Consider the following 113,757-nt stretch of genomic DNA (forward strand, 5'->3'; position numbering starts at 1 on the left):
CTGCGTGGTGCCACAACCTCGCCACAATTTTACCCTCACTTGGACCTTCATCAGAACCACAGAATCCATCGTCATCTTCACTTACGACAGCCGGACCCATCGGATCATGAACCTGTGGGAAACTAAAGCTGAACTTGACATAGATCAAGCTCATTTAGGCAACGGTTCCCTTCAGCTGCTGAATCCAGACAGTCTGGGACACAGTGGTGCCTATATTTGCACATTATACGGATTCCAGATGAGACATCAAGTCCAAACTCATGTCAATATTACAATTCGTGTGCCTGGTGAGATGTCAAAACAAAACATTCCTTTTTGTCTTGGCACAGTGATTATGAATGTTAATTCATAATACTATTTTTTTTCCCAGATGATGATGAGTATGACTGCAGAAGGTCATGGTGGGGAACTGCTGCATCTCTCTTCATATTTCTGATCACTGTTTCTGTAGCCCTGTCGCGATGTTTTAGACTGAGAGGTACTTTTTTATTATATATATATATATATATATATATATATATATATATATATATAATAGGCTATATATTATTATAATATATATATATATATATATATATAAATATATATAAATAATGTATATCTTATTATGTATTGTTATTATGCATTATTTATATATTATCATATATTATAGGAATATATAATATAAAATGTTCTAATGTATTTTGTGTAATATTGTTTTACATATATATTTTATTAATATATTATTGATAACAAAAATATATATTATAATTTTTGTTCAATTTCAATTAATATTTATCATTTATAATATTATAATAATATGGAAGGAAATAAGAGATCTTGTGTAATATAAAACAATTTCCATTTGGCTTTTACTTTATTATAATAACATTTTAAAATAAACATTTTGATTGCTGTATATATTACAACAATATATTATTGAAAATAATATATATTATTGTTACGCAATTAATGTTTTCACAGAATATATATTATTTATATGTAGTATTTAGCATATAATATATAATATTTTCTGGAAAATTACACAATATATTATTAATAAAAGCAATTTATTTTTAGCATTTTATAATTTTTTTATAATAGCATTTTATATTAATATATGAATATGTTGCATATGCATGTAAATATTAATATATACATATCGTATAATACATATAATAAAAATATGATAATGTATTACATAAAACATTTTATTATAAATTTTTAAAAATATAATAACATTTTTATTTCACCAATTTTATACGCTATTTATGTATATATAATATTTACATATATAATATGATAAAGCATTTCAGAAAAGAAAACATTGCACAAATTCACATATAATCAAAAGCAGTTTTACTTGAGCTTTTGTTACCGGCACATTGTCTCTTGCAGGTGAACATTCAGTACACGGCCATTCAGACATCAACAAACGAAACAGATGTAGCAACAAATCCGGTAAATAATCATCCTCATTCATGCATTCATACTAATGAAAATGCAAAACTCTCTAATTCTAATACTTCGTTTTAGCAGAAATCCCGGTTTTTGAGAGACAAGGACAAGATGAACCCAGATGCAATGGTCTAGGATCAGTAGAGACAGAGATTCACAGAGCGCCGTCCAACACAACACTTTATGAATCATCCAAACCACTCAAACAACATCCTGACGGCTTAAAGAACGACGTCCTGCCACACACACCGACGGAGAACAGCATGATAAATACATGCGTGATTATTGATTCCTCTACGCCTGACACACCAGAGAGAAGACATGAATCTAGGCCACAAACACCAACCGGCACTATCAGAACTCTGTTCACATCTGAAATTAATACAGGGGCATCTGATGATAAAGAAAATGAGAGAAATGAACTTGAATCTGAATCACACTCAGAAGATGGAGTAGCGATTGAAATTACAGTGATTAAGAGATTCCATAACAATTATGAATCTTCCACACCTGAGCTCTCACAGGTTAATGGCTTCAGGTGATTGAGATTAATTTGATAAATTAAAACGGTGCTGACTAGTTAATAACTAGATGTCAGAGCTCATTCTTGAAATAAATGATATATTAAACTAATTTGAGAAATATGCAACTACACACTTTAACTCTCAAGACTTCAAGCTCAGTTAATAAAATAATTTAATACAAAAAAAGTTATATTATTATGTGTATTGTGCATTATATAGTTATGTAGCCTATATCTTGCACTTATTCATCCCAGAACTCCTAAATTAGATAAATTATGTACAATTAACCATTTTCATTTTAACGTCTCTGTTGCAATGTGAACAGACTACATGACTAGTGTAAATAAACAGTGTTTGGTGGTCTATAACCAGCAGGGGGCAATATTTCTGTTTGCCTATTTTTAAATATCCTATGATTCTAGCGTATCTTTGCTTATCTCTCGGTTAAAAGTGTGATTCCTTTCTGTCAGGAAGAAATAGGTCATGTGCTTGCATAATATTTAATAAAAGAAGACTATACTTTGGTTTTAAATTTATTAAAATGCTCTTACGACATACGACCATGAACTATCTAGCTACTGTCACGTAGTTTAATAATGTAGCCTACAAATTGTGCAACGACGTTTTAGTCATAACTTGACTGTTTTAAATCTCTTAGGAATTTTTTTGGGAAGGGGCTGATCTTTTTTTTTCTGTTTACAACGCGATATGTCCGTCCCTAGCAGTGGCGGATGCAGAACGTGACAGATGGGTGGGCCTAGATTAAGTCGAGGTGGGCCTGAATTTATGGGTGTTCCGAAATCAAGGCTGGGTTTCCCGATAACGGTTGTTTCTTAGCGCGAAGACTCTAAAGGGGGCCACACACCGGACGCGCAGCTCAGCGCCGCGCCGCGCCACGTCTAGGACAACGCTCACCTGAAAATCCGATAACATCAGCAATTTTCTGATTTCTGTAAATAAATATAAAACTAAATGTATATTGCAGCACATGGTAAAGTCCGTATATACATTAACTACGATTTGAGACACATAAATGTAAACACGGTCCTGAGCCGTTGCTGGGCATTATATTATATATTTATTTACAGAAATCAGAAAATTGCTGATGTTATCGGATTTTCAGGTGAGCGTTGTCCTAGACGTGGCGCGGCGCGGCGCTGAGCTGCGCGTCCGGTGTGTGGCCCTCTTTAGGAAGCTGATATATCTTCTTATGTGCGATGTTACCGGGTGCTGTCCGTGGCGATGGTGCTGAATTGGTTGATATCGATGGCTCGAGAATCAATTATTCTCTCGTGCAGGGGCTTTTTATGTAAGAAAGCGGTGTTCTTTATAAAAGAAGCGCTTCAGAAATAGTTGAAATTTCATTTATTAGGACTCATGGGATATTATAAAAAATAATCCAAACTATAATAGCCTAGCCTACATATTTTTAAATTGTATCATATATTGCTGCCATAATAACCCATAATAACCCAATAAACCCAATTTGTATGTGCTTTCGTCTCTTTCTTATTTTTGTTCGCTGAGGTGGAGCTGCGATTAAATTTTGTTCTTGTAAATACTTTACAGCATTTCAATAATAATAAAAGTGTACATCTTACGTATGGTGCTCGGCAGTGATCAAAAAGGATTTTAACAGTGTATTTTGAATTTCTTCTTGTAAACTCAGAGATGTGGATTCAGACGGCAATTAAATCACCACACGACCTGTTTGTCAAAAAACAGTAGGTACTAATTTGGACAGGGATTTTTATTGCGGGTTGGGTGAGAAAAGACACTGATATTATGGATTCGGACGGCACTAAAATCACCGACTTACTGCTGTAAATGTTTAAAATACCGTATGAGCCCATGAGAAACAATATTAGCGTCTGAATAGGACTTGACTGACAGTAGCCTATGCTTTCACTGACCTTTAAAAGCGCTTTTTAATTAAATTAAATTAATTAAATGTTAATTAAATTTGTTTTTATTAATTAATTAATAATTCCCATTTTTTTTTGTTGTGGTGAAGCTGCAATGAAATATTGTTCTTGTAAATACTTTCCAGCATTTCAGTAAAAAAAAAAAAAAGTGTAGCCTAAATAAGAAGGTTTCGGGAAACGCTGAAACCTTGAGTCCTCTGACGTTACAAGGTGCTGTAGCCATTAAAGAAAACGTATTTAGGTTAATATATATGTTCAATATTATAATATACGTTTTTATTTATTTAATCTATGGTTATGAAAAGTGAACACTGAACAGCATTATAAGAGGCGCAATATGACATGGTCAGACATGATTATGACCACTTCATAGGTTTGTTTTGTAGAAAGACTTTCTTTAAAGTGAATTTCGTTTTGTATAAATTGTATCTTAATTTTAATCAATTTTTCATCAACCAATTGCAGATATAAAAACAAGCAAATATAACAGACAATAATCATGGAGGCGCCTGCGCGGTCACTTGCATTGCACGTTAACTGGAGCGCATCTCATCCTAACTTAACGAAACTCAGTGTATGCCTCACACAGACATGAGAAATACATCAAATGCACAAAGCTTGAAATGTCTTTAAACGAAATAATTCAAAACGAAAAAAAAAATTAAGGTTATAACATGGTGTTATTCAAAAAACGTTTTCCACTTGTCTAGTTCAGGGTGCTTGCAAGAAAAGTTCTCAAAGTGATTATAGCTGAAAGCTGCTCGGGAATTCTTTTCTCATTAGAATCATACTGTAACGCAATGAAACATTCAAACTGCTTTATAATGGTAAAAAAAAATGTTTATTAGCCTACTTATTTTGTAATTTAAATTTAATCTACTGTCAAAACTGAGCTTCAGTGGAGGTCGTCGGTTCGGAGTTAATCTCCGCTCCATTCTCAGAGCCAGTGGTTGTTCCATTACGATCCACAGATTGGTCCTCCAAATAATTATTAATCTCAATACGAGGTTTTTTAAAAAAATGAGTGAGAGTAACTTGTTTGGCCATACTAAGAAAAATCAAGATACCGTACACTTCTAGCGAACGTTATAACCGTTGGTTGTTCGCGTCATAGATGGTTCGCGCCAGATTACAATAGAGCGCGCTACGATGTTGCATTGACCAATGAAAACAAGTCACCAACACACTTAAATATTAAATAGTTATCAGGCTTACTTATAATTTTACTGTTTTACTGTTTTAACATAACATGTTATAGATGAAATACACCACATAAAGTAGTATCCATATTTAACAATACAGAGTAGTATTTTATTTATTTTTTTATTTCTGATTGGGCGGGCCAGCTGTCAATGTGGGCGGGCCCAGGCCCGTCCAGGCCCGCCCACAGCTCCGCGCCTGGTCCCTAGGGGACATTTAAAAATTAAAGCACAGAAATGTCTCTTTCCAGTTTATTCAGCTGTTTGTCAAATGCGCTGTAAGCTATGTAACTGCATCATGGTTAATTAAATAAGGAACCAGAGATGATAAAAGTTTGAGTGGACTTTAAATATACATGAGTTTACACTGTGGGCTATATGATCTGAGCTACAGATCCCTCCGGTCTAAAATGAACATCTCCACTGAGGTTAGATTATAATCAGGCTATTATCATTAACAGACTCTTTCTCATTTTAACTCCTCAAATAGCTCATGGCATAGGATAATCATCTGAGTTGTTTGCATTGCCTGTAAGTCAGCTTCCAATGAATGTGAATCACAACAGAATGAGTTAGTGAGCTGTGACAACATGGTCAAGTAAACTTCTAAGTGGTTTGCACTTAAAATAATCTAGCAATCATTGGTCTAGAGATTTTCCTGCCTACAGCAACCTTCTCAGAACTTTAGCATTTTGGCAAAGTTCTCTCAATGTTGTAAAAAAAATGTTTTAAGGTGAATAGTATATTTGTCAGACTAATCTGGTGTTTAACTCAACTGTCACATCTGTTAACTGGCACTCTTTTTTATTGCCTTAATTACGTATCTGCATATTTTAGTAATCATCCATAAATTAAATATAATTCAAAAGCTTAAACACTCAAAATTCCTTTTGTGAAATCCATTTTGAAATTGGACATGGCCTTGCCATGGAAATGTCACTTTAAACCAGTTTTACTGCAATATTTTATAATAAAAATTGTTTCTAATCTTGACCAAACATATCTAGTTGGAAAGGAATGAGTCTCAAGTTTACATATTTTGTAATAGTAGTAATATTGTGACAGAAATGTATAAAATTGTGACAGAAAAATGCATAAATTAATCTATGGAGTTTGGGTGTCATCTGGTGGCGATTTCTGGTATAGGGTCTACCCATAGACTGTATGAAAACATGGACGTAGTGTCCGTGACGTCACCCGTAGAGTCCTGAAGTGTGTTTTTGAAGCCTAAAGTCTGTAGAGCGGGCTGTCGCCATCTTGGCAGCGCGTCACCGCGCGACTCTCCCGGACAATCAAACATGGGCAAAAAGGCGGGAGCTAGTTGCTGTAGCCACACCCACCTAGCACGACGGCAGTGTCAGCAGCGGCAATCCACCTGTCACTCAAGTGGCTACGCCCTAAATTATGCAGAACTTTAAGTCTTAATATAATTTAAACGGATGAGTTATAAAAAAATTCACCCCCCTCACAGTTGTCATGAAGGGCAAAATTAGCTATTTAGACCAAAATAATTTTTTGAACCAGGCTGTAAACATGTTTTTTCCTGCTGTAAAGTTGGGCATTTTAACATGGGGAGTCTATGGGACTGACTCCCTTTTGCAGCCAGCCTCAAGCGGCCAGTCGATGAATTGCAGTTTTAGTCACTTCCTTATTGGCCTCACGAGAGAGAGCGGGAGGTTGGCGCTCGGGTCTACTTCAATTTTTGAGATATCAACTTCAAATCCGAAACATAATTTATTTAGACATATGGCTTTGATTTTACAGCAAGGTTAGATTCCAAAATATTTTGTAAAATATTAATTTCTTTATAAAAAATTGTAAACTTGTACAGTACATTTTTATAGTAGGCTTAAACTTCTAAAAATGTTTTACGTTTAAATTTTTTTGAAATTCTTTTACTTCAGGAATAATCTTCTAAATGTCTTCTTTAAAAAACCAACTTGTGTTACAAATGACAATACAGATAAGAAGTTAATAATATCCTGAAAACATTATCTTAAAATATTATTTGTACATTTATTTATTCATTAATTTATAATTTTGGTAAAACGGTCTTAGAATTATTTTTTTATTATTTTTTTTGTTTAAAACATCAATCTAATGTAGAAACGAGCACAGATCCATGCGCACAAATAAACTTATGACAGAGCTCATGTGGGATTCATGAAACATTCGTATGCCGCCAATCACTTTGTATGATTGTTCGTGCTTTGATAAATGTGGCAGAAAGATATTAATTTATTTATATGTATCCTATTTTAAAATACTGGTAGGCCTAAATACAAACAGCCTATTTAGTTCCCTTATTTAGTTTAGTTTAAATTGAATGGTATTCAGAACAGAACAAGAATGAAAAATAAGTAGTTATAAAATAATATGCTATTACACTATAAAATAAAGCAAAAAAGATTTGATTGTAGCCCCCGCTCATATTCATATTGATAAATTCCAAGTTCTGCGCTGAACTGACTGTACGTCCAATTTTCTGTCTTACGTTCATTTCTTAAATGTTCAATGTATCTGATTGAATCCCTTGGTACCAACTGGCCTAATGTCAAAATTTTTGTCCGCAGAAGTTATTGAAATATGATGTCTTGCACAACTTGAAGTGACTGTATAGCTCTTACATCTACTGTACACACCAGGAAAACAACTCTTTAAAAAGATTTAGAGATTATCTCAATATAATGCAGCAAGTCATGCCAAAAGTTTCTTTGTTCACAATCGGTGTTGTTCCACTGCTCATCCAGCAAGGCCACAACTTTAGAGGGGGTTTATTCATGGTCACATGCACCATGGACATGGCTAATGGATCTGCTATGCTTCTTGCTACAACATATCCCCCCGATTTAGCTTATTGGGGTGATGCAAATCTTCAAGATCAACTTTGCGTTTCTTCTTTATTATTGGGGAGAAATGGACTAGCCCAGTGACCTAACTTACAGAAACTGAGAGACGAGTTGGATGAGTCAAGGGCTCTCAGCTGTTTCTGATCCTCACTTCCTCCCAAAAGAGCAAAAGGAAACACCCAAAAATCAGCCAGCTGGAGAACAAGGGGAACAGCCGTGTTTCATGAAATATCCCAGAGCAGAACTGCTCTGCTGCTTTTTTTTTAAATATAGAGTTATAAGAAGACCTAGATAAACATTGCATTTGGGGGATTCTAGATCATTTAACATCAGCTTTGTTAGTTTTTTAGTCTGTGGCCCATAAACCATATTCTGCCACACAAAGCATCACTTGTGTAAAAGATTTATTTCAAATATTTTATATAAAAGTTTGAAACAGAATATGTTTTACAGCCAGCTCTTGGTTTTCATGGAAATATTCTCTACCTACTCTTCAATTTTTTTTAAAAAGTTTTAAAGCTGTTGACTAATTAAAGTTGTAAAATATACATGAAATATACATCTAGAAAACTTAAACTTAAAAAACTTAATTAGAAAATGAAATTAAAAGTTAAGCAAAAATAAGCTGAAATAGTAAAATTACTAAAACTGAAACTGGAATAAATATAAATACATACAATAAAATATAAAAAAAGGCAAAATCCCTTTCAAAAAACTGAAATTAAATTAATTTAAATATAACGTTTTTTAAAATATAAACATAAAGGCAAATTCTAAATATGATTAAATACTATAATAGTGTATAAATATAATATAAAAAGAAATAATTAATACTTAAATAACAATGTTTTAAAGGAATAGTTACCCCAAAATGAAAATGACAGCATTATTTGCATTATTTACTTTTAAATGAGTGTTTTTTAATGTTGTGGCAAACTAGCTATTGTCTGACTTCATTGTATGTAGTGCAAGTATAGATTGCAAGTCATATGGACAATTTTTGTATTACATATATTATCATGATTGGTACTTTTGCAGGACACAAACACTCCTTTTGTGTTTCACAGAAGAAAGTAAGTCATAAAGATTTGGAATGTCATGAGGGGTAAATAAATAATGACAGATGTTTCATTTTTGGATGAACTATCCCTTTAAGTAATCAGACTGGTGGAATGGTTGGCTTGATTTTAGGGGTTTCTGTGTTTGTTAATTTTGGCTGCTAGTCCTGTGCCTCCTCAACGTTTTAACTATGGTACTTTCTCTGTTATTTATTTGTTTTTCCGACATGACAATTTATAGTAAGCCCTCTCGGCCTGGCCTCTTTTCTTCCTTCTCCCTTTCTCTGTCCCTTTCTTTAACTTGGTCCCAGAATGTCTTATGAAAACATTCCCCAACAATCTTTTCATGTCCTCTTCCTCTCATAAACGGAGACAACGTCCCTTTCTCTAAAACTGCTGTTTTGTCTTTGATTATGTGTATATGTATGCAACAGTGAATTAATCTTATTCCGAGTCAATGGGAGATCAGCTAAACCCATTTTCCAGAACAGTGAGAGTGTAAAGGGTCTTTTTCTCAGGCTGCATTAAACAAGCCTATAAAAACCTACTCCAGCAACTATGAAACTTAATCACTTCAGCATGACTCAGATGGGTTATGATATATTTTACTGCAGCAATACCTGTGTTAGATGAGTAAATCCATCATTTGAATCGCAGAGTTTAAAAAAAAAACTTATCTTAGTTTGAAAACTTAGAGCTTTGGTCAGGTATATAAGGTATCAGGTTTATAAAGACATGTGAGTGTGTAAATTACATTTTATTTTATTCATTTTAGGGTGAACTGTCTCTTTAAACAGTGCTTGAAACCCCTGCTCTCATCCTCAGGAAACCCTGTTGGATTTAATTGAGAGTGGGCGTGGCCTGCAGGTGTGGTCAGCCACAACCTACTTAATCAGTCTTGGTAGAGGCTTCATTACTTTGATACCTCTAACTGAAGGTGAGTCTGTCTTGAATATATATTTTAAAATATCTATTTGTGATAAAACAACTTGTTTTACTTGTTACTGCAAAAAGCATCGAAATGTTTTACTGTGCCATTTAGGTGTTATATTTTAGCCTCATGGCAACCTTGTGTCACGGTTGGTAAACCATGATCTCTGGGTTTTGCACTTTGTGGGCGAAGTCTGTGTGTTACACGTCAGCACTGATTAGTTTGTGGTCGTCTCCGTTAATTGTCATCAGCAACAGCTGTCACTCATTACTCATCCCTATATATTGGCTTGTCTAGCGTCTTGTGTTCGTGAGAGCGTTGTTTCATGTTTATGACCTATGCTTTGCTTTCTTGTGTGTTTCTGCGTTGGATGTCCGTCTCTCCCCTGAACCCCGTCCACTCTACGCAACCCACCACCAAGCCACACCACTTACCCTCGGCTCGCTTCCCCGCAGTTCCTGTGTCACCCTCTCCTGCTGCCTACTCACCTCCGCCTTCCGGATTCGTCACTCATCACCACCATCTTGGACTGTGCATTCCTCCCAGCATTGTTTGTGTCTCAAGATCTGTCTGTATCATTGTCTTCATTAAATAGGGAGACCTCCCAGGACCACTTCCGGCCAGAGCTGCGACTTCCGGCGCCAGAGAGTTACTCCAGTGAGCCAAACTTTTGCAAGGCTTTCCTTAACAAATGTTCCATGCATTTTGCATTGCAGCCCCGCACCTTCGCGACAGAGGAGTCCAAGGTTGCGTTTGCTCTTACCCTACTCTCTGGCGGTGCCCCCTTTATGGGGGATGGCGGTGTGGGAGAATCAACATCCGTGTTGCGCCTCCTTTCACGCCCTCTCCGAAGAGATGAAACGGGTGTTCGATCGAGCCGCGGCCAGCAGGGAGGCCGCTCACCAGCTCTCGGACCTCAAACAAGGAGAATCATCGGTGGCGGACTATTCCATTCAGTTCCGCACCCTGGCGGCCGCGTGCCAGTGGAACAAGGCGGCGCAGTGGGATCGATTCCTGCATGGGCTGGCCGACCGTGTTCAGAAGGAGATCTACCTCCTCGAGCTGCCCCCAACGTTCAACGCCTAAACGACCTGGCACTCCGGGTGGACACTCGGATTAACCGCCTGGGTAGACAAGTCAGTCCTACACGCCATTACGTCTCTCCGGAAAGGGGCCGCTCGAGTCGAGAGAACATGGTCGGTCCCGTCGACGATCACGAACCCATGCAGGTGGGTAGAGCTCGGCTTTCCCGGAGGGAGAGAGAGGGGCGGAGGTCCCAAGGACTATGCTTATATTGTGGTGGCTCGAAGCATTCCATCCATTCCTGCCCGGTAAAAAGAGCCAGCCCGGTAGTAAGTTTGAGGCTACTATCGGGTGGGATCTCCGCCGGGAAGTCCTCAACCACGTCATCGACTCTTCTTCCGGTGAAACTGCGGTGGGAGAACCACACTCATGACTGTCATGCCCTTCTGGACTCTGGGGCCGAAGGTAATTTCATTGACTCTCTCCTTGCACATCACTTGAACCTTCCAGTCCTTCCTGTGTCTCATCCCATCCATGTCACCACACTCAATGGCCAGGAACTGCCACACGTCACCCACTACACTGAACCCATAACTCTGCTCACCTCAGACAACCACAGTGAAACCAAATCCTTTTACCTCATGGACTCCCCTTTAGCTCCTATTGTTTTAGGTCACCCCTGGTTAATCAAACATAATACACGAGTGGATTGGGGTTCCAACACAGTCACCTTGTGGAGTGAAAGTTGTCATGAGTCTTGTCTGGTTTCTGCTTGTCCTGTTGTGCCTGTTTCTGTCTTTCAGAAAGAGACCATGGTGTTATCAAACATGCCCGCAGAGTACTTGGACCTGAAGGAGGTGTTCAGTAAGTCCAGTGCTGCTTCTCTTCCTCTGCATCGTCCTTACGACTGTGTTATAGATTTAGTGCCAGGTAAGTCTCCTCCTAAAAGCAAGCTTTACTCTCTTTCTATTCCGGAGAGGGAGGCCATGGAGAAATACATTTCTGATTCCTTGGCATCGAGGTTCATCCACCCTTCCTCTTCTCCAGCAGGGGCGGGATTGTTTTTTGTGGGTAAGAAGGATGGTTCTCTGCAACCTTGTATTGACTACCGAGAGCTGAACAACATCACGATAAAGAACACCTATCCATTACCGTTGATGTCTTCAGCTTTTGAGAGGTTACAGGGAGCATCCGTATTCACAAAATTGGATCTACGTAACGCTTATCATTTGGTCCGCATCAGGAAGGGGGATTAATGGAAAACCGCCTTTAACACCCCTAGAGGGCACTTTGAATATTTGGTGATGCAGTTTGGGCTCTCCAACTCGCCAGGGGTTTTCCAACCACTCGTTAATGACGTGTTGAGAGACATGGTAGATCAGTTTATATATGTTTACCTGGATGACATACTGATTTTTTCTTCATCTCTCCAGGAACATGTTCAACACATCAGACGAGTGCTCCAGAGGTTACTCGAGAATGGGCTTTTTGTCAAGGCGGAGAAATGCGTATTCCATGCACAGTCTGTCCCCTTCCTAGGGTATATCGTCCCGTCCAAGGGAATACGTATGGATCCTGACAAGGTTAAGGCTGTGATAGATTGGCCATCTCCAGATTCCCATAAGGCCCTACAGCAGTTTCTGGGGTTCGCCAATTTTTATCGACGTTTCATTCATAATTTCAGCCAACTAGTCTCACCTCTGACGGCCTTGACCTCCCCCAGTACTTCGTTCAGGTGGTCGGATGCAGCCGAAACTGCATTTACCAACCTCAAGAGCCGCTTCGTTTCGGCTCCCATCCTTGTAGCTCCTGATCCCACATGGCAGTTCGTGGTGGAGGTCGACACATCAGAGGTGGGGGTAGGAGCAGTTCTTTCCCAACGTGCTTCCTCGGATGATAAGATGCATCCCTGCGCGTTTTTCTCACATCGTTTATCTCCTGCTGAACGCAATTATGACATTGGTAACAGAGAATTGTTGGCAGTCAAATTAGCTTTAGAGGAGTGGCGTCACTGGTTGGAAGGGTCAGGGGTACCTTTCATTGTTTGGACTGATCACAAGAATTTAGAGTACATTAGAACTGCCAAAAGACTCAATTCCAGGCAGGCTCGGTGGGCACTTTTTTTTCGGTCGTTTTGATTTTACTCTGTCACTCTGTCATTTTACCGGGTTACAAAAATGTCAAACCCGATTCTTTGTGACGTCTTTTTGATCCCTCCGCCTGCCTGGTGACTCCCGAGTGTATTTTACCTGAGAAAATAGTCGTCTCAGCACTCGTATGGGAGGTCGAATCGAAGGTCAAGGCGGCCTTAGAAGGGGTAATTCCTCCGCCCGGTTGCCCACCGAATCATTTATTTGTGCCGGAAGAGTTACGGTCCGAAGTTATTCAGTGGGGTCACTGCTCTAATGTTGCTTGTCATCCAGGGATAAGCCGAACCAAGGGGTTAGTTAAACAATGATTCTGGTGGCCACTTATGGCTTGTGATGTCCACGATTTTGTTTTGGCTTGCTCAGTTTGCGCCAGTGGTAAGTCATCTAACCGGCCTCCTGATGGGCTTCTTCAACCGCTGTCTGTCCCTTCGAGACCCTGGTCACATATCGCACTAGATTTTGTTACCGCCCTCCCGCCCTCTAATGGTATGCCCGTTGTTTTGACCGTAGTGGACCAGTTCTCAAAGGCGGCACATTTCATTCCCTTGCCCAAATTACCTACAGCCAAGGAGACAGCGGTCACTGACCTAGATCACGTCTTTCGGTTACATGGCCTCCCGGTAGACATGGTTTCTGACAGGGGATCCCAATTCATATCCAAATTTTGGAAGGAATTTTGTAAATTGCTAGGAGCGACGGTTAGTCTGTCTGCGGGTTATCATCCCCAGAGTAACGAGCAGTCTGAGCGAGCCAACCAAGATTTAGAGAGAACGTTGCGATGTTTGGTCTCCAAGAATCCTTCTTCCTGGAGCCAACAACTCTCTATGGTGGAGTACGCTCACAATTCGTTACGAGTGTCAGCCAAGGGCCTCTCTCCGTTTCAGTGCAGCGTAGGTTACCAGCCACCAGCTTTTCCTAGTCTGGAATCTGAAGTCGCGGTCCCCTCTGCTCACGCATTTGTCCAGAGGTGCCACCGCACCTGAACCAGAGCCCGCGAGACTCTGCTCCAGATGAGGGAGCGCACTAGGGCCAAGGCCGATCGCCACCGGTCAAAGCCTCCCGTTTACGTCGTGGGTCAAAAAGTGTGGCTTTCTACTAACTATATTCCTCTCCGTTCCGTTTCTAACAAATTAGCTCCCAAATTCATTGGCCCGTTTACTGTCACCAAGATCATTAGTCCGGTGACAGTCCTCCTCAAACTACCTCCAGCGTACAGGAGAATACATCCCGCCTTCCATGTGTCCAAAATTAAACCCTTGTTTTATTCACGTATTAATCCGCCTACACTGGTTCCCCCGCCGCCGTGTCTCGTAGATGGGGAACAGACCTATTCGGTTAATCGTATTCTGGACTCGAGACGGAGGGGACGAGGATTCCAGTACTTGGTGGACTGGGAAGGTTACGGTCCGGAGGAGAGGAGTTGGGTACCTGCTAGGGACATACTGGATCACTCCCTTATTGATGATTACAATCAGCAGGTAGGCCCTTCTGGGAACTCCAGGAGGCGTTCTTAGAGGGGGGGGGGGTACTGTCACGGTTGATAAACCGTGATCTCTGGGTTGTGGGTGAAGTCTGTGTGTTACGCGTCAGCACTGATTAGTTTTGTGGGCGTCTCCGTTAATTGTCATCAGCAACAGCTGTCACTCATTACTCATCCCTATATGTTGGCTTGTCTAGAGTCTTGTGTTCGTGAGAGTGTTGTTTCATGTTTATGACCTATGCTTTGCTTTCTTGTGTGTTTCTGCGTTGGATGTCCGTCTCTCCCCGGAACCCCGTCCACTCTACGCAACCCACCACCAAGCAACACCACTTACCTTCGGCTCGCTTCCCCGCAGTTCCTGTGTCACCCTCTCCTGCTGCCTACTTACCTCCGCCTTCCAGATTCGTCACTCATCACCACCATCTTGGACTGTGCATTCCTCCCAGCGTTGTTTGTGTCTCAAGTACTGTCTGTATCATTGTCTTCATTAAATATCATTAATCTCGCACTTGCTTCCTGCCACTCCTTCACCCAGTCGTTACACCTTGCTGCTCTGAGACCATTAAAGTTTCCAGACTGTACAGGAAATAGATTGGATTAATGTAGCCCCTTAAACTGAGGCCATGATGGCCTCTTGCCACCCACTGAGTTTAATACCAGTTATTAAAGATGGGGGTTTCCTGAGTGTTGTGGTACATTCAGTATTGTAAACGCATACAATAATGTGATGACAACATAACACCATATTGTTTCAATGCTTCTGTAAAAAATCCAATCAAAAGTGTAATTTTATGAGCAGCTTTGTTTCTGTGCTAACACTGACTAACATCTGTCATCGTGTCAACACAACATGATGTAAATTGTAGGTAAAACTGATCTCCGGTCAGAACTGTGTCTGTAATCGAAGACTACATCAACTGACTGGTTTCTGTCCGTCTGTCAAACGATTAATAACAATTAATCGCATTAAACATAAAGTTGTTTTTACATATTATATCCATGTGTACGGTGTATATATTTATGTATATATAAATAAAGACACACACATGCATGTATATATTTAAGGGAATTGTTATATTTATAGATAATATAAATTCAATCAATCATTTGTGTATTTTATTTTTTTAATACATTTTCATTTCTTTCATTCATTCGACTAATATAATTATGCTCACTTGAAGAAACTCTGCTGAGCTCCTTTACTTTATATCACAGAAATATCACTTATTGGTTTTGAGGATGCAGAGTTGCCACAGGATGTCACCACTGATGGTCAAGGGATCCAGTCGCACCACTGTGTCATCACCAACAGTGCTGGAGTTATTAATTTACACCCCAATGGAAATATGTGCCATCTTGATGGAGTTCCAGTCACCAAGCCAACAAAGCTCACTCATGGTAATACACAGTATATTTAGCCTCCCCTCCAAAATTGCAGTTGTAAATCCCTTACTGGACTGTTACAGTAACTATCCACTACTGCCCACTTGCTATTATTGCATCTCTTTCATATATAAACCTCCCCAGAGTTCACCGTTATAAAGGGAGGTCAACTATTTGATGTGGTCATGTCTTATTTGGTCACTCAGCAGGTTCTGTGGATCTAACCTTGCTTGCTTACAGCCTCAAAGAGAAATCAAAACAAACGACAGCAATGAATGACTTCCTGTACAGCGATACCACTCAGGCCTGACACACCACAGGCATAACATCTCACCCACTTTCACTCTCTCTCTCTCTCTCTCCTTGTGCTTTGATTTTTTTTAGCATATGTTTAGCAGAGTCTATAAACAAACTCTCTTTTTCATTCCCTCTATCTCTGCCTCTCGTTTTATTCTTGTGTTTCTGATCCGAGTGATATGAGATCACACATTTCTGTGTGACTCCAGACTTCCAGAGAATGTTTCAGCATTTAATAGTTGATTGGTCACACACTCCTCCTCCTCGTCCTCCTCTCTCAATCTCTTATCCTCCTCGTCTGACTCTACTGCACAAGATTCTGGGACTGTGTCCTGAAGTAGTCATGTAAACATTTACAGTGCTTAGAGATGTCAGAAGATGTTGACAGGCATAAACAGATGGTGAGACTCAGAAGTTTTGCAATTCCCATGCATATTATACACATTAGAGTTATCTAGATAAAAACATTCCCATGATTACTTGCTATTTCATGCATCCCCTTCAGGCCAGTGTTGTGTCAGTACAGTAACATGTCTAATTAAAAAAAAAATTTTTTTTAATATATTTTAATATTTATATATTTTATTTCAGTTTTATTTCAATTATCAAAAGCAATTTAAATAGTTTTACTTAATAATAACAACAGTGCATTCATTGGGCTTGTAAAAACATTCCTTTTGGTTCACTCCTCGGCTTGCTGTTGTGCTTTCTGTTTGTTTTTTACCACTGTCTTCCTGGCTAACAAGTGAGAAAATGATACAAAACGGCATCTGTTATGTACCTAGTTTAATTGCATGAATATTCTGAATTTATGTTTATAATTGTGCATATTCGCAAGCCTTCATATGCTGCCTGAATATGGAAATATCTGTGTTTAAGTGTGTTGAAATGTGTAGCCGAGGTCTGGAAGTAATCAGAGTTGCCGGGCAGCACTCCAGCGCCCCCTCCCCATGATGCAACTGGAGTTCTGAGAGTGATGGAGAACAGAGTGCCCGCTGGGCGGCAGGGGGAGGGAACGTCTTTCCTTCTCTTCCCCCAACCCTCCTCCTAGCTGAACACTGTTACACTGAAGGGAATTTACAATGGAAAATATGCCAGTGCACTGTCTAGGTCACAGACTTAATGCAAGGTCAAGCAGAAGATTTGCAACCAGCGAAACTCACAAAAGCTTGTTTCGGATTGGCCAGAGAACATCCGCTCTGTACAGTAAAGTGATAGAAAAGTGTTCAAATAAGGGAAATTTTACTTTGAACTTTTTAAAAACTACTTCTGCCGAAGAACTTCAGAGTGCTTTAGTTATTATCTGAGAGTATGTTATAGCATTTTAAAAGCTAAGTCAATTGACAAGCTATGCAATTATTAGTAGTCAAAGGCAATTTTCTCAATATATTTTTTTTTTTGCACCCTCAGATTCCATATTTTCAAATAGTTGTATCTCGGCCAAATATTGTCCTATCCTAGTAAACCACACATCAATAGAAATTGGATTTATTCAGCTTTCAGATGATGTATAAATCTCATTTTTGAAAAAAAGACACTTAAGACTGGTCCAGGGTCACATATATTGTGTGTATTATATATAATTATATATACATATATGGTTTTTGAGCCATCTGTATGACCTAAATTACAGGGCACTTTCAGATGAAAAAGCTCATGGTTTGTTTTTACTTGATTTTCTTCAAACTTCATCAGAATAATGTCAAAACACGGCAGATGTAAAACTGTGAAGGGATTCTTGATATCTTAAAAACTGTTACCATGGCGACACACCAAACTAATATTTTCATTTTTTGAGGCACTTATGCTTAGATTTTCATGATACTCAACCCCCACATCAGTATTATTGATCGTTAGACAATGGCAAAAGCTCAGAAATGTAGTGCTCCATAGTGCTACCTTTTAAGTTAATTGACACTTGCTATGAACAATAGTGAAAATCTCGCTCTCCCCCCCCCCCCCCCCCTCTCTCTCTATATCTATACACACACACATATATACATACTTAAATTTTTTTAGCCATCTATATGACCTAAATTACAGGGCACGTTGAGATAAAAAAAAAAAACCTAATAGTGAGGATCCTAAAAAATCAAGTGATTTTGTTTTTCTTGGCTGGCAGATATGTAGGCCTATAGCTCGCAGTGAAAGGGTTGGTATGGTAATTGTTACCAGACCTTTAAGATATGTGTCATACATTACAGTAAGGAAACCGACAATTGAGTTAAAATAGAGGATGTGTGTTCAATCGGCCTGCTCTAGCTTGCAGGGTCTAACAGTCTCTGCGAGTCAGAAATGTTAAATGCATGTAAGTTTCCCATGACAATAACCACTATCAGTATTTGTTTTGAAATCTGTGAGTCACTCTGTGATCAGCAGTAATCTAGAGTTCCACTTAAGCGCGTCCCCGTGAGAGGGGGCGTGTCCGCGGACAGCGCTCAGCATCGCGTCTGTCCTCTTTGTCATGCTGAACTCTGAGGACTGAGCACGCATCCTCCTCCTCCTGAAACTTCATCAATGGGACACTAAATAAAGGTTAGTCTGTATTTCTTCAGCTGCATTTAGAGCTTTCTGAAAAGCGGCATTGATACGAGTTAGTTTGCATAGTTTCAGTTTGAGTTTTATTGGTGGGAAGTTAATTTGTGCTCCAGTTAGCCGGGCAGGGACTGACGTAGAGAGGTTATTGAGCTGTTTTTTGTTTATGTTCTGTAGTTAAGTAGTTTAAAGGCATGTTTATAGAACTTTAGACTGACAAACACGACGTGACGTCATTCAGTACTGTTTAAACAGAGTAGCGCGTGCGGTTGTTTGCTCTGCAGCACACGCGAACAGATTGTTGATATTTAACCCTCCTAATCCCGGTATATTAAAGCGATTATTGGTTAGTGCAGTAACTGTTATCATAGTGCTCTCCTCCCAACAAGTTCAAATGCGAGTTTCATGTAAATCCATATAGTTTGGCGAGTTAGAAATTAAAATGTATTTATTTTCACAAAGAATATTTTATTTATTAATGTTATATGGTTAATTTACATATAAACATCTTTAAACATTATTCATTTATTTTTGTTGTTTATGTTTTAATAAACTTTCTTTTCATTTACTTGTGTATCTAGCATTTCATTGTCCTTTTTTGATATTTAGATATTTTATATTTCTGTTTTCATTTATGGTCATGTTTTTTGTGTTTTATATTCATTGAATAAATCATGTAATCATCTTTAATGTTTTTCTTTTTCATTCTATATATTTATTTCTTTTGTGTTTTTTTAATACTTTTTATTAATGTACAACATATTTTATTAGTTTACAAAAATCTACTTTGTACCAAAACACAATAGTTACTGAAGTGAAAACTGATCATTTAGTTTTAACCATTAAAAAGAAAGAAACACAAACACAAAAAAAGATTCTTAAGGCTTCTTACAAAATTTGAATGATATCACCTATTATTCTATTATGGATTCACACAAGAATGTAATGAAATATATGAAAAATCATACTGACGAATATCATAATAACAGCGAATGACATGTCCTCCTCAATGTCTGTGGCGGTACTGTAATTATTAAACTATAGGAACTAGGCCTTAAAGCATTTGATGGAAACTATGGTTACAATTGTCATTTTTAAGGTCTGTTGAAGGAAAGAAGAGGTTCTTTTGGCAGAGAATTTAACTTATGCAGTTTTTATAGAGTTCTGCAGATAGCTAAAAAAATTACAATCTTTTGGCATGTACTTTTGGTTCTGTTTAAACAGGCTTTATATTTTTGGCAGGGGCTTTGTACTGAAAGTATGAGAAGTGCTGCAAATCATTAGACAGAGAATTAATGTGGTTTGTACAGGCCCAACTCAGAGCTGGAAATCCAGAGTTTAGTAAAACTTGCTCGCAGTCTTTTCCCAAAACCGTAAACTAAAGCAAGCTTTTAAACTTCAGAGAGCAGTGATTACACTACACATGATCCTGTTATGGAGACATATAGTATATAATTGTACACTCCTCCAGTCCAAGGCTGTGCTGATCAAATGATGTGCGTTAGGCCGAGAGGGAAGGGAGGGTTTCCATATGTTTGAGTTAGTGTCAGCCACTGATGGAGAGAGTGTGAGAGAGACGTCACAACAGACTCGTGAATTTGGCACCTTCTAGAGAGCCTAATAATCACATATCTTAACATTTCAGCTATTGTACCTCGTCACCTCATTCCACAGCATTGTTTCGATAACAATGAAACAACTGCCATGCATATTCACAGTTCACACAATTGTTAAAAGATGGAGCAAGATGGGGAAAATTCCCCGTGCTCTGCTTCTGTCTGGGTGAGACAATCGACCCTCGGTCTTTGTTGGTTTAGAGGAAAGCCAAAGCTTTCTCAGGTGGCTGGCGATGGTGGACTCACGGTGAAGGATTGTGTTGCCGACAGCGTAAAACGATCCCCCACTTCCTGCACAGACTCCTCATAGGCAGCCGCAAGCTGCTCAGTAGAGTCTGATGGGAGTTTGAGAGTTTACAGTGAGTTTCAGGAAAAGCCGGTGTGCTTACAGCATGTCTTTTACAAATATATTCCTTTACATTTGGTGTATTGTATGTAGAGATAGCATTTGTTTGGGGTAGTTTTGTTATGGAATGTTTTCTATTTTCCTTGTCTTTCACATACCATATACTTATTTTGGTTATATATAGGGCTACTCATTATTAAAAGAAACAAACCCTTAAACTAATTAGCATTTAACCACTTAAAAAAATTGGTGTTGGTGACATCACCATAAGGAGGTTTTGTCAGATAAAAAGAACAGTTGTGTAAAAATGAAAACGTGCTGAAACTTTACTCACCTTCTGGACATTCAAGATGTAGATGTGTTTGTTTCTTCATTGGAACAGATTTGGAGAAATTATGCATTAGACGACTTGCTCACAAAGGGATCAACTGCAGTGAATGGGTGCCGTCAGAATGGACGGCAAATAATATTCCTTAAGTAATCCACACCAGTCACTTGTGGTGCAAAAAGCTCTATGTTTGTATGAAACAAATCCATCATAAGGTGCAACTTTAAACCATTGCTTCTGGCTATAATCAATCAATAATAATCAATAAGCCAATAATCAATAAAAATGCTTCCTCCAGTGAAAAAGTACATTCGCTGTTATCCTCTTGCATCAAAATCCACTGACATATTCTATTTTCGCTTTTAAATGGTGTTTGATCTTTGCATATTTCTCTTGATTCAGAAAGCAGGATAGAGGACTCATATTTTGAAGTAACGATTAAAAGCTAGAAACACTTTAATAATGCATTTGTTTCTTTCAAACATGCAGCTATTCGCTTCACAAGATCTTAGATGATGGACTGGAGTTGTGTGGATTACTTGTGGGCGATTGTGATGATTTACCAGCTGTTTGGACTCTCATTCTGACGGCACCCATTCACTGTAGAGGATCCATTGGTGAGCAAGTGATGTAATGCTAAATCTGTTCTGATGAAGAAACAAACTCCTCTACATCTTGGATGGCCTAATGGAAACTATTCCTTTAAGCTCACTTCTGGAAGTAAAATCAGTTGTAAAAAACAGAAGAGAGGGGGAAAGAAAAGAAACAGAAAGGGAGAGAGAGGATGTGCCCCAGACTTAAGGGGAAAATCAGTCTTGTGGATTTAAGTCCTCTGAAAGACTCTGTGGACTTTGCTTCAGAAATAACTTCAAACTGTATCTGAAATCTGAGCTCTTTCTGGATCTGTTTTTTCACTTAATCAAGAGGCCGTCCTTCTCTTTCTTTGTCTTATTGAGATTTTCAATTCATTTCAAGATATGTACAGGAAAAGGGGTTTTATCTTCAAAATACCAAAGCTCTTTGTCATTTTACGTTACTTTATTTGGTCATAACTTTAATGCTACTAGTGAATGTGTGTCATACTTGTGTGCTTGAATGTCTTAGGTAATGATTTATTACTGCTTCATTTCCTTACCAGTGCCTTGGACTTGAGCACAATGTTTCTATGTTATAATGACTATGTGTGTGTGATGTGGTTCTCCTCAGGGTTCACTCTTTGTCTGGGTAAATCTTTTTTCCATTTCAACTACCCAGAGGAGGCTAATCACATGAACAACATGCTGCCAGAAAAGACTGCAGGACCCACACTGTCCGTCAGTACGGGTGAGTGACGTCTTTCTTTACCTACCCCCTGTTCGGCTCTTGATTTTGGATCCATTCTGCTGTATTTTCATAAACAGAGTGAATTGCTCGCAGCCTAATTGGTCCCCTCCATTATCATCCCGCAGACACACAGGAAGAGTGCAATTCAGTGCCATCTGTTCTGCTCTTCTGTGCTATTTTGTCTTTGTTTGCTAAACATGTAAATATGCTCATCAGTCTCAATCAGTGGTGTTTTCTTCTGTCCTTTAAACATTACCTGTAATTTTCCATGAATTGGGTACAAAAGGGGGCATAAAGGTCTTAAAAAGGTAGGTTTTTTAATGTCAGTGAAAGGAGTTCCTTTGACTTCTGATTGCTAACTTCAAATATCATACTAAATTTTAAAGAAAACCTTTTATTTTCTATTAATTTTATATGGGAATAAATAATGAAGTAATAAATATAAATAAATAAACATATACACACCCCATACATTAAAGAATGTTTTCAATGTATAGTTTACATTTTTAGATAAAGTCAGGTGAGACAGGCCAAAACCAAGATTGGAGGGAGGGTGGTGCTGACATTTCAGTTGTTTAAAACTAGCTATATCTTATGCTAGCTTAATTTTGTTACATAATGGTTTATGTGATGACTCTCACAACAAAAGCATGGGATTTTTTGCTCGCTGTTTTAAAGTCATGGGATCAAAAGTGTAATGCATTCATGAAAAGTGCCACCTCTACTTTTCTTCGTTTCTTTTTTCTCTTTCTCTCTTTCTCTGTGGGCTTTTTTGTTGGCTGCAAGACCTTGAGTTAATACAAACAGTCATCTTACCACCATGCAGCCGCAGCTGTACAAATGACTATGCTACCTTGTAAATAAATGACAACGTAAAATCCCATCCATATGGCTCCAGGTCAAGTACTTAGCTAAAATGATTTACAGCCCAAAACGTAGATAAACATTATGGAGTACAGGTGGTCCGCACGTATGTGTGTGTGTGTTCCCTGATGGAGACCAACACTGCTCCCACAAATCACACTCTGGTTACAGAGGAGTTCTGACTCGGTCCCTTTCCTCTGCTCCAGTGCCAGAAAGTACAAACTCATTCTGGCTTTGGTTCATCCAATTTTAGAAGACGCTTTTCCCTCTAAAACCCAAAGCATCCATATTTGTGTGGGCTGAGATTTGTATGAGAAAGCCTTTTTAGTTGTGTAGTCAGCACGTGACCCTTGAACTTAAGCAGAACCAAAGAATTAGCTGGCGCACATGTCAGATTTTTTTTCAAATGTCTGTTTATTTTGTGAAATTTTGTATTCTGTTTGTGCATGTGTCTATGGCAACCTGTGCAAACACTGAGCTTTTGTATTAGTACAAGAAGATCGCAATCGAGGGTTCGATTTTTTTATATGTTTCAGCTCTTGATTAGTTCAGGTTAAATGCATAACTGCTCTGTCATTTCCCCAAAGAAATTTAAATTTAAATTTGCACGCCTCCAGATGTTTCATTTGGCTTAGAAGGAACTTCCTTCATGCATTACCTTTCCACCATTAGATATCAGATTAATTTATCTCTAAAGACCTTGGATTTTAAACCTCAAATGTGTCATATCATGAGAAATCAAAAAATCTGTGGTGTTTCTGAGATTCCAAGTTGTTTGCCAACTCCAAGACTGAAATTTAAATAAATATTTGTTCAAAACCAGCTCTCAAATCTCATTGGTCATGGAATCACTGAGCAGATTTCGAAAGATTTGAGAGGTCACAAGATACACAACAACAAATGAAATCTGGCATGAGTCAAATTTAGTTCGACCCTAATTTGAATGTGCATAAGTGAATTACATAAATGAACTTTTTTCCTCCCCCAGATGCAACAAAGTTTCATTCAAATGGCAGTACATTGGTTGGATCCAGCATTCGTGGCACACGCTCCAAGGCGGAGCTTCAGGAGTTGATGGAGAGCTTGCAGCGCAGGAAGTCCGCTCTGGAGGCCAGCTTAAAGGCTACTGCAGATCGTGGTTACCTCACCTTGTCCCCACCTCCCAGTCCCCAGTCGGCATCATCCTATCTACAGGACCGTCCACCCCTTTCTATACGAGTCCCTTCTCCTTATACACCCTCCAGCAGCTTGAGCATGCCACCATCACCTCATCACTCAGAGCGGCCCATAAGTCCAGTCCCAACCCACACTCGCGCCCGACACCAATCGCAGGACAACTTGTTGCTTTGCCTCCCTTCGGAAGGGCGACATCCTAACACTGCCAACTCGCTTCTTTCTATGTGGAATGGCTCTTCTTCATCTTACATGACCGATGCTCATCTTTCATCTCGCCGTGGTCCAAGCGGGGCAGCCAGCATGCCCTCCAGTCCTCGCTTGGGGCGCAGGCTGATAGCAAGGGATGGGGAGTCCACCGTTGACCCATCGCTTCGCCAAAGGAAATACTCCACTGGCTCTCTAAATGGCCTGGGAGGACATAGTCTCTCTCTGCCCAGGTTGTTTCGAGGAGATGCCCCGGTGCTTTCTTTGCCACCCCGACGCACCACCAAACCACGCCGCAGCCTTCAATACTTGGAGAAGCCTCCAGATGTGACTGTGACAGCCAACATGACTAGCAGTTCTCGCCGGGCCAGCCTCTGTTCCGTAGGTTCTGCCCCATGTTTGGATCTAGGAGTAGGAGAAAGGCGGCTGTCGTTTGGTAAAGGTGGCCTGGGGCCTGGCATGGGGCCAAGGAGAGGCAGTATCAGTTCTCTCAGTGGAAAAGAAGAACTCAGAGATTATCATCAGAGACAAAGAGATGAGAGACTACGAGAACAGGAAGTGGAAAGATTGGTAAGAGGACCTTCAGTCACCCAGAGAAACCGTTACACTAATGCGTTTAAAGCAGTGAGTCAGTGAATCAAATTTTAGGCTCCATAATAATTATTATTATCTATTTATCTTTTTAGTTTTAAAATCATTTCAGTGTTGAAAAACACATCACATGATTTTGAAAAAATATCCAAGACTGAAATTTAAATAAATATTTGTTCAAAACCAGCTCTCAAATCTCATTGGTCATGGAACCACTGAGCAGATTTCGAAAGATTTGAGAGGTCACAAGATACACAACAACAAATGAAATCTGGCATGATTCAAAGTTAGTTCGACCCTAATTTGAATGTGCATAAGTGAATTACATAAATGAACTTTTTCCCCCCACAGATGTGTGTATATATATTGATATTTTTTATTTAGTTTTATCTGATATAAAATTGATATATACAATAAATTATAAATATATTAAAATATATTACAGATAATATTTTATTATTTCATGTTTATTTTTATTATATTATATTATATATCACTTTTGTGTCTTGAGTCACATTACAGCTTACTTTTTTACCTACAGCTCTATAAATTCATAAGTTCATAGAAAGCAATGATTAAGGGAGGTAACTTTGTTAGTATTATGAAATATTGTTTTGACTTTAATTCCTTATAATTCTAAGGCTTGAATTCAGCTCTTTGGGTCTCCGTTTACTTCCTTTGAGACAGTGGTGAGACATGAAAGTGTCTTAGATGCTTTGATCTGTGCCGTTTTCTTGGCTCAGAGCATTATAAGTGCGGTTCACTGGATTGTTCACACTCCTTCATGCGCTACAGACTTAACAAATTTTTATTCACAGCTAAACCAAAACCTTACATTTGTATGAACCAGCTGGTAAACACACTCTAAATTAGTTTTTGCTCTAGAAGGTCACATGATAACCGAGCTAAATCGGTGCATCTGTAGTCAAACCATCTGATCTGACCGCAATTGGAGTGTGCAGTGTATGTATGTGTCTTTGTTTGTGTGCAACTAAATGAGTTCAGTTCCACAAGGCCAAATCCCACAATGCACTGCTAAAGAGATAAAAAATCTAATCAATGTGTTTTATGTAAAATCTAATATTTTTTAAAGATTTACTCCAAACTATTGAGCCAGCCAGTTTTGTATATAATATTATGTTTTAGATACAATGCTGTCTAAACTCTGAGAGTAGTCGAAAATGCTTCTATTTTGCATTAAATCAGATTACAAAAGACATAAACAAAATCTTAAATATTAATTTTGCATCATAATGATTTTTTTTAAATCTGTCAGTGATTATTGTCAATGAATAACATTTTTTAATTCCACTCTAGGAACGTCAGCGTCTCGAGACTATCCTGTGCCTGTGCTCTGAGCTGGGCCGGTCTGAACTGTGCCGGATGGAGACCAACTCGGGTGTCTCAGCTGTATCGGACCTACAGAAGATCAACCGAGAGCTGGAGAAGCTGCAGGTGTCTGATGATGAATCAGTGTTCTCAGACTCTGCAGCAGTGTCTCTGGACAGCGGGTTTCTGGGTAAGGGTCGTGGAGAGATCCTGACCCAGAGACAGCGCAGACTCAGTGGACACAGGGAGACCAGGCCCCAGTCACCCACCACCAGCCTGCGGAGCTCAGTACCTTCACCCTCTCCACACCTCCGCAGCAAGGTGAGAATCTGTGCCATATCTTCATGTTCATATCTTCCTGAATGCTAAAAAGGACTTTTAATTTTCCAACCATGAAAGCTCCTTCACACCAAGAACTATAACAACAAAGATAATAATAACGCTAAATATATTAGCTTATTAGCACACCAATGCACAATATCATTCTGTTTATTATAAGTCCATGATGCAGTTTTGTCATCTGCCACTTTCATTGCTCGAGGTCTTTAAAGCAAGATGGATTCTGATTGGCTGTCAATGTTTTTATCATTCAATTGCTGGAAAAATGGTTTTAAAAGTAATTCCAACATTATTGTTCCTCTGTAGTCTGGATTCTGCTGTTCTTTTAAGCTAAGATCAATTTATATCAAACTATATCCTTATCATTATTGTTAAAGTTATCATACTTGTTGCGAACGGGTCTTTACTGATATAAACAGTGAATGTCCAGGTCATACTGTATTTCATCCCATTGTTGTATTTTTTGAATGATAATTATGTATATTATTCTCATTACTACATTCTTATTACTTTAATGTAAAATAAATAATTTATATATTATTGATTTATGTATTATTTGTATAAGGTATTTCCCATAATTTGTAGTATATGTTGTACCAAATTTAATGTATGCTGAATTAATAAAAAAAAACATTTTAATACAAAATGTAATACAAAAAGATTTAACACAAAAAATATAAAAAAATTAAAAAGCATGAATTGCCATAATTCTCTTTAATGTAAAAAAAAAAAAAAAAAATATATATATATATATATATATATATATATATATATATTGCATTCATCTTAGTATTTGTTGTACAGTTAGTAAATGCTCATTTTACAATTTTTTTTTATAGTAACTTCAGATTAGTAATTTCTTTATAAGATTCACACTACTATGTATTTCAGCTACAAATTACATAGTTATTTCTTGCCACAGTGACATTTGTTCTTACTATATATATATGTATTCAAATCTAAAGCAGTCTCCAGTTATGTACTCGATATCCCATATTGAATTAATGATGCAGTGGAAAGTATGTAGTCCTAAGGGATCTAAAGTATGCAAAACAGTTTGGGAATGCTGTGGAGTCTTTATACCTAACTGATATAGTCTGATTCTAAACAGCACTACACACTGAACTTTGACCTTTTAAAAACGCTAATCTCGCACTCTTTGCAGCGACACCAAAACAAGTTTTAAAACAGATTCTGTCTGTGTTTAAATTGCATAAGATGTCAACTCCAGTTTACGAGGGGATGGTGGACTCTGTGGAAGAAGTGTTTTTCCAAGGGATACTTATAATGACATAATGGTATGTTTGAGTTTAATAGACCTGCTCAGGAGGAAAAGGCAGTTATTGCTTCTCCTGCAATAGGAGAGGAACAGGAAATGACTCTATTCCCAGTGGATTTGCTATTCATATGTGTGCTCGAGACACAGATGACAGTAATTATTGGAAAGAAACACAGAAATGCAAGGAAAGAATGCAGATCTGCATATGGTTTCTCCTACGCTTATCCTCTCATTTCGAGCAATATTTTTTTATTAAACTCTGATGTGTCACTCATTTTGATATTGTTGGTGACAGTTTGCATTTAAACATATGCACAGGCCCATCCGCTGCTGGATATTTTTGGTAAATGTCAAATGCATGGAGATTAGACATAAGCCATTATCTTCATTGACTGTGGCAGCTCTGTAGTCTGGCATCTGTTGCTCAGCCACATTCCTCTGTGCTGTCACTGGAAACCTCGTGGCCTCAGAACCGGCCAAGTTTTATATCCATAAGGAGCTGTCATGAGGAGCTGGATATTCATTTTAGAGTTCAGTCTTATGTCATGTCTTAGTGACTGCATTTGTGAATGTAATCCATCTTCTCTACATTACATCGTCATGTATTTGTGATTATATGCTTGTGACTGTTAAATTAGTCAAGGAGAGGTGACGTGATTACTATATTAGACTAATGAATGATGCAGGAGTTCAGCTAAACTATGGTTTGAACAAACAAAATCATTTTTATTTTTTTCTTTCTGTTTCTTTTTAGCAGCTGTCTGAAGACATGCAGCTGAGACAGGAAGTGACACGTATTGAAGAGGAGAGGATTCAGGTGCTTAACAACATCGAGGAACTTGAACAGAAGATCAGAGATCTAGACACACAGATGGACGAGTCTATCAGAGAGGTGTGTGTGTGTGCTTTAAATGAGAAGTTGTATGTGTTTTTAAGTTTAGTAATCATTCCTGAAGCTCCAACAGTAGTGCGTGGCGCTAGCAACGCCAAGATCATGGGCCCAATTCCCAGAAATCACAAGCTGTTTCAATTAAAAGCATCTGAGAAATGCATTAATGTAAAAGTCTTCATGTCTGCCAGTAAATAACTCTTACAGATGGACTCGCTAGACTTTTATACTTTTATTCTACAGTGTTATTTTAGTATTAAAGGAACACTCCACTATTTTCCAACTCCCCTAGAGTTAAACATTTGAGTTTTACTGTTTTTGAATCCATTCAGCCGATCTCTGGGTCCAGCGGTAGCACTTTTAGCTTAAAGGGTTAGTTCACCCAGATAGCAAATTTATGTAATTAATAACTTACCCTGATGTTGTTTCAAACCCGTAAGACCTCCGTTTATCTTTGGAACACAGTTTATAATATTTTAGATTTAGTCCGAGAGCTCTCAGTCCCTCCATTGAAACTGTGTGTACGGTATACTGTCCATGTCCAGAAAGGTAAGAAAAACATCATCAAAGTAGTCCATGTGAAACCAGAGGGTCGGTTAGAATTTTGAAGCATCGAAAATACATTTTGGTCCAAAAATAGCAAAAACGACGACTTTATTCAGCATTGTCTTCTCTTCCATGTCTGTTGTGTGAGAGAGTTAGAAACAAAGCAGTCTGGATATCCGGTTCGCAAACGAATCATTCAGTTCACCAAATCGAACTGAATCGTTTTAAATGGTTCGCATCTCTAATACACATTAATCCACAAATGACTTAAGCTGTTAACTTTTTAATGTGGCTGACACTCCCTCTGAGTTCAAACAAACCAATATCCCGGAGTAATGCATGCACTCAAACAGTACACTGACTGAACTGCTGTGAAGAGAGAACTAAAGATGACCACCGAGCCGAGTCAGATAATGAACGAAATATTGACTCGTTTACGAGTGAAGAACCGGTTGCATCGGTTTTCGGATCACCAGTAGTTCTTTCGCAGAGTTCGATTCAATAAACCTGTTGAAGAAAACAGTACACCGGTTCTTTAGCGCTCAACGTAATGGCGTCATTGGCGATGATTGCCCTTGATTCAAGCCTTCGGTTTACCCGCGCTCATAACACTAGCACAGAATCAGTTCAGAATCAATCACCAAAAGAATCAGTTCAGTTCAGACGCCCTGTGTGTCGGTCTGCTTCACGCTGAATCACACATGCGCAGTATCATCAGCTCCTCGATTCACGAATTGGACACGTCTGACAGAAAGTCTTTCGTTCATTATCTGGCTTGGCTTGGTGTTCATCTTCAGTTCTCTCTTCACAGCAGTTCAGTCAGTGTACTGTTTGATTGCATGCATTACTCCGGGATATTGGTTTGTTTGAACTCAGAGGGAGTGTCAGCCACATTAAAAAAGTTAACAGCTTAAGTAATTTGTGGATTAATGCGTATTAGAGATGCGAACCGTTTAAAACGATTCAGTTCGATTTGGTGAACTGAATGATTTGTTCGCGAACCGGATATCCAGACTGCTTTGATTTGAACTCTCTCACAACAGACACGGAAGAGAAGACAATGCTGAATAAAGTCGTAGTTTTTGCTATTTATGGACCAAAATGTATTTTCGATGCTTCAAAAAATTCTAACTGACCCTCTGATGTCACATGGACTACTTTGATGATGTTTTTCTTACCTTTCTGGACATGGACAGTATACCGTACACACAGTTTCAATGGAGGGACTGAGAGCTCTCGGACTAAATCTAAAATATCCTAAACTGTGTTCCAAAGATAAACGGAGGTCTTACGGCTTTGAAACAACATGAGGGTAAGTTATTAATTACATAAATTTGCTATCTGGGTGAACTAACCCTTTAACTTAGCATAGATCATTGAATCTGATTAGACTGTTAGCATCTCACCCAAAATTAACCAAAAGAGTTTTTATATTTTTCCTATTTAAAACTTGACTCTTCTGTAGTTACATCGTGTACTAAGACTGACGGAAAATAAAAGGTTGCAATTTTCTAGGCCGATATGCCTAGGAATTATACTCTCATTCCGACGTCATAATCAAGGAACTTTGCTGCCGTACCATGGATGCCGAGTGATGTTACACAGCGCCTGAAAATACTCCCCAGCTAGTTTGTGTAGTTGCATTAAAAATGGTAAAACTCAACTGACCTATTTTTAAAAATTGTGTAGTGTTCCTTAAATTATGTACTTCTATAGACTTTTTTATGTTTTGAATAAGCTTTTATTTTTATATTGTCAGTTTTATTTGAATTTAAGTAGTTTTTGTTATTTTTTTTCTTTATAGCTTTTCAGTTTCAGTCATTTTAGTACTTCATCTTAAACTTAATTGACAACTCTTTCAATTACCAAAACATATTTTTTACTGCTTTAAGTTCTAGTTGTGCAGTGAAGCTTAAGTCAATAAACATTTCAATCTGTCATTAGATGGAGGTGGAGAGAGCTCTTTTAGACGGGGAGCAGGAGGCAGAAGTGGCTCAGCTGCAGAGCGATAAAGAAATGCTGGAGCAGCTCAACGAAAAAATGGCCAACATGGAGAAAAATGCTAAAAAAAATCAAACTCAGGTAAACATCTTGTGGCAAAGTAAGTTGTACAGCTTGAAATGATTCAATATAGTATATCAGAGCTACAGGACAAAGATTTTTTTTTTCCAAAAAGAAAATAAAACAAGAGGGTATTCAAAATCATGAGAAATCATGATTTATGTGCAAGTTTGCACTTAATACTTCACCCTAAAATACAAATTTTACTTTAGGATGTAGATGAGTTCTTTCTTCATCTGAACAGATTTGGAGAAATGTAGCATTACATAATTTGCTCATCAATAGATTCTCTGCAGTGAATAAGAACCGTCAGAATGAGACACCACGATAATTCACAAGTAATCCACATGTCTCCTGCCCATCTTATGAGGCAAAAAAGCTGAAAATCCACTGGTGAGCAAATTATAAAATGCAAAATTTCTCCAAATCTGTTATGATGAAAAACAAACAGTTCTAGATCTTGAATGGCCTGAGGTGAGTACATTCAAATTTTCAAGTTATCTATTTCTTGATAAATTAGACAGAGGAAAGCTTGTACTTTGTTATTAAAAGCATACACTGACGTCGCATCTACCTACCATTTTTCCAGTTTTCCTTGCTCTAACCCAAACTTGCTCTTTCTCTATTTCTTTGTCCGTCCTATTTGTGCCCATCTCACCACTGTGTGCTCTTGTATGTGTGCGTCATCCGTACGGTAGGACAAAGCCCTGTTGGAGGCAGAGAGAGTTAAAGTAGAGAGGCTAGCTGAGCTGATCTCAGAGCAGAAGACCCAGTTGGACACCTGTCCTGAAGCACTGAAGGAGCAGCTCCAGAATCAGCTATCCAGGGTCAGTCAGTTACCGTGGTCTCCCTCATACCTGCGCCCACCAACTATCCTGCTGTCTGTCTCTCACAAACACTTCCTGATGTCTTATTTCCTCTCTGCAACAGCTCTGGAAATACCTTGTGTTCTTGTTGGTAGGCCTTTCTTCTCTGTGTCTTTTAACATACTAAAGTGTCCTGAGAATTTGACCTTTTGTCTCTTTTCTGTTTAGCACAATCTTGTTGAGTTATCTCAGATTTTTCAGTTTAGTTTAGTTTGGAGTTGCACCATGATGTAAAAAATGCAATCTATTGACTCGTGCTCAGTGTTCTTGGCTTTTTTGCGTAGGACACGGAAGCTTTGGAAGCAGAAACGAAGCGTTTTGAAGATCTGGAGTTTCAGCAGCTGGAAAAAGAGAGCCGTCAAGATGAAGAGAAGGAGACACAGACGCAGCAACTCCTCAGAGAGATTGCAGAATATCAGAGATCTGTTGTCACTCGCAAGGTGTGTAGAGGATTTTAATTGTGGAGTGTTTGTGTGTGGACGAAGAGCTTTTTAGAATCCTATTTTTCCTTCTGCACATAAAAACTGCATCCATTAAAGGAGCGGCTACTAACCCTGAAGAAGCAGTCGACCCAGATTACCCAGCAGGCACAGCGGGAAAAGGAGAACTTTTTTAAGGAGAAGAGCAACCTCATTTATATGCTCCAAAGGGTGAATATGTTTACACAGAATGTGTTTATATGAGTATAATATATCCATACATAAACATACAGTGCCTGTGAGAAGTATTTGGACTCTTCGTCCACATTTAAACTGTATACCAATTTTCAGTGATCAACTTTTTTTTAATTTTTTAAAATATATACATCAGTAGCGTACATATTTTTGCACATAAAATAAAATACCAGCACTGAACACAAATTACATACAACTGGCAAAGCCTATATTAATCTAAATAAATGGATTAATTAATTTCATTGCATATCAAACCAAGAAGTTGCAAACAAACAATAAGAAAGTATGTTTCTCTGACTTCTCCATTTAATTATTTTTTATTTATTTATTTAAAGATATTTTTTCAACTACTTTCAACTATGAACTTGACTGTTTTTCAGTAGATGTAAATCATTTCCTTTAAGATATCATCATGGACACATTCCACTTAACTAAAAATGGCACAGTATGTATAAAATGTACATTTTTGAAATTTGTATAAACGTCTTCTTAATATGAAATGTTTTGCTTGAACATTGTGCTCGTACTACCTTTCTTTAGAGTAAATGACATAATATCCATACATAATGTGTAAAGATCAATTTGTTAATTTCTGAATGGTCTCCTAATAATTTATTTTCAGGAACGGGAAAACCTTGCATCTCTGGAAAGGAAGTACTCTGAACTGACAGGTGGTCAAGCCTTTTCTCTCAACCCTGTGTCCATGAAGGAGGTAACACAAACCATTTCTATGAGTAAAGAAACTAAGCTCAGTTGTGACGAGGAAGGATATTCAATCAATATTGAAAGACTTTTATTTTACCTGTCTCTTTGAATGTTCCAGCACTTTCGCACTCTGGAGGAGAGGAGGCGGAGCAATGGCAGTAAAGAGGGCGGAGTTCTGCTGAGTGACGGCGGAATGTCCCGTAAAAGAGAGAGGCTGAGCTCCGGAACCTTAAACTCTCCCCTTAATCACAGTCTGTCTCCCAAGGTCAGACAACAGATACGGCACATAGGAAAAGTATTTGACACCATCTTAAAAAAATCGATTGAAATTTAACATTTCAGCATGGATTGTTTTGTTAAGTGGAAGAGAGGTTTAAACAGTCTCTTAATCCTCTAGCCCCATATGCCACTGTCTCAAAGCTCTAGCTGTGGAAGTGTACTCCCCCGCACTCTGTCTGTCACCTCCCGTGACCTGGACACCCGCCGCCTGCTCAAGGGTAACCTACGACACTGACAAGTCATATCTCTGAAATCTATTAAGTATATTTGTATAAGTTAAACATATGCAAATAAATAATATGTATTATATAAATAATAATACACTTCACTTCAATACACTTAGTGATGTATAACTATTTTTGCCTGTTATTTGTATTGTATGTATATAAATATTGTATTATTTTGATTTACATAAATTTTCTTTTTTTATGTTCTTTGAATTTATATTGTTGCTATTTGACTGTTTTGCGATTATTCATTGAAATGTCAATGTTTTCAATCATTTTTATAAAACGAAATGTATATTCATTATAATCTAATTCAATTTATAAATATATAGTAACCTTTTTTTATTGTTTAGATATAAACTAATCTAAATTTCTATAAGACTTTGAAAACTAGAAATTTCATAATATTATAAATATAATACAAATATCTCAATATATTGATAGAATACAACTTATTCCTTCATGGTACTTTATAAACATCAGTAATACTTCAAATCATGCAGTGTAACACCCTAGCAATCACTTAGAAACTAAATATAATGTTGGCTGATATATGTATACACTACCAGAGAAAAGTTTTGTATAATTTAAGATTGGTAAAATATTTTGTTACCCAAGGCTGCATTTATTTGAACAAAAATGCAGTAAAAAACGTAATATTGTGAAATATTATTACAATTTAATACAACTGTTTTCTGTTTGAATTTATTTATAAAGTGTAATTTATTCCTGTGAGGACAGCTGGTTTTTAGCAGCCTTTTCTGCAGTATTCAGTCCTTCAGAAATGATTTTTTTCCCCCTTTGTTCATGGAGTAGGCCAGCTGTTTTTGAACGACGAGAGGCAGAGAATGAGTGAGATGTCAAATAGGACAGTTTCAGAGACCAACGTCTTTCTGGAGCCATTCCACTACATGGATAATGGACACAACTTTGACACAATGAGTGTTGACAGTACCGAAAGCCTAGAGACCAGCATTTCGGCCTGTTCACCGGACAACATCTCAAGGTGAGACCAGGACTTTGTTCCAGATCAGGACAGGTCTGTTCTAACAATTCAAAGTTTTTATTTTGCATTTAGTTTTTATGCATTTATCTTGTCCATTTTATAGATATTCTCTGGAAAGCTAAAATGTTTTTTTTTTGTAGAATAAGAAAAGGATTTAAAGCATAGTAAACAGTAACGTCCACTTTAAAGGCAGCTTTATAAACACACTTAATCATGATAGTGTTGCCATTCAAATTGTGTGTAGTGAGTAAGAAGTGTGTGTATCTCTATTGACTGCATAAATGTATTTATTACTGTTTATAAAGATGCTGTATAGACGGAAGTCTGCCTTTAAGTATCCTAGATATACACACGTCCTGCCTGGGGAATTTTTATTGCATTCCAAGGTCGCTCCAAGGAGCTGAAGCTTAAGATGCTCTGGGACACATTGCCAGATGAGGTCGAGGGTTTTAAACCTCTGGTTTTATTGGACAATATATTATTTTAATATGAAATTCACTACTGAAATCTTATTAAGACCTGAAAATCATCAGTGTAAAACACGCTGTCTAACAAAAGTGTGTGTGTGGTCTGTACAGCGCCAGCACAGCTAATATGGCGAAGATAGAGGAGATGGAGCGCATGCTAAGAGAAGCTCAAGCTGAGAAGAACAGGCTGCTGGAGCACAGGGTACATCCGTTTCTCTCAATCTGCACGCTTCTTACAAAGATACCAATATACAGATGCTTGAAAACCGAACTTTTCTTTCTTCTCTGCAGGAGCGAGAGATGGAGTTGCGCAGGCAGGCTCTTGAAGATGAGAGGAGAAGGAGGGAGGAATTGGAGAGGAGACTGCAGGAAGAGACAAACCGACGACAGAAACTAGTGGAGAGAGAGGTGAAGCTCCGGGAAGTGAAAGAGAGAGAACAGAGAGAGACAGAGACAAGAAAAGTGGAGCAGAGGGAGATTCATCTTAAAGCATTTCATGCAATTTTAAACTCTATTTATGGAAGCACAGATTTAGACAAACATTTTTAATAATCAATAAACAATAATAAATGCAAATAGATATTCTAATATAACAATTTGCAAAAATGTCTAATATTTGTTCTTCTAAGCTTTTTTTAGTACCAGATATATTTGTTTTTATATATGTTTTTTTTTAAAGCAGCTAAATCTGTTTGTTTTTTATGTCATGAGACACAGCCAGGATCCAAAATTAACTTTTTGCCATGTCATCACTGTTAGATGATTATTAGAAGTTATATAATATATATATATAAATATATATAAAAATATATATATAAATTTATATATAAAATGTATTTTTATATTTTTTACAGACAAGTGCCTGTATTTTGCATTATAACTGTTAAGATTTTTTTGTAATCGATATTTATAGATTATATTTTTAGCAGAAAAAGTTTAATATCCTGTAAAACGCCATAAATCAAATATTATTTAGTAGTAGTAGTAGTTATAATAATAATAACACTTATTCAGATAAAACAAACAAAAACAGCTTAACAAAATCTAAAAGAGAACAAAAGCAAAAAAACATCAATCACACGTTAAAACCTCATGGCCGATTATTTTAATTTGATCAGTAAACCGTCTATAAATATGTGTGGCTGATAAATCATTCCATCTCTGCATCTGATCTAATATGTAACATTTTTAACATATAATGTAGCTAGTCAAGCGGATTTCTTCTGTCACTTTTTACAAACGTGCATGCATGTATTTACACAGAAACACTCATTAATTAAATTTTTGCTGTTTGTGTGTCTAGTCTCGTCCTTTGACACGATACCTCCCGGTGAGAAAGGATGACTTTGACCTGAGAGGTCACATCGAGGCAGCGGGTCACCATCCTGAAACTTGTTTTCACCTGGCCATCACAGAGAAGACCTGCAGGGGGTTCTTGGTCAAAATGGGTGGGAAAATCAAAACCTGGAAGAAGCGCTGGTTCGTCTTTGACCGCAATCGAAGGACGCTAGCATATTATTCTGGTAATTACACTGAATATTTAGTAAAGCCTATCAAGCTTTATCAACCATGTCTGTTGCATTTATTTATTGCAATACCTCTAAATGAAACAGTGAAATGCAAACTTGAATTATAAACTAAATAAGTCTTATTACTAAGCAATTCCAAATAAATTTGCCATGAAACTGGTTTATACCACAAGGGGGCAAAACTGAGCTGTGCCCTTCACAAACGCCACAGGCTACGTCCAGCACTATCCTGCAAATCAAACCAAATTATTCTGTATAAACAATACAGCTTAATAAAGGTTCAACCACATGCTCTTTTAAAAGATAAAAACATGGTTTTATTTTTCTCCAGATAAACATGAGACCAAAATGAAGGGTGTTATCTACTTCCAAGCTATTGAGGAAGTGTATTACGACCACCTAAAGAACGCACACAAGGTGGGCTGCAGTCTACTGCATACATACTATTAATAGCTATACTGATTTTATGAAAAGGGTGAAAAATGTTAATCAGTATTTTCCTAAAGTTAATCTTTTTTATCAACACTTTTATTCTGTCAGAGCCCAAACCCCTCTCTGACGTTTAGCGTGAAGACACATGACCGGGTTTATTACATGGTGGCTCCTTCCCCAGAGGCCATGAGAATCTGGATGGATGTTATCGTCACGGGATCGGAGGGATGTACGCATTTCCTGGTGTGACATTTAACAAGCCCAAAGTGACCTTCGCACTTCAGCTCGGCCTGCTGAAAGGGTCCTCATTTCTGAAGAGGGTACATTTCTTTGATTCTCTTTTATTAGTAGTGAGGGTGGCGTGAGTGTCGACTGTACGTTTTACAGACATCCATGACCTAGTTTGGAAAAACTGGTGCTTTACCCACTGCGTCCTGTCTTGAGTTTACAGAGGCAGCTTTAAGACTTCAGAGGTATCAACTCTTGAATTTTTCATCCTGTTTTTTTTTTCAGTTCCGGGGTGAGACTTAGAACAGCTGTAAATATGAAATCACTCACCATTTTTACAAATGTGCCAACTTATAATGAAGCTGGATATACCTCAAAGATTAACCAAACACCAAAAGCAAACTGTTCCTGGAGTGCTATACAGACATCAGGGTATCGTTCAGTACTTTTTTTTTTTTTTTAAATGACCCTTGTATCTCTGTACACTTTGTATTATTCCCTCATTTACCAAGTGCCTTACATTACATCTGATGAGAATAACTATATATTTAGCTATAAGAACAGACTGTGGTTATTATAAGTGTTATTTTGTATCGACCAATTGTGCCTCCCTGATGCTCAGGAACTTTCCAGAAGGAAGAATTTAGCACCAAAGACGAGCTGAATTTGTGTTTCAGCATGATATGAATGTAGTAACTTGACACCAATCACTTAAGGTGCCATCTTTAATAGACAAGGCTCTTGATGATTTAGCACAAATGCATATTTTCATAAGATTTTAGATTAGAATCATTGATTTCTTGATTGTGTGTTGTACTGCAATTGACCAGCAGAGGGTTTTATCTTTCAATGATATTGAAATGATTACAGAATTTATTCACTGCAACAATTTCATTTGACCCTTAAGTTGAAATTTGAGATGTTAAAAGTTTAGTTTTATTCCCGCTGAACAAATCTATATGCATGTCTGAACTTTTTGATGTCATTTTTGTTATGTAAGAATCGTTATATTTTCATTTATAATAATAATAATACAGTAATTATATGAATATTGATGTCAGGATGTCAAAAAAATGAACACAGGTGCTATCTGACAGCAAAACGTTGTCTAGTTCAGTGGTTCTCAAGCAGTGTTGGGCTAGTTACTCAAAAAAATTCATATTGCTCATTACTAGTAACTCCTTTCAAAAGAAATATTATTACATTAGCAGGTAGAACCAACCAAACACTTTGAGATTCGCAGTAGACAAAGTCAAAGCACTACTACACAATTTACATGTAACATTAATGTTTGTTTCTATTCTTACTCCCTTCAAAATGATAATAATGGCTATATGATGTGGGCTTCTCTATCTTCTGACAAAGCTAGCTTGCTGCATTGGTGACATCACATGCACACACGCAAGACAATGATTATTAAAATTAACAGGGTTGATTGAATTTTTGAATTTCAAATCATTCGATTGTGACAAAAGTAACTAGCTATTGTAACTAGTAACTAGCCATTTTTTGGATGGTAACTGTAATATTATTACTTAAATTTTATTAGTAATTAGTTACACTAATAGTTACTAGTAAAAGTATTATTACTGCAATGTGTTACTAGTAACTAGTTACTGCCCAACACTGTTCTCAAGTGCTTTTGCTTCAGGAACCAGATTTTCAGACACGCAGATTTTGACGTCAATAACATGATATGGGATGTGTTTTTTCATAAACTTTTTTATTTTACCATCCAAATGATGTACTGTTTTAAGGGTAATTGCAAATAATTTGCATTGCTTTTCCCATGCCTTCATACCAGTTAAGAACCACTGATCTTTGAAGACCAAATTGTCTTCATCATTCTTGTTTTCATTTAGTCTCATTTAAATCACGGCATCGTTTCTGGCAAACACTTACATTTTCGCCAACAATTTAGGCTGTGAAATGAATTACTTTTAGTTTGCCAGCCAGTAGATCAATGCTGATGTGCACTTTGCGACTAAACCATTTTTAGCTATTCTTTTTCCGATTTCATTCAGTAAACAAAACAGTACACTACAGGATAAGCACAGCAAAGCATTATATAGATCAAAGTACTTATTTAAAATATATCTTTTATATTTTGTGTTTATCAGTATTTTCTTAAAACCATTCAGTGTTTTTTAAATAAAAGCAATATTCTTATTGTAAGCATGTTTTGAGATCATTAAAAATGTGAACCATAATAAAATCATATGTATGAGTAAAGCATATGCATTTTTTCAGTTGTCTGTATTGTGAAAATTATGACTGATTGTTGGTTTTCAATGTTTAGCTGAATGTTTGTTTATATTTATTCTTTGTGATGAATAGCTGTAGAACATGGCTGCAAAATGAGACATGCAGGCCCTGAAACATGAACACCTTTCGCTCGCACCCTCTCACCTCCCATCCACCCAAAAACAAGAGTGATTCAATTAATACATTTCAGCCGGTATGTTCAATACAGTCCATCTGTCGCATATACTACCACATGCTACATGCTATGTTCATTTTGGACGGATAAATTGTATTACATGTGTAATGTGAGAGTCCATTTTAGCACTCCTTGCCTCCTCACCACACCCCTCCTCTTCGTGGTCCCCCATTGGCTGACCTATTGAGGTTGCCATAGCAACATTTTTTTCTTCTTCCAGTGGATAATTAGCCAAACATCTCCTAACAGAGAACATCTTTTCACCGGGGGTGTTTATATACACCGATAGGGAATAAGACACAAGCGTTCTGTTGTCATGACCTGTTTTAAACTATCAGGAGAGTTTATGACAATCCATTTTGATCATAATGGTGCATTTGTTCTGAAGAAGTAACATAAGCCCAAGGGTATTTAATATCAAGAAACCTTTTTTCCGAGTTTCATGCTTCAAAACAAATCTCACAAAGACATGATGGTGTTAAGCTCATGTTTGGAAGCACATCAACTAAAAGCATATTCAGATGATATTAAATCACTTTTTAATCCTATTCGTTGTGACCTCATCTGCTGCATTAAACAGTTGTGTTTGTCTGCACGTGTAATTGTGAATATGGCTAGCAAGTCCGCCATCATTTAATGCCATCTGCTTGAGGGGAGGATCGCCTCTGGTAAAGTCTTGCTTGGCTGCATTATATGCCATTAGATTTAGACAATACTGTGTAACTAAGGCTCAAAATAGGACCCTCATGCAGGATTTATCTCCCTGCACTGTTCAATCATATTCATTTGCACCCCTAGATCAGACCACAGGCTGTGTTTGACATTTTTTGCTTAAATGATTCATGTCAAATTTTGTAACTGAGGCTATGCGATCATCATTATTTGTAGTGTTTGGTGCAGCACATGCAACAGACGAGTTAGTGCGTAAGGCTTTCATCTTTCATCGACTCCAGGGGGTGACAGATCCATAAGCAAAGGATGGTTTCCATTAACAGTGGGCTGCTCTTTGACTAATCACCCTGTGAAGTGGTGAAGTCCTCGTGTTTTTCCAGTTAAACAATCCCACTGCCCTGGGCTCTGATTTGGACAACAGAGCCTTGTTTGTGCTGTGTCTCTGTGAGGAGTTTTGTCTGTAAATATCAATCCTTTGTTTTTCTTTTTCCTTATGGGAAAACTGCAACCCCCCTCTACCTCTGTTCCTCCCGTGATGGATATCAATGCCTGAATCTCATCCCTATAAACATCAGTTACTTTTAACGTGATTACAATACTAGGAGTTAAAATGGCTGTAGATGAAAATGGAAGAACGTGAGAAAACGAGATCCCTGCGCACCGCTTTTAGCATTTCTTGCTATGTCACGACCATCAAAAAGCACAGCTGTGATGGAACCGAAAGGCTTTCTTTTTTCCGACCCTCCCCTTCCTTGTTCTCCCTCTCCATCTATACCACAATCCCTCTCTGTCTCATTCTCTCGCTGTGCACCACTGTTCCTCCATTTTAGCCTTCATTCATTTGCTCAGTTATATTTTATATAGGTTGATGATGATCTAGAGCCTCCCGCATTTAAATATCTGTGTCCTCGTAGACAACGTAACGCTTTAGAAATGTTTCATTTGCATGCAGCAGCTGCATGGTTGCGTGGTGGGAATTCTATAGCATCTACACTTACAGCTCACTGACCAGGGAATGCTGACATTCATGAGGTTTGCTATTCAGGTCAGTGGGTTTTTCAAAACAGCATGGCACTGTAGAGGAACCTGGGGGCTGGGGGGGGGGTCTTAATAGTGGACAGCTCTGTAGGGTTCCACTCCTACTGTCTGTCCTCGAACCAAAGAGTAACACGGTTACATAATGTCACTACAGAGGACACAGTCAGTCTCTCACAACCTAATTCTGTCATATGCAATCCATTCCCATATCATAAAGCAACCTGCAACAGTTCAATGTATTATCACATTTTATTGATTAAATAGGAAACATTGTGACATTAAGATAATCACACCCACTCATTCACATACACACAAAAATAGTCATCTGTTAAACATGTGCATGTGATGGCAACTTCAAAAAACGAAAAAGATAAACATAACATCACTGTCATCCATGAAAGTCTTAGCTTACCTATAACACCAACTGTCTGTGAAACATCACCTCTACTGTCCATAGCCTTCTTTAATGCAGTCTCACACAATGTTCAGTGCAGGCAGAAAAAAATAAATTAAATCCACAGATCCATATGCCTCCTGGTTCTTTGATGACGTTATATACATTTGTTACAGCTGACAGGCACTGTGTGATTTAACACAGTGTTTAAAAAAACAATGAGAAAGGGACATTGGTGGGGAGAGGAAAAGGAGTGAGATGGCTCATCTTGTTGAAAAAGTAGGGCATGCGTTCTGCTACATACATTCAAAAGATACTGTGGAATATCCTGTCTTGGCATGAACTGTGAACTGTACAGGTAAGAGATTCTGTTTGTTTGCATACAATACAAAGGAGCTCCAAGAAGACTAACATTGATCCACAAAGTTCACTTGAAAATAAAAAAACTGGAAAAGGACACCAGACAAAAAAATTCTAAAAAAGATGTCCAAGTAACAAATGCTACGAAGATCCCTCCATTGCTCTGTAAGAAAACTTTTTTTATTCCTGTGTGGCAAGTAGGATGATAAGAAAAAAGCACCTTTGTGATGATACTGGGCTCCTCTGGTGTTGTAGACCTGGATGAAAGACCACAAGACTCAGTGTTGTATTAATTGTTTCTTCTCTGAGGCTTTTAATTACCACAAAAGACCATTACAGACTATTAAGATGCCGGAGATAATGGATGGATACATTGCTTGTTTCTTCAGAGAAGGTCTACATGGCTTTGGATTCCAGGTGAGGGCTCTTGTGCTTTAGTGCCTGCCATTTAATTTGCATGTTTGGTTGCCATAGGGATCACTTAGACAGGGCCTGTGTGTGTGCTGTCTGTTCCTGGTCGCACACAGAGTTGAATCCACAGCATCAGTGTGTTCAACAGTTATGTGAATAAAAACACAGAGCTGATAAAAGAATTGTGTGATTGTCACCAGTGTGTAAATTAGTTCAAATAATGGTAACAATCCAGTTGTTCTTGTGCTGCAAAAAAGGTGTAAACCAGGCGCAGTGATGCCTGATTGAATATCAAAAAGTAAATCTTGAAAAAACTGTTGCCAGTGGAATGTTCCAGGATTTTGCCATAGACAGCATTGGTATAGCAATTATTTTCGGGTGATGGCAGCTGTAGCTGTTGGTGCAGGCTTATTGCTGGTCCGACGAACGGGCATTTTGGACACCGGTATCTTGGAACGTGTAGCTTCTGCCCTCCCCTGTACTGAATGATAGGTTGCAGTAGATCCATGTTTGATTGGGATCTTGGACTCCCGGGTTAAGCTTGTGGCACCAGCTGCAGGACGTGCTGATGTCTGGAAACCAAGTTTTCCATCAAAAATGTCTTCTTGGCTTGGGGTGATAGCCCCTGATTCTGTGGAGACATCACTAAGGGCCTCCTTGCTGCTGCTTTCCCGTGAGAGAGTGAATGGGCTCTCCTCTTCATGTACTGGTGTTGGTAGATTGGAGTGGTCCTCATCTCCATTGGGCTGGGAATCTCTATGATGCAGCTTAGGAGGTCTGCCTCCCCCACTAACAGGGATCTTACTCAGAGTTGCAGGCTTCACTGCAGGGCCCCTTTTCACTGCCTTGGTGATGCTTTGAGCAGCCACTGAGTCTCTATTGTCAGTTCCTTCTTGTCTTACCAGGTCCTCCCTTAAATCTATCCTGGAATCATCATCTGATCTTTTTGAAGAAATGAAGGATGGAGTAATACCAGACGGAGACTTCAGGATTGGAACTTGTGGTGCAGAGGTAACTGTGGGTGATTTTGCGGTGACAGAGGAAGAGATAAGAACATGGGGTTTAGCTACAGGTGCAGATGGCTCAGAGATGGAGGTTTTCCTTACAGATGCTGTGCCAAATTGGCTATTCGATTTTGAAGTTTGTCCTGTGGGTTGTTTAGTCTCAAGCTTGGCAATAGGAGCAGTGTTTCGGCTTGTCGACAATCCAAATGTTGTTACAAGTTTTGGTCTTGGTGTTGGTGCAGGGGCTGGGGTAGGTTTACCAAAAGGTGGTGGATAAGGGATGTATTTGGTCGCAGAGGTAGAAGTATTATGTTTGGATTCATGGGTAATGCTTGGAGTGGGTTTTGTTGCAGGAGCAGGGGCTTGGGTAGGTTTAGGTACAGGGGTTGGGGCAGGTTCAGTTTTAGGAATTGCAGCAGGTTCAGGGGTAGAACTAATTGTGGGTGAGGGGGAGGTTTCAGAAGGAGGGGTTGAGATAGATGGAGGAATAGGTGTATAGCTTGGCATAGGTTTGATCATTGTGGAGCTAGCTATTGCGTCAGGCTTGATTTCAGGGCTGGATTGAGGGGACAGGGCAGGTTTAGCTGGGGTAATGGTAGATTTGGTTGTGGGGCTTGATATAGGCTGTGTGAAGGAGGCCAATGTAGGGGTTGGGGTAACTGGAGTAGTTGTTGCAGTTGCCGTGGCTTGAGGTGTTTGGATAGGTGTTGGGGTAGTTTGGGTTATAGGCATAGCTGATGGCATAGGGGTGGGTTTGGAGAGAGGGCTGGATGTTGGGGTAGGGATAAAAGGGCCAGTAGGCGTAGACGGTGACATTTTGGTCACCGGAGAGGATGTTGAGGTAACTGCATGTTTTGTCAAAGGGCTGGGAATAGGCTTGGTGGTGGTAGGCGACGGGGTGGGTTTGGTGGCTAAAGTAGGGGAAGATTTGGAGGAGATGTTTGGGCTGAGAGTAGAAGTGGGGGAAGGGCTGGGCTTTGATCTGTTAGAAGTCGTAGAAGATGAAGTCTTCTCTGAATTATCCACTTTCAATGTGCTAGGTGCTCCCTCCATTCGACTGCTAGCTTTGACCCATTCTGCCTCTACATCTGCTACAATATCTCCACATGCTGTCAGTGAATCAAAGCTTAAAATTGATGAGATATCTCCTAGCAGTGTGCTCAAGCGTTCATTTGCTGGAGGTTTGCTTGCTCCGCTCACCTTTGCAGAGACTTCAGATGACGTAGGGCCCTCCTGTGGTGTAGGCTTTTCCTCCGTCACCTCCACAGAGCGAGGTGGAGGCCCAGGTGTCAGCGTGAGACTCTCCTTTATGATCTCAACACTGTTGGAGCGAGAAGCTAGAAGGGGAGGGCCAGGTTCAGCTTCCTCATCATCATCTTTCTCCTTACCACGCCAGCGCACTGTACCAAACAATCCCTTCAGGCCCTTCCGTTGCCGCCCGGGCCTCTGAAACTCAGTCTGAGCTTGCCGTTCTCCCGTAAGTCCCCGTCTGCCTTTGCGAAGCATATTTAGGAAGCTCAGAGACTTAGCAGAGGTGAGAGAAGAGATGGACTGCCTCGTAGGAGTAGTTTCTGAATTCATGTTCTCACCTGTGAACTCCTCCATTGGAGCATCATCCTGTTGACTTTCATCCTCTTGGTCAAGATCCACCTGCTCTGCCTCTGCTTCTGGGGCAGTAGGCTCATTTAATCCTTCCAGGGTTTTGCTCCTTGATGGCGTTGATTTAGGGCCATCTCCTTTGCCACGTATGGAGAAGATGCTAGCGACACTGCTCCCAGGTTTCCGCTTGCTGAACAGTTTGAAGGCTTTTCTGATTTTACCTGGAGGCTGAGGGTCACATGGTGGTGGTTCACAGCTCTCAGACTGTGCATCCATATTCCAGCTCCACTGCAGTGTGTCTTTACCTTCGTCTCGGTGTCTCGGTCTATGCTCACACGCTCTCTCTTTGTAACCTCACACTCAGATGAATGAAATACAACTCTAAATAGAATAAATAAATAAATTACCTTTTCCCTTTTATATCTCTGTAGACAGTTTTTGCTAGCAACGTGCATCTATCTCCGTCTCCACTCTCTTTCCCTCTTTTTTAAGCGCTCCCTTTTTCTCTCTCTGCTGTGCTCCCTCCTTAGCCTCCGCCCTCCCTCTCCCTCCCTTTCTCTCTGCTCCTCTCCTCTGGCTGCTCCAGCTGGTCACCATGGCAACTGAGGGTCTAAGCAGCTTTCGTCAGCAATGGAGCGGAGCCAGGGGCTGTCATCATCCTACCCTCTTTCCTTCTTTCTCTCTCCCTATCCACTCCCTGTTTTCATCCAGTGTGTTCCCATCTCTCACATTTCAGTTACTCATCCAGATTTATCCTTCCTTTTCGTGACCGAGTTCTCTTCATATCAGCATCACTGCTGCATATGGAACAAAGGACAACACGGGCAGCAACTGGCTTTGTTTACGGCATCCCTGCTGGGATAGATTTACAAACAAGCCACTCAAAATATCAATCTGATTGGAATGTTATCACTCCAAGCCTGTGTATTGAATTTATGTTTATCAGAGGGAGAATATATTGAAGGGGTGTTGAAATGTTGTAATTAATAAAGCTATGATTTGAATTAATTGTCAAGTCGTTAGTCAAGTCTATTTCCTTCACTTTCCCCATCTCTTATCATCTAACATGCACTGTCTTTCTCTAACAATTTTCCTTCTCTCATTCTGCCCCTCCCAATCAACCACCCACAACCCCCCCCCCCCCCCCCCCCACACACACACATAATTCCTGTAGGACATAAGTACATGTTCTACATTATGTGCTTGGAGCCCCTCCTATTGCTAAGCTGTGTCACACTTATTTCTCTAGGGTTTTATTGACACAAGGATTCCAGTCATTAGAACTCATTTTTATCAGCATGCCCTACGTCATGGATCTGACCAATCTTTCCCTTCCAGTATCCCCATCTCTGCATATTGATGCCTCTTGCTGTCTTTTATAATCAGCCCGTTTTCAAAGTATTTCTCTCTCCCCATTTGTCTCTTTTTTTCCATTTATGTATGAGATTACATATCGCACCCATCTCTTTTTTTGCACATCCATCTTGTTGATGTATATCATGAGTTTTCAGCTAAGTGGATTTTATATGCACATTACAAATAAATAAACTATGATATGTTGCATAATTCTAGAATAAAGAAGTGTTAAACTTAGACTTTAAGAAAATCAGAAATACATTACTCATTTAGCAGAAATTAAGACATTTAACAGACGCTTTTTTTACCCTTACAAATGTTGACAATGGAATATGAAAATGGAGAAAAAAGAAACTTGATTTTAGTCGGATTTCACTGGCACCAGGTGAGCCATGACTGTCATTGGTTTCCCCTGAAAAGTAGTTAAGTGCATGACACTTGGTCTGCTTCTGTCTATGTACATCTAATTTTCTGTCCTTATCTGCTCAGTATTCTCTCTTTTAAAACAGACCACTTCCTCCTTCCTTCACACATCACAACAAAACAATGAATGCTTTCATTGGGGCTCACTAAACAGGGGCAAACCGCCAGACCGAACAACACATTTCTTTGTGCTGAGACACAAATAGTTACGAAAAAAAAGAGTGATAGGCTAGAACAAATGCTAGAAGAGATAAACCACCCACGAATGTGCCACCTAATTGAATAGGCTAATCTTCTTAAAACACTTGTCAATTCAGTTTTTTTTACTATTAGAGAAGCATCAAAAATCATTATATTGTGAATCATCTTGTGACGTACATCAGAGTGAAACAGATTACAGGTAAAATAAATCTGAAATAGATTAAGTAAAAAAAAATTAGAATTGAGTTGGTTCTATCGTTTGTTGTTTGGATGAAAGTAGATCTAAATTACATGGTTTAAGTGAACAAAAATTAATAGAGAAGTCTGGCATATACTGTATGTTACCAGGGAGAAGTCATTTTGTTATTATAAAATTTTTCAAGGAATAGTTTACCCAAAAATGAAAAATTGCTGAAAATTTTGTCACTTTCCAAGGCCATCCAAGATGTAGATGAGTTTGTTCGTTCATCAGAACATGAAATTTAACATTATATCACATGCTAACCAATTGATCCTCTGCAGTGAATGGGTGCCATCAGAATGAGTCCACAATCCACAAGTAAACAGTACTTGATCTGTGCATATTTTACTTTTGATTCAGATGAGGATGAAGCAACTTTTTCACTGGTCCTGGAGAAAGCATTATTATGGATAGAAGACACGTATTTTAGTAGGAAACAATGGTTTGAAGATAAAATATATATAAAGTAATATATAAATAAATAACGTAATGAATGTTTATTACAAACATGCAGCTTTTCCATTGGACAAGGCATTGAGTGATGGACTGAAGTCATACTCGTATCAGCTGTCTGAATTCTTGTTCTGACGGCACCCATTCACTGCAGAGGATCAACTGGTGATGCTCATTTTTGGGTGAACCATTCATTCAATAAAAACTGTCAATGGATGAATTGTTCACAATAAAATAAAAAATTCGCATTTACATTTTGTTTTCAGTTCATGCCGACTTCAATGTAACAGCACGTGACTGCTGTGCTCCATTGACTTTACAAAAATTTGATCAGTAACCTATATCAAAATTCACAGCATGGTCATCCAGTGCAAGAAGACTAATTTAGAGGAATGAGAATTTCAGAATTTTTCAGACTGAGTTTAGATGTCATAAAAAGGCCCAAGCATGAGGTATAGTTTGTTAAAGGACGTTTTGCTTAATGTATAGCTAGAAACTACTGATATATCAGTCAGGTGTGTCATAAGATGCTCAAGACTGTAATTGTATCATTTGAAATGAATTTCTCCTGATTATAACTGCTTAAAAAAGGGACTCGTTATATCAATATTTAAAGCGCAGAGCACAAAAACAGTGTTTGTGTGTGAGAGAGTATTTGATCAAGAGCAGGAGTTATAAATCGGGCTCAGCACAAGATCTACTTATCACACGTGAACAGACAATTTGTTCTTTGTTTCATGTTTAGTTGGTTCTCTGACGAACTCAATTCTGAAACCTCCTGAGGAGAAGAGCAGAGATGGAGAGAAAGGACCAGAGGGGTCTGTTCTCTACAGAATAGAGAAATGAAACACATCTGGAAACGATACTGCAGTTCCCCTGCAGAACAGGGCACAGGGATTGAACACGAATCTAACAAAGCTTACAAATAAACCGACTTAGCATACAGCCCACCAAGCCAGCAAACTATCTAACAATAAATCAATTTATGCTCAAATGCAAAGTAGCACATTAATAAAAGTGACGTTTGGGACATCCAGTCTAACTCATTTAATTAGAGTAAACCTAGCTGGATGATTCAAATCCATCCAGACTGTAATATATAGCGTGTTCTTTTCTGTCCCTGGCTCAAGTCCTCTCACCTCTTCATTGTAAGGTTGCCAGGCTTTCACAACACAACCCGCCCAATCGCTACACAAAAACTAGCCCGATTGCATTTCGACGGAGACTCCCCGTTTAAAATCGCGTTCTGTGGGGGTAAAATACACGTTTTTGGCGGGGTTTCCCTGGTAACATTCACACTCCAATGGTTAAATATCACGTTATCGTGATCTCTTTAACCCGCAGCAACAGCAATAAAGTAGCCCAAATCCGCGGTAAAATCGCAGTCTTGGCAACGCTGCTACACTGTCTCAGTGGCAGACCAACAGTGACGCTTAAACTACCGCGCTGCTTCCCTCTGCTGACGTAATGCAGAATTGCTAGTGAAATATTCTATTATTTTTTTGTTTTGTTCTGTTTCTTATTTAATTACACGAATAAAACCATAGCTGTAACAGTGATGACACATTCTCATAAAAATATGAATTTTAAAAGTGATAGATCATAGATTAATGAAACAACGCCAGACTGTAAAATTTATGACATATGTAAATCAACTAAATAAAAGTGGAAAAAAAATAAAAGCATTAGTAACTTTCAACATGGTGCGCACATTTAAACAGCGGTAATTACTTTGACTTGGTTTGACTTAAACATGTGGTAAAAATAATTAATACAATATATTTACTGAAGTATATTTCAAAATATATTATGTATATGAAGAAATATATTTCATCCATTTTTGTTTATTTTTGATAATATATTAAAACATGTTTTAATGCATTTAAAAATGTTTCGACTTTTATATTTTTCAGTTTAACAAAATGCATTCACATACAGCCTATATTTAACATCTGAAGCACTTATTTGTGAACATCAGTTTCCTTCTAAACATACAAATAAATAAAATTGAATAAAAAATAAATATTTTACACACACATACACAGACACACACACACACACACACACACACACACACACACACACACACACACACACACACACACACACACACACACACAGACACACAAACACCGGGCAGAAGTTTGGGATCAGTAAGACTTTTTCTTATGTCTTTTTGCATGTCTTTTTAAAGACGTCTCTTATACTCATCAAGGCTGCATTTATTTGACCAAAAATACAGAAAAAGGTTTCTATTTTAATATCCTTTAAAATATAATTTATTTACAGTATGTGATGCAAAGCTGGATTTTCATCAACCATTACTCCATGAAGTGTCACATGATCCTTATAAGAAATCATTTTAATATGCTGATTTATTATTAGAATTAGCGATGTTGGCAACAGTTTTTTTCGTGATTCTTTAATGAATAAAAAGTCAAAAGGAACAGCATTAGTTCAAAATATAAATATTTTCTAACAGTATAAATCTTTGCTATCACTTCTTAACAATTTAACACATCCTTGCTGAATAAAAGTTCAAAAAAAGAAAGAATAAAAATTGACTGACCCCAAACTCTTGAACTAAAGAGTGTATTGTTAGAAAAGATTTCTATTTTAAATAAATGCTCTTCTTTTTAACTTTTTATTAAAAAAAAAAATAATCACAGGTTTCCAGCACTGATAATAAATCAGTATATTAGAATGATTTCTGAAGGATCATGTTACACTGAAGACTACAATAATAATGTTGAAAATTCAGCTTTGCATCACAGGAATAAATTACATTTGAATATATATTAAAATAGAAAAAAAATATTTTACATCATAATAATGTTTCACAATATTACATTCCCCCCTGTATTTTTGATCAAATAAATGCAGCCTTGATGAGCACAAGAAATTCCTGTTAAAAACATAAAAGAAATTATGTATGTATGTATGTAGCCTAGGTATGCATGTAAATATACTTGAGCCAGGGACAGATATATATATATATATATAAACCTAATAAAAGTTTTTAATTCATTATATGACTACTGTATATGTATTTTCTTGACCTTTCATTGAGCTTTGCAGTGTACAAAATATATTTGGCATACAATTAAAAGATTTTGACCAGAAAAAAAAATGCCGTACAAGTAGTGAATAGTCTTTTAAAGCCTCACGCTGATGAAACAACAAAATTATTTAAGTTAAGTCTGATAAAATGTAAGACAGAATGACAATGAACGCGATTTAATTTTGCCTATACTGTTCCTTTAAGGTTTATTTATCACACAGAAATACATCGAATAAAATTGTGCGTTTATTCTATTATTAATTAAAAAAAGAGTACATTGAAGAGCAATCGTACGATAATGGGGAATTAATGTGTTCCTGCTGTGAAGTAGCTCTTTGTTTTTGTCCGCACATCTACCGGACGATACTCGTGCCGTGACGTCACCGACACCCTTTCCGAGGGTCGGATTAAAGATGGCGCCCTCTCATGCGGTAAGATGCTGTCAACGGGGTTTATCCTGGATACCTGTGATTTTTATCAACCTGGTCGTGTGCTGGTCCTACTACGCTTACGTGGTGGAGCTCTGTATATGTAAGTGTCGACCTAAGATGACTTGGCTGAATGCAGCACAGCAGATAAAAGTTGCTGGTTAGTTGTTGCAGTGGTTTGGGCAGGAAGTGTCAGTAACTGACTGGTACAAGATACGTTTCGAAATTTTGCTCAGTTTCTCAGTATAGTAACGTTACTCATATTTGTGCATAATTCATGTCGAATGTCATGAATTGTTTATGAACTTGTGTTTTGATATCAATTATTGTATACAGTGCAGGTTCAAGCTCGAGCGATAGCTAAGCCCAGCTGTTAAACTGACGACGCCTGATAATTAAAGCGCTTGAGATCTCACTCACTGAAAATAACGTAAACATATTAGTTATTTTCAATAATATTCCCATTTCAGATTATACAGCAAAGTATGTCTGTCAGGAAGATATAATCTGACCAATAAACTTGTTTTTCATTAGTCAGAGGAGTAGTTGTTCATGTCTAGCAGTGTCATTTAGTGTGATACGCTGTTCTTTTATGCTGGCCTTTACTGGAAATGTATAGTTTCTCGTTACTTTATTTTTATAATAAGTTTATTATATGGAATATTTATGATTTTTAAAATTCCATTTTCACAATGCAGTGTTTTTCTTCTTTTGATAATTAACTCAAAAATGAAATTTTTATCACTTCTATTTCATAGGTGAACTATTAGTTTAAGTGAACTGCAACAAAGCTAAAAGTGATTCGTTTTATTTATAATGTTTTTTTTTTTTAGAAATAAAGTGTGAAACGTGAATGACCGTAAACATCTGTGATGTCGAAGTATATAACTTGAGCAGTTGTTAAGCACTTCACAGTGAGCTCTATACTCACTGCAGTTCCACCCAGTTATTACTTCCTCTTCTGTGTCTAAAAATACTAATTTCATTGTGTGTTGGGTCCATTTATTACTCTAGTAAAGTGCTGTGATATATCATTAATCCTTCCTTATTGATTCCCCCTCTTTTTTTTCTGTGATGGTCTGTAGATTTGACATGATGAACTCATGGTGACCTATGAGAGTTGAAGGGAAAAGTTCAAATTGACCCCCACCCCTGTTTCTTATTTTAACAAATGAAACAACGATTTTGAGTGACATGAGTGAAAAACTCTCATAAAAGATTAATTTAAGCAGTAATAAATCATAGATTAGTACAATCTAACACCAGTGAGACATAAATGAACCAAGTTGAAAAAACAAAGGAAAATGGAAAAAGAAACTTTATATATGATGCATTCATTTAAATACCCTACATATTTTGACTTAAAAAGTACTTTTAAATATTTAGTAATTTATTGAAATATTTAATAAAGTATAAATAATAAAAGTTAATTTACATAAGAGTAGCAAGTAAATGTTTTTTTTATTTCACAAATGAAGCAAGGGGTGGAACATCAACGACACACTCTAATAAAAGATTTTTAAAATAAATATTTACATGCTTATTAAAATGTTTGATAAAATAAAAATGAATGTATAATTAAAACAAATATTTAACTATAAAAAAAAATCTCTTTTAAAAACCGACTCCTACTGTCAGAGATTTCACTGACTGTGCCATCACGACATGCATCTGTCAGTCACTCGTTGAGTCGTCATGAAAACCAGGGTATTCCATCCGTGACTGACACAAGGCTCTTTCTGACCAGATGGCAGTACCAGTCGCCTGGCGCTCTGGTCTTACTGGGCTGATCTAGTGGGAACTGGAAGGGTGTTGAGAGAGAATTAGAATCCCAGCACTCAGCAGATGGCTTTGTGAATTGGGCCAGTTGTTCTTGATGGGATTTCTGATTGATCTTTGCTTCTTTCTCTCTGCAGACACAATCGCTAACACAGAGGAGCAAGGTAAGAGGAACTCCAGTGTAACCAAACACACAATATTGCAAAAACAGTTAACTAATCTTTCTCTTAGCTAATCTGGCCAGCTGCTGTTCTCTTAATCACATGTTTTGTCATACCAGAATGAACAAAACATCCCATTTAGATTATGAAGTAACAGCTATTATTGTGTTATTAAGTAAGTATGAATTCTGATTTGTTTTACTAAAATTCCCCTCATGCTGTTTTTCTTGCAGTTATTTATCTGATAGTGTTTCACGTCTTTTTCTTCATGTTCATATGGTCTTACTGGAAGACCATCATTTCCAAGCCTGCCAGCCCCTCAAAAGAGGTACTCTTTGTCTCTCTGTCCATGTTTCTTTATTTACATATTTAATGTTTAATATACTTAGTCTAGCACTGTTGCTGTTTTCCTGAGAATGTGGGCAAGTTGTACAACTTATCCATGTTGCCATCTGTCTAACCTCTACCAAGTAACAGATTAATTAATAGATACACCAACTTAAATGGCTAATGTTATAGTTATAACCATTTAGTTTTTAAATAGTGTTTTAATTATTAGGCACTGTATTATTAGTATGTAGCATTGTTTTTTTCAGAACAGACATATTTAGATTCAGTAGTCCTGTGTTGTTTTCGTTAACTTTAAAATAAAACTCAAACTATTAAAATCTAAATAAAGCTAAAATATAACTATTGGATGATAGTAAAATCAATAATAGAAAATAGGAACCGTTGCTTAGGAAACTAGCAGATATACAAAAGTACTAAAATGACTAAAACTGAAATAGCAAATTAAAGCTGAACAGATAAAAAAAAACAATTATTAAAACAAAATGAAATAAAATAAACTGAGACTATAAAAATAAAAGGCATAAAACAAATGTAATGCTATTTAAATTGTACTAAAACAACACTGCACTCGTCTAGATCTTGTTAATGGTTTCTTATTGCTTGGCTCTCAGGTTCTCATTCCACCTGGGCTGTGTGGGAGCAAAATATTTATTATTCTGTAATGTGTATGTGGTTGGCTTCAGGCTCTGTAATGTTCCTCACATCTGGAGGAGCAGCAGAAGCAGCAGGAGGCTTTCAACTCTGGCTGCTCTGTAGTTTTATTACCACAGAATATAATGACAGAGAAGAGGAAGACAGATGGGAAGTGAGCACACATGCTCAAACAAGTCCGGCTCACAGAATTTCATGTGTCTGCCATCTTGTCAATGAATATGGCGAAAATGATACTAAAATTGTCTTTCTTAAAAATGAGAATTTCTGGTTGAATTTAGTTATATATGCAGATTCACATTGGTCTTTTCCCATACACATCTCCATCTAACATCCTGTTGTCTCTCTTAGTTCTGTCTCCCTAAAGCAGATAAAGAGCTATATGAGAAAGAGGAGTTTCCAGAGGCCCAGCAGGAAATCCTGAAGAGAGTGGCCAGAAATTTGCCCATATATACACGCACAGGATCTGGGGGTAAGCTTATGAACTTACAATGGCATTGAAATCCCCCATTCTTTTTTTTAAATTCAGCCAACCACTTGTGTACCTTTTAAAAGTATATTTAAAACTTATAACACAAAATGTGTCATTTAAAGTTTGCATCAACTATTTTAATCAAACTGTTACGGTGATAACATATGCAATATACAAATTAAAAAGCATTAAATTATACAAATAATTTTTTTATTTGCATATTGTTATTGTGATTGGCTGTCTTTGACTTATACACTACCATTCAACAGTTTGAGGTCAGTGAGATTTTGTTAATGTTTCTTAAAGGCTATCATCACAACTGCTGCATTTATTTAATCAAAAATTGAATAAAAACTGTAATATGGTGAAATATTACAATTTAAAATAACTGTTTTCTGTTTTAAGAAAATAATATTTATTATTGTATATTATTATTCTATTTTAATATACATTAAAATCGAATTTATTTCTGTAATGCAAAGCTGAATTTTCAGCATCATTATGCCTGTCTTCAGTATCCCATGATCCTTCAGAAATCATTCTAATAAGCTGATTTGGTACTCTAGAAGAATTTTCTTTTCTTTAATAGTTGTGCTGCTTAATATTTTTGTTGCAGCTGTGATATTATCATCAGGATTCTTTAATTAATAGAAAGTTCTAAAGAACAGCATTAAAAAAAACTGGCAAAATGGCCAATGCGTTTAACAGACCAGAAATAGAAGATCCTCCAATAACCAACAGGTCTGGTGTTTGGGTGCACTTTGGATTCCCTGTAAGCTATAATGGTGATGGCAAGAGAGTGGTGGATAAAAACAACGATATGTCACATCTAGGGTACACCAGCGGGAATACAAAAAAAAAACACCAGTGGGAATACTTGAAACATGTCAACTCATTTACGCCGACATCACCTTAGTGTGTCAGTATCTGGGAAAAGACGGAAAAAAGGAGAAACATACAACAAACTATCCTCGCAGCATTTAGACAGACATTTCCAACGGATTCAAACAGGGCAAAAGACATCACCACGGCGATTGGTAGGCTACATTTAAGTTATAGCCGCGGATATGAGACCTTACTATTTACCATTCATTCTATCATCACCATTATAGCTTACAGGGAATCCAAAGTGCACCCAAACACCAGACCTGTTGGTTATTGAAGGATCTTCTATTTCTGGTCTGTTAAACGCATTAGCCATTTTGCAACGAGCCTTCAGCGCGTACTGAGTGAGCGAGCGCCTAGGTTTTAAGAACATGCTTATTGTATTTGAGCCCCGTTACAATATTCCTTCACGAGCCCATTTCAGACAGACCGTAATTCCTGCTTTGTTCCAAAAAACATAAGCCCTATAGAGAACCAATTGAGTAAAAACACACTCAATATAAAGAGTTATAGAGTTCCATATAAAAAGTTACATCTTTGTATTTGTTCATAACTAATATAACATTTTCATTTTTTTTTTTTATAAGGAGCTGTTTTTGTTTTATACAGTATGCTGCTAAGAAAACACCATAGAAGATGGGTAAAGAATAGCTCCATCATTGTTCAATGTAAAAAAAAAAAAAAACATACTTTGTTAGTTTTAATAAATAAAACATTTTTGAAAAATCAAGGAAATTTATCTGCCAATTTTTTCTTTTTGCTGTATCTAAAACGTACCGAACCGAACCGAACCGTGACACCAGTGTATTGTATCGAACCGAACCGTGAATTTTGTGAACTGTTACACCCCTAGTATGTATGTATGTGTATATATATATATATATATATATATATATATATATATGTATATATGTATGTGTATGTGTATATATGTATGTGTATGTGTATATATGTATGTGTATGTGTATATATGTATGTGTATGTGTATATATGTATGTGTATGTGTATATATGTATATGTATATGTGTATATATATATATTGTATATGTGTATATGTGTATATATATGTATGTATATATATATATATGTATATGTATGTGTTTGTGTGTGTTTGTGTGTGTATACACATGCATACTGTCACTTGATCAAGTAAATTAATCATTCATTATTTTCTGTAAAAATACATAAATAATTAATGAGCTCAAACATTTGAATAGTTGTGTATGTAACCATGTCTATATTAATGACACAATGTTCAGTTTTTTGAATGAGTCCTCTGTCCTCCTCAGCTATCCGGTACTGTGACCGCTGTCAGTTGATCAAGCCGGACAGATGTCATCACTGCTCCACCTGCGACACGTGAGTCCACTCAGAAAACATAGTTGCCTTGCTTGTATTGGATTTGCATAATATGTATTTTGATCCTTTCCCCCCCCCAGATGCGTCCTGAAAATGGATCACCACTGTCCATGGTACGTACTGGGGATTCGTTCAGTTTGTATTCTAAAATTAGGTTGCCACAAAATTTGTCATGGGTGCTTTAGCTACTACTAACTCTGTGTTTTTCTCTGTGTTCTTCCAGGGTTAATAACTGTGTTGGATTCTCCAACTATAAGTTCTTTGTGCTGTTCCTGGCATACTCTATGCTGTACTGCGTCTACATCGCCGCCACAGTTTTGCAGTACTTTATCAAGTTCTGGACAGTAAGTCCACACATTTAAACAAAGACATCTGATTCCTTTCATTTATCACACTTCTCGCTTCACACCTTCTGCTATATCAGAGAGTCAACTTCAGCTTGTCTTTCCATTAATCTGTTCTCCTGTCTGCATGAAAATGAACTTAGCCTAAATAATTATGTGAAGGCTAATGTACAGTCAGGTAGTCATTATCACAACATTTTTGGATTTATTTAGCTTACTATATCCTGCTTATTACACAGCTACACTAAATAAAATAAATATATAAATTGATTTGAGTTTAAATTATCTTAAGTGGCAAATATAAAGACTTCTATAAAGATTTCTATTTCAAATAAAACTTTCTATTTGTCAAAGAATCCTAAACATTTTTTTTTATTAAGCAGCACAACTGTTTTAACATCGATAATAATGATAAATGTTTCAGAATTTGCATATTAGAATGATTTCTGAAGAATAATGTGATACTTAAGACTGGAGTAATGATGCTGAAAATCTATTTTCAAATATATCAAAATATAAAGCGGTTCTTTAAAAAGAAATAATATTTTTAAAATTTTGCTATTATAATATAATAAAATAAGCTGCTTTGTTTTGATTTGAGACTTCTTTCAAAACATTAAAAATCATACCAACATATAACATTATATGTTTTTCTCCATATATTTTTACTAAAACATTTACATTTGTAAATGCCATGCAATGATCTTTGTGTGTGCGTGTCAGTTCTTGAGACACAGAAAGAAGGAAGAAAAAAGGGATGTGTCTGCTTCTAACATACTGTCTGTGTTTTTAACACTTTGTCTGAAGCTTTGCAGACGGAGGGCTATAGAGCATTGTCCGGAGGTAAACCACTCACGCTTGCTTTGCACTGTTCTGACTGTGGGCGCTGGTTTTGTGTTGCACTGTTACTCATTTTGCTTTGTATTCTCTTACTGATTAAAATAAACAGCAGTGTTGCAATAAAGTGTGTGGTTTAGCATATTACATATACAGATGCATTTATTGGTTCTGAACCAATCCCAAAAAACACTTCTTTTTTTTTTTTGTCAATTTCTCATGCTTTGCTTTCTTGCTCAACAGAATCACCTGCCAGACACTCATGCAAAGTTCCACGTGTTGTTCCTGTTCTTTGTGGCGGCCATGTTCTTCATCAGTATCCTGTCACTCTTCAGCTACCACCTGTGGCTCGTGGGAAAAAACAGAACCACTATAGGTAAGTGTACGAGTGTTGTTGTTGCTTGCTTTTTTTTCCATCTCTTCCGTTTCCTTCTCCTTTTTAACATCTTTTTTTTGGTTGAAATGTGATGGAGGATTAAAAGGAGGCTTTTATTCTAGTATGTTTTTAGATTTGTATTTCTTATTCTTCTACTTCTCTTTCTTTTCCTTCCTTTCCTCCTCTTTCTCCTTATACTATTGAAATGTCAATATTTGCTCCTCCTTATTTTTCATCATATTTTTCTTATAGTTCTTTAGTTTCGGAAAAATAAATTGTGGTTGGTTGTCTTTTGCAACACTGTGAACACTGCTGTTTCTTTCAGGAAATGCCTGTCTAGTAAATACAGTTATTGCTTATTTAGAGTCTAATTACTTCCTTAAAAGAATTTCAGACCAGTTTGTTCTTCTAGTCCTCCTATCTCTTTGTTCCATATTTTGACCTATTTTTCAACATCGTTTTTTACTGGCAAGTCACATGTTCAGCCATCCAATAAAACTTATAGAAGTGAAATGTAAATGAATGTGGGGGTGGATTGCGGGCATGCTTATGAACAATATTTTATTGTCAAACTTCAAGAAGAAAAAAAACATTCTGTGCTCTACAGTGCAGTTTGGATGCACCTCCAAAAGTTTGTTCTAAAGTTAAGGGTGTTATTTGTGTTGTGTAGAGCAGGAACAGACCCCATTCTAATCTCTCATCCATCTGTTCAGAGGCATTCAGGGCACCGGTGTTCAGAAATGGCCCAGATAAAAATGGCTTCACTCTGGGCTTCCGCAAGAATGTCACACAGGTGTTCGGAGACCAAAAGAAGTGTTGGTGCTTGCCCCTTTACAGCAGGTACAAAACACATCCATCAAGTATCATTTGTAGGTTCCTATGATTTCAACAAGGAGGAAAACATGGGCGAAAAAGTGGAATCCAGTCATAAAAATGGAGTTTACTGTATAATGCAGAATATCATAGAATTGAATAAATCAAAAAGCGTGCTTAACGCTTACAGTGTTTTCAGCCTCTATCGCCTCAATACATGAGTACATGAACACATGAACATAATCTCTAGAACTGCATTTTACCGACTCTTTTGAGAAAAACTATCGTCATATCATATACAAACAGAAACCTAAAGGTCTTCACAGCAACCCGTCAAAATAAAAGTTTGGTTTAACTTGAAGAAACTTTCACAGAAATATATTACTTAATGTAATGTAAGTTCTACTACTGCTAATACAATTATTATTAAACCATTATTCTACAAGGAATATTTGCAAGAAAAATTATTTGCCAGAATTTAACACTGTATTTTTTTTAGAGAAAAAAGTTTATAATTTTAAATGAATTCTATTAATTAGATATGCTTTTGATTATTAAAATTTAATAAATACATTAAATTGGTATCCAGAAAATTAATGGAAGACACAGAATTTGGACAAAATATACCTGAATTTGAAAATGTATTTTTTAGGACCATAAAATCTTTATTTTTAATTAACATTTCAATACATTGCTGTAAAAACAGAAAAAGACACAGAACCCAGAGAAATTAAAACAGGAAAAAAAAAATGGAATTTGGGAAATTGTTTTACGGAATTTGGAAAAAATAAAACTGATTTCATAGGGCACTACATCTGGGATTTTACAGTGTTTAAGAGGGAGATCTGCATTTCAATCAAAGATTACAAAACGTAAACTTTTTTTCCTTTGGAATAATTGTACACAAATGAATCATTCACAGTTCAATGCATGAATGTGTTTTAAGACATCGAATAACATGTAAATTCATGTTAATATTAACTTTATAAGCATTCTCATGAGATGTTTTTGGCAGGTTATGGTAACTGTTAAGTGTTTTTTTTCCTCTAGTTTGGGTGACGGCTGCACATTCCCTATCCGCCTAGTCAACACTGACTCAGAGCAAGGCAATGTGGAACACCAGGGCATTAAATGGTAATTACATTCTCATTTGTTAACAATACCACTAGTCACTTGAATGACAGATAGTATAATTCTGCAGTTTGTCATGAAGACTAATTAAACTATGATTATTTTTCCCCTCAGCTGTTTCAGATCATTTCATTATCTCAATTTTTTAAAATCCCAGATCTGTTTTCCCAGAAACATAGTCATTAATAGTATAATGTCGTGAGGTAAGGTCAGTGAAAACATCTGTAAGCGTTTGTGACTGACTGACACATAATGGTTGTTCTGTTAACAGCACTGTTGATGGACAGACAAACCCCAGACCTCTGAGTGAGTCACAGAATCATCTCCTAGGCAACAATATGCACTCTGAGGAGCAGAAAGACGGCAGCCCGGCGAACATCGGTACATCAACACTCAGCTTTCACACCCCTCATATATGCCAGAGAACACTGTGAATTTGAGGCATCACTAGACAGTATTAAAAATCCAGTGACTTCCCTGAAACTTTACTGAGCTTGTTTAATGTTCCTTAATATACACCCGCCTGCTTCCTAATGTAGTCGGCTGATTACACTGTAATATGAGCAAATGTATGCATTTATGAAATTGATCTCTATTGGTTTCTCTTGCAGAGGTATGTCAGCCTGTTTCAATTACCATGGAGAATGAGTCATAATCAGGTGAGTCTTCAGTCTGAACATCCAGCCAGTTAAGGCCTGTTCACACCAAGGACGGTAACTATAAAGATAATTTTAAATATATAGTTCTAAAAATCATCTTTAATATTAAAGAATAGCAGAGTTCACACCACAGCTATAACGATAAAAGCACAGAGAAACTATATGGTTGGAATCACTTTAAGACCTATTGTTTTCCAGTTGCTTAACAAAAAAAACATTGAGACCCAATCAGAATCAATCCTGCTACAACAATCTTTAGATTTTAAAGCAGCAGACGTGCATGCGCATAGAATTAATAGACAATATCGACCACTGAAGTGGACGCTAGTATAGTTATCGTTCTTGGAGTGGACGGGCCTTTACTGTCACTGAGGTTGAGGGATTTAGTTTGGGCTGGTGTGACAGTGGTTTCATTCAGAAGATTCATCAGACTGATTCAGTAAAGAGCAGTAAAGGCCTGTGCACACCAAGAATGATAGCTATAAAGCTAGTTATAACAATAACTATATAAGTGTCCACACCAACAGATAATATCATTGTTTGTTATGAGTGCATTTAAATGCTCTTGCTTGTTCAAGTCTGGTAGAGTCTGGTTGTCAATGTTTTATTGTTCATTCATTCTGAAAGTGATTATTCCTCTTTATAGTTTTGATGAGGACATGTAAAAGTATTAGAACAATTATTAAACTTTATAGCAATAGGTATAAATGGTTGTTTAAAGGGTTAGTTCACCTAAAAATGAAAATTAGCCCCTGTTTTATGTACCCTCATGGTATCCTAGGTGTTTATGACTTTCTTCTTTTAGATGAATCCAATCAGAGTTATAGGTAGGTGTTTTTTTAAACACTCCAAAAGTACTCAAATAAAGCGAATACATCCGTAATAAAACATGCCTCACACAGTGCCGGGAAGTGGGGAAAAGTCCTCCTGTAGTGAAATTAATGAGTTTTTGTAAGAAAAATATCCATATTTCAAATGTTATGAACACTTTTCTCTTACTCCTGCTAACGGATGATGCAGCACGTATGCACAGCGCACGCGCTGGTGAGATATGCTAGTTTCATGAGTTTGTTTACAGGAGCAAAGGATGCAAAGTTTTCTTACCTAAGCAAAAGAAAACCAGTCTCCTTTTGGCTTATATCGAAATCCTCCAACATTTTTCTTTACAAATCCTCGGTTTGTGCTTGAAATTTGTGGCCGCCGTTTTGTTTTGCTGTCCTTCCTCTGCGCTTCATGTGCTACACCTGCATCCTACGTCATCCTCCCGGAACAGCATGCACGTATGACAGCGTAAGTGAGAGAAAAGTGTATATAATATTTTAAATATGCCATGAGGGCGAGTAAAGCCATAATTTTCATTTTTTGTTGAACTTACCTTTTAAGGCCTGTTCACACCAAGAATGATGACTATAAATATATTAGCATCCACACCAGTGGATAATAACTTTCTGTTTATGATGGGCATGAGCTGCAGTTATTCCACGTGCTGTTTTAAATGCTCAAGCTCATGTTTGAGTGGCAAATTATTATTTTATTTCTTCATCTGAATGGTTTGAAACTTGCTAAAGGTTTTGAGGAAAAAAAATAATGTACATGATTCAAAAAGGTTTAAATGGTTGTGGGAAAAAAACTCTTGTATTGTTCGCGGTTGAAAATGACCACATTGGAAATGAGTGGGAAGCAAATTTCATCTAGTAGAAATGTTTGGTACTGCACCCAAACAAAATCTTATTTAAAAGATATCAACTTCAAATTTGTAACACAACTAAAGATTTTTAGCTTTGATTTTTTTTTTTTTTTTTTTGGAAAATATAAATTAAGTGTTTTTGTTCATTTTTCATATACTACCACTTTAGGTTAAGTTTATTTAAAAAAGAAAAAGGGATTTCAACTATATCCTCTCTGTTATCATCATCTTCACAGTTGTTGGATGTACTTCTCTTTTCTTAAAGATTAGTTCAACTAGTCATTTTAGCAATTAAAAGTTCTTGTTATCTTTGCACAAAAGTTGTTTCCATAAAGGTTTTCTCTTTGCTTACAGGACTTTGGAATGGCTCCAGGATATTTTCCTCTCTGAAGAGTACTGTTGTCATAAGACCTCATGTGAAAGAGCGCACAGTCCTCAGATATCATGCCTTAAGGTTAGCAGCATTCTCTCGTATAGAAACGACCTGCAGCGCGTCGCTGTATCTCCCTGCACTCATATCCACAGACTCCCAAGCTCTTCACACCAAACATCCACTCAACTCAATAGCTCTTTCACTGGGTTTTATGATGTTGTGACTAAAACACTTTCTTTTCTCCAAACTTGCACATTTATTTGACCAAAATACCCTAAAATGACCTTCAGGTTGCTCTGTCCAATGTGTAATGTATTTATACTGGTTTATCTCTGGGACGACTTCATTTTTGTAGACCAAAAAAGTCAGGCAGGTGTTGCTACCCAAGATGCACTTTTGTCACCAAGGATTTAAGTGGAATGCTGACGTTTACGGATATGAATAACCATGAAAAGTGTATTGCAGTATTTGATTAAAATGTGATGTTCAGTTAAGCTACATTTCACTACACGGCAACTTCAGCCTCAGCTAGTTTCTCAAGTATTTAGTTTAACAGAAAGTGCAATGAGGTATTTAATTCTTTCACTCTAGATCTTTACATTAATGTACTCTATTTGTGGAAAACTCTATTTAGTATTAAGTGATGTCCAGCAACTTTGACACATCTACCCATTTATTAACACTATTTTTCCCCCCGCTGCATTTAAATGTTTTCACTTTTTCCAAACCGCATGCCCCTCTTAGCATTATACTATCAGCTTTGTGCCTTCAAATGAGGGTTAAATTTTGCAGCAGCAGATGGTGAATAGTGACCGTAAAGCACACTTAAGATTTCCAGGTTGTGTAGCACATGCAGCTCAGTTGTTTATTACATAAGGAACTCAGGCCAAGATGTTACTTTTGCCACCTTCAGTTTAAGTTTGAAGACCGCTGAAGTTTTTATTTCACATGTTGATGTATAGTTTTGTTTCTGGTGTACAGTGAGGTCTGTTTACAGCTGCATTGGAGGACTCTGACCTCATAAGGAAGCTCTTGTGTGACTGAAATACATGCATTTCTCTGCATGAACAAGATATGAGTGTTAATATGTTCAAGACTCATCATTACAGAGTCGATGCTCATGGAAGTCACTGAATCATGTTTTGTTTTCGTTTTTTTAGTTTTATAGAATTTTCTATTTCTGTTATTGCATGTTAATGTGAAAAGTATTGAAAAGCAATGAAGGGCTGATGATTTCCTGCTTTAATCGTGACCTCTCTATAGCTGAACCTGAGCTGACCTAATTATAGCACCATCATACTGAAATCTACCATGTGTGTAAAAATAATTCCTGATAGGCTGCTGCATCTGCTGGAAGTCACATGCTATTTGTCTGAGGTCACGATTGTCTTTATGAACATTTCTACAAGCAAGGACAGTGATTATGCCAAATATAATCATTTTAATATCAAGGAACTCACTAATCAATCACTTACTCCCTCATGTGTAATATATTACTGGAATAATTACTTTGAATACCAAACATATATATATAGGATCATTTTCTTTTTTCGATTTTTGTTATTTCTTAAATTGTACAGAATTTTCAACTTTTTTTGTACTTACCCTGCAGGCCAGTTCATGATGTTATATTTGAAGATGTTTCTGAAATCTGAACAGTTTGCATAGATTTTCCATGCATTCTAATCCAATTTAATGTTTGTACTTTTGTGCAGATTTAACAAGTATTCAATGTATGCATTATAGAATTAAGACTTAATAATAATAAAAATTCAGCACTTTGAGAGCATGTGACTGAGTTTGACACTAAGAAAGGAATAATGTAAATCGTTTTGGGTAACAAACAATAACAGAATTTTCTTTTTAGGTTGAACTAATTTAATAAACAAAGTGACCTCATCTACAGTCCTGAAAATGCAGGGTATTTAGTTGTTAGCTTTTGTCTGGTAAATTAGAAAAGCCATTTCAGATTTACATCAAAACCCACTGTTACATAAATGCTTACTTTGATTACAAAAAAAAAAAAAATCCTGTAATCAGTATAAAACAGTGACATCTACAGTTCAAACCAAAGCACAGGCCAAACAGCACAAATGATTAACTCAGAAATTATTTTTAATTAAATCCACATCACAAAGAAATCAGGAAGACTTGTAATTATAGGTGAATAATTCAGATGCTGCTGTTTCTTACCACATAACAGAAAGGGGAGGATATTTTGAGCATTAAAACAATGACTGTAACAAGCTGACATGCCAGGTCCTATTAGGACTACAATACTTAAGCTTTGGAAATGGAAAAATACACTAAAACGCAAGGACAGACAAACCACTCGACTTAATACAGACATGAAAATAATTTGCACAGAACATCTGAAAACATTACCAAGCCTATAAAGTATGAACTAGATGCATTAGTTTTCTTTATAGTTTTGAGGGGGAAAAAGGAAACCTTTCTATTAGCTCGACCTCAAAAATGCAGATTTCTGTTCAGAGACAGATAAACTAATTTTAGTCTGTATTAAAACTACTGTGATGACAGATTCATTACTTCAGTATTTACTCGACACACAGATGTTACAATCTTATATTCTGATTTGGATTTACACACTCATAAAGATGCTACTACAGAAGATCAGACAGTTATGAGGGTGTTACAACTAAACCACATGACCTAAATGAAAAAGAGAACCTGACAGTCCAAACTGAAGTCAAAAATGCAATGCAAACTTAAATAAGCAGGTAAAAATCATAAGAGCTTTAAAACAATCATGCTTCAAGCGATGAAAATGCAATCAGGGCCTCATGGGCCACTAAAGTGGAACGTGAGACCGCCACATGCCCCCCCTACTGGAGCTCTTGCCTAATCGCAGGCCCTTTGCTGGAATGAGCTCATCCGCAGCATGTGTGACTTCACACAAACACTACAAGCTGACACTCTCTCGCTCACACACGTACACCCCGCATGCTTCCTCTTTATCCTGGCTTTTAATCAACGCCCAAATCAGCTAAGCTGGTTTCAACCCCCTCCAATCATGTCTATCTCACCCTCAGAAGTAAGCAGTTATCTATGCACGCTGCATTGTACGGGGAAAATCCTCATTTCTTTCTTGTAAAATGGCTTGATGTGTCACGCCGCTCTATTTTTTTTTTTTTGTCGGTTTGACAAAAGGCTTGTAGTATTTCTCCTCTTAATATTCATCCTCTCTGTGTGACAATTTCTTCATCTCCTCCCAACTTTTGCAGTGGAGGATGATTGGTTTGTACAGCGGTAGGTCAGTTCTGCACTTCAGCCTACTTTAGCCCAGATCAGGAACGCTGGGATGTCCCGGACAGGTACATTGCGTGTGAGAGCTTTGACTCGCAGATTACGATCATCTGTGAGCAAGACAACCTCCCTGCGTAACCTCACCGGCCCATCTGGAGAACACAAAACATGAAGAAACAAACTCATCTAGGGCTGCAAAACGATTAATCGCATTCAAAATAAAAGTTAATGTTTACATACATACTATATGGGTGTACTGTGTATATTTATTATGTATATGTAAATACACACACATACATGTTTAAACTTATTTTTAATGCGATTAATTGCGATTAAGCGTTTAACCCTAAACTCATCAACATCTTAGATGACCTGAGTTTCTAGTTAACTATTTCTTTAAAACATAGCGATCATACAGTCAATTGCCGTAAACTGTGAAAATGGATTGATAATTCAAAACAAATTCAGTAATGCAAAAGTGTGTCCTGTTTGAATTGCCCCTAACAAGTAAAAGTAAGTGAACTGACTTCTCTCGGCAGGCATGAAGTCCTTGGCTTTGTCCTGACAGTAGTGCAGACAGCAGGACAGGATGACATCATCGTTGTTGCCCTGGGGAGACAGAGAGTCGCACAAATGTGTGGGCGGCTTTAAAATAGAGCTTAAAGTCTCGTGTGCATTTCTGAACTTCTTAAGTGATTTTTCACACTAGAGTTGCTGGTTGATGTGAAAGCCATTTTCCAAACTTGGATGCACACCATAGAACCGTGTTGGAGTCTTACGTTCCCTGAAGATCATCGTTAGACTAATCATCTGCAGTCTGTCTGTCGCGTTACTTATGAGAGTCTAAAGACAGATGATTTTAAAAGCGTTATTAAGGTAATTATAAAGATATTAAGGTCATATTAATGCAGTCCTTAATACCAATATTTACGTATTTAATGTTGTAGAAGTAAACCACTACTGATGACAAACAGCTGCCTTGAACAATGAAAGACAAACTTACAGTGGTTCAGATCCAAATATGTGTCAAATCATCTATAAATCACATTTTATCAAATAAATGTACTCATTTGTAAGTCGCTTTGGATAAAAGCGTCTGCTAAATGACTAAATGTAAATGTAAATAAAACAACATGAAAAGAAACTCGCAGCAGAGAGAGGAACAGAATGGGAGTGTGAACTACGTATGAACCAGCAGAAATTTTTAGCGCCACCATTCTTTCACAAAGGGAAGGAAACACGTACCTTTTGTCCAGAAGTATCTTCACTGCGAAAGGCGATGGACTCCAGTGTGTTTCCTCTGCTGGTGAGCGCTCTGATGCAGGGATCTTTAGATTCAAATGCTTTCTCCAGAAACATGACCGCTGATCTGGCTCTCTCCTGCACCTGTCGGGCATGTGCACCGTTACCGACCCCCTCACGACTGTCCTGCCCTTTAGCCAGACCATCCAACTCCGTGATCACTGTCATAAGGACACAGAAACATGAAACATAAAAGTGAAACATCTGTGTGTATTTTAATCATCAAAGAGGGTCTCACCAATAAGAGGCAGAACCAGGATGTACGTCCCACAGGCCAGAAGCTTCCTCAGGCCGTCCAGATGATCTATGAAGCCATTTGTGTCCGGGACCAGATAGAACGGCCTGATCTCAATCTCCAGCTGGCCACCCGTCTGCAGAACAGCCTGAAGGACAGAAACAGATACTTGCTCAGCTCTATATCATTAGCTTGAAATATTCTGCTGTAAGAATCATTAAATGTTTAAAGTAGACAAGGTGTACAGATAAAGATGGCATCTGGAGATACCTGTATCTTGTCCCGCCGTTTCTGCTGCTGCGCCAGCTTGTGTGTGAGAGCATGGCGCCGTGCCCTCAGCTCTCTGATATCATCCTCGCTTCCGTCTCCTTCCATCTCTCCATCGATCTCCCCTTCCGATGCAGAAAGAGACGATTCCTCCACAATGACATCATCCTCCTGAGAAAACAGAGAAAGTAGTCGTGCTCTGTTAACCACACTCTCTGAGTTACTGGAAAAATTATTGTCTCAGATTTGAGGAAAAGCAAAATACATCCCGGTAATGAGAGATACGCTGTACCTGTTCTTGTGTTTGTGCCTTGTTCTCTGTGATTACACTGGGTAAAGTAGGTGTTGCCATGGAAATGTACTTTCCTCCCTTAAAAGCCAGCAGTGGTTCTTCCTGCCCGCACAGAGCTTCCAGGAAGTACTTCAGAACGGTCACTCTCTTACAGTCCGCTGCTATAGCCTACACATAAAAACAATCATTCAGATTTGAAATAACTACAGTAGCTAAGTTGATTTATTAGAGAACAAGTTTAATATTATAAAATACAAATTAATTGGACTTAATTCAGCCTAATTCAGTTGTGTGTGATTTCTATGAATAATCTGAATAAGAACGACACCACATATCCACTCTCATTTATAACTAAATGATGAAAAAGTCTGCTAATTGATTTAATAAATCAAAATAAGGTTTTAACTAAAGTCATTTGGCTTTGTCAGTCTTTGTATAAACGAACTTGATTATCATCGACCATTTTCTTTCCTCAAAAGAAGAATTAACACATTAAGGGTGCTTTCACACTAGCACTTTTGGTGCGCACACGGGTTCGATTGACGTCAGAGTTCGGTTCGTTTGGATGATGTGAACGCTGTCTTCCGTACTCTGGTGTGCACCCGCAAACCGTATTCGAGACCGGTTAAAAACGGTGGTCTGGGGTATGGTTCGCTGCTGAAGAGAACAATCATACCAAATCGCAGAAGTGAACCACTATTAATGACGTATTATTTGATGAAAACGTGTGTTTCACTCACTTTCCTCTCAAGCGTGGCTGACACGCTGCAAGCAGAGAGCTGCATATCTAATTTCTGTTTGCCTTCAGCGTTCTTTAGAGCATTTGAAGTACATTCATAAGACCGAAGCAAGTGCTGTTATGTACGGGGGGGGAGCAATCGAACTCTGGTTCGGACCAGGCAAGTGAACCAAGAGTGAAAAAGCACTCTTACACTGAATGGACCAAAAAAATATAAAATAAAATCTATAATACACTTCATATTATAGCAACTTGGATTAAAAAAGCTTAAAAAATAAAAAAGGCAAAAAAATAAACAGCAAATAAATAGTCTATTTTAATCTACCGAGGGCCTTATATTATCCACCAGACAGGCAATAATAGACTGGACTACAAACATTTTTTTTATAATAATAATAATAATTAAAAGAAAAAGGTAAATTGTAGTAAACTTTAAATTAAAATAAACAATAAACAACTAAATATAGACAGAATTTTCCAAAAAAAAAACATTTTGAAAAATTTGAACAAAAGAACTACAAAAGAAATAAGAAGATAACAGTAAATTGAAATTTCAAATTACTGTAATCTATTGATAGTCCTAAATTTGATATATTCTTCACCTAGCAGGTGATCATGGACTGACTGAATAATATACACACACACACACACACATATTATATTATATATTAATGTAATCTACTGACCCTAATTTTGACAACACAATCCATAGGGGAGTACATTACTGACCGCATCAGTTCCTTGGTCTATATAGCAAGCTTCCTGTGGGGCAGCGAGCAGCGGGACAAAGCCAGAGAGCATTTTGTCCTCCTCCAGCTGTAGGACTCGGAGTTCCTCATCTCCTTCTCCGTCTACATCAGCTTTATAGAGCAGAACCTCACCGTGATACACACGGGCCAAAGAGTTGCACAGATCTGCAAGACACTGCCACACATCTGGACTCCCCCTAGAAAACAAAGTACCACATCAACCACAGCTCAGATTCAAATCAACACCGCCCTGAGCTCGTAACGCAAGCAGGACTCACTGAATACCGCAGGGGGGAGGGTTCCACTTGTCTGGGTGGCCGAGCATCCAATCGGACCAGACCTTCATGCTGGGCAGCAGCTCTCTGAGGTCGGGAGGGAAGACAGACACCCGCACCATCCCCTCCTCATCATCCATTTCATCAAACTCCCCCAGCTCTTCTGCTGGGATAGGCTCTGGCAGAGACAAAAAAGAAGCAAACAATTAGACAAATCTGAATAGAAGTCACAAATACAGAGAGTATCTTTATGCTGTCTATGTAGGCAGCACACTAGTGAAACAGGCACTTTTGACTCACCAGCAGGTGTTTCTTTTAGGAGTTCAGTGCAACGTTGGACAAGGAGACCAAACATAGCTAAACCAAGAGATATGGTCTGCTCCTCTAAAACAGACCGAGTTTCACCTTGCCCTTCAGCTACGAGAAAGAGAGATTTAGAGACACAGCAAAGTAAGAAGCAAGAGAGATTCTTTTCAATGGACCGTCAGGATCTACGGCCACTGATAATGTTGAATCTTTACCTCTGATCTGTGCATAATGGATGGTGAACATGTTAATAGTGATGATTTGCAGCATGCGTGTGCTACCGAGGGGGGAGGGGCTGTGCTGGAGGAGGGCCCGAAACTCCTGCAACACTCGACTGGCTACAGCAGGAAAACTCTCCATCCTGAGGACCAATCACAACAATTATGCAAATTAGTACAAAATATTCTCAATTAAAATTATTTTCTGTGTTAATTATCAGCCTGTCATGTTTTGTTTTATTTATTAAATGCCATATCACCATCAAAGTCTATTTTCATGGCAGCTCAAAGTAGAAATTAACAATCATAGTAACAAAATTTTAATCAAAATATTATATACAAAAATGTAGTGGTGTACAATATTGAAAAAGAAAAGATCTCAATATTTTGGGGGATTTTTTCAATAACGATAATTAGACGATATTTTGTGTTATTGTGCTGATATCGGACTGCTGGGGGCAACTGCAGATTTCGATATTCTTCATATTCTGTGTGGTCTGTTCACATCAGTGATAGAAATGAATCTTTTCCTATAAGTTTAAATAGATTTTTACCTTTTATGGGCATTTTTACCATTTTTAAATTTTTTTCTAAAGGTGTGCATCTTTTGAGTCAAATTACATTTACATTTAATTAGTCAATTAAGAATAAAAAGACATTTAGGCTGTAACCAAACAAATAAAATCAGTATCAAGTAGGGGTGTAACGATACGTGTATTCGTACCGGACTGTTTCGGTACAGGGCTTTCGGTACGGTGCACGTGTGTACCGAATGACCGAATGCAATATTTTGTATGCAGAACATAGGTACATTTTCGTGTTTCCAAACGAACATATTAAGTGGCGGAAGTCTCCGCGTTCAGCGTAAATCCCGCCCTGCAGCTGATTCTAAGGCCGGTGACACACTGGCTGCGTGGCGTGAGCGTGGCGTTTCTGCTGCGTGTCAGTTGCGTGACGGCTGCTTCGCGTTTTCTGTGTCTTTACACACCAGAATCGTGCCTGACGCGGCGCTGGCGCGCTGCTGCTACTGTAGGTGACATAGAGGGAGGCCGCCGACAGACCAGGATCTTGTCTTCACGACAACAATATCTATACTTCATGTTGAGCATAAATATAAAGCCTACTGATAAAGGACACCGTCAACAGTATTGACGGCAAAATAGACTATGTTTGACAAGTGCAATATGCCAGTGTGTCACCGGCCTAAGGTTTTCAAAACGCATCCCGCGAGTGTGAACATCACTACAACTAGGAAAAAAAAAAACGATTGTAATTCAAACGCAGCTCCCATCGGCATTTAAACAGACCTTTGCTCTTAATTCTGATCGGTCCAACACCGAAATCTGAGCAGGTCTAAAAACTGAAACTGTTGATGCTGCATTTTACACTTTGGAAAAGTTATATATATATATATATATATATTAAATATGAGCAGGCCTACAAGCTGGGATTGGTAATGCTGCACTGTAATCATAGTTATTTATTTATTTATTTTTTTCATTATATTTTATTATATGATATTGGTTTGAGACAGAGTATTTTATTTAGTGGAGAACTTTGCAGCAGTATTTTATTTCTTATTCTTTTTTTATTTTATATATATTTTATTAAAAAGTATTTAAAAAAAAGTGTAAACAAATTGTTTAAAAAAGTTTATAGTAATGAACAACCTGCAGTTTAAATGTTTGCATTTCTTTCCCTTACTGTACTGAAAATGAACCGAACCGTGGCTTTAAAACCGAGGTACGTACCGAACCGTGATTTTTGAGTACTGTTACACCCCTAGTATGCATAATGGTTTGATATTTTAAACATGAAACATTGAATACTGCTATTTGGAATTATTTTTAAATGTGAAGTTAAAACCACCAGTAGGTGGCAGCTAGCCACTGTTAAGGGAGTCATTGCAATTGAACAGAATCATTTAAATGGTTCATTCAGGAATGAAACACAGCCATGTTGTTTAGAGACGCAAAACCGTGCAGTGCCTGTGATTGGAATTATTTTTTGTTCGTGAAATGGAGTAAAAACAGGCAATGTGATGTCTAAAACGCGAGTCCCTTAATATTAACTTATTGCTTATTGAACTGTTGTAGAAAAAAAAAAGGCACTCCTCGTGAGATTTTAACTGGGCTATATGAAATCTGAATATAAATGGCTACTTTTTCTGCCCCCATATCTTGAAATTTGTGACCATTCTTAATGCATTTTAATAGACTGAATCACTTAATGTATGCATGGCCTCCATAGATTTTTTTGTTTTGTTTGTTTTTGCAAAATACTCAATGTCAAACATCACATCGTTAAAACAGCAATCACGATATTATCGCAGACGATAATATATCTCACACCCCTACAAAAATGTAACAATATTTTCCATACAATATAAAGCTGCACGATTCTGGATAAATTGAGAATCATGATTTTTTTTTGTCTCCGGTAGAGACCACAATTCTCCCACAATTCTGAACTGAACTAAATGGTGTCTGACAAAATATTATTGCAGCAGTGTTTAAAAGGGTTTCATTAATTTAAATTAACTATTAAATACTTTAATATGTATTTAAAATATACTTAATACACACATTTTTAATAGTCAAATTTTGAAGTGGTTTTAATGAATGATTCGATGTCAAAATTTTAACAGCCACTTTTCGCCCTCTGAAGCTCTAATACAGTATAAAAAAATATAAAATATTTAATTTTTATATTTGGTCCTCCCAGAACAAGTCTTTTTAAACATTAATTACATCTCTGAATAACACACTTGCCAAATATAATTGAAGCTTTTATTCCAATCCAATATGTTTTTAGTTAGTGCTGTAAATTGACTAGTTCTGATCCAAAAGCATTCCTTTCAGGAGCCGTTGCTTACTATACATAATCTAGGACCTCTTCTAAAATCAGCCCTCAAAGTTCACAATATGATTAGACTAGATAATAACTTTCGCTCCCATTTTATATTAGGTGGTCTAAACTACTATGTACTTGCATAAAATAAGCACAACGTACTTAGGATAGGGACAGGTTTGGTAGTATGGGTAGGTTTAAGGGTGGGTTAAGGTGTTAGGGATGGGTCAACAGTAGGGCTGGGCGATAAATTTATATAAATTTCCTAAATAAACGATAACACGTGTTCGATAAATGTTCCATATATTGTTTATGAGGCAACGGCGGAACGAAAAAACGCTAGTCATTTGAAGCGTGCTATATAGACCGTTTATCCGGTTGGATCAAAGTTTAAATGTCGGCGTGTGGTGAGCTTCACTAGAACAGATGCGTAAAGCTGCACTCACATTAGCAGCGACTTTTGCCTCCCCTCCATCTTTCTGCCACTTTTAATCTACAAATCTCAATAATTTACCATAGATGTACTGTAGCACCACTAACTGCACCATGGTATTGTGTCAGAAATGTGGGTATTCGTGTCAAATTGTATTATATTATTAATGTTGACATGTACTGAAGGAGTAATGGAATATAATTACATTACTTTTTCTGATTAAGCTATAGCGTGTGTCTTTATACTAAATGAATTTATTTTATTTTTATTTATTTATTTTATGCATTAAGCAGACGCTTTTATCCAAAGCGACTTACATTGCATTCAGGCTAACAATTTTCTCCTATCATGTGTTCCCCGGGATTCGAACCCCCAACCTTGCGCTTCTTAACGCAATGCTCTACCACTTGAGCTACAGGAACACTGTTTTTTCCAGTGGTATTGGGGTGCTATATTTGTGGGTTTTAACTGATTATCACGATCTAAATGTATGCTACTATGGAATACCAATGGTTAAAAAAATAAAACACACACACACACACACCTCAAACAGTCAGAATAATTAAATTTCACCCTATAAAAATGAGATTGCTACAAAATTTACAGATATTACTGATTTTGATGAACATAAATCTACACCTGCATCCTAATTCGAGCTACAATTAAATGTGTATACATGTGTAGACAGAAAAAAAGTTATATACTTATCATGCAACACAAACCTGTTTCTAGAGTTAAAACAATATTACTCATTAGCACATGCAGGACTAAGATTTTTTTTCTATTAACATTTATTTTACAGAAAAATTACAGTAAAGGTGTAACGAATTCAAAAACAGTGTTTGTCATGTTATGATCATAAAGAATAGTATAAAACTACAATTAACAGTGTTTTTTTTTACAACTTTCACATTGGAGCAAAAATAGGCCTTTAAAATTGAAAGAAATAAAAAAAATTGACATTTATTGTGATAATTATCGATACTGACTGATATGAAAACAAATTATCATAATTGTTTGGCCGTATCACCCAACAGTGTAATTATAAGTGTAATTACAGATGTAATTACATGCATGTATTTTTTAAAGGGGTGGTTGATTGCGATTTCACTTTTTTAACGTTTGTTAGTGTGTAATGTTGCTGTTTGAGCATAAACAATATCCGCAAAGATATTGACAAAAGACAAAATGGATGTTTACACCAAATCTGTTGACATTAAGACTTACCCTACTTTAGTGAAGAGCTTTCCGTGAGCATGCAGGAAACTCAAAATAAATCTCTTGTTAAGCTGTAAAGAAAATGACAGAAAAATTTAAGAAGAGTAATTCAACTCTTTAGCTAAAATTATTGTAATTATAGTGACCGTTCATCAAAGTAAAAAATAGCTCATGTTTTCCCCCTCAAACCAATAGCTCCATAGGTTTGCACAGTCACCAAGACTCAACACACAAACAAAACAATCAGAAAATTGACAAACTCGCCAAAGGATGAGCACCTTGTTTAGCTGATAAACCTAAAGCGCTCTCATTTAATTAAATCAGTGTACTGCCTGAAGCAGCGGGCTCAGATCAACCTGCTAACCCTTACAAAAGACGAATGGTGGGGTGGAAGAGATCAACTTTCTTAAAGTGTAAGTGTGCATTTGTTGCTGACATGGGCAAGTATCCAAGGTTACCAAAATGATGGATGCATCACGGCACAATGATGCTCTTTTCTGCCACTGATGGGTGACTCATAGTCAGCCTCTTCCTGTGCAACTCATAAACAACTCAACGTGACCTCTTTGGCTCTCCTAATGTGCACGGGTGTTTGTACGTGTCATATGTGTGCCTGTTTGTGCCCGCTTCTTGAAACATTTGTGAAAACATTTGTGAAAACATTTGCGTGGCTCAGAGGAATATTTCTTGCCTTAAGTGCAACAGGCACTTAAAATTTCAATCAATTAAAATTTGATGTTTTTGATGGATGTTGTTTATAAAAAAAAAAAAAAAGATATAAAAAAAAAAAAGTATCTGTTTGTTAACAGATGTATCAGCAATGGTTGCATTTTATTTTGTCATTTCTCTGAAGCAAAGCTCTCAAACGAATTTAACCGTGAGCAGAGCAAATGACAAATATGTTTAAAAAAGCACTCACATCACTGGGACTCAGAGTTCCCAAATCTCCGTCCTGCTCAGAGTCTTTGCCCGACTCACTACCTGTCGGACGAGAAGTGCCTGGATGCCCGGTGGGACGTATCCAGATCTCCACTCGGGTGGCGTCCTCACCACGACGCCCACCTACATGACCTCGGGGACCACGGGTACCTCCATCTTCCTGCTTCCGTCTACGTTCAATCTGGTCAGCCTTGGTTAGGGAGAAGAACAAATATAAACAAACACTAAGAATACTGACATTTTTCAGCTGCACACCCAATATTGTTTAATATTTATCGAAGCTGGATTATTCTTTTTGAGGAGCAGCATTAAAGTGCATACCTTGCGCTTGGCTTCCTCAAACAGAGTCATCAGACTTTCCTTGGCTGTGAGGATTGGGTTACTGGCGGCTAGACTACGCATGTAATAGTATACAGCATCCAACTTTCGCTTCTAAATAAGAGATGAGGGGAGAAAGAACTGATTTAACTTTAATTGTCATCATATAAGCCAGTATCAAACAAGCAACTCATAATAGACCTCAACCTCATGATTAATATTTTGAATATCAGTGCAAGTAACCAGTCTTAACATTTTTAAATGTATATATTATATATAAATATGTATATATAAAATGTAAATGTTCTAACCCTAAATCTAATAGAAATTCTGTTATGCTGAATTCTCACCGTATATACTGCTAGCAGGGCCAGCTGATTGTAGGGTCTTCCATTTTTTGGAGCAATCTGTTGAGCTTTTAGATACCAACTGCACATGAGAAAAAAAAAAAAAAACTTAACACTAAAATAAAAAAAAACTTAACTGATGTCTTAGTTTGTCATTGGTAAATTATAGATATTATTGATATAAACAAACACACATGTATGTACACTGAAATAGCATACTATACTATAAAATACACCTTTTCTGTTTAATGTGGCCATGAAAGAATTACCTGCGTGCCTTCCCGTAGTTAGCAGAGTCACTAGCCTGTTCACGGTATCGTGCGATATCCCCCTGACAGATCATGCAGCGCTGGGCACTGATCAGAGCATACTTCACCTGCATCAAGGTAAAGTGGATTCACACTTGTTGAATGTGTTCAACAATAGCAGAACTGTCAAGGGCCTGTTACAACTAACTCTTTAAGACATGAAAAACACTACAATGAGAAGTTGCTTAAAGGGCTTAGTTGCTGCTGGGCACATAGTTAATTTATCACGATAGTCCAAAAAAACACAAGGAGTGTACCGTCTTGTGCAGAGGTCTTGCTCGTATAGCCATACAGTCCATATAGTCCTCCAGCTTGAACTGAAAAACAGTCTGCAACTTCTGTAGCAGCGAATCAAAAAAGAATACCCCCTAGGGAAGAAGAAAAAAAAACCATGTTGCTTTTTAAAATCCTGTCACAAATTGTTTATATTACAGAACGATGATATATAAAATACAAAACAAAAATTCACAATTTTATTCTTCCATAAAGACCAGTGAATATTTAAACAATCTAATATGTAAAGCCAAAGCACATTTTGTAAGTCACTCTGGATAAGAGCATCTAAACCAAACTACCATTCAAATGTTTACATATGGTAAGACTGTTAAAATGTTTTTAAAATAAATTATGTTCCAGCTGCATTTATTTGATTAAATTGTGGTAAAACAGTAATATTGTAAAATATAATTTGTTTATGCCGTATTTTTCGGACTATGTCGCACCTGAGTATAAGTCGCATCAGTTCAAAAATACGTCATGATGAGGAAAAAAACACATAAGTCGCACTGGACTATAAGTCGCATTCATTTAGAACCAAGAACCAAGAGAAAACATTACCGTCTACAGCCGCGAGAGGGCACTCTATGCTGCTCAGTGTAGACTACAGGAGCACTGAGCAGCATCTCTGGCAGTATAGAGCGCCCTCTCGCGGCTGTAGACGGTAATGTTTTCTGTTGGTTCATTTCTCTCGGTTCATGTCAAATTAATTTTGATAAATAAGTCGCAACTGACTATAAGTCGCAGGACCAGCCAAACTATGAAAAAAAGTGCGACTTATAGTCCGGAAAATACGGTAATTTAAAACTACTGTTTTCTATTTTAATTACATTTTATATTAAAATGTAATTTACTCCCGTGATGGAAAGCTGAATTTTAAGGAGCCATTATCTGAAACTGTGGCATTTTCTTCCTATTTTTATTTTTTTTTTTTAAATAGAAAAGTTAAAAATAAAAATGTATTTGAAAAATATAGTGTTCCTGTGGCTCAAGTGGTAGAGCATTGCATTAGCAGCGCAAGGTTGTGGGTTCAATTCCCAGGGAACACGTTAGGTAAAAAATGTTAGCTTGAATTCACTGTAAGTCGCTTTAGCGTCTGCTAAATGCATACATTTTAATTTAATATATATTTTTGGAACATTATAAAATGGATAATTTCCCAATTCACTGTATACTCCCTTAATTAAAAAAATTAGACAATGACAAGGACATTCATAAGAAGGATATAGACCACACTGTGAATATCTACCTCTTCCAGTATGGTCATGAGCATGGTTTTTATCTGTGGGGCTGCGTCTGATGTCTGGTCCTTCAGTAGCTGCCTAAACCTCTCAATCACCTGGTAAAACACATTCTTCCACAGAGCCTGATCCAGGTTTTGAGTGTCTGAGAACTCAATGTCTGTCAAAATCACCCGCTCATACAATGTCAGGAGTTCAGCTCTGCATAAACAACAGAAGAAACAGAAATATGTTAAAGAACAAGTTCAACCAAGTTCATTATTACTAACTGTAGAACTCTAATACAACAAATCTTTCCCATGCAAAATGTTCAAAATTTAATACACACCTCAGCTGGGCCATCCTCTCCAATCCCTCCTGGCTCAGTTGTTCCCGGGACAGCAGGTTACTGAGTTGGAGTTCTTGACTATCAGCCAGCCGAAGCAACTTTCCCAGCTCTCCTCTGGTCTGCACCTCTGCGTCTTCTGGAGTGAGACCAGATCCAGCTGGAGAGGGATAACCTTGCCCACCTTGCCCGTAGGGTCCATAAAAAGGTGGCATAGAGGTGGGATACATCCCACTGGAGCCAGGAATTTGGTAGGGAATGTGATATGCATAAGGATAGCGTGGTGGGGTGTTTGGGGAATTGGCCGGTAGCGGATAGCAGTAGGGATTGTCAGAATTCTGGAATTTGTAATAAGCCATGGCAGCGGCTTGCTGGTTTTGAAAAAATTCACCCTGTCGGACAGGAGGACTTCCTGTTGTCTCATCATCAGTGTCCAGAAAGTTCAGTGGCCCACATACACCCTGCTGCAAGTACAAAGCCTGCTGGAGAGATGCATGCTGGGATTGTTGGCTTGACACCAGTGCTGGTTTCTTATCCGGGTTATTTGGGTCCCAAAGGCGTCTTGTCCCTCCTCCACGGCCACCTCTTCCTCGGCCAAGACCCATTCCTCCTCTCATTGTTCTAAGCTGAGGCCCTGGCTCTGGGGTCAAAGTTAGATCAGTGTGGGCAGGAAGCACCAGGATGCCCCTCCCACGACCTCTAGGTTTTTTTTGGCTTGCTTGCTCCTCGCTTGAATTCTTTTCTAAAGAAACTCTCAAAATTCCTCCTCGACCACTAGAAACAGGCATTCTTTGCCCTCTTCTGCCCCCTTCAGGACCTTTGTGGGTGCTCTTGGCTTCATCAGCAACTCTGCCTCTTCTATCTTCTCTCTCCCACACCTCATTTTCCTCCAGTGAATCTGTTGAAGACAATGTCCGTGCCATCCGTCTCCTCGGGCGCCCCTGGCTCCTTCGGATGAACTCTTTCTGTCCAGCAGTATTCTCCGCAGTGCGTGCCGCCAACTGCTGACCCTCCCCTCTAAGTCTCTCAGCTTCAGCCAGACCGTCCATACTGGTCCCACTACTGGCCGAACTCGTGCTGTAGGTGCGGTTCCGAGGACGCCGGATGTCTGACTGAGAATATCGCTTTGAGGCAGAGTTGACTCTGTTTGAATCGGTTCTCTCAGATGGTTTTCCTTTCTCTTTTGGCCTGTTCCCTTGTTGTTTTTCATGGTTCACGTTCTGGTCACGGCTCACCTCTTTTACGCCAACATTTCTCTGCTTTTTTCCTTCAGGCTGATCTGCTTCTGAGCCTTTTCCTCCTCCTTCCCCTTGCTCTTTCTTTGCAAAGCCCTGGTTGTTACCTTTTTCCCTTCCTGCTCTGAATTTCCCATTACCCTTCTCCTTTTTTTTGTCTTCTCCAGCCACTTCATTCCCTCCACCTGCTTGGCTTCTTCGCCCTTCCCCACTAGGTTTTCTCCTGTTTGTACCACCCTGCCCAGCTCCATCTTTGATTTCCTCAGACTCTAAATGGAGATTGCTGACTTTTCCCGTGATACTCTCGACACTATTTTCATTTCTGTTTGCAGAACTGTCTACAGTTCCCTTTGACTCTTCCTTTTTCCTGCCATCTTTCCCTCGCCTGTTTCTACGCTTTTCCTCTTTCTCACACTTAATAATCATTTCAGCAGATTTCCTACTCAGTTCTTCCTCCTCCTCTCTCCTTCGATCGCCATCTAATTCTTTGCTCAACCCCATCTCTTTGTGTACTTGAGACCTTCGTCCCCCTGGCTGATATATCTCACGGTCAGGTTTACGCATCTTTTGTGACTGCTTCGGTGATTTGGGTGTCCTAGCACTTTCAATGCTTTTAACAGCATTTCCATCTACAAATTGGTGGCTATTGTTGCCTATATGTCCTTTAGTGTTATGATTTGCTTCAGGCTGGCTGTGATCATTTGGAAACTCTCCAGTGCCTACATGAGAGCTTCCAGGACTGGTAGGTGAGCCGTCAAGCATTTTGGTGTCATTACCAAAAACACAATCATCCGGTGAGTGCACGGGGTCTGACCCGGCTCCTTCTGCACTGTTCTTATGTCTGCGTGGATGGGCAGCACCAGGTTTGTACCACTGCAAGTCTGGACGTTTGCCATCTCGTTCCCGGTGCTTCTTACCCTCCTCTCGCAATTCTAAGAAAAAGATGACAAAAAATTTTATTGACTGAAGATTACAATAGGACTGTTCATAGACTGCCAACAACAATATTCACAACAATATTTTCATTACTTTTCTTGAAATCACACTTTTACATTTAGACTAGCTCTAGGTTGTCCTTGTCCAAGAATGTGAGAAATCGCAAATGAGAATCATTTAAACTACTTTGTGATAATAACAAAGCTAAAATGAAATCATTTCTACAAATTATTTCCTAAAAATAAATAAATGGCTACACACACGCATTGTACGAAAACTGGGCCAAGCATGTTTCAGAAACTGATGTACAGTCATTACAATGAGGCTCCTGGTTCCTTAAACTAAAAAGCAAATCTTGATTTCTCAGTTCTTTTTTCCTATTTGAAAGGCATCCTGAGGCCACCTAGTGGGCCCTTGCACACGGGCTGAAAAATGCTGCTTTAGGGAAATGTCAATACATTTTAGGAAATGGGTGTTATTTGTACTACTTTATTAAAGATAGAAATATATCACAACTTACAATGCTTTTGTTGATTAAACATTCAAGACCAAATTCCTGTTGCTACGGCATCGGTTGAAAATAACCTGTTGCATGTGCATTGTAACAAGCCAACCCAACCATATAAGTTGACTACAAGCACATAGACAGCGATAATCAAGTTACGGAAGTTAAAGAGCTGTCGTTGGATAGCAGCTTATTTATAAAATCTTCCTTTAAAAGAAATATCTCATTCAAGTTGCCGCCTTCAATAACCAGTAACAGTTAGCATTACACTTACTTCTTTATACAAATAAAAAGCGTATTATTATTTTGAATACGTTGCAGAAAAAACACGCAAGAGATGTTAAATGCTTTCAAAACAAGCGCCGTTCAACCCACATGAGCGACGACTGTTGTTGACTGTTATGCTAGCTAGCTATTAGCAAACTGAACCCCAACTTTAACGTGACATGTCAAAATAAGGCTTGTCTTCGACTACTACCTTTCTTACATAGTTATAAACATTTAGAGAGCTCCTAACCTCTCATACTGTCGCCGTCTGTGGTGAAATTCGACGCTTCTGCTCGAAGCTCCGCGGCTGAAATTCGTACTCTTTCCAGCTCGTCCGCCATTTTCGTCAAAACCAAACACAAACACACGGCGGCTTGGTAGGGCCAAAACGCCATAAAGCCAAAACGCGTTCATAAATCCCGTCATAACGCGGGATATTACAACAAGGCAATACAACTAAAACAAAAAAGGGATCCAAAGAACCGCAGTATAACACACGCACGCTCGCGCGCACACACACACACAAAAGATTATTAAAATAAAACAACAAATGAAAACTATAATATTTTTTAAACGGATAAGTTAACCCAACCCAAAAATTTCTGTCATATTTTTTTACTTTTCTTAATTAACTCAAATATTTACCGTAATTGCAGAATTATTTTTGAAAAACAGTAACAATGGCTTTGTTTTATGGAACTTTCATTTATGAATACATTTATGAATACTGAAATGGTACAGCTAGGCTATACCATTTCAACCCAAATAAAATAAAAATGAAATGGCTGCATATTTAATTATTATTTGTATCCTCTATAATCTGAATAATGAAAAAAATGACTTATTAAATGTGATTTTAATAATTTCTAATAATCAAATATTACATTCAATAAGAAATATAACAACACTTTTTTCATATACGTAATTATTATGCATTTATTTAAATAAATAAATTGACATTTATAGTTATATTTTCACATCATAAAAAATAGTATGGGTGTGTAATTGTTATTAATATTATTATTTTTGTGTGTGTGTGTGTGTGCAAATTACAAGATGGAATAGCTGCTAAAATTGCTCTCAGACTGACTTTAATTAGCCTGCTCTCTCTCTCTCTCTCTCTCTGAGAGACCTTACAGCGTTAGCAAAATGACTTCTGTTTATACTAATTACATGAACTGCCAGGATATGGTACATTAATTTGAGTGTCTGTGAGGAAAAATTCAACTCCAAACTAGCTTGACACTCGATGGATTTACATTTTTTAGGTTTTGTTTTCACTTGAAAGAGACTGGACCATTAACAGCTCCGGCATCATAAATCAGTTTACAGTAACGCGAAGCACATCACAACCAGCTATAATTTGGTTTAGCAATCAAGTCTTGATGGCAAATTATTGAAATTAATGAAATCTCTTCCTGTCAGCCATCACCCACTACACCTCTCTCTTTCTCGCTCTCAAGGGATGACAGGGTTCAGTGAAAACAGAGAGGTGGGTACTGTGAGTCATCCTTGTGAGTCATGTGCTTTGTGTCATGTGTGTATGTGGAAATGTGGAAATGGGAAAGGTGAGGAAATTTCATGGCAATTAAAGAGCCGAAATGGAAACTCACTGAACATGCAAAAAAAATACAAAATTAGTAGAGCATACAGCCCTCCGTGGTAAAAAAGAAAAGAAAAAAAAGACCTATTTAGATCAACGTGTGCGGTTGACAAATGTAAAGTGCAGTTTCTCTGAATGCCCACAGGTGTCAGTGTTGTTATATTTTCAAGAGCAACCTCAAGGACGTTCATTAGAAATTTCTGTGCATAGTTTTTTATTTCACTTCCGCTTGACTAGAATATGCATTTATTACATATATGAAACCTTGAAATGTATAACACTCTTTAAAAATAAAAAAACTTATATGGGGAGGTTTGGCAATTAAAAAACTTGTTGAGACAAAGAAAAAGCCAAAAAGTCTAAGCAGCTTCGATCAAATGTGAATCAAGGGGTCAGTTTTCCATAATTTTACTAAGTAAGATTTCTAAGAATCACACGACAGTTCTGCACATGCATGTATCAGTAATACCAACACCAGTTTACTCCTTTTCCATTAAAATGGCCTTTTCTGACAGTGTGAGGCAAATAGGAGGAAAAAAGCACCAGGAGATTGAAAAATGTACAGAGAGAATGAAAGAGGGAGAGAGAGCAAATGAAAAGAGAAAACGTGGAAGGACACAAGAGAGTCAGCCAGCTCACACTGATGTTGGAGTAAACATCTCCATTTCCCTAGCAACATGGCATCAGCCAGGCATTTAAAGGGACAGGAGCCTAATTCACCTTTTGTCTGAATTTCGCATTTATGGAAGTGCTTCCTGTCAGCTCCACAGAGCGTAACAACACCTCCCTGGTAGCACACATACGTCGTTCAGATGTTAATTCGAGGTATGCGTTTTCATCTGGAAGAATGTTTTGCTCATGTGCGATATGTATCTAAAACATTTCAAGGTGGAATCATTTATGATTTACAGTGAAAGTGAATTATTATTTATTATTATTATTATTTAAAGCCAATATGCATCCTACATTAAAACTGTTGCATATTGTGCTATTTTGCACTCTCAGTAAGAAGGACAAAAACTCACCAGGATGGTACCTTTTGAAAAAGTACACTTTTGTACCTTCTACAACCCTAAAAGGGTGCATTTAGTATATTAAAAGGTGCATATTAATAACATATATGCACATTTTGAAAGTGTATCAGCCCAGTGACAATTTGAAGGTACAATACTTCAATATATACAGTAGTACTGAAAGCTTACCTTGTACTAATTTTTCAGTATTACTGTAAATATTGATGTACCATGTATATTCCATTCTTGCATCATGAATGGAATTTACAGGGTACTTCCAAAAGGGGGGTTGATGCCATAGAAAAAACATTCTTGGGTCCCCAAAAGAAGAAAGAAGTTTCTTCATGGAACTATAGCAGGAAACGAAGAACCTATATTTTTTGGTGCCAATGGTGCCATGTCCAAAAATCTTTTGAATCTTTTTAATACTTAATACTGATACTGAATTGCTGCACTATGCTGCAGGTATAAAGTAATACTGAGGGACAGAAGCGAGGGAGGAGGGGGAGATGAGATATCGAGGTGGGAGGAGGGAGAACGAGAACAGAGAAAAGACTCGGAATACAGATGAGCAAAGCGGAGGTGGGAAAGGCTGGGAGTTTTCTGCAGGTGAATTCACAACACCAGGGGGCTTTTCCTGCCCCCTCATTTATCCATCCCTCTCCCTCTCTCTCACACACTCCTGATCTCTCCCTCACTCTCCCTTGGGATATAAAGGGGAGGTGGGTGATCGGCTGAAGGCAACTTTTTAAAAGTAATGAGAGAAGAGGTGGATGATGGTAAAAGAAGGGATGAAGTGGTCCAGTTGACACATGGGGAAAGAGACCGCGATTAATATGAGAGAATTAAATGAAGAGGTGGAGAAGGTGCAGCAAGAACTATGAGCAATGCAGAGCTAATGCAGTGAGAAGAACCAGGAGGGAAGAAGAAAATGAGACATAGGGTTGAAAAACATGACGTTTGAGATTGAGAGGATTTATAGAACCTGTGACGTATGTATCCCAATAACCTCAAGTCTCTGAAAGCTTTTTAATGTTTAATTCACATTAACAGCTCTTGGGAGGAAGAAGAGAGAGATAGAGAGACTGAGACAGAGAAGAGAGAAAGAGAGGATAGCAGCAGAAATGCTGGAGTTCCCATGAAGCAAAAGAGTGAGGAAGTATGTTTAATTTACAAGCTACTCAAATATGCAGTAAATGAGGAAGAAACAACTTTGCTTAACTTAAATATTAAATATTACATCAATTATTAATGGTATATATATATATATATATATATATATATATATATAGAGAGAGAGAGAGAGAGAGAGAGAGAGGACCCAAAAGTCTGAGACCTCATTTTCTGTATTTAATATATACAAAAATACATTTAACACTTCAGAAATAATTTCTGATTATTATCAGTGTTGAAAATAGTTATGCTGCTTTTTTCGTAATTAACTTTTTATTGTCTTTCAAACACACACAAAAATAACATAATTGGTACAAACAATCAAGGAAGAAGGAATAACAGATATATTGCCAACAATTTGACAGTCTGACAAAAAAAGAAGGAATAAATAAATAAATAAGCAAGAAAAAATTAATAAATATAAATCTAAATGCTTCATAATTTTGAGGAATTGCTCAAAATTTTGGGGTAATATTTTTATTCAGGGATAAACTGTTTAAAAGCGAAAGTAAAGAAATGTATAATGTTACAAAAGATCCCTATTTCAAATAAATTTCTGCTCATCAAAGAATTCTGAAAAATAAAATGTATCACCATATCCACAAATATATGAAGCAACACAAGTATTTTCATCATTGATAATAATCATAAAAGTTTCTACAGCAGCATATCAGCATATTACAATGATTTCTGAAGGATCACGTGACACTGAAGACACTTACAGATCCCAAGCTTTTGCCCAGTAGTTTATCTATGAGTCAAAAATATGATTTAATATGAATAAAACAATCTAACCACACTATATACACTCCTATTACACTGCGTAACGTGCCTTATGTATAATGTTCCACTACATATTGAGTTCTTCTGTCACTGACTGCAATGCTAGTGGATGACGCACCCAAGATTTCTCTTTTGCATATATAGTGCAGTGATTTAATATGTATCATGTTAAAGGAATATCACATCTGTCGACAGTTACTGGTCACACTGTGGTTTCACAGCGGTCCAGATTGTTCTTTTGATTTATAATGAATGAACTTGTATCAGAGAGAGAGTGTGTGTGCATGTGTCGATGTGCTGGGCGATCCGGGCGGGTGTGGTAGGAGGAATAGAAATGTGTGCATTTGGGGGTCTGAAGGTGTGTGTGTGCAGGGGTGGAGGGGGTTTTACCAATCAGAACCCACTTGCCTCTCACTCGTCCTTCTTTTTCACTCGTTCTCTCCGGCAAACCTCATTATATGCAAGTCAGCCAAGCAATCAGAGATGAGAAAACCCAAACTGGGCTTAGGCATGCAGGGATTTCTGCATGAGTCAGAGAGAGAGAAAGAGACGTGGTAGGTGGGAAGGGTTGAAAAGAGAAGGGAGGCAGAGGATAAGGGAGAGGTGTGTGTTTTTTTGTATTGATCTGAGTGCATTCTGTGCGGCGAATACAGAGCGAGTCACAAAAAAAGAATGTGAGAAGGGAGACAGAGATGGAGGGAGCATTTACTGTCTCCTGACATAAAGTCTCCCCTTTTGAATCAATCTTCAGAAAATTCTGATATCATTTTCGGCGTCGCTAGCAAATTGAGGAACATCTGCAAATGTAGGGAGAGAGAAACAATACAGTGACAATGTGGAGAGACACGCGAAAAGCAGGGAGAGAGAAAAGGGAGGGAGGTGACAGTTTCTGTGGGGGCGAAAAAATTGGAGAGGGAGGAAGAGAGCAGGATGAGAAGGGTGGGTGGAAGTGACAACGAAATAGAGAGCGAGAAAAAGAGAGCGAGAGGAAATAACAAAATTCTGCATCTCTTCTTGTTATTTTTAACGCAAGCTTTAACAAACAGCACATTGCAAAATATGCCCACACATGACCAACAATCTGTCGAATTTCTTTTTGAAATCATCCATGCATACATTTCTATTCACATTAATGATCTGTGCTATATAATCCTACATCTGTATGTTTTAAATCAAGGACATTTGGAGGTCAGGATGTTCTTGAAATAAAAAATAAAAATAAAAAAACTTCTCACAGCTGGAAGAAACTCATAAACAAATAGGAATCAACTAAGTAAAAGATGGATGGATTCAGAGAGTAGTCTGGGATGACAAAAAAAGGAGCTCTTGATGAGGAGATGGGCCTCTGAAAATAGAAGCGGAAGTAAATGCAGCCTCCCAAAGACTCTTCCCACTCAGCGTCTAAGAGAGTTATTTTCTGTCCTCTGCTCTGAAATAAAAGAAATTGAATCCAGCAGTGAGCTTCCTGCAATTGATGATGTGTGCATTTCTCTCTAAATTCAAAAAGGAAGGCATGTGTTCACCCGAAATGCCCTGCCGAAGTTCAGAAAGGGGTCTGTGAAACAACTAGATCCATGTTTTATTAAAGAAATGGGATTTCCAAAACCGCAGAGCTATGTTTGATACAGTCTGAATATTGCAAAATGGCTTGTCCAATAAAAGTCCAACTTGACAGATGAAATTCAAATCACATATTACGATATGTTCATGAATTATGTCATCCAATCTAACATTTTAATCAATTTTAGCAATTTTATAGAGAAATCATTATTGGTGATGCTGGCCTTCAACAAGACAAAACTCCATAACAGTTTTGAAAGTTGTGACTATTACATGATGTAGGACCTTTACACCATTGTAAAGGATGCATCTTAAAACATAATTCCCTACTATGTAGTAGGTGAAAAACAGTATGTGACAAAAGAAGCATGTCTGATTCACAGTACTTAAAAAAGAGTAAGCAAAAAGTACCTAGATTTCCTGTGAGATTCTGAAGTGTGCATAATGTAAACACTGAGACCATGGGAGAGGATTCATGGTTGGCACTGAAGCGACGCAACTGATGCTAGTAGGTCATGTGATCTGTCAACATGGAAAATATAGTGTGTCCAGATTACATCTACAGTGGGTAAAATAAGTATTGAATACGTCACCATTTTTCTCAGTAAAATATTTCTAAAGGTGCCGTTGACATGAAATTTTCACCAGATGTTGGTAGCAACCAAAGTAATCCATATATACAAAGAAAGAAAACAAATATGTTCAGAAATTAAGTTCTACTTAATAATATGGGAATGACATAGGGAAAATGTATTGGACATATGAAGAAAGGGAGGTACAAGAAGGCCAGGAAAGCCAAGACACCAGCTGAAATCTATCAGTAATTAGAACCCAATCCTGCGGAAGTCAGTGGAAATTAATATTAGCTGGTTCAGTCCCAACACCTACAGTACCCGGATGATGATGAAACAAAGTTCAACAAAACAATGATCCCAAACACAGCTATTGGTTTCAGAAAAAAAATAAAGCTGCTAGAATGGCCCAACCATTGGCAACCAATCACCTGATTTGGATCCAATAGAAAATAAAAACTAAAGATCAGAGTTCATAAGAGGCCAACAGAACCTTCAAGATTTGAAGACTCTGTGGAAGAATGGGCCAAAATCACAGTTTCTCCATACAGGAGGCATATTGAAGCTGTCATTACAAACAAAGGCTTTTGTACAAAGTATTAAATCAATTTCAGTACTTCAGTACTTTTTCCCTCCGTCATTCCATTTTATTACACATAACTTAATTTCTGAATTTCTTTGTTTAATTTGCATGTACTGTATGAATTACTTGGGTTGTTACGTGTTCAGTACTTATTTTATCCGCTGTATGTTACATGCATAGTGCACACATACTTTTTAGATGTTGCAAAACAATTATGTATTCAAAATAAGCACCCTACTTACTCAAGAGAGTAGCCTATATGTGGTTTTGAACACAGCCAAAGTCTATCCCTTACATCCTTGTTTCCATCTGGTAAATTCAATATGGCGTCTAACATGATAGGCAGGTATTCATCGTGAAAATACTGCAACACATGACCATCTGCTGAAGCACAAAAGGTTCACGTGTGTTCCAAAATAGCATTTTTTTCCTTCAGCGTAAATGTTTCACCTTATACTTTTTCATTATTGAATGTCTATGCAGAAATTAATTCAAAAGTCCTCAAAAACATTGAAATTTCTCTAGTAGTAAAAAGGGTTTATAAAGTTTATATATATATATATATATATTTATATATATATATATATATATATATATATATATATATATATATATATAATGTATTCATTAAAAACTAACAATTCAATAAGGTGCCTAATGGTGGTTTTAGGGTGGTTTTAACAGGTTAAAACACAATATCGATGAGGCAAGCACAACGCATTCTTATGTGTAAGTTGGCAGCAGGTTATTAAATTCAAGTTATTCTTGTTTAATTAATATGTTCTCTAATATATTATTCTAAATAAGTTGATATGTGCACAGCGAAAGTTCGAAAAGCTGCAAAGTTCCTCAGGGACGTACCCCTTGCGGGGGCACGCGGTGTATTCCGCTGTCTCTATCATCCCACGTTCAGGAGGGAGAATACGAGCTACCCGTCTGACACGTGCGTTACGTCTCAGGGTTCCCCAAATCACTATCCAGAATTGGTCATGAGACGTAGACTACCGGTTGTACGCATTTGCGTGCTCTCGGCGCACTCAGAGATTTCAAATCGAGTTACACTTGTATTGATTTCTGGAGGCTGATCAATCATCTGCCGCTTTGACTGCTTCCCTTGACGTCTGTCTGAATAACTAAACGCATCTCCTCGAGAATGATTCATCGACGCGATCCGCAGAGCGCTTGCCTATGTTCTGCGCGTTATATGATTCAAATCGGTTTATTACGACTGCCGAATGGCGGTCGACATTTCTTCTGCATCAAACACAAGTAATTAGACCGCGATGTTCCGTTCTTGCTGGAGAAAAGGGCGTCCGCACTGAAACACTACACTCTTGTAACCAAAGGGTGAATGGCGCGCGAGGAATCACGACTCACGCAGCAGGATAATACATATAAATCCAGATTTTTTTATTCATTATACAGTATGGATATATTTGTATAATATGTTTAATGAAAATAAAAGAACAACTAAACGGACACCATATATTGCTGTTCAAGGTGCTTTATGGGAGAGACTGAGGGGTGCTGTAATAGCCGTTGTTTAATCATCTGTAACAGGTGTTTTTGTGCTAAGTGTCTCAAACTTTAATATTTCCATATATATATATATATATATATATATATATATATATATATATATATATATATATATATATATATATATATATATATATATATATATAAAACAGTATTCAAAAGTGCAAAAGACTTAAAACTCTCAACTATAACAGCATATGTTTATGCCATAGTTTTGGTAAATGTGGCCTATACGCAGTTGTGTGCAATCTTGGGTCCAGTAGAAGTACATTGGAAAGTGCTATAACTTGATCAGTCATAATATTTGTTATATATTGGTTTAAAGAAGGGAACCTGATGATTCAGATGATAGTTCTGTCATTTAACATTCATTAATTGTTACTTGTATCTTTTTACACTGATGGTGTTTCCTAGTCTCCGCTACATCAAAACCAGATCAGTTTTCAATCATCATAAATGATAGATACATTTTCAATCTTGAGAGTTGAACTGGAAGGTTCAGAAGAAGGAACAAGGATACATAGTCTATATATAATCATTCTGTGCTCGTTTAACTGAGCATTATGAGAATCAAAACTCTCCTTGGTCTTTATAAATAGCAGCCCCGTCAATGACGTAGTGCACGCGCGTAGTTGAGTAGGTGATGCTTTTTAGTGAATGAGTCCCCCTCCCTCTCCAGCTTACTAGTACTATCAGATCTCTATAAAAAGCGCACGGTAGATGGAAAAGCGCTTGAGAGCTGATTGTTTCTGCCAGGAAAAAGAAGACAAGATGAGCGTGACGAGTGTAGACAGTGGCCCATATGGAGACACTCGGGCGAGAAAGAACTTCTCATTACGCAGTAGCTACACCGAGCCATCCTACTGGAGCGCCAACATCTAATAGACGAGGTACTAGAAAACGGACAGCCGTCAGAAAAACGACTGCATTTGGACAAGGACTCCTATATTTCAAGGTAAGAGTGATTTGACACTGTTTTGATTGAAAATAGCACGGTGATAGCCAGTTTATTCATTTAGAAATTACCTGAAGTTTGCCAAATACCGAGGTCCTAGAAGTTTTTTATTACCCAGATACAAAAAAAATTATGCGTGTATATTAAAAGATGTACGGCATATTGCAGACGACTTGAAACTTGCTGCAGTGTGACTCACTTTTCTCGCACGTGGGCAGCATGAAGACCCTTTAAAGAGAACAGTCTGCTGGACAATGCAGTTGGTTCTGAAAAAGCTTGCTTTCACTTGTTAAACTAAGGAATATGATTAAAAAAATAGTACCTATACATTTGTGAAGCATGGATTTGTATTATGAATTAACAGCTGCCTCATTATGCATCGACTTTTAGGGAATGCCAGACATGTTAATATTTTTGGAACGTGTATGTATTTATATATGAAATACGTATATTATTGATGAAGTGAAGCTTCTCATTTATAATTTCATCCCAATCTTCGCTGGAAACTCTCGTGAATGTCTGACACCGGGAGATTTCCGGTAGAGATGACTGTCGTCGTTGTTGCCAGGTTCTGACAGAAAAAAAAACACATTTTAATATGAATTTAAACTTGGAAAGTATTCCGTACAAGAGGCATCGAAATAAAAGAGTAGTTTTGTAGGAAAGGAACGATTTCTTCTGCTGTTCATCTGAAGAGTTGAAACGCTCCCTCTGCTCCCCTAAAGACTTCGTTTTAACAAATAGCGACATAGGCGTGTATGCTATAGGCGTGTAAGCTATGAATTTCCTTCCTACCTAACATTTCCGTTCACCTTTTTTTTTACACAGATTCTGTGACGTGTATTCAGGCGTTGAAGTCAGGTCTGCGTCACTCTTGCGCACTTTGCAGATGATTCGTAGTCACCTACTGTAACCCTTTAAAGAGACAGCGCGCTCAGCTACAAACACACACACATAAGCGACTGCAGCACAATCCTTTTATTTTTCGCGGGGTTGTTAAAGAAGGGAGTGGGCGTCCGTTTTCATTAATTTCATTCATTGGTGATACCGTTATTCATTCTTTGCAAATTAATAATTGTACAACTGAATTAGCATAGCCAGCGACACTAGTGACCAATATGTTAAGCTGAAATAAGTACACAAAATTATTTTAATTCTTAAAGGAACAGTGCACCGAAAAATTAAAATCCTCTCATTTTTTTACTAACCCTAATTTATTTATTTTATTTTTAAACATGTGGAACTCAAAAGCAGATGTTTGGCGCAGAATAACACTTTAATTGTGTATCTGAGGGTGTCAGTTCATTATATTCTGCCTAACTTCTCCTTTTCATTTTGGGGTGAACTATTTCTTTACATCACCACCTTGAAGCTTATTTGAGTAGGCTTTACAAAGAAAACACCATTTCAGTCTTTCTACTTCAAAATGTCATATTCCAATGGTGTTACTTGCCATTTCTTTGTAATTATTTGTGAAATTTCTGAGTGAAAATTGTTTATACACCACTTTTTCTTTTAAAGTAATAGTGCATTATAAAACAAATTATTTAAAAAATATTTGATAATAGCTTAAGCAGTCATATATTTAACCAAAATTATGTGAAACATAGGATTACTATATTAAAAAGGTCATTCATTAGAATAAAGCAGAGTAAAGCTGTGTTTTCAGCACCATGGACAGCAGATATTACTCTCAAGTCTACATCCTTCTTTCAGAACCAAATGCATTTAAGCAGTCTAACATTGGGCTGCCAGTAAGAGTCACTAAGTATCAGGTAATATATGGTGAATAAAACATAATCAAAAACTTTCAGGAAATGGAACGACTTTCAAGGGGTTCAAGCTTGCATGTACGTCACTGACCCGGCAGCGAGGCTCAAGGGAAACAATACAACCAAGAACATTCTGCTTGGGCAAACCAATGCCCTTTTCAATGAAATAACTTAAATTCATATTAAATACGTATCATATTAAAGCAAAATTTCATTAATCTAAACACATTTGTTTGAGTTCTGCTGTGTTTTCTGTAACACATCTCTTTAATTGCAGTAGCTGTTCTGTCTCTCCATGTGAGCTGAATTCCTCTCTGTGTTGCCCAGCATGAGCCTCTACCAGTATGCCAGCACTTCATGACCTTGGCTCTAGACTGCTTACTGCTTATGGAGTCCAACAGTACAGTAACAGTCTACAGTCATGGCTACTGAAGTCTGGCTCCAGCATCACTAATACAGAAGGGTATCATCTGTGTAACATAGGTTGTGATTGAAAAGAGAAGGCTGTTGAAATGCACATGCACGCATTCATCACACAAATTCGGCTGTGACAGCAAACAGTTGTGTAAATCTGAGCCTGTATTGGGGAAGTCCTGTGTTATGGAGGCATTGCGTTTCATCGAAACAAGCCAATAGGATCGCACTATTTCCAGTTACCATGCCAACACTTCCTCCTCCCTACCTCTACTGTCTCCATGGTGACCGTGGCTTTAGATTGTTACTGTAGCGTTGGCACGTGGTAACAGTCTACAGCCATGGTCGCCAAGGGGCAGGTGTTGTATCGTCAACTGGAAGCATCAGAAATGATTGCGTAAAACCAGAATGCATGTGAAACTGTAACATGCTGATGATTTTCTAAGAAGCACTAACAGAATGATTTGATTTTAGAGAGTAGGTCAAAGTCTGAATTGATTTGTTTATATCTTTCCCTTCTTCTGAAACTCTGTTAAAAGACTTTCTGTCGATGTGAGGGTAAGCATGTTTTTCTCAGACTGAAGCATCAAAGCTACGCTGTGATTCTTGATTTGTGACTGAAAACTTTATTCTTTGCACAACATACATTAAAAACTTCAATACAGAATGTAATGAAATAATGAACTTTACAAGAATATACAATTATTTCTCTCTAATGTTTTCCTGATGATTCAGTTTGTTCCCTGATGGCCAAGTTATTCATTCTAATGTGGAGTGCCAATGACTGCTCCTTTTTTTCCAGGCAATTTCCTGTGGAACAGGGAGAAGCAGTTTCAATTAGGATAGAGTGACAGAATATGTTTAATGTGTAACTGATGAAAGATGTACATTTTCTTTTTACCGGTGACATACAGTGACATCTGGGACAGATACTCAATACAGTGAGTATTTAATACATATTAGCAGGGATGTGTTGTTTAAATTGATTTTTATCTGCAGCAATTTTCAATGGTGTGCAATAGGATATGGCCCCAAAAAAAAAAAAAAATAAATAAAAAAATCATATTCAAGTTTAGCAGTCACACATCGCCCTCTGGAGGAGAGAGGTTGTAGTTGCGGAAAAAACAATCTGTGGGCTACGGTTGTGTGGTACCATTGATGTAATAAAAATAAATTATATTTAGAAATGTTTATATAAAATTTGAGTAAATAAAATCTCAATATCCAAAAACAATTGTTTTGGTTTTAATATTTTAAATTATGCAATTTTTAATAATTAAATATTTTTTAGCCAGGGCGATCTACATTTTAAGCATTTTTTGGATCATGGATTCAAGCAAAAAAACAAACAAAAAACAAAACAAATCTAAACCATGATGATTTTTTATTATTATTTAGCATACAACAATAAATAAAGGCACTTCCTACACATACATTTGGTTTAAAAATATTTTCTCTATTGTTTTCTAGCTTCAGTAGACATACTCTTTAGAATTACTGAATATTGTTGACTTTTTTGTTTGACAAACTTTCCTTAATATTTTATAGCAGTTGTTTAAATTAATTAAATATTTTTGCCCAGGGTTATTTACATTTAAATCAGCTTTTGATCATGGATCCAAGTTTAAAAAATGCATCTAAACCACAATTTGGCAGACAACAATAAATAAAGTCACTTTCTATACATAATTTTGATTAAAAAAAAAAAAAAAAAAAAAAAAAAAAAAAAATATATATATATATATATATATATATATATATATATATATATATATATTTTTTTTTTTTCTAGCTTCTGAAACTTGTTGCCTTTGCATGATAAACTTGTGACGGTCCTAAATATTTTAAATGTGGCTTTGAAAAATAAATAATAAATAAATGAAAAATATGAAATAAGTCTTTTTCTCTTTCTTTTTTTTTTTGGATCCAAGCACTATGGGTCTCCATTTGAATTTTTTTTTTTACAAATTTTTTTCCTGGGTTTAAATTTAATAAAAGAAAAAATTCTAATAATTCATCTAGTCTAAACAATGTTGAGCATTAAAAAAGTTCTCTATTCTTCTATGTTTTATTATATATAATTTTAAAGTTTACTCTTGAATCTTTCTGAAAATTGTTCCCTTATGTATGCTAAACTTGTGACATTACTTATTTGTTGCTGAATGATTAAAAGTAAATGTTGATCTCCCATAACAAAGTGAATACTTTGAAAAAAAGCAATGAGAAGTCGATAAAGACTCTTTTCCCTACAAGTAAGAGACCATGTGCTGATATTTGAACCTCAGCACATAAACTCTTACTGTTCAGGGCTAAGGGCATTGTGCAGGGACGGATGGACGGACACACACACACACGCACACACACACACTGATTCACAGCCACTCTAAAAATTATTAATCACACATTCAGCCTCTAAAAGAAGATAAACTTGGCAGTTTCAGACCTTGAAACAGAAAAGCAGAAAAAATAATGCAAGACATAATCAGCAACATGTTTTGCCCTAAAAAAAAGTTTAAATTAAGTATTTTTTTAAATCTGGTTTTAAGTTTTTTTTTTTTAGATCAATAAATTATTTCCATTTTAAAAGGACAAAGACAAACTGAAGATACATTAAAAGCAGTGATTAGAAATGTGAATTATAGTCTGTGATTTATCAGTTCCACTTCTAACTGACCCAAACATGCCCCTGTAACAACTAGACGCACAAGAAGGAACAGCCAAACCACAATAATTTGAAGGTTTTTGTCCAGATCAAAGCATTTCCTCTTCACCAAAACCTTGTAGGTCTCACCAATGATAACACATAGAGTTCCTGTAGCTCAGAAAGAAAGAAAGAAAGAAAGAAAGAAAGAAAGAAAGAAAGAAAAAGAAGACATGAGTTTGGGAAGTTGAGAAGTCAGGAAGGAACTTTGGCTTATGATACGCACTGTCCACATAAACAGGAAAACCATGAGTGTGTTTGGATCCGGCTGGGAATAAATAATAAGTAACTCAAACCATACTCTGCTGGATGAATTCCTGAATTCCTGGTTATAAAACACAGCCTGACCCTCTAAAAGAAAAAAAAGCCAACATAGCAACAAAACAATCCCTAATAATTTCCTCACTTCAGAACATTAAACAGTTTTCAATGGAAAAAATTCCTCGTTTGTCATCCTGTCCTACTCTTGTCTTGTCTGTAAATATGGACCATGTGCTTCATCAAACTGACATCAGAGTGGCATCATAGTTATTCTTTAGGTTAAATAACCTTGGGAAACTCCCTCCACCTGCTTAGTCATTGCTGAGATCTGATTGGTCAGTTCGGCCACACCAGCAAATGGGTATCTACTTAGTGACCTCTTCACCACAACAAAATTTCCTGGAATTAACCTTCATCTGCTCTTCTGGGAAACCGCATAAGTACCTTTCAGTCTTCTTCAAATATTAAAGGCTTTGATCCGCTCTAAAGCAACATTTCATTTAAGCTAGTCTGTTAATAAATACATAGACATAAACAAATACATACATATATATATATACTGTGTGTGTCTATAAATTAAACTATGTTTGTCTGTACGATACAATACATACATGACTCCAACATGTGACAAACTAGATACCCAATTCATCACTGCTCCAAATGCATCACTCTCCCAAAATTCTCCCATAAAGATGTAGAGATAAATATTCCAGTATGAAAGCAAAAATAAATTAAAAAGTCCAGAAATAGTTGATATAGTCCATTAAATCAGATTTCAGGATGAGAGAACACAAAAGATTGTTTAACGGCGCAGAGTGAATCTACTGAGTCCTTCTTCTCTTATAAAAATGTTGTAGCTCCGCCCATATTCTCAAAACCACACCTTCCCCATTCCTCAGAAGAAAAAAAAAACACCTCCTGTTACTTTTAACACAGGTTGCTGGCATCATCCTGCCTTCTACTATAGGCCACCAGAGTTAAAATATAGCCTGATACACCACTCATGTCTATCTTTTCCAGACATTTCTTACACAACTCTCCCTCTCACCCCTGACCACTGCTGTTGTGCAAGACCATGGATTCCTGAGGCCAGGAGTCACAGAGCTGTTGTAAAACTTACTGGCAAGAGGGAGTTTCTGTGTTTCTCCTCTTCTCTTGTCTTCCATTTATCAAAACCATGTGTTTGAGTGGAGAAAGAGACACGTGGCACTGAGAAGGAAAGAACAGAAAAACAAAAAGAGGGGGGCAAACAAACGAAGGGGGGGGGGGGGGTCTGTAAAATGTAATCATTGACTTGGTATTGTAGCAAAATGTGTTAATAATGAAAGCGCTAACGCATATTTATATAGAATATTTATAATAATTATATAAAACTAAAGGATGAAATGATGACGGAATAATGCCAGAAAGGAGGAAAAAAGAGATAGATCTCAGATAAAAAAAATTAATGGAAAAAATAATTGAGATAACATGCATATTTTGAGAGAATGCAAAAGGTTTGCGAGTGAATGTGAAGTTTTACAGTGGAATGCAAACATTTGAACATTTTTTTGAGCAAATGCAAAATATAATTTTTCCTCCTATCTGATATCCTCCCGAGCATTTCACTCTGATTCATCATTTTAATGGATTTAGCGAGATTAGTATACTTTTTTTCTGTGGGAAAAGTTTCTTAGGGGAAAGCAAAAACATTGAGATTTCGTAATATCACTTTCCCTCTATCACCATGTCCCTTTAGGGGCTCTGTAAAAACCTTTTCATAGATTGTTTATTCTAGTAAACAATCTCTAGCAAACAAACTGGAACAACTGGACCAGAAAAATACAGATTGTAAGCAGAGAGAAGCTAAAATATTTGCCTCGGAATATTTTCAAGATGGATTTGTCTTAAAGGGACTTTGACAAAGTGCACAATGACACAACAAATGCATCATAATAAAGTTAGCAATGTGGATTTTGAGTTTTTATTAACTTTATTTATAATACATAGTAGATACAGTGCAAACTGCTTATAAAATAAATCACAGCCTAATGTCTTGAGCTGTTGTACAGAGCTGTTTTATAACCATTTACAAGAATAAGAGAGGAATGGAGCCAGGGAGAGTGGGGAAAAAAGTGAAAGATCAGGTCATTTAAAGGCAAGGGAAGGTGCAGGGAGGCTCTGGCTACATTGGAAAGAATGAGTGAGACTAGAGGAGTGCTTCCCACAAACATCTGGAAATCATCATCACAGATGTAATCCTGGGCCGCCAAACTGCCTTTAAGCTACACGAGAACACAGAGTTCCCAATCTGCCTGTGAGCGTGCACAAACACAAACACTGACAGAGAAATCAAAATGATAAACAGCTGCAGGGGAAAGACGCTCACTAACGCCCCCACTGGAAACTGTAGGTACTGCAGGTGCCAGCACTAAACTTTAATTACTCAGAAAATCTGAAAATCCACCCACATGAATCACATCAAGTTCATCCCCCAGAACAGAATTCTAAAAACCTTAAGACATAACAGCTCTACTAACACACTATTTTGTATATAATAATTAATATAAGCATTTTTATAAATTATAGCGACATCATGTTAACACGTTAAAATGTATCAAATGCAATACATCGGGCTTTTGATGAACGTTTATTTGTATTTATTTTATCATTGCATTTTATGTTTTGACCCCAGCAATATAAACTACAACCTTGATCATAAAACTAAGCATTTAATATCATCTTATTAAGACATGGATCATTGGTAGATATAGAGTGACAACTGGAGTTTAAATGCATTTTAAATGAGTCTGCTTTTGCTCCTATAAAAATAATACAAGCTATTAGAACTTCAATTTTATTTTGGCCATATACATATCAATAACTGCCTCAAATTGCATATTTTGTTGCACATTTTGGGCCTCTGAATAATAAAAGGTGTTTTCAAATATAAGCTCCATACTCACCTATATCATACTAAGCAATAAAAGCACAATGTGTCAAATACGATACTCTTCTTTTTTTTGTCTAAAGGTTCAAAAACTTTGAACTTAAAAAGGCAATTCTGTAATTTTATATATACACTCACCTAAAGGATTATTAGGAACACCTGTTCAATTTCTCATTAATACAATTATCTAATCAACCAATCACATGGCAGTTGCTTCAATGCATTTAGGGGTGTGGTCCTGGTCAAGACAATCACCTGAAATTTAAACTGAATGTCAGAATGGGAAAGAAAATTGATTTAAGCAATTTTGAGCGTGGCATGGTTGTTGGTGCCAGACGGCCGGTCTGAGTATTTCACAATCTGCTCAGTTACTGGGATTTTCACGCACAACCATTTCTAGGGTTTACAAAGAATGGTGTGAAAAGGGAAAAACATCCAGTATGCGGCAGTCCTGTGGGTGACAATTCCTTGTTGATGCTAGAGGTCAGAGGAGAATGGGCCGACTGATTCAAGCTGATAGAAGAGCAACTTTGACTGAAATAACCACTCGTTACAACCGAGGTATGCAGCAAAGCATTTGTGAAGCCACAACACGCACAACCTTGAGGCGGATGGACTACAACAGCAGAAGACCCCACCGGGTACCACTCAGCTCCAATACAAATAGGAAAAAGAGGCTACAGTTTGCACGAGCTCACCAAAATTGGACAGTTGAAGACTGAAAAAATGTTGCCTGTTCTGATGAGTCTCGATTTCTTTTGAGACATTCAGATGGTAGAGTCAGAATTTGGTGTAAACAGAATGAGAACATGGATCCATCAGGCCTTGTTACCACTGTGCAGGCTGCTGTTGGTGGTGTAATGGTGTAGGGGATGTTTTCTTGGCACACTTTAGGCCCCTTAGTGCCAATTGGGCATCGTTTAAATGCGTTGGCCTACCTGAGCATTGTTTCTGACCATGTCCATCCCTTTATGACCACCATGTACCATCCTCTGATGGCTTCTTCCAGCAGGATAATGCACCATGTCACAAAGCTCGAAACATTTCAGATTGGTTTCTTGAACATGACAATGAGTTCACTGTACTAAAATGGCCCCCACAGTCACCAGATCTCAACCCAATAGAGCATCTTTGGGATGTGGTGGAACGGGAGCTTCGTGCCCTGGATGTGCATCCCACAAATCTCCATCAACTGCAAGATGCTATCCTATCAATATGGGCCAACATTTCTAAAGAATGCTTTCAGCACCTTGTTGAATCAATGCCACGTAGAATTAAGGCAGTTCTGAAGGTGAGTTCTGAAGGTCAAACACAGTATTAGTATAGTGTTCCTAATAATCCTTTCTTGGTTAGTTTAATGCAGTAGACATAGAAAGTTTTTTAAAATTTGTTATTAATAATAATAGAAAGTAAACAATATAATAGAAAAATAATGGTGAATGCTAATGTTAATCATTAAAAAAATAATTTAAATATAATTATAATAATATATAATAATAATAATAATTTAATTTTAAAAAGTCAAAATAATATAAAAAGAATAGAGAATGCTTAGAGGGCCATTTTTCATAATAAATGAAAAGTATATAACAAGTAGTTAGAACAGATACATATAACTCTAGGCTCTAAGATTTTTAAATAAAAAAGGAGAACAAGTAATAAGAATAGAAATAGAATAGGTATGTATTTAATGAATATCATTTTCTTTGGCAGACAACACCACGCTACAGAGCCTAGCTTGTTTTGAACCCAAAAATATCTTTCAAACAGAATCTGCAATGCAACCTACAAAAAGTCTTTATTCAAGTAATTATTTCCCTGATAATTGTGTAAAACTTCTTTTTATTGACTGTTCAATTTCCAAGGCTTTTATAATGTTTGCACAATATTTCAAGTGGTACATTTAATGTAGACCTGATTTATTCCAGGAACTCTCACATACTATTTTATCATTTCACTGAAACTTCTTGAGGAAGTCTTGGTATGTCTGTGTGTGAGAAGATGCTGCTGGAACAAAGTGTCCACCGGGATGAATGAGGATTTGAGCTCCATCAAACGCTGGCAGCAGATCTCGGCTCATCTCCTCTGGAATTACACGGTCATCCTGTCCAAACACATGCAGAGAGGGGATTGTTATCGCCGGTCCTTCGTAAAAGCACAGATGTTGGGAACATGCACTGTGGAATCCGGTGACCAGGATGGCAAAGTGGAAATTAAAAGCAGGCTCTATTTTTTATTCTTTCAGAGCAAACAGCATAGCCACCAGGGCGGCACCTTGACTAAAGCCCGATGCCATAGAAGGGGCCAAGATCCTTCACTGCAGTTTTCACAGTCTCTATACTCTCTTCCGGACCCAGGCTGCTCTCACACTCCTGCTGAGCGTTAAAACTTTGTGCCTGGACATCAGAGAACCATCAGCCCCTCTGGTCCTCATCATTACCACTGGCCGTCTTCTCAGGCTCCTGATTGGCTGATTGCATTGAAAAAGTAATAAGATCAAGGTTCAACATTATGGATTTTTCTTTTACGCCAAAAATCATTAGGATAAAATCAGGAAAAAGATCATGTTCCATGAAGATATTTTGTTAAATTCCTACCATAAATATATCAAAACTTAATTTTTGATTAGCAATATGCATTGCTTTTAAAGGTGATTTTCTCAGTATTTAGATTTTTCGGCACTCTCAGATTTCAGATTTTCAAACAAACCTATCTTGGCCAAATATTATCCCACCCTAACAAACCATACATCAATATGTACAACTTTTTTATTCAGCTTTCAGATTATATATAAATTTCTATTTCACAAAATTGACCCTTATGTCTGGTTTTGTGGTGACACTAATATATAAAATAGGTTTATAAATTGTAATGTACTTATGATACTAGGCAACCCACAAGGTTTTGAGGTATGGCAAACATTATCAGTTTTAAACGCACTTTTTTTTTTTTAGCTCGCTGCTTTGAATTGCAGGAACTTGGTGTGGTGCAGTAATACACCAGCTCCACTTGTCTCTTTAATATTTTACTAAATGCTTCTGTATTCTCTCTAAAAAAAGAGCTCCCATTCTGTCGATAACCTTGAATACAGAGAATTCGAAGTGGAACTGCAGCTTTAGAAATGATTACTAATCATATTATTAATAGTCTATCACAGCTATAATTGTCTAGCTATTGTCAAAACACACACACACACACACACACACACACACACACACACACACACACACACACACACACACAAGCAAACAGGAACAAGTTGAGGTAAGACAAGTTATATTGTGCTGTGTTGACTTAATAATTAAAAGAACTTTCGAAATGCTAAAAACAAACTAAACATGACATGTTTCCGTCTTGTGCGAGTGGTTTGTTACCGTGTTGAAACATAACTAATCAAGACCTACTGCTCAGGCGAATATTATCTGCAAATTCTTACAAAACTTCCAGAATACAAGATAAAACTATGCTAATTTATAACATGCGCTTTGAGGTGATGTTTCATAACTCTTCAGGTGTGCGTTGCATAATCTGCACATTATCGATTCCCACAAGTAGAAGCAGAAATGTACTTCCGAATTTAAGCGCCAGGGGGCAAGCGTTCACTGTAGAAACGTGCGGTGTTCTTATGCCGCTTAAACGTTAGCCTCTCATAAGAAACCGAATGTCTCTTTAAAATGATTGCAACAAATGGTTTTACCCATTAAATTTAATTATCAAAAAACGAATTATTTCAAGGGTCTCTGTGCATTGGGTATAACAGAAGCCCTGACAGCAGACAGTGACAAAAGCAGATCTTCTTTAAATCAAAATGTATGTCTAAACAGGAAAGTATCGCTGCATTTAATGTGAATACAAATGCTATCATTTCTGAATAAATAAAGCAATGAAAGAGACAATTATGCAAAATGATTTGGGATTCTGTGTTTTCCCATAATAACCAATATTTGTATAAGAAGAAATTAAATAAATAAATAAATAAAATAAATAAAATAAAATAAAATAAAATAAAATAAACCTTGCCTGCAAGCTTTCAAAGATAGTAAATAACCGCACTAGAAGTTTAACATAAATCTGTATGCATTCAATATTTCATGCTATCCTGGAGGGGAAAGTTCTTAATTTGGTTAGATGATTACATCTCTCTGTTGATCTCAGTGAGTTTTCTGGATGATTGTGTCTCCTGAGCACTTGACAATTAATCTAAAAATGAGCAGGAACCCTGGAGGCCTGATGCCTCTAACACTTATACTCTTACGCACCATAAAGTTTATCGGTATAATATTACTGATCCCAGTTGTGGCCAGCCAGCCAGAAAGATAGATAAAACAGTAGACAGATAAAAAATAGACAATAGAGAGAACAATAGATAGATAGACAGAAAGATAGTACATATCTTTTCCATCAATGTTTATTATTATTATATATTTTTTTGTAAGTGCATCTCATCCCTGAAATGAAAGAATATTTCTTCCATGTGCTGTGGAGAACACAGGCAGCAGAAACCAGCGCCAAGCATATGCTTCAAGCTATAATTAAAGGAGGTTTTCAGGCGATCCAGCATGTTAACTTAAATGAATATCTGTACGAGAAAAAGAGGTTTAATTAATGAGAGTCTCTCTGTCTAATTTAATGTCATGTCTGTGCATATTGAGTATATGCTAACCAAATTCCCAGTCGTTCCCTACGGACACTCTATACTTCACTCTCCACATTAACAGATTTAAACACATCCAAAGCTATGTTCCCAGTGCGAAGAATTTCATCGCACATTAAATGCTTCGATGTGCTCCTTCGAGGGACTTCCTGCATCAACCAACGCACCTGTTCATGACCTTTTAGTTTTTATGTCCTCTGCCTGAACTGCTGTTCTCTTTAATATTCACCATGATCAAACAGTGAGATTAGTCACAAATAAGACCAAATAAATAAAACAGGCCCTAAGGCCAGCCTTCCTTTCAGTGCTGTTTAAGTGATTTATTCTTGAATGTGGCTTGTTAGCGGCAGGTGAGGGTGCTCCATTCTCACTCTTTGCAGCATGAAGTAACCCCTGCAGGAACGTCAGTGCGGAATACAGATGAGATGAAGGATATATGCACAGAAACACACACGAAACTGGAGCGTGAGCACATTTGCACCCACAATTGCTCACAAACAAGCACACGCACGGTCATTTAACAAGTGGACCGTTGGATCAGAATGACATGGATTGCATCAGTACTGGGATGAGTAACCATGTCAGTGTCACCCATAAAATTTGGTAAACAAACAACAACAGGCGCTTTACAGAAACAGTGCGCAAAATGAAACTCTTAAAAATAAGTGTCAGGGAACAGAGAGCCTAATTTTTACAAAATGTTGTTGGTGCACCTCAGAACAAAATTACATTTTATGTGTGCTGTCTTTTATACAAGGTTTGTATAATACAATTCCACATGTGTTAATTCATAGTTTTGATGCCTTCAGTGTGAATCTACAATTTTCATAGTCATGAAAATAAAGAAAACTCTTTGAATGAGAAGGTGTGTCCAAATTTTTGGTCTGTACTGTATATATATATATATATATTTATATATATTAATGAAATCGAAGGTTTTAAATATGGTAGAATTGAAGTTTTTATTAGTATTATAATTATTATTATTTCTTTATCAGAGCAACCCTGGCAACAAAGAAAAGAAGATTTTTAGAAGATATTTTATTTTTTGAAAATAAAATATAACAGTTTATTATACACTATACAGTTTAAAAGAATATCAGTTATCGACTAATTAAATAAAAAAAAAGACATTGTAAAAAGAATAGTTCACCCAAAATTAAAATATTCTGAAAATGTATTCACTTTCTTTACTCATCCAAATGAATTTGTTCTTAATCAGAACAGATTGGAAGAGACTTAGCATTACATCACTTGTTCACCAGTGATCCTCAGAAGTGGATGGGTGCCGTCAGAATGAGAGTCCAAACAGCTAATAAAAACATCACAATAATCCACAACATGACTTCTGTCCATTGTTTTTAACTTCAAACTGTAATTTCCGGCCTTTTTCATTTATCCATAATATTGCTTTCTTATGTGAAAAAGTTGTCTCTCCTGAATCAAGAGAGAAATATGGACAGATCTAGCACTGTTTACAAGCAAAATAGTCGAAAGCTATTTTAAACAAATATGTCAAATATGTCACTTTTTCATGTGAAGGAAGCATTATTATGGACTCATATTTTGGCCAGAAGCGACAGGTTAAAGTTTAAAATCCAAAAGCGCATGCCTAAATGACACACATGTGAACTCTGAATAGCTTTGAATATCATATATCATGATACTCCCCTCATATCAAGTTATAAACTGTCCATTCCCTTACAATATTGACACATTAATGCAGTTAAAGTGCATTATAAGAAATGTAGGAATATCATATATCAGGTAATGTGTCAGTAAAGATAAAGGCTCTATAGAGAAGGACATTATAGAACTGCACGCAGGAAAGGAAAGTATAACAATAGATTGTATTAATATCTTAGTTCCAGGCTGTGGAACTGTTATTTTACAATAGTGATATATCATAGATCATAACAAGCAAATCTGTCATTTGTATGTTTTTGTAACTGCATAAGCGCACTGCAATCACAAAGCCTCTTTATCATAAACCAAAGTCAAATCATCTCTGAGCTTTAAAGCATGGATGAAATCTCTTTCAGCAGGCAGCATGCAACCTGTAATATTCTGCTCACACATAGCTGGGATTTGCTTCTGCTTCTTTGCATTGTAGCCATCGTTGTGGGTGGGATGTGCTGATTCCCATTCCCTGCAGCTATTCTGACCAAATATTTATACCTCTGCTGAGTGACCTCTGTGTTTGCTTCATGCCAGCACAGTTCAGAAAGCTTTAGAGCAGCTTATCAGTAGCGTTCCACGCAATAAAATTTGGACAATTTGTGCCACAGACCATCGATAAACATAATAATAGCATTCAGACCACATCATTGTGGTTTTCTGTTGTAAGTGCATTACTGTACTGCGTTTCCTGTTTTACTGTCTGTAATATTTAATAGCATACCACAAATTTCCATAGAGTTTATCCCTAAAATGAACTATTTAAAGCAACTAGTTTTGGAATTATATGTTGCTGTTTTCTTCTTCTTCTTCTTTTTCTTATTATTATTATATCTTCCATAGACTAATAATAAAGATAATAGCATCTTTTTATCTCAAAATTCTAAATGTGCAATTCAGTTTTTTTTACCTCACCACAGAATAAAAAATATAAAAGGTAATTGTGACTTTATCTCACAATTATGTCTTTTCTTCTAAAAATTTGTAAGTTAATATTTTGCAATTCAGAAAAAGTCAGAATTGTGAGATATAGACTTAGAATTGTGAGAAAAAAATGTATTTAAAATATATTTACTTTTTTCTCCCATGTCCCAAAACTGCCATAATTGGTTTAGCTTAAATATTATTTATACATTTATAAATACTATTTCAATTTATAGGACCAGTTCACACCAAAATGAATACTGCATTATTTACTCACCCTTGTGTCGTTCCAAACCCTGCATGATCTTTATTCCTCTCTGCAACACAAAAGGAAAAATAAGTGATGCAGTTGTACTGGTACATAACAAATCATTCTGAATTGATTCATTGATTCACAAATCTGATTCATCATAAAAATATTTAATTTAAAAGAACATACAATAACCAATAACCAATAATATGTATGCAGATGACTCCCTGCTTGAGCATTTGAATAGTGTGACTCTGTCTGAATACATGGCAAGTGTGTTACACTGATAATTAGGACCATTTTAAAGTCTTCCCAGAGGACATGGCAATTAGCGCTAACCATTACATGGCTATTTATAGTGTAATATTCTGTCTGCATTAAAGAATGGCAGTGAAACTGGCAGTAAAGAAGAAAGGTGAAAAGGTTAAAAGAATGAGATCTTTTTTTGTTTTTATGACAGTGCAATCAAGAGAGTGCAAAGACGGGTCAGAATGGATAAATGATCAATTTCACAAGTAATTTTATCAGAGGTTTCTCTTCGTGAGCTTCGCTTATGTTCCAGAACGTTATGTGGCTGAGCCATATATATATATATATATATATATATATATATATATATATATATATAGGAAGAGAGATCAGCTACCCACTGCTGAGAAGATGTGTAGTCTACAGAGAGTTAGCAGGTGTCAGATATCCAGAGATCAATAGATGTGAAATGTTCTGAGATGAAGAGACGTTGAACTTGCATTCAAATTTCAGTTCTCTCCAATTGCTGCAGCGTGAGTATGTGCCCACTTACACACACACACCAACACACATTTCTTCCCTCTCATCAACTTCATCTGCATACATGATGTACACAGACAGTCTGGACTGACTGTCACTTCCCATTAGGATCAGTCTCTCTCCCTCTCTGCCCTCTTTTTCCATTCACACCTGGCCAAAGGATCTCACTGCTGGCACCTCTGGACAAAACCTCAGTTATAAGTTATACCATTACTTATTATAATAGCTTATTTGATATCAACAAGTCTCTTTATCAATAGTGGTACAACCTTTCTGATTGGAATTAACATGACCATATACTCAAAGGACACACAGGACTTGAAAGCGATTTCAGTTATTGGGCAATATTCAGGAATTGTTTTATTTAACAATAATAAAAAGAACAATAAATAATGCTTACAATGTATTTAAACAATTATCATTTAAAGATTAAGTGATGCAAAGTGAAAGTTAATTCACTTAATTCAAATTTTGGAATTATTAAGCAGCACAACTGTTTTTAACATTGATAAAAATAATACATATTTCTTGAGTAGCAAATAAGCATATTAGAATGATTCCTGAAGGATCATGTGACACTGAAGACTGGAGTAATGATGCTGAAAATTCAACTTTGCTGTCACATAAGTAAATTACATTTTGAAATATACCCCAAAAGAAAACAGTGTTTTATTTGAAATGTATCTAGATAAAAAATAATAATAATACAAATTTAATACTGAAAATTATATAAGAGATCGAAAGCACACATAAATGATTTCAGATTTCCAAAGTGCAGCTGAGAACACAAATATGCTACAATGTATGAGCCTTAAATGAAGAGAAATATGCCTAACATATGTCAGAGAGTTTCTAAGACCTCAGACTTCTGAAATATGAACATTTAAGTGGATGACTAGGGGTGCATAACTAATTCACATGCACTTAGCTGAGGAGAAAAAAAAAGTCTGAATCAAGAGAAGGATTACAGCTGATACTCAGTGATCCAAATACTTGAATTATTTAAAGAAGTGGAATCTTCATTAATATATTATTGTATATGCCTTAGTGCGGACAAGCTCGGAGAAGTAAAGGAGAGAGTTAGAGTGGAGTGAGCGATAGGGGTTTGATTATTGACAGTGCAGTTGTTAATACACAGAGAAAGAGAGATAGATCAGAAAGACAATAAGTACTTTTATCTCTTCCACTGTTTATTTTCTCCCAAAACAGAGTAAAGTATCCTTGCTGGATTCTCCTCCACTGCAGTGACTGCATTCATCTCATACCGGACAACACAGGCTTTTGTCTGGGAAAACAGAGACGTGGATGAGAAAAGAAAGAATAAGTCAGGCGCATTTTAAAATGTTCAGGAAGAAAATAAGAGGAGAAGAAAAGAGGAAATGGATTGTGAGATGTAACAAAAGAGGTATTAGGCCTACAGGCAGATAAATACATGAAGGAGGATGCAAGGGAAAAAAAAGCTCATGTGTACCGTATTCCAACCAGCAGCGACAAACTGCTTGGTTTCCATGTCAGCTTCATTTGTTTGGAAGCCCCGCCCACTGTGAAATTTGTATTGGTCTATGACATCTGCTCCATCACCTATAATGCACAAGATGCAATATAAGCTGACATATATTTAATAATCTCCACTGGCCTGTAATCAATACGCTTGTACAGTATGATCGATCTCTCAGTCAATGCTGAAGAGAATAAGATAAGTGCATCTATCTGCCCTTCATTATGTTCTTTTATTTCCTTTGTAGGAGGTAGGAAAGATATAATTAACAGATTGACCACAAAACCATATCATAGTTCCTCCTACACATTACATGCAAAACATTACACAGTTTTAATTATAAACAGAGGCAGAATCATGAGATTCCCTGATGACTCTTGCTGAAGCGGTAAAGTCAGTGTGTTGCCTACAGTTCATATTTTGGTTAAGAATTTAGTTGCATTTGCATAATCAATCACACCAACCTCTACACTCTCCATACAAACTCTCAAAGCAGAATATAAAAAAATTCCTACTCTCTATTCACGTGTAAAATTGATCCAGAAGTTTCTTTTGGCACGGTGAGCTTAAGAGCAGAGGAAGTAGAGAATGTAATTTGCTGTACCATCTGCTCTGCTGTATGTTTATGTGGGGTGTAACTGAGTGTTATAACAGGAACAGGACAGATGTTATACAAGACAATAATACAAGACCAGTAATGAAAAAGATGTGTCAAGGTTTACGTTTTATCACACAATTAATTTCATTTAATTAATTTTTAACAAAAGTAAATTCTTGAAAGAAAGTTTTCCACTTTCAAAGCTCCAAAAATATCTATGATAATTTCAATAATAAATGATTTAAAATAAATTAAAATGAATCATAAATTATATTTAGCAACAAATTCTTGCAAAAGTTGGGTTCAAACAGATTCTTTAACGGCTTTACTTTCTTTACATTTTTTTTTAGAGACGGAATGAATGCAGGACTTGCTGACCTCACAAAAATAGTAGGCCTAAAACAACAAAAAAAAACTCGTAATGCGTATCTTTCTCTACAAACGTCCTGTCAGTGACTACACCGATTTACATCCCACAGCTGTTTTTATTTGATTCATTAAATGGAATCGGAGTCTTTCATTCGTGAACCGGACTACACTGGTCTTGCTGTATATTTTTGATTCAGTCAAAAAAAAATCACTCGTTCGTGAGTCACACTACACTGTTGCGAAGAACTGTACATTTGTGATTCCCTAATAATTTTTTATCTTAATCTTTATACATAAGATTATATACTGTGAAGATTAGCATTGAATTCAATGTATATATATATATATATATATATATATATATATATTTGTGCAAGTGAGACTCATAAAAACACATATGCCTGTACTTTAACTTGTTAAAAAGCTGAATGTGTTAACTGTGGAAGAAATGTGAATGTTTTTATCAACAGCAGCCCTCATTACAATTCAAGCATTCTAGAGGTGTTTATCATGTGTGAAGCTCAGCCCAGAGTTGAGTTTTGTAAGATTCACAATGGATAGACAACTCAATACATCACCTCTGTCAAAAAAAAAAAACCCCTGTTTGCAAAAGACAGCTCTACTTCAGATGACTAATTCAAACTGAACTTCTCAGCAGAGACAAGACTAGATATGAAAAATCAACAAAATGACAGAGTTCTTTTATATCAAACGTTTGAGGAAGTGATGCAAAGAGCTGAACAGAGAAGTGAAGAATCGCAAAGAAGAAAGGTGGAGGAAGTGAAAAGTGAACAGTAATGTAGCCTATATCTGGGCCGCTGAATTCAGATGCGATGGGAGCGCTGCTGTTAGTGTGGCTTATAAAAATAGAAAATGTATATATTATAATGACCATTCTGTTTGAAAGAGAGAGAGAATTTGAATGAGGGATAGAGAGTATTTTCACACGAAACAGCCTACATAATAGACAACAAGCCTGCATCGAAATCTAAGACCTTTCTTGACCTCATCCTACATTCTTCCATGACGGATTCCCTTTGGACAGAAATCATGGAGTGGTATGAGCTTCAATCATTATGAACTAGCAAAAACTGTCTCTGATTAAAAAACATTCATATTTTATAAAACATTTTAGTGTTGAGAATTTGTTATCATTTCAATGCCAAAAACACTTCTGCTCAGTGACTAGCAGTGAACCTTGGTCTAAAAGTATATGCCTAAAGCAAAGTACAAGAAGAAAAGGATAAAAAAATGAAAGCGATAACCTTGACGAGAGATGTGTGATTGCGCTATTTATATTTAGTCTATTTATACATCACTGTTGCACACCCAAACACACACAGTGTCACAGCTGTCTGAGACAGCGAATTTAATTACACCGAATTAAACAGAGCACATTGATCAGAAGGCATTTAATGTCAAGACTTTGTTCGGCTTCTGCACAGACACCAATATCTTGTCTTTTAAGCATACTGGAGTGTAAACAACCATCAGAACAGACTCCTGCCAACTCTTTGATTTCACAAAATTGCGCAGCTTGCTCAGGAGCTATTTCTATTACTTTTCTAAATGATTGGACTGACTTTTTTTCTTTTGCCTGGCAGACAATAAAACAGAATACAAAATATAAACTTGCATTGAAGGAGGATCCTAGACATATCTATGTGCCAAAATACCATACAGACTTTTTGTTTTTCTTGGGCTAGTAAAAACCACACAGGACTCTCTAGCACCATGCATACACTAACATGCTAATAATCATTCAGAAAAAGTTAGCAATTACACAGCACAAGCCTAGTAACTAACAAAACACCAGAGGGACAGAGTACACAGTTTCTTTACTTGAGTAAAAGTACAGATACCCCTTGCTAAATTTTACTCAAGTACAAGTAAAAGTACTACAGCCAGATGTCTACTTAAGAAAAGGACTGAAGTACTTGTTTTTAAAAGTACTTGAGTACAAGAGTACATTTTCTAAATATTGCATTACTACTGCCACAGTGCTTACATTTAAGTACAGAAACGTCCTACATGGAGTTATGAATATTGTTAATGGTAATACCTTGGAGAATGTAAAAGGAATGGAAAGTAAAAGCAAGTATTTTCATCTTTTTACTATGTTGCTTTATTTAACATTTCTCACTTGCCCACAAGGCAATAGCACAATGGCAACGCTCTGACAAACCTCTGCTAGAGTTTAATGGATTTTTTTGCACCCACATTTGAACCTGACTGTGT

The 113,757-nt window shown here is 37.2% G+C and overlaps 4 protein-coding genes, 2 long non-coding RNA genes and 1 pseudogene across 13 annotated transcripts; 2 read left to right on the forward strand and 5 right to left on the reverse strand.

The window, feature by feature from the left end:
• The first annotated feature begins 18,648 nt into the window (after positions 1–18,648).
• On the forward strand, positions 18,649–40,327 carry LOC132126935 (pleckstrin homology-like domain family B member 2). Of its 7 annotated transcripts, XM_059538546.1 has the most exons (19): positions 18,686–18,791; positions 21,571–21,698; positions 22,288–22,404; positions 24,257–25,218; positions 26,557–26,889; positions 28,941–29,078; positions 31,566–31,703; positions 32,381–32,509; positions 32,833–32,988; positions 33,088–33,198; positions 33,845–33,934; positions 34,046–34,222; positions 34,325–34,424; positions 35,247–35,439; positions 36,018–36,108; positions 36,198–36,314; positions 37,210–37,429; positions 37,767–37,852; positions 37,976–40,327. In XM_059538546.1, the coding sequence occupies exons 3-19, from the start codon at positions 22,350–22,352 to the stop codon at positions 38,114–38,116; spliced, it is 3,237 nt and encodes a 1,078-aa protein (XP_059394529.1). In that variant the 5' UTR covers positions 18,686–18,791; positions 21,571–21,698; positions 22,288–22,349; the 3' UTR covers positions 38,117–40,327. The 7 variants fall into 7 exon arrangements, with proteins under 7 accessions (XP_059394528.1, XP_059394531.1, XP_059394532.1 ...); XM_059538545.1 differs by lacking the exon at positions 21,571–21,698 and having other exon boundaries at positions 18,649–18,791; XM_059538548.1 differs by lacking the exon at positions 21,571–21,698 and having other exon boundaries at positions 18,649–18,791; positions 35,250–35,439.
• Positions 40,328–42,475: 2,148 nt separating this feature from the next.
• Positions 42,476–46,537, reverse strand: LOC132127457 (APC membrane recruitment protein 2-like). Its single transcript, XM_059539344.1, has one exon. The coding sequence runs from the start codon at positions 46,287–46,289 to the stop codon at positions 43,779–43,781; it is 2,511 nt and encodes an 836-aa protein (XP_059395327.1). The 5' UTR covers positions 46,290–46,537; the 3' UTR covers positions 42,476–43,778.
• Positions 46,538–52,101: 5,564 nt separating this feature from the next.
• LOC132127121 (palmitoyltransferase ZDHHC20-A) lies at positions 52,102–65,505 on the forward strand. Of its 2 annotated transcripts, XM_059538761.1 has the most exons (14): positions 52,102–52,279; positions 54,093–54,119; positions 54,350–54,444; positions 55,470–55,590; positions 57,765–57,834; positions 57,915–57,947; positions 58,058–58,178; positions 58,986–59,021; positions 59,259–59,391; positions 60,105–60,231; positions 61,255–61,338; positions 61,607–61,716; positions 61,947–61,994; positions 64,036–65,505. In XM_059538761.1, exons 1-13 carry the CDS (start codon positions 52,162–52,164, stop codon positions 61,988–61,990), a joined length of 1,119 nt encoding a protein of 372 aa, XP_059394744.1. In that variant the 5' UTR covers positions 52,102–52,161; the 3' UTR covers positions 61,991–61,994; positions 64,036–65,505. The 2 variants fall into 2 exon arrangements, with proteins under 2 accessions (XP_059394744.1, XP_059394745.1); XM_059538762.1 differs by lacking the exon at positions 58,986–59,021 and having other exon boundaries at positions 52,104–52,279.
• Positions 65,506–66,151: 646 nt separating this feature from the next.
• Positions 66,152–83,312, reverse strand: LOC132127603 (telomerase-binding protein EST1A-like). The gene is made up of 19 exons (XM_059539540.1): positions 83,153–83,312; positions 79,963–82,126; positions 79,643–79,835; positions 78,375–78,485; positions 78,079–78,185; positions 77,813–77,891; positions 77,466–77,576; positions 77,125–77,334; positions 76,215–76,276; positions 71,702–71,847; positions 71,481–71,597; positions 71,184–71,358; positions 70,886–71,102; positions 69,418–69,585; positions 69,129–69,296; positions 68,862–69,006; positions 68,567–68,784; positions 67,849–67,930; positions 66,152–67,473 (listed from the first exon to the last, which is right to left on the reverse strand). The coding sequence occupies exons 1-19, from the start codon at positions 83,295–83,297 to the stop codon at positions 67,343–67,345; spliced, it is 4,749 nt and encodes a 1,582-aa protein (XP_059395523.1). The 5' UTR covers positions 83,298–83,312; the 3' UTR covers positions 66,152–67,342.
• A 5,318-nt stretch (positions 83,313–88,630) lies between these two features.
• LOC132127475 (uncharacterized) lies at positions 88,631–90,743 on the reverse strand. The gene is made up of 2 exons (XR_009427529.1): positions 89,446–90,743; positions 88,631–88,903 (listed from the first exon to the last, which is right to left on the reverse strand). It is a non-coding gene; the product is annotated as an uncharacterized LOC132127475 (long non-coding RNA).
• Positions 90,744–95,472: 4,729 nt separating this feature from the next.
• LOC132127415 (uncharacterized) lies at positions 95,473–98,407 on the reverse strand. Its single transcript, XR_009427524.1, has 2 exons — positions 97,778–98,407; positions 95,473–95,679 (listed from the first exon to the last, which is right to left on the reverse strand). It is a non-coding gene; the product is annotated as an uncharacterized LOC132127415 (long non-coding RNA).
• A 4,100-nt stretch (positions 98,408–102,507) lies between these two features.
• Positions 102,508–109,198, reverse strand: LOC132127005 (esterase OVCA2-like; annotated as a pseudogene).
• Positions 109,199–113,757: the final 4,559 nt, after the last annotated feature.

The sequence above is a fragment of the Carassius carassius genome, chromosome 45 (genome assembly GCF_963082965.1).
Source record: "Carassius carassius chromosome 45, fCarCar2.1, whole genome shotgun sequence".
Classification (NCBI taxonomy): domain Eukaryota; kingdom Metazoa; phylum Chordata; class Actinopteri; order Cypriniformes; family Cyprinidae; genus Carassius; species Carassius carassius.

Bases quoted from the DNA above. Each gene is read 5' to 3' on its own strand.
- LOC132126935 (XM_059538545.1), top strand. From the start codon at position 22,350: ATGAACAACATGCTGCCAGAAAAGACTGCAGGACCCACACTGTCCGTC. The intron at 25,219-26,556 runs GTAAGAGGACCT...ATTCCACTCTAG, and splicing joins AACAGGAAGTGGAAAGATTG to GAACGTCAGCGTCTCGAGAC. The intron at 34,425-35,246 runs GTAACCTACGAC...TTGTTCATGGAG, and splicing joins CACCCGCCGCCTGCTCAAGG to TAGGCCAGCTGTTTTTGAAC.
- LOC132127457 (XM_059539344.1), bottom strand. From the start codon at position 46,289: ATGGATGCACAGTCTGAGAGCTGTGAACCACCACCATGTGACCCTCAG.
- LOC132127121 (XM_059538761.1), top strand. From the start codon at position 52,162: ATGGCGCCCTCTCATGCGGTAAGATGCTGTCAACGGGGTTTATCCTGG. The intron at 57,835-57,914 runs GTGAGTCCACTC...TCCCCCCCCCAG, and splicing joins CACTGCTCCACCTGCGACAC to ATGCGTCCTGAAAATGGATC. The intron at 61,339-61,606 runs GTAATTACATTC...TTCTGTTAACAG, and splicing joins GAACACCAGGGCATTAAATG to CACTGTTGATGGACAGACAA.
- LOC132127603 (XM_059539540.1), bottom strand. From the start codon at position 83,297: ATGGCGTTTTGGCCCTACCAAGCCGCCGTGTGTTTGTGTTTGGTTTTG. The intron at 82,127-83,152 runs GTTAGGAGCTCT...TCTTTTTCTTAG, and splicing joins AGACGGCGACAGTATGAGAG to AATTGCGAGAGGAGGGTAAG. The intron at 77,892-78,078 runs GTAATTCTTTCA...TCTCATGTGCAG, and splicing joins AACTACGGGAAGGCACGCAG to TTGGTATCTAAAAGCTCAAC.